The sequence below is a fragment of the Eumetopias jubatus genome, unplaced genomic scaffold (genome assembly GCF_037043125.1).
Source record: "Eumetopias jubatus isolate StellerSeaLion01/CBP00866 unplaced genomic scaffold, mEumJub1_p1.0 scaffold_5, whole genome shotgun sequence".
Classification (NCBI taxonomy): Eukaryota; Metazoa; Chordata; class Mammalia; order Carnivora; family Otariidae; genus Eumetopias; species Eumetopias jubatus.
Genome location: NW_028274811.1, coordinates 755,585 through 899,763, shown reverse-complemented (window position 1 = coordinate 899,763; position 144,179 = coordinate 755,585). Strand labels below are relative to the sequence as shown.

Below are 144,179 nucleotides of genomic sequence, written 5' to 3'. Positions count from 1 at the left end.
GATTGCATTGAATGTGTAGATTGCTCTTGGTAGCATTGACAATTTCACAATATTTGTTCTTCCAATTCATGAGCATGGAACGTTTTTCCATTTCTTTGTGTCTTCCTCAATTACTTTCATGAGTATTTTATACTTTTCTGAGTACAGATTCTTTGCCTCTTTGGTGAGATTTATTCCCAGGTATCTTATGGTTTTGGGTGCAATTGTAAATGGGATCGACTCCTTAATTTCTCTTTCTTCTGTCTTGTTGTTGGTGTATAGGAATGCCACTGATTTCTGTGCATTGATTTTAGATCTTGCCACTTGACTGAATTCCTGTATGAGTTCTAGCAGTTTTGGGGTGGAGTCTTTTGGGTTTTGCACATAAAGTATCAGATCACCTGCAAAGAATGAGAGTTTGACTTCTTTGCCGATTTGGATGTATTTGATTTCTTTTTGTTGTCTGATTGCTGTGGCTAGGACTTCTAATACTATGTCGAATAGCAGTGGTGAGAGTGGCCATCCCTGCTGCATTCCTGACCTTAGGGGGAAAGCTCTCAATTTTCCCCATTGAGAATATTTGCTGTGGGTTTTTCATAGATGGCTTTTATGATATTGAGGTATGTACTCTCTATCCTTATACTCTGAAGAGTTTTGATCAAGAGAGGATGCTGTACTTTGTCAAATGCTTTTTCTGCATCTATTGAGAAGATCATATGGTTCTTCTTTCTTTTATTAATGTATTGTATCACATTGATTGATTTGCGGATGTTGAACCAACCTTGCAGCCCAGGGATAAATCCCATTTGTTTGTGGTGAATAATCCTTTTAATATACTGTTGGATCCTATTGGCTAGTATTTTGGTGAGAATTTTTGCTTCCGTGTTCATCAAGGATATTGGTCTGTAATTCTCCTTTTTGATGGGGTCTTTGTCTGGTTTGGGGATCAAGGTAATGGTGGCCTCATAAAACGAGTTTGGAAGTTTTCCTTCCATTTCAATTTTTTGGAACAGTTTCAGAAGAATAGGTATTAACTCTTCTTGAAATGTTTGGTAAAATTCCCCTGGGAAGCCATATGGTCCTGGGCTTTTGTTGGGAGATTTTTTATGACTGCTTCAATTTCCTTAGTGGTTTTAGGTCTGTTCAGGTTTTCTATTTCTTCCTGGTTCAGTTTTGGTAATTGATACATCTCTAGGAATGCATCCATTTCTTCCAGATTATTTAGTTTGTTGGCATATAGTTGCTGATAGTATGTGTTTTATATTTCTTTGGTGTTGCTTGTGATCTCTCCTCTTTCATTCATGATTTTACTTATTTGGGTCACTTCTCTTTTCTTTTTGATAAGTCTGGCCAGGGGTTTATCAATCTTGTAAATTCTTTCAAAAACCAGCTCCTAGTTTCATTGATCTGTTCTACTGTTTTTTGGTTTCTATTTCATTGATTTCTGCTCTGATCTTTATTATTTTTCTTCTCCTGCTGGGTTTAGGCTTTATTTGCTGTTCTTTTTCCAGCTCCTTTAGATGTAGTGTGATGTTGTGTATTTGAGACCTTTCTCTTTTCTTGACAAAGGCTTTTATTGCTATATACTTTCCTCTTAGGACTGCCTTTGCTGTATCCCAAAGATTTTGAACAGTTGTGTTTTCATTTTCATTGGTTTCCATGAATTTTTTAAATTCTTCTTTAATTTCCTGGTTGACACATTCATTCCTTAGTAGGATGTTTCTTAGCGTCCATGCATTTGAGTTCTTTCTGACTTTCCTATTGTGATTGAGTTCAAGTTTCAACGCATTGTGGTCTAAAATATGCAGGGAATGATCCCAATCTTTTGGTACCGGTTGAGACCTGATTTGTAACCTAGGATGTGATCTATTCTGAAGAATGTCCCATGGGCACTACAGAAGAATTTTTATTCTGTTGCTTTGGGATGGAATGTTCTGAATATGTCTGTAAAGTCCATTAGGTCCAGTGTGTCATTTAAAGTCTGTATTTCTTTGTTGATCTTTTGCTTAAATGATCTGTCCATTTCAGTCAGGGGGTTGTTAAAGTCCCCCACTATTATTGTATTGTTGTCAATGTGTTTCTTTGCTTTTGTTATTAATTGCCTTATATAATTGGCTGCTCCCATGTTAGGGGCATAAATTTACAATTGTTAGATCTTCTTGTTGGATAGGCCCTTTAAGTAGGATATAATGTCCTTCTTCATCTCTTATTACAGTCTTTGGTTTAAAATCTAATTTGTCTGATATAAGGATTGCCACCCCAGCTTTCTTTTGGTGTCCATTAGCATGGTAAATGGTTTTCCACCCCCTCACTTTCAATCTGGGGGTGTCTTTGGTCTAAAATGATTCTCTTGCGGACAGCATATCGATGGGTCTTGTTTTTTATCCAATCTGATACCCTGTGTCTTTTGATTGGGGTATTGAGCCCATTTACATTCAAGGTAACTACGGAAAGATATGAATTTAGTGCCATTGTATTGCCTGTAAGGTGACTGTTACTGTATATTGTCTGTGTTCCTTTCTGTTCTATGTTGCTGTTAGGCTACCTCTTTGCTTAGAGGACCACTTCCAATATTTCTTGTAGGACTGGTTTCATGTTTGCAAATTCCTTTAGTTTTTGTATGTCCTGGAAGCTTTTTATCTCTTCCATTTTCAATGACAGCCTCGCTGCATAGAGTATTCTTGGCTGCATATTTTTCTCATTTAGTGCTCTGAATATACCATGCCATTCTTTTCTGGCCTGCCAGGTCTATGTGGATAGGTCTGTTGCCAATATAATGTTTCTTCCATTGTAGTTTACAGACCTCTTGTTTCGAGCTGCTTTCAGGATTTTTTCTTGTCTCTGAGACTCGTATGTTTTACTATTAGGTGTCCGAGTGTTACCTTATTTTTATTGATTTTGAGAGGCGTTCTCTGTGTCTTCTGGATTTTGATGCCTGTTTCCTTCCCCAAATTAAGGAAGTTCTCTGTTATAATTTGCTCCAATATACCTTCTGCCCCTCTCTTTCTTTTCTGGGATCCCAATTATTCTAATGTTGTTTCATCTTATGGTTTCACTTATCTCTCACATTCTGCCCTCATGATCCAGTAGTTTTTTATCTCTCTTTTTCTCAGCTTCTTTATTTTCCAACATTTGGTCTTCTATATCACTACTTCTCTCTTCTGCCTCATTTATCCTAGCAGTTAGAACCTCCCTTTTTATTGCACCACATTATTAGCCTTTTTTATTTCGACTTGAGTAGATTTCAGTTCTTTTATTTCTCCAGAAATGGTTTCTCTAATATCTTCCATGCTGTTTTCAAGCCCAGCTAGTATCTTTAAAATCATTATTCTGAAGTCTAGGTCCAACATCTTACTAATGTCCATATTGATTAGGTCCCTGGCAGTCAGTACTGCCTCTCATTCTTTTTTTTGAGGTGATTTTTACCGTCTTGTTATTTTGTCCAGAGGAGAATAGATGAATGAGTGAACAAAATGCTAACAGGGAAAAAAAATGACCCTAGAAAAATATACACTAATCAAATCAGAAGAGACCTGAAACAGGGAGAAAAGAAAGGGAAAGAAAGTAAAAAAAGAGAGAGAGAGAGAGAGAAAGATTAAAACAAACAAACAAAAACAAAACAAAACAAACAAATCCAGTATATGATCAAATATGATCAGGCTGGTGAATAGATCAGTGCCACAAACTAGATTTTGGTCTGTTAGAAGAAAGAGCCTCCCAAAATTTTAAAGAAATAAAAACTTATATATGTACAAAAATAAGGGTAAATACAATGACAGGACGGAATATGACTGTAAATATTAAAATTATAAAACATTTTATAAAGGAATTGATAAGAAGGTGGTTGAAAAAAGAAAGAAGATGATTTACCATCTATGAAAAACCCACAGCAAATATCATCCTCAATGGGGAAAAGCTGAGAGTCTTTCCCTTAAGATCGAGAATATGTCAAGGATGGCCACTCTCACCACTGTTGTTCAACATAGTACTAGAAGTCCAGCAACAGCAATCAGATAACAAAAGGAAATAAAGGTATTGAAATTGGCAAAGAAGTCAAACTCTCTCTTTTTGCAGACGACATGATACTTTATGTGGAAAACCCAAAAGACTCCACCCCCAGATTACTAGAACTCATACAGCAATTCAGTAATGTGGCAGGATACAAAATCAATGCACAGAAATCAGTTGCCTTCTTATACACTAACAACGCAACTGTAGAAAGAGAAATTATAGAAACGAATCCATCTACAATAGCACCAAAAACCATAAGATACCTTGGAATAAACCTAACCAAAGAGGTAAAGGATCTATACTTTAGGAACTACAGAACACTCATGAAAGAAATTGAAAAAGACACAAAAAGATGGAAAAATATTCCATGCTCATGGATTGGAAGAATAAACATTGGTAAAATGTCTATGCTACCCAGAGCAATCTATATCTTCAATGTCATCCTGATAAAAATTCCAATGAGTTTTTTCAAAGTGTTGGAACAAAGAATCCTAAAATTTGTATGGAATCAGAAAAGACCCCGAAATGTTGAGAAAGAAAAACAAAGCTTGGGGGCATCATGTTGCCTGATTTCAAGATATATTACATAGCTGTGATCACCAAGACAGCATGGTTCTGGCACAAAAACAGACATACAGACCAATGGAACAGAATAGAAAACCCAGATATGGACCCTCAACTCTATTGTCAAATAATCTTTGACAAAGCAGGAAAAAAACATGCAATGGAAAAAAGACAGTCTCGTCAATAAATGGTGGTAGGAAAATTGGACAGCCACATGCAGAAGAATGGAACTCGACCATTCTCTAACACCATTCACAAAGATAAACTCAAAGTGGATGAAAGACCTCAATTTGAGGCAGGAATCCATCCAAATCCTAGAGGAGAACATAGGCAGTAACCTCTTTGACATCACCCACAGCAAATTCTTTCAAGATACATCTCCAAAAGGTAGTGAAACAAAGAAAAAATGAACTTTTGGGACTTCATCAAGATAAAAAGCTTCTGCACAGCAAAGGAAACAGTCAACAAAACAAAGAGGCAACCCACAGAATGGGAGAAGGTACTTGTAAATGACACTACAGATAAAGGGCTGGTATCCAAGATCTATAAAGAACTTCTCAAACTCAACACCCAAAAAACAAATAATCGATCAAAAAGTGGGCAGAAGATATGAAAAGACACTTCTCTGAAGACATACAAATGGTAGACACATGAAAAAATGTTCATCATCATTAGGCATCAGGGAAATTCAAATCAAAACCACATTGAGATACCACCTTACACCAGTTAGAATGGCAAAAATGGACTGGGAAAGAAACAACAAATGTTGGAGAGGTTGTGGAGAAAGGGGAACCCTCTTACACTGTTGGTGGGAATGCAAGTTGGTACAGCCACTTTGGAAAACAGTGTGGATGTGCCTCAAAAAAATTAAAAATAGAGCTACCCTATGACCCAGCAATTGCACTTCTGGGTATTTACCACAAAGACACAGATGTAGTGAAAAGAAGGGCCATATGGACCCCAATGTTCATAGCAACAATGTCAGAAATACCCAAAATGTGGAAAGAGCCGAGATGCCCTTCAACAGATGAATGGATAAAGAAGATGTGGTCCATATATACAATGGAATATTACTCAGCCATCAGAAAGGATGAATACACAACTTTTACATCAACATGGATGGGAGTGGAGGAGATCATGCTAAGTGAAATAAGTCAAGCAGAGAAAGTCAATTATCATATGGTTTCACTTATTTGTGGAACATAAGGAATAGCATGGAGGACATTAGGAGAAGGAAGGGAAAGGGGGGGGTAACTGGAGGGGGAGATGGACCATGAGAGACTATGGACTCTGAGAGACAAACAGGGTTTTAGAGGGGAGGAAGGAGGGGGGATAGGTTAGCCCGGTGATTGGTATTAAGGAGGGCACGTACTGCATGGTGCACTGGGTGTTATACAAAAACAATGGATCATGGATCACCACATTAAAAACTAATGATGTATTGTATAGTAACTAACATAACATACTAAAAATATAAAAGGAATAAAATAAAAAATAAAAGAAAGAAGGGATTTAAAAAAAAAGGTAGAGAATATAATCAGGCAGGAGACTTGTACAAAGCCATACACTAGAGATTTAGGGTATATTTTGGTCTGTTAGTAGAAAACTGTATCCCAAAATTTTAAAGAGAGAACAACTTATATATATATATACCAAACATAAGGTTAACTACTATGAAGGTATAGAATATGACTCTAAAAATGAAAAATAAAAAAAATTTTTTAAAAAGGATTTGACAAGATATTGGTTGATAAAGGGAAAAATGGTTAAAAAAAAGTAAAAAAAAATTAACTTTGAGAGACTAAAGAATCATGGGAAAAAAGCCATGAATTCTACATGCAGTATTCCCCTAGCACTGGAGTTCTGCCATTTTCATTGATCAGTAGACTTGGTCTTGGCTGGCTGTTCTTGCTGATCTTCTGGGAGAGGGGCCTGTTGCTGTGGTTGTCAAATGTCTTTGCCGGAGGTGGAATTGCCACACCCTTGCTGGGGGCTGGGCTAAGTAATCTGCTCGGGTTTGCTCTCAGGAGCTTTTGTTCCCTGTAAGCTTTCCGTACAGCTTTGGAGGACAAGAGTGAAAATGGCGGCCTCCCAATCTCCCCCCTGGAGGATCTGAGAACTCGGGGCCCCACTCCTCAGTGAGCCCCCAGAGAAAAGCAGTCAATCACTCCCATCTTCCCAGTCTCTGGTTGCACTCTGTGCTCACCCAGCCTGTGACCGAGCATTTCTATCTCTGGCACCCGACCCTGTGTGGAGTCTCCAAACCCAGCAGATTCCTGCTGTGCCCTGCCATGCCACTCCTCCCAGGGGAGGAAGAGGAGTCTCCCCGGATCTGCCTCTTGTTGGGTCCCTGCTGGAAGAGCAGTGGCCCAACTGTGCCGTGGATCACAGTTTATGGCAACCCCGAGCTGAGAGCCCGCGCCTCGGCTCTGTCTCTTCTGCCGGCTTCCCCACTCTTATACCTGTGAGCTCTGCCACACTCAGGTACCCCTGGTCTTTTCTGTGACCCCGAGGGTCCTGCGACCACACTGTCCCAGTGAGCGTTCCACCCCCTGCTTAGCCAGTGCAGCAACGTCCCTCAGAGGAGCAGACTTCTAAATGTTCTGATTTTGTGCTCTGCTGCTCTATCACTTGCCAGTAGTGGCTGACAGAGGCCCCCTCCCCCACCATCTATCTTCCCGAATATCGCCTCTAATTCACTTCTCCACCTTCCAGAAAGTGGTCGCTTTTCTGTTCAGAGAGTTGCTGCTATTCTTTTCTTTGATATCCTGTTGATTTTGTAGGTGTTCAGAAAGGCTTGATCCCTATGTAGCTTAATTCCTGGAACCAGATGAAATTTACTCTGCCATCTTGCTCCCCCCCCCTACTCCTCTGCCATCTTGCTCCCCCCCCCAGTGAGTTTTATATGGGTCTCTTTGGGAAGACACTTGTGATAAGATGAGAGTTATCAAATACTTATATTTGTGTGTTTTGATTTGGAAGAGTGTATTTTGCCTCTCCAAGGACAAAAGGCCAGCCAGGGAGCCATTAAGCAGTGCTCAACAGCAGAGTCAGAGGTGTGCACAGAAGGCAGAAAACCTCTTAACAGCTTTCCACCGTGAGCCACAATGGTCTTAAACGTCTGTCTGCACACCGAGCAGCTGCTTTTCCGCAGCAAAACTGAGCAGAAAGCAGACAAAAGATTGCAGATAACCTGGCCGTGATTTTTTCACTGTCTGCTACAATAGATTCAAGCCTCTGCCATGGCTTTTCTGGGACAGAATGGAGTAGGGGACTGAGTGCAGACAGCCAATAACATGGTTCCAGCTTTTCACTGAGCATTACAATAAATTCCAGCCTCTGTGTGCACACTGTGCAATAGCTTTTTGGGGACAGGACAGAGCTAAGCATGCCCTGAGCTTCTCTGCTGGGGGACAGGAGTGGGCCTGCCCTTTAAAACTTGGAGTTTTGAATCCCAGCCACTAGGCAGAGATAAAATACAGGAGATCTGTGGTTCTGGGCATGTGGATGGGTTGCGCACAGACAGGTTAAGGGCAGAGAACTGATGAAAGCCCGGGACATAGGAGATTGTTTGCTTTTCTAAGAGGGTCTCCTGAACAGTGGCTGCCGGGAATTCCCCTCCCCAGGGAAAAGAGGGCAGGGTGATGCCATATTATTCCTCCATCACCCTCCCTACCTTTGCCCACCAGCACAGTTGGACTTCAGAGAGAAACACAGAGCCTTGTAGAGGCTGGAATCCTCTACATTAAACTCTACCTCTTGTGGATGGCATCTTTACAAGGGCAAGTCAGCTTGTGAGCCAGCCCAGCAGGCTTCTCCCTCAGAAGACCAACACAAGCCCCAGCATATACCAAGTCTACTGATTAAAGAAAACTCCAAAACATCAGCTTCTGGTGGAAAGAGGACCAGAATTGCAGCTTTTTTTTCCCCTTTTCTTAATTAAAAATTTTTTTTCACTTTTCTATTTCTTATTTTTTATTCTTTATCTTTTATTATATATATATTCTTTTCTCTTTCTCTCTATCTCTTTTTTGTATCAGGCTTATAATCTTTTGTTCATTTGTTGGTTCATTTGTTTCCTTCTCTATTTTCCAGATCAGACTTCTTCTTCTTTTTTTTTCTCTTTTCTTCCTTCCCTACTCTTTTTTCCTTCTTTGTTTCTTACTTTTTAGAATCATGCTTATAGTTTATTGTTTGTCTGTTTGTATTTTTGTTCCATTTCCTTTTCTCTTGTCTTGGATCAGGCCTTTTGTTTTTGTTTTTCTTTATTCTTCTTTTCTTTCTTCTTTTGCAGGCTTAACTTGACAAACAAATCAAAGCACACCTACTTAAAGATCCAAACACTCCCCACTACAAGCAAGGAGAAACTCTGTAGAGGAAGGACCAGTGGGAAAGAGCAGCCAAAACACAACAGCAGAGTGTACACAGCATACACCAAAAATACTTCCTGAAGTTTTTTCTGTTGTTGTTGTTATCACTGTTTATGATGTTTTTTTTTTCTTTTTTTCCCCCTTCCTCTTTCTTTTCTGGACATAATGACTATACAGAGAAATTCACCACAAAAGAAAGAACAGGATGTGGTACTCTCTGCCACGGATTTAATCAATATGGATATAAGTAGGATCACTGAACTAGAATTTAAAATAATGATTGTAAAAATGCTAGTTGGGTTTGAAAAAAGGATAGAAGACACTAGAGAATCCCTTAATGTAGAAATAAAAGAACTAAAATCTAAACAGGCAGAAATTAAAAATGCTCTTACTGAGATGCAGTAAAAAATGGAAACTCTAACGGTGAGGAAAAATGAGGCAGAAAGGTAAGTCAGTGATATAGAAGACAAAATGGTGGAAATAAAGAAGCTGAGAAAAAGAGAGAAAGACACTACTGGATCACAAAGCAGATTTTGAGAAATCAGTGATTCCATAAAGGGAAATTATATCCAGATAATATGGATCTCAGAGGATGAAGGGGAGGATAGAAAGTTTATTTGAACAAATTATAGCTGAGAACTTCCTTAATCTGGGGAAGGAAACGGGCATTGAAGTCCAGGAGGAACAAAGAACCCATCTTAAAATCAATAAAAATAGGTCAACACCCTGACATATAATAGTGAAATTTGCAAATTTCAGAGATAAAGAAAAAATCCTGAAAGCAGCTCAAGACAAGAGGTTTTTAACCTACAAGGGTAGAAACATAAGACTGGAGATGGAAAAAAGACGGCAGAGGAGTAAGGAACCCTATTTCAAATGGTTCCCTGAATTGAGCTAGATATCTACAAGACCACTCTGAATATCCACGAAATCAGCCCAAGATGTAAGAAGATAGATCTGGATCTCTACAAACAGAATATACCTGGTGGTTGGTATTGAGGTATGAAGTGGACAGCTGTGATTCTTTGGACAGACATCAGAAGATAAGTGGAAGGGGGAATGGAGCCTCTGGGAGCACAAAAGCATCCCGTGCTGGGGATCCGGGCACAGCCTCCCAGAATGGTAGTGGCGGGGAAAAGGCTTTAGGGCAGCCCCCCAGACTGAAACCTGGAGCTGCGGGGCTGTGCATGTGAATTGGGGGTAGCTGGCAGTTTTAGAAGCACAAAGGGCAGATGTGCCTGGACCTGGAAGGGAGGGGTGGGAGTGCTGCTGTGGGGCACACAACCCAGGATGGAGAGGTTTTTAGCAGCACAGACAGAAAGGAGACAGCGTGGCCTGGAGAACTCACTGAAGAATAGACTGTGATCTCTCTGTTCTGAGGCAGAGGTTTGTATAGGATCATTTCTGCTCTGAATCTTAGAAGAGCCATGGAAAGCCACCAGGGAAAGCCACCAGAGAACAAAAACACCCCCAAAACCAGTTTTCACTGAACCCATTCCCCCCAGGGGGCAGGGCAACTATGCCCAAACAGGGTTGCATGAGTAACAGCATGGCAGGACCCTGCCCCAGAAGACAGGCTGGAAGAACAAGAGGCCAACAAGCCTAAAGTCCCTATAAAATAAAAAAAATAAATCTTGCTTGGGTTGTGGTCAATAATTTGGACTCTGTACATTGCCTCAACCACCCCTCAACAGAATGACTGGGGGAAGGAAACCCCAAAATAAGAAAGACTCAGAGATGGTGACCTCTGCCACAGAACTAATGGATATGGATATAAGCAAGATGTCAGAAATAGACTTGAGGGTAACAGTTATGAAGACAATAGCTAGGATGGAGAAAACTAATAATGACAACATACAGTCTCTAAGGGCAGAAATGAGAGCTGATCTGGCAGAAATTAAAAATGCTATCAATGAGATCCAATCTAATATAGATACTCTAACAGCTATGGTTAAACAAGGCACAAGAACAAATTAGTGAACTAGAAGACAAACTGATAGAAAAGAAGGAGGGGATGGAGCAAGATGGCGGAGGACTAGGAGACCTAGATTTCAGCTGGTCTCAGGAATTCAGCTGAATAGGGATCAAACCATTCTGAACACCTACAAACTCAACAGGAGATCAAAGAGGAGAGTAGCAACAACTCTCTGAACAGAGAAGTGACCACGTACTGGAAGGTAGGATGTGCGGAGACGTGAATCCGAGGCGATATTCGGGAGGATAGACGGCGGGAGAGGGGGTCTCCGTCGGCCACTTCTGGCAAGTGATAGAGCCACGGAGCACAAAATTGGAACTTTTAGAAGTTGGCTCCGCTGAGGGACGTCGCTCCAGTGGCTAAGAGGGGGGGTGGAACCCTCGCGGGACAGTGTCGTCTCAGGAGCCTGGGGTCACAGTAAAACCGGGGGTGCCTGAGCGCAGCAGAGTTCCCAGGTATTAGAGCGGGGAAGCCAGCTGCAGAGACGGAGCCGAGGCGCGGGCTCTCAGCTCGGGGTTCCCATAAACTGTGATCCACGGCTCAGTTGGGCCACTGCTCCTCCAACAGGGACCCAACAAGCAGCAGACCGGAAGACTCCCCTTCCTCCCCAGGGAGGAGTGGCGTGGGAGCGCACCCCAGGGATCTGCTGGGTTTGGAAACTCCACACGGGGTCAGGAGCCAGAGAGAAATGCTCGGTCACAGGCCGGGTGAGCACGGAGTGTGGCTGGAGACCAGGGAGACGGGAGTGACTGCTTTTCTCCGGGGGCGCACTGAGGAGTGGGGCCCCGAGTTCTCAGCTCCTCCAGGTGGAGATTGGGAGGCCACCATTTTCACCCTGGTCCTCCAAAGCTGTACAGAGAGCTTGCAGGGAACAAAAGCTCCTGAGAGCAAACCCGAGCAGCTTGCTTACCCCGGACGGACAAGGGCGGGGCAATTCCGCCTCTGGCAAAGACATTTGGGAACCACAGCAACAGGCCCCTCCCCCAGAAGATCAGCAGGAACAGCCAGCAAGCCAAGACCAAGTTTACAGATCAACGAGAACGGGAGAACTCCAGGGCTATGGAAATACTGCACATAGAATTCATGGCTTTTTTTTTTTACCATGATTCATTAGTTTTTCAAAGTTAATTTTATTAACTGTTTTTTTTTAATTTTTCTTTTTCCCTTTTTCAACCAACATCTTATCAATCCCTTTTTTAAAAAAAATTTTTTATTTTTCATTTTTAGAGTTATATTTTATCCCTTCATAGTAGTTACCCTTATTTTTGGCATATATATATATAAGTTGTTCTCTCTTTAAAATTTTGAGATACAGTTTCTTCTAACAGATCAAAATATACGCTAAATCACTAGTGTATGGCTTTGTTCTAGTCTCCTGCCTGATCACGTTCTGTCCCTTTTTTTTCCCTCATTTTTTAAAAATCTTCATTCTTTTTTCAAACAACTACTTCTCTTACCAATTCCTTTTATAAAATCTTTTATAATTTTCATCTTTACAGTCATCTTCCATCCCTTCATTGTATCAACCCTTATTTGTACATATATAAGTCTTTCTTCCTTTAAAATTTTAGGAGGCACTTTTTTATAACAGACCAAAATACACCCAAAATCTAGCGTGAGGCACTGATCTATCCACTAGCCTGATCATATTTGATCATATTCTGGGTTTTTTTTGTATTGTTCTGTTTTTGTTTTTATTTTTTTTTTTTTCTCTTTCTTTTTTCTTTCTTTCCCTTTCTTTTCCCCTGGTTTCAGGTCTTTTCTGATTTGTATAGAGTATATTTTCTGGGGACGTTGTTAACCTGTTAGCATTTTGTTCTTTCATTCATCTATTCTCCTCTGGACAAAATGACAAGACGAAAAAAATAACCTCAGCAAAAAGAACAAGAGGTAGTACCGTCAGCCAGGGGCCTACTCAATACGGACATTAGTAAGATGTCGGACCTAGAGTTCAGAATCATGACTTTAAAGATACTAGCTGCGCTTGAAAAAAGCATGGAAGTTATTAGAAAAACTCTTTCTGGAGAAATAAAAGAACTAAAATCTAACCAAGTCGAAATCAAAAGGCTATTGATGAGGTGCAATCAAAAATGGGGCACTAACTGCTAGGATAAATGAGGCAGAAGAGAGAATCAGCGATATAGAAGACAAAATGATGGAAAATAAAGAGGCTGAGAAAAAGAGAGAGAAACAAATACAGGATCACGAGGGCAAAATTCGAGAGATAAGTGATACGATAAGATGAAACAACATTAGAATAATTGGGATCCCAGAAGAAGAAGAAAGAGAGAGAGGGGCAGAAGGTATGTTGGAGCAAATTAGGGCAGAGAACTTCCCTAATGTGAGGAAGGAAACAGGCATCAAAATCCAGGAGGCACAGAGAACCCCTCTCAAAATCAATAAAAATAGGCCAACACCCCGACATCTAATAGTAAAACTTATGAGTCTCAAGGACAAAGAGAAAATCCTGAAAGCAGCTCGGGAGAAGAGATATGTAACATAAATGGTAGAAATATTAGATTGGCAAAAGACCTAGCTACAGAGACCTGGCAGGTCAGAAAGGACTGGCATGATATCTTCAGAGCATTAAACGAGAAAAATCTGCAGCCAAGAATCTATCCAACTAGGCTGTCATTGAAAATAGAATGAGAGATAAAAAGCTTCCAGAACAAACAAAAACTAAAGGAATTTGCAAACACGAAACCAGCCCTCCAGGAAATATTGAAAGGGGTCCTCTAAGCAAAGAGAGAGCCTTAAAGCAGCATAGATGAGAAAGGAACAGAGATAATATACAGTAACAGTCACCTTCCAGGCACTACAATGGCACTAAATTCAGATGTTTCAATAGTTACCCTGAATGTAAATGGGCTAAATGCCCCAATCAAAAGACACAGGCTATCAGATTGGATTAAAAAACAAGACCCATCTATATGCTGTCTGCAAGAGACTCATTTTAGACCCAAATACACCCCCAGATTGAAAGTGAGGGGGTGGAAAACCATTGACCATGCTAATGGACACCAAAAGAAAGCTGGGGTGGCAATCCTTATATCAGACAAACTAGATTTTAAAACAAAGACTGTAATAAGAGATGAGGAAGGACACTATATCCTACTTAAAGGGTCTATCCAACAAGAAGATCTAACAATTGTAAATATCTATGCCCCTAACTGGGAGCAGCCAATTATATAAGGCAATTAATAACAAAAGCAAAGAAACACATTGACAACAATACAATAATAGTGGGGGACTTTAACACCCCCCTGACTGAAATGGACAGATCATCTAAACCAAAGATCAACAAGGAAATAAAGACTTTAAATGACACACTGGACCAAATGGACTTTACAGACATATTCAGAACATTCCATCCCAAAGCAACGGAATACACATTCTTCTCTAGTGCCCATGGAACATTTTGCAGAATTGATCACATCCTAGGTCACAAATCAGGTCTCAACCAGTACCAAAAGATTGGGATCATTCCCTGCATATTGTCAGACCACAATATGTTGAAACTAGAACTCAATCACAAGAGGAAAGTCGGAAAGAACTCAGATACATGGAGGCTAAAGAGCATCATACTAAAGAATGAATGGGTCAAGCAGGAAATTAAAGAAGAATTAAAAACATTCATGGAAACCAATGAAAATGAAAACACAACCGTTCAAAATCTTTGGGATACAGCAAAGGCAGTCCTGAGAGGAAAGTATACAACAATACAAGCCTTTCTCAAGAAACAGGAAAGTCTCAAATACACAACCTAATCCTACACCTAAAGGAGCTGGAGAGAGAACAGCAAATAAAGCCTAAACCCAGCAGGAGAAGAGAAATAATAAAGATCAGAGCAGAAATCAATGAAATAGAAACAAAAAGAACAATAGAAGAGATCAACGAAACTAGGAGCTGGTTCTTTGAAAGAATTAACAAGATTGATAAACCCCTGGCCAGACTTACCAAAAAAAAAAAAAAAAGAGAGAGAGAGAGAGAGAAATGACCCAAATCAACAAAACCATGAATGAAAGAGGAGAGATCACAACCAACACCAAAGAAATACAAACAATTCTAAGAACATATTACGAGCAACTCTATGCCAGCAAATTAGATAACCTGGAAGGAATGGATGCATTCCTAGAGATGTATCAACTACCAAAATTAAACCAGGAAGAAATAGAAAATCTGAACAGATCTATAACCCCCGAGGAAATTGAAGCAGTCATCAAAACTCTCCCAACAAACAAAAGCCCAGGGCCAGTTGGCTTCCCAGGGGAATTCTATCAGACATTTAAAGAAGATTTAATACCTATTCTCCTGAAACTGTTCCAAAAAATAGAAATGGAAGGAAAACTTCCAAATTCATTTTATGAGGCCACCATTACCTTGATCCCAAAACCAGACAAAGACCCCATCAAAAAGGAGAATTACAGACCAATATCCTTGATGAACATGGATGCAAAATTCTCACCAAAATACTAGCCAACAGGATCCAACAGTACATTAAAAAGATTATTCACCATGACCAAGTGGGATTTATCCCTGGGCTGCAAGGTTGGTTCAACATCCGCAAATCAATCAACGTGATACAACACATTAACAAAAGAAAGAACAAGAATCATATGGTCCTCTCAATAGATGCAGAAAAAGCATTTGACAAAGTACAGCATCCTTTCTTGATCAAAACTCTTCAGAGTATAGGGATAGAGGGGACATTCCTCAATATCATAAAAGCCATCTATGAAAAACCTACAGCGAATATCATTCTCAATGGGGAAAAGCTGAGAGCTTTTCCCCTAAGGTCAGGAACGCGGCAGGGATGTCCACTCTCACCACTGCTATTCAACATAGTATTAGAAGTCCTAGCCACAGCAATCAGAGAACAAAAAGAAATCAAAGGCATCCAAATTGGCAAAGAGGAAGTCAAACTCTCACTCTTTGCAGATGATATGATACTGTATGTGGAAAACCCAAAAGACTCCACCCCAAAACTGCTAGAACTCATACAGTTATTCAGTAAAGTAGCAGGCTATATAATCAATGCACAGAAACCAGTGGCATTCCTATACACCAACAAGACAGAAGAGAGGCAAATCAAGGAGTTGATCCCATTTACAATTGCACCCAAAAGCATAAGATACCTAGGAATAAATTTCACCAAAGAGGCAAAGGATCTGTACTCAGAAAAGTATAAAATACTCATGAAAGAAATTGAAGAAGACACAAAGAAATGGAGAAATGTTCCATGCTCACGGATTGGAAGAAAAAACAGTGTGAAGATGTCAATGCTACCTAGAGCAATCTACACATTCAATGCAATCCCCATCAAAATACCATCTGCCTTTTTCAAAGAAATGGAACAAATAATCCTAAAATTTGTATGGAACCAGAAGAGATCCCGAATAGCCAGAGTAGTATTGAAAAAGAAAAGCAAAGCTGGCGGCATCACAATTCCGGACTTCAAGCTCTATTACAAAGCTGTCATCATCAAGACAGCATGGTACTGGCACAAAAACAGACACATAGATCAATGGAACAGAATCGAGAGCCCAGAAATGGACCCTCAACTCTATGGTCAACTAATTTTGACAAAGCAGCAAAGAATGATCTATGGAAAAAAGAGAGTCTCTTCAACAAATTGTGTTGGGATAATTGGACAGCCACATGCAGAAGAATGAAACTGGACCATTTCCTTACACCACACACAAAAATATACTCCAAACGGTTGAAAGACCTAAACGTGAGACCAGAGTCCATCAAAATTCTGAAGGAGAACACAGGCAGCAACCTCTTCGGCCTCAGCGGCAGCAACTTCTCCCTAGAAACATCGTCAAAGGCAAGGTAAGCAAGGGCAAAAATGAACTATTGGGATTTCATCAAGATAAAAAGCTTTTGCACAGCAAAAGAAACAGTCCACAAAACCAAAAGACAACTGATAGAATGGGAGAAAATATTTGCAAATGACATATCAGATAAAGGGCTAGTATCCAAAATCTATAAAGAACTTATCAAACTCAACACCCAAAGAACAAATAATCCAATCAAGAAATGGGCAGAAGACATGAACAGACATTTTTCCAAAGAAGACAACCAAATGGCCAACAGACACATGAAAAAGTGCTCAACATGGCTCGGCATCAGGGAAATCCAAATCAAAACCTCAATGAGATACCACCTCACACCCGTCAGAATGGCTAAAATGAACAAGTTAGGAAACGACAGATGTTGGCGGGGATGTGGAGAAATGGGAACCCTCCTATACTGTTGGTGGGAATGCAAGCTGGTGCAACCCCTCTGGAAAACAGTATGGAGGTTCCTCAAACAGTTGCAAATAGAGCTACCATACAATCCAGCAATTGCACTACTGGGTATTTACCACAAAGATACAAATGTAGGAATCCGAAGGGGTACGTGCACCCCAATGTTTATAGCAGGAATGTCCACAATAGCCTAACTATGGAAAGAGCCAAGATGTCCATGGACAGATGAATGGATAAAGAAGAAGTCGTATATATACACAATGGAATATTATGCAGCCATCAAAAGGAATGAGATCTTGCCATTTGCAACAACGTGGATGGAACTGGAGGGTGTTATGCTGAGTGAAATACGTCAATCAGAGAAAGACATGTATCATATGACCTCACTGATATGAGGAATTCATAATCTCAGGAAACAAACTGAGGGTTGCTGGAGTGGTGGGGGTTGGGAGGGATGGGGTGGCTGGGTGATAGACATTGGGGAGGGTATGTGCTATGGTGAGCGCTGTGAATTGTGCAAGACTGTTGAATCACATCTGTACTTTTGAAACAAATAATGCAACATATGTTAAGAAAAAAGAAAAAGAGGAAGATAGCAGGAGGGGAAGAATGAAGGGGAATAAGTCGGAGGGGGAGACGAACCATGAGGGACGATGGACTCTGAAAACAAACTGAGGGTTCTAGAGGCGAGAAGCGTAGGGGGATGGGTTAGCCTGGTGATGGGTATTAAAGAGGGCACATTCTGCATGGAGCACTGGGTGTTATGCACAAACAATGAATCATGGAACACTACCTCAAAAACTAATGATGTAATATATGGTGATTAACAAAGCAATAAAAAATTTAAAAAAATAGGTGGGTATTCATCCGTTCTGATGGCTGAGTAATATTCCATTGTATATATGGACCACATCTTCTTTATCCACTCATCTGTTGAAGATCATGTAGGCTTTTTCTGCAGTTTGGCTATTGAGGACATTGCTGCTATCAGCATTGAGGTTCATGTGGCCCTTCTTTTCACTACATCTGTGTCATTTTGGTAAATACACAGTGGTCTAATTGCTGGGTCATATGGTAGCTCTAGTTTTAATTTTTTGAGGAAACTCCACTCTGTTTTCTAAAGTGGCTGTACCAACTTGCATTCCCACCAACAGTGTAAGCGGGTTCCCCTTTCTCCATAACCTCTCCAACTTTTGTTGTTTCTTGCCTTGTCAATTTTTGCCATTCTAACTGGTGTAAGGTGGTATCTCAATGTGGTTTTGATTTGAATTTCCCAGATGGCTAATGACGATGAACATTTTTCATGTGCCTGTTAGCCATTTGTATGTCTTCCTTTGAGAAATGTCTATTCATGTCTTCTACCCATTTTTTGACTTGAGTATTTGTTTTTCGGGTGTTGAGTTTGAGAAGTTCTTTATAGATCTTGGATACCAGCCCTTTATCTGTAGTGTCATTTGCATATGTCTTCTCCCATTCCGTGGGTTGCTTCTTTGTTTTGTTGACTTTTTCCTTTGCTGTGCAGAAGCTTTTTGTCTTGATGAAGTCTCAAAAGTTCATTTTCTCTTTTGTTTCACTAGGCTTTGGAGATGTATCTTGAAAGAAGTTGCTGTGGCTGATGTCAAAGAGGTTACTGCCTATGTTCTCCTCTAGGATTTTGATGGATTCCTATCTCACATTGAGGTCTTTCATCCATTTTGAGTTTATCTTTGTGTATGGTGTTAAAGAATGGTCGAGTTTCATTCTTCTACACGTGGCTGTCCAATGTTCCCAGCACTCGAGTTTCATTCTTCTACACGTGGCTGTCCAATATTCCCAGCACCATTTATTGAAGAGACTGTCTTTTTTCATTGCATATGTTTTTCCTGTTTTGCTGAAGATTATTTGACCATAGAGTTGAGGGTCCATATCTGGGTTCTCTATTCTGTTGCTTTGGTCTATATGTCTGTTTTTGTGCCAGTATCATGCTGTCTTGGTGATCACAGCTTTGTAATATAGCTTTAAATCAGGCAACATGATGCCCCCAGCTTTGTTTTTCTTTTTCAACATTTCCTTGGCGATTTGGGGTCTTTTCTTATTCCATACAAATTTTAGGATTGTGTGTTCCAACACTGGAAAATGTGATTAGAATTTTATTGAAGGTATAGATTGCTCTGGGCAGCATAGACATTTTAACTGTGTTTATTCTTTTGATCCATGAGCATGGAATGTTTTTCCATCTTTTTGTGTCTTCAATTTCTTTCATGAGTGTTCTGTAGTTCCTAGGGTATAGATCTTTTACCTCTTTGGTTAGGTTTATTCTGAGGTATCCTATGGTTTTTGGTGCTATCGTAAATGGAATCATTTCTCTAATTTATCTTTCTACAGTAGCATTTTTATTGTATAAGAAAGGAACTGATTTCTGTGCATTGATTTTGTATCCTGCCACATTACTGAATTGCTGTATGAGTTCTAGTAATTTGGGGGTGGGGTCTTTTGAGTTTTCTACATAAGGTATCATGTCATCTGTGAATAGAGAGAGTTTGACTTCTTCTTTGCCAATTTGAATACATTTTATTTCTTTTTGTTGTCTGATTGCTGTTGTTAGGACTTCTAGTATTATGTTGAGCAATAGTGGCGAGAGTCGGCATCCTTGACCTGTTCCTGATCTTGAAGGAAATGCTCTCAGCTTTTCCCCATTGAGGATGATATTTGCTGTGGGTTTTTCGTAGATGAATTTTATGAACTTGAGGAATGATCCCTCTATCCCTATACTCTGAAGAGTTGGAATCAGGAAAGGATGCTGTATTTTGCCAAATGTTTTTTCTGCGTCAATTAAGAGGACCATATGGTTCTTCTCTCTCCTGTTATTAATGTGTTCTATCACATTGATTGATTTGCAAATGTTGAACCACCCTCGCATCCCAGGGATAAATCCCACTTGGTCGTGGTGGATGATGCTTTTATTGTATTGTTGGATCCTATTAGCTGGGGTTTTGTTCAGGATTTTGGAATCCATATTCATCAGAGATATGTGTCTGAAATTTTCCTTTTTGATGGGGTCTTTGCCTGGTTTGGGGATTAAGGGAATGCTGGCCTCATAGAATGAGTCTGGAAGCTTTCCTTCTGTTTCTATTTCTTCAAACAGCTTCAGGAGAATAGGTATTATTTCTTCTTTGAATGTTTGGTAGAAATCCCCAGGGAATCCATCAGGCCCTTGACTCCTGTTTTTTGGCAGATTTTTGATCATTGCTTCAATCTCCTTACTGGTTATTGGCTTGTTCAGGTTGTCAATTTCTTCCTGTTTCAGTCTTGGTAGTTTATAGGTCTCCAGGAATGCATCCATTTCTTCCTGGTTGCTTTATTTATTAGCATATAGTTGTTGATAATAATTTCTGATAACTGTTTCTATTTCCTTGGTGTTCGTTGTGATCTCTCGCTTTTCCTTCATAATTTTATTAACTTGGGTCCTTTCTCTTTTCTTTTGGATAAGTCTGGTCAGTGGTTTATCGATCTTATTAATTCTTTCAAAAACCAGCTTCAAGTTTTGTTGATCTGATCTGTGTTTCTGGTTTCTAATTCATTGATCTCTCCTCTAGTCTTAATTATTTGTTTTCTAATGTGTGGTTTATGCATCATTTGTTGCTTTTTCTCTAGTTCTTTAAGGTGTAGTTAGTTGGTGAATTCTGGATTTTCCTAATTTTTAAGTGAGTCTTGGATGGCTATGTATTTCCCCTTTAGGACTGCCTTTGCAGTATCCCATAGGTTTTGGACTGATGTGTGTTGTTCTTATTGGTTTCCATGAATTGTTTAAGTTTTTCTTTGATTTCCAGTTTGAGCCAAACATTCTTGAGCAGAGTGGTCTTTAGCTTCCAAGTGTTTGAATTTATGCCAGATTTTTTCTTCTGATTGAGTTCCAGTTTTAAAGTATTGTGGTCTGGGAATATGCAGGAAATAATCTCAATCTTTTGGTATCCTCTGAGACCTGATCTGTGACCCAGTATGTGGTCTGTTCTGGAGAATGTTCCATGTGCGCTCAAGAAGAATGAGTATTCAGTTGTTTTAGGGTGGAATGTTCTGTATATATCTATGAGGTCCATGTGATCCAGTGTGTCATTCAAAGCTCTTGTTTCCTTGTTGATTTTCTGCTTAGATGATCTGTCTATTGCTGAGATTGGAGTATTGTGGTCTCCTATAATTAATGTATTTTTATCAATATGGCTCTTTATTTTGGTTAGCAGTTGGCTTATATAGATGTCTGCTCCCATGTTGGGGGAGTAGATATTTACAATTGTTAAATGTTCTTGTTGGATAGACACTTTAAGAAAGATAGTGTCCTCCTGTGCCTTAACTATGGTCTTTAGTTTAAAATCTAATTTGTCTAATATAATAATTGCTACCCCAGCTTTCTTTTGAGGTCCGCTGGCATGGAAGATGGTTTTACATCCCTTCACTTTCAGTCTCGATGTATCTTTAGGTTCGTAATGAGTCTCTTGTAGACAGCATATGAATGGGTCTTGTCTTTTTATCTAATCTTCACCCCCGTGCCATTTTATGAGATCATTTAGGCCATTCATGTTGATTATTGAACGATATAAATTTATTCTCATCATGTTGCCTTGGAAGACCTTGTTTTATAGATTGTTCCTGTAAATTTCTGTTGTATATCACTTTTGGGTATTTCCCCTTTTATAGAACCCCCTTAATAATTTTTGCAGGGCCGCCTTGGTGGTCACATATTCTTTCAGTTTCTGCCGGTCTTGTTAGTTCTGAATCTCTCCATCCATTCTAAATGATATCCTTGCCGGGTAAAGTATTCTTGGCTGCATGTTCTTCTCATTTACTACCCTGAATATGTCTTGCCAGGCCTATCTGGCTTGTCATGTCTCTGTGGATAGGTCTGATGTTATTTTGATGTTCCTCCCTCTGTACGTAAGGAATCTCTTCCCCCTAACTGCCCTTAAGATGGTTTTCTTGGTTCTAAGATTTGTGAGTTTTACTATTATATGCTGGGGTGTTGGGCTGTTTTCCTTGATCTTGGGAGGGGTCCTCTCAGTTTCTAGGACACGAATGTTTGTTGCAGTCCCCAGATTAGGTAAGGTCTCAGCTGCGATTTGCTCAAATATATCTTCTAGTCCTATCTCTCTCCACCCCCTCCGGGATTCCAATAATTCTGACACTGGAACATTTCATGGTGCCATTATTTCTCTGGTCTATTTTCATGGATTTTTAGTTGTTTTTCCCTGGCCTCCTCTTTTCCCTTTTTGTCTATTATTTGGTATTCTAGGTCACTAATTCATTCTTCTTCCTCATTTACCCTAGCTGTTAGATTATGTAGTTTAGATTGGATCTCATTGATAGCATTTTTAAGTTCTCCAATTCAGCTTTCATTTCTGCCCTTAGAGACTCTATGTTGCCATTAATCAGTATCTCCATTCTATCTATTGTCTTCACAATGCTAGCCTGAATTCCATCTCTGACGTCTTGGTTATATCTGAATCCATTTGTAAATCTGTGGCAGAAATCATAGTCTCTGAGTCTTTCCTATTTTGTGGGTTCTTCCTCCTAGTCATTCTGTTGAGGGGTGGTTGAGGGAATTTATAGAGTCCAAATTATTGACCACAACCCAAGCAAGATGCACCTGTTTTCTAGGGACCTTAGGGTTGCTGGCCTCTTATTTTCCCAGCCTGTCTTCTGGGAGAGGGGTCTGCCATGCTGTTACTCAGGCAACCCTGTTTGGGCAGAGTTGCCCTGCCCCCCTGTAGTGGGGAATGGGCTCAGTGAAAACAGGTTTTTTGGGGCTTTTGTTCTCTGGCTGCTTTCTGTGTGTCTTCCCAGAGTCAGGGCAGAAGAGACCATTTCCAACTCTCTGTTCTTCAGTGAGCATTCCAGGCCACACTATCTCCATTTCTGTCTGTGCTGCTATAAACTGCAGTCTTGGCTTGTCCACCCCTCAGCAGGGCTCCTAGTCCTCGCCTTCAGATCAACGCACACCTCTGCCCTTTTTGCTTCTAAAACTGCCAGCTGCCCCCAGTTCACACGAGTGGTCCTGCTGCTCCAGGTTTTCATCTAGGGGGCTGCCCTAAAGTCCTTTCCCCATTGCTACTGGTTTGCGAGTCTGTGCCCCGTCCCCAGCGGGGGAGGCTATCACTCACAGGTGGTATAGGATCCTGAGGGCTAGGCTCCCTACCCCTTCTGTTTATCCTCCGATATCTGCCCATATAGTCACGGCTCTCCGTTTCATACCTTAAAACCAACTGCCAGCGATATTCTGTTTGTAGAGATCCAGATCTATTTTCTTACATCTCAAGCTGATTTTGTGCGTGTTCAGAGTGGTCTGGCAGATATCCAGCTCATTTCTGGGGACTGGTTGGAATAGGGTCCCCTACTCCTCTGCCATCTTTTCCTTGGTGTGTCACCCCAATGTTTATATCAGCAATATCCACAATAGCCAAACTATGGAAAAAACCAGATGTCCATCAACAGACAAATGGATAAAGATGAAATGGTATATATATATATATATACCGTGAAATATTAGTCAGCCATCAAAAAAATGAAATCTTGCCATTTGTAATGACCTGGCTAGAACTAGAGAGTATTGTTCTGCATGGAGGGGAAATAAGTCAGTTAGAGAAAGAAAAATAGCATATAATTTCAGTCATATGTAGAATTTAACAAACAAAAGAGATGAATATAGGGGAAGTGAAGGAAAAATAAAATAAATGAAAATTGAGAGGGAGGCAAAGCAGAAGAACCACTGAAATCTAAGAAAAAAAACTGAGGGTTGCTGGAGGGGAGGCAGGTGGGGGAAGGGATAATTGTATAGTGGGTTTTAAGGAGGACAATTAATGTAATGAGCAGTGGGTGTTAGGTGCAACTGATTAATTACTAAATTCTATCTCTGAAACTAATAAAAACAAATTAAAAAAAGATAAAAAATGAGAAGTGTTCATAAGGATGTGGAATGAAAGGAAAAATCATGCAATCTTGCAGGAATATGAATTGGTGCAACCACTTTGGAAAGTTGTATGGAGTTTCCTTTTAAAAGATTAAAAACAGAAATACCATATAATCTAGTCATTCCACTACTGTGCCTTTACCCAAAGAAAAGAACACTAATTCAAAAAGATGTTGGCACCTCTATGTTTATTGCAGCATTATTTACAATAGTTGAGATAATGGAAGCAATCCAAGTGTGCATCGATAGATGAATAGACACAGAAAATGTAGTATATAAACATATATAGGGATATTATTCAGTTGTAAGAAAATGAGTGCTTGCCATTTGTGACAACATGGGTGGCTCAGAAGGCATTATATTAAGTGAAATAAGTCAGAAAGAGAAAGAAATACCATATAATTTTACTTATACGTGGAGTCTAAACAAGCAAACAACAACAAAACAGACTGTTAAATACAGAGAACAAATTGGTTGTTGCCAGAGGAAAGGTAGGTGGGGGGAAAGATAAAATAAATAAAGGAAATTAAGAGTTACAAACTTCCAGTTATAAAGTAAATAAGTCACAGAAATTAATAGTACAATATAGAGAATGTAGTCAGTATTATTGTAAAAATTTTGTATTGTGACAGATGGTGACCGCACTTACTATGGTGAGTTTTGAGTAATATATAGAGTCGTTGAATCAGTGTTGTGAACCTAAAACTGATATAATATTTTATGTTAATTATTCTTCAATCAAAAAATGTATTGTGTGGGGATAAACTCCAGATTAGAGGAAGGAGTTGCTATTTGCAGATGCTCACCAGTGTTTACTAGGATGATGGCAGGTCCCACTTCTTTTTCTTCTTTTTTAAATGACAGCTTCACTCAGCTATAGTTCTAATACTAAAGGTATTATGTCTTTCTTTCCTTCTTCTTTTTTTTTTTTTTAGAGGGAGAGAGAGCACATGTTTCTGCAAACAGGGGAGGGCAGGAGGGGAAAAGAGAGAGGGAGAGGATCTTAAGCAGACTCAAAGAAGAACACAGGGCTCCATGCTAGGTTTGAGATCATGACCCTGAAATCATGACCTGAGCAGAAATCAAGAGTCAGAAGCTTAACCAACTCAACCACCCAGGTGCCCCACACAAAGGTATTATTTCTTGACCTATTTGTCTCTGAAACAGATATTTGCTTGAAAAGACATTAATAAAAATATTTTTAACAGGAGGAGCTTTGAGTGTGCACATCTAGAACAATAACCAAATAACAAATGAAGAACCCAGGGTGCAGGACATTGTATAAGGAATGTTGCCATTTTTGTAAAAAGAAAAAAAATAGATGTGCATAATTGTTCATAAGTTCATTAAACGGACTTGTAAGAATGACATGGTCCCTCTGGTATAGACACTTCATGAATGGCTATTGTATGTGGAGGGACATATTATTATATACATCTTACACCTCTTGAATTATAAACTATGTAGTGGATTTCCATTCAACAAATAAATGAAAAAAAAAAGTTAAAACCAGAACAGGGTTGCCAAGGACACAGGTTTACTCCCTATTCAGTATTGCACCCCAATTGGGAATACTGCCTTTTAATTCCTGCACTAACCACCAGAGTTAACAAAGACTTCCCAGGTTTCAGGGCTCAGTCCTTGACAGTCCCTCACTTCAGACACTAGCTGCACATGGGGGAATTCCCTAGGTCACCTGGACCTCCAGCTGTCTCCCAATTTGATGGTTCCTAGAACTCCTCCCTTGATAATTGAATGATTAACAAAAGTCAGCAAAGTTTAATGCTTACAAATACAGCTTTATTTAAAAGGATACACATAGGGTGACATCTGGGAGGGAGTACACAGCTTCCATGACTCTCCACGTGAAATCAGGATGTATCACCTTCCCAGAACATCAATGCAAACATCAACCAAGAAGCCCACTCCACTGAGCTTTAAAGTCCAGAGTTTTGATGGGGGTTAAATTATGTAGACATGATTAATCAAATCATTGGCCCTTGATTGTACTCAGTCTCCAACCCCCCTTCTCTTCCCCAGAGATCCTGCTGATCCAAGGTCCTCACCCTCTATTCACATGGTTGGTCTTCGTGGTGACCAGCCACTGACCTAAAGCTATCTAGGATCCTGCCAAGAATCACTTCATCAGCATAACAAAGTAAGCTCCCATCACTCAGGAAATTCCCAGGGTTTCTGAAGCTCTGTGCCAGGAACCAGGGACAAGGACTAGATACTCTATTAGACTTCACTTCCCAGACAGTATGGGCTGTCCATGGTTAACAGTGAGGCATGAGTGTCATTTTCCCAGGACTCAGGTCTGTGTTCTCTGAATCTGGATTCAAATTTTGCTTGGCCTGGAGACTGGGGCCTGATTAGGTTGTCCTTTGGGGGTCACTGAGAAGCCTGCTGCCTGGGATCCCATGCCCTGCTCTCATTCATGATGCCAAAAACACAAAAAATCAATGGCCATGGTGCCTTTCAGTTTCACTTCCTGGTAATGGGTGTGTTTCTCAGAAAAGGAGCCCTCAGAACTTTGATTTCACTTTCTGTTCTTGGAAATGCTGAGCTCTGCAATGTGATGACTACTTTTTTACTCTTGGCCAGATTCCTGTGGGGGGGGAGCCGAGGTCAGAGATGATTTAAGTCCTGCCCACTCCTCACACACAGTGTAGACATTTCATACATAGTTTGACAGTCAACTCTTTAATCTCTGTGGTAATCTCATTTAGTTAAAGTATGAAGACTTGATCTCTTGTCTCTGCTGAAAGCAGTTTACCTCAATGTCAGCTACTTATTTTCCACATCAATTTGATTTAGAGGTCTCTAGCATCTGTGCAGGACTAGATGTCAGGTAAAACATTCTTTAGGTATGAAACGTGTACGTACCCAAGACTCAACACCTTATAATTTTGTAGCATTGTCAGTGGTTGAGAGCACTTGGTAAGATCCCTTTCAAAAGCTGTATTCCTCTAATGACATTTCCAGAATACTCAGTCACCAGGTTCTAGACTGTGTCCAACAGGATTCTTTGAATTGAGATGTGGGAAGACTTCTCTAACCTGTTGATGATAAGCTTTATGGTAAAACATTAGAGATTTTGCTGTGGTTGGTCATACTGGCATGAAACATCAAGGGAGCAGCAGAAAGTTGTATTCCAATAGACATTGATGTTCCAGTGACTACATTGTGTGGGGTGTGTTTACATGCCCAAAGGAGGTACTGCAAACAGTCAGCAAGTCCAAAGTCAATACCTTAGTGCAGGGAAGTCCAGTAGTTTTGGCTAGCTTAAAAATTTTAAGTTTGATCTGTCAACCTTGCCTGATAATTGAGGGTGATAGGACTAGTGAGAATTCCAAGAAGTTTGAATGGTTTTTGTTAAGGCTGGTATGATTTGTCCAATGAAATGGCTGTCTCGATCACTGGAGATATGGAAGCTATATTGCAAGTGGGAAATACAGTTTCCTTTGAAGGCTTTAGCTTTGTAGCAGTGGGAAATCTTCAACCTTACAGGAATATATAAGTACAATAACAAGAACATATTGATAACCCACACTAAGTGGCATTTGAATAAAGACCAGCTGCATGTGTTCACAAGTCCAGAGGGAATAGGTGTAAGGCCTCTGGGGGCAGAAATAATTTCTCAAGGAACTAAGAAGTCAGACATTGCTCATAGACTGTTTCCACAATTTTATAGAAATTTCTCCACTAATATCTAGTCATTGTTGGAGTCATCTTAAATGTACCATGATGGGTAAAGGAATGAAAAAAAAACAAAACAAAACAGAACAAACAAACAAACAAACAAACAAACAAAAAACCCGGTGGAGTTTACCAGAGAAAGAATCAAGCAGCTGCCCTGGGTTTCCCAAGCCCTGTCTGTTCAACTTACAGCCACTGGTTACCCATCATGTTTTCTCTGATTCAGAAGCAGAGTGTTGCCATGTTACCCTGACATCAGAATGGCAAAAATCTCACAATGAGGGGATATTTTTGTAGCAGCAGAATGGATGTTATCCACATGTGCCACAATCTTTATAGATTCTTTTGCTGGCTGTCTTTGCATGAGAGTCAGCTGGGGCATTTTCCTGATTTCTCTGTTCTAGTTCTTTTAGTGTGAGCTTCAATTTTGATGACAGCAGTTTCAGAAGGTAAGAGAGTAATTACAAGAGATAACATTACACTAGTACATTTCAAATTTCCAGGGATTTAACATAATTTCTAGAACACTTATATACCAATACAAATAAAACATAAAACACAGGGTCTTTTTTTTTTAGGAAGATCACTTAAATGGTAAGGGAACTTTTACAATGTATTACCAAAGGTAGATCAAATGTTTAAAACAAACAACTCTTGTCCTTTTTTTCCCCTTAAATTTTTTTTGTTATGTTAATCACCATACATTACATCATTAGTTCTTGATGTAGTGTTCCATGATTCATTGTTTGTGCATAACACCCAGTGCTCCACGCAGAATGTGCCCTCTTTAATACCCATCACCAGGCTAACCCATCCCCCCACACCCCCTCCCCTCTAGAACCCTCAGTTTGTTTCTCAGAGTCTATCGTCTCTCATGGTTCGTCTCCCCCTCCGATTTCCCCCCTTCATTCTTCCCCTCCTGCTATCTTCTTCTTGATTTTTTCTTAACATATATTGCATTACTTCTTTCAGAGGTAAAGATCTGTGATTCAACAGTCTTGCACAATTCACAGCACTCACCATAGCACATACCCTCCCCAATGTCTATCACCCAGCCACCCCATCCCTCCCACCCCACCCCCACTCCAGCAACCCTCAGTTTGTTTCCTGAGATTAAGAATTCCTCATATCAGTGAGGTTATATGATACATGTCTTTCTCTGATTGACTTATTTCACTCAGCATAACACCCTCCAGTTCCAGCCACGTTGTTGCAAATGGCAAGATCTCATTCCTTTTGATGGCTGCATAATATTCCATTGTGTATATATACCACTTCTTCTTTATCCATTCATCTGTTGTTGGACATCTTGGCTCTTTCCACAGTTTGGCTATTGTGGACATTGATCCTATAAACATCGGGATGCACGTACCCCCTCGGATCCCTACATTTGTATCTTTGGGGTAAATACCCAGTAGTGCAATTGCTGGATCGTATGGTAGCTCTATTTTCAACTTTTGAGGAACCTCCATACTGTTTTCCAGAGGGGTTGCACCAGCTTGCATTCCCACCAACAGTGTAGGAGGGTTCCCCTTTTCCGCATCCCCGCCAACATCTGTCGTTTCCTGACTTGTTCATTTTAGCCATTCTGACTGGTGTGAGGTGGTATCTCATTGAGGTTTTGATTTGGATTTCCCTGATGCCGAGTGATGTTGAGCACTTTTACATGTGTCTGTTGGCCATTTGGTTGTCTTCTTTGGAAAAATGTCTGTTCATGTCTTCTGCCCATTTCTTGATTGGATCATTTGTTCATTGAGTGTTGAGTTTGATAAGTTCTTTATAGATTTTGGATACTAGCTCTTTATCTGATATGTCATTTGCAAATATCTTCTCCCATTCTGTCAGTTGTCTTCGGGTTTTGTGGACTTTTTTTTTTTTTTTGCTGTGCAAAAGCTTCTTATCTTGATGAAATCCCAATAGTCCATTTTTGCTTTTCCTTCCCTTGCCTTTGGTGATGTTTCTAGGAAGAAGTTCCTGCGGCTGAGGTCGAAGAGGTTGCTGCCTGTGTTCTCCTTTAGGATTTTAATGGACTCCTGTCTCACGTTTAGGTCTTTCAACCATTTGGAGTCTATTTTTGTGTGTGGTTTAAGGAAATGATTCAGTTTCATTCTTCTGCATGTGGCTGTCCAATTTTGCCAACACCATTTCTTGAAGAGACTGTGTTTTTTCCATTGGACATTCTTTCCTGCTTTGTTGAAGATAAGTTGACCATAGAGTTGAGGGTCCATTTCTGGACTCTATTCTGTTCCATTGATCTATGTGTCTGTTTTTGTGCCAGTACCATACTCTCTTAATGATGACAGCTTTGTAAGAGAGCTGGAAGTCCGGAATTGTGATGCTGCCAGCTTTGCTTTTCTTTTTCAACATTCCTCTGGCTATTCGAGGTCTTTTCTGGTTTCACACAAATTTTAGGATTATTTGTTCCATTTCTCTGAAAAAAGTGGTTGATATTTTGATGGGGATTGCATTGAATGTGTAGATCGCTCTAGGTAGCATTGACATCTTCACAATATTTGTTCTTCCAATCCATGAGCATGGAATGTTTTTCCATTTCTTCGTGTCTTCCTCAATTTCTTTCATGAATATTTTATACTTTTCTGAGTACAGATCCTTTGCCTCTTTGGTGAGATTGATTCTTAGGTATCTTATGGTTTTGGGTGCAATTGTAAATGGGATCGACTCCTTGATTTCTCTTTCTTCTGTCTTGTTGTTGGTGTATAGGAATGCCGCTGATTTCTGTGCATTGATTTTATATCCTGCCACTTGACTGAATTCCTGTATGAGTTCTAGCAGTTTTGGTGTGGAGTCTTTTGGGTTTTCCACATAAAGTATCATGCATCTGCAAACAGTGAGAGTTTGACTTCTTTGCCAATTTGGATGCCTTTGATTTCTTTTTGTTGTCTGATTGCTGTGGCTAGGACTTCTAATACTATGCTGAATAGCAGTGGTGATAGTGGACATCCCTGCTGTGTTCTTGACCTTAGGGGGAAAGCTCTCAGTTTTTCCCCAAGGAGAATGATATTCACTGTATGTTTCTCATGATGGCTTTTATGATATTGAGGTATGTACCCTCTATCCCTATACGCTGAAGAGTTTTGATCAAGAAAGGATGCTGTATTTTGCCAAATGCTTTTTATGCATCTATGGAGAGGATCATATGATTCTTGTTCTTTCTTTTGTTAATGTATTTTATCACGTTGATTGATTTGATGATGTTGAACCAGCCTTGCAGTCCAGGGATAAATCCCAATTGGTCGTGGTGAATAATCCTTTTAATGTACTGTTGGATCCTATTGGCTAGTATTTTGGTGAGAATTTTTGCATCCATGTTCATCAAGGATGTTGGTCTGTAATTCTTTTTGATGAGGTCTTTGTCTGGTTTTGGGATCAAGGTAATGGTGGCCTCATAAAACGAGTTTGGAAGTTTTCCTTCCATTTCTACTTTTTGGAATAGTTCAGAAGTATAGGTATTAATTATTCTTAAATGTTTGGTAGAATTCCCCTGGGAAGCCATCTGGCCCTGGGCTTTTGTTTGTTGGGAGTTTTTTGATAACTGCTTCAATTTCCTTAGTGGCTATAGGTCTGTTCAGGTATTCTATTTCTTCCTGGTTCAGTTTTGGTAGTTGGTACATCTCTAGGAATGTGTCCATTTCTTCCAGGTTATCTAACTTGCTGGCATATAGTCGCTCATAATATGTTCTTATAATTGTTTGTATTACTTTGGTGTTGGTTGTGATCTCTCCCCTTTCATTCATGATTTTATTTGGGTCACTTCTCTTTTCTTTTTGATAAGTCTGGCCAGGGGTTTCTCAATCTTGTTAATTCTTTCAAAGAACCAGCTCCTAGTTTCGTTGATCTGTTCTACTGTTCTTTTGGTTTCTAGTTCATGGATTTCTGCTCTGATCTTTATGATTTCTCTTCTCCTGCTGGGTTTAGGCTTTATTTGCTGTTCTTTCTCCAGCTCCTTTAGGTGTAGGGTTAGATTGTGTATTTGAGACCTTTCTTGTTTCTTGAGAAAGGCTTGTATTGCTATATACTTTCCTCTCAGGACTGCCTTTGCTGTATCCCAAAGATTTTGGACAGTTGTGTTTTCATTTTCATTGGTTTCCATGAATGTTTTTAATTCTTCTTTAATTTCCTGGTTGACCCATTCATTCTTTAGTAGGATGCTCTTTAGCCTCCATGTATTTGAGTTCTTTCCAACTTTCCTCTTGTGATTGAGTTCTAGTTTCAAAGCATTGTGGTCTGAAAATATGCAGGGAATGATCCCAATCTTTTGGTACCGGTTGAGACCTGATTTGTGACCTAGGATGTGATCAATTCTGGAGAATGTTCCATGGGCACTAGAGAAGAATGTGTATTCCGTTGCTTTGGGATGGAATGTTCTGAATATGTCTGTGAAGTCCATTTGGACCAGTGTGTCATTTAAAGTCTTTATTTCCTTGTTGATCTATTGCTTAGATGATCTGTCCACTTCAGTCAGGGGGGTGTTGAAGTCCCCCACTATTATTGTATTTTTGTCAATGTGTTTCTTTGCTTTTGTTATTAATTGCCTTATATAATTGGCTGCTCCCATGTTCGGGGCATAGATATTTACAATTGTTAGATCTTCTTGTTAGGTAGTCCCTTTAAGTAGGATATAGTGTCCTTCCTCATCTCTTATTACAGTCTTTGTTTTAAAATCTAGTTTGTCTGATATAAGGATTGCCACCCCAGCTTTCTTTTGGTGTCCATTAGCATGGTAAATTGTTTTCCACCTCCTCACTTTCAATCTGGGGGTGTCTTTGGGTCTCAAATGAGTCTCTTGCAGACAGCATATGGATGGGTCTTGTTTTTTAATCCAATCTGATAGCCTGTGTCTTTTGATTGGGGCATTGAGCCCATTTATATTCAGGGTAACTATTGAAAGGTATGAATTTAGTGCCATTGTATTGCCTGTAAGGTGACTGTTACTGTATGTTGTCTGTGTTCCTTTCTGATCTTTGCTGCTTTTAGGCTCTCTCTTTGCTTAGAGGACCCCTTTCAATATTTCTTGGAGGGCTGGTTTCATGTTTGCAAATTCCTTTAGTTTTTGTTTGTTCTGGAAGCTTTTTATCTCTCCTTCTATTTTCAATGACAGCCTAGCTGGATATAGTATTCTTGGCTGCATATTTTTCTCGTTTAGTGCTCTGAAGATATCTTGCCAGTCCTTTCTGGCCTGCCAGGTCTCTGTGGATAGGTCTGTTGCCAATCTAATATTTTTACCATTGTAGGTTACATATCTCTTCTCCCGAGCTGCTTTCAGGATTTTCTCTTTGTCTCTGAGACTCGTAAGTTTTACTATTAGATGTCGGGGTGTTGACCTATTTTTATTGATTTTGAGAGGGGTTCTCTGTGCCTCCTGGATTTTGATGCCTGTTTCCTTCCTCACATTAGGGAAGTTCTCTGCTATTATTTGCTCCAATATACCTTCTGCCCCTCTCTCTCTTTCTTCTTCTTCTGGGATCCCAATTATTCTAATGTTGTTTCGTCTTATCGAATCACTTATCTCTCAAATTCTGCCCTTGTGATCCTGTAGTTGTTCCTCCCTCTTTTTCTCAGCCTCTTTACTTTCCATCATTTGGTCTTCTATATCACTGATTCTCTCTTCTGCCTCATTTATCGTAGCAGTTAGTGCCCCCATTTTTGATTGCACCTCATCAATAGCCTTTTTGATTTCGACTTGGTTAGATTTTAGTTCTTTTATTTCTCCAGAAAGGGTTTCTCTATTAACTTCCACGCTTTTTTCAAGCCCAGCTAGTATCTTTAAAGTCATGATTCTGAACTCTAGGTCCAACATCGTACTAATGTCCGTATTAAGTAGGTCCCTGGCTGAGGGTACTACCTCTTGTTCTCTTTGCTGAGGTGATTTTTTCGTCTTGTCATTTTGTCCAGAGGAGAATAGATGAATGAGAGAACAAAATGCTAACAGGTTTACAACGTCTCCAGCAAATATACTGTATAGAAATCAGAAAAGACCTGAAACCAGGGGAAAAGAAGGGGAAAGAAAGAAAAAAGAAAGAGAAAAGAAAAAAGAAAAAAATAAAAACAAAAACAGAACAATACAAAAAAAAAGCAGAATGTGATCAAATATGATCAGGCTAGTGCATAGATCAGTGCTACACACTAGATTTTGGGCGTATTTTGGTCTGTTAGGAAAAAGTGCCTCCTAAAATTTTAAAGGAAGAAAGACATATATGTACAAAATAAGGGTTGATACAATGAAGGGATAGAAGATGACTGTAGAGATGAAAATTATAAAAGATTTTATAAAAGGACTTGATAAGATAAGAAGTTGTTTGAAAAAAGAAAGAAGATTTAAAAAATAAAGAAAAGAAAAAAGGAGAGAATGTGATCAGGCAGGAGACTAGAACAGAACCATACACTAGTGATTTAGGGTATATTTTTATCTGTTAGAAGAAACTGTATCTCAAAATTTTAAAGAGAGAACAACTTATATATATATGCCAAAAATAAGGGTAACTACTATGAAGGGATAAAATATAACTCTAAAAATGAAAAATAAAAAATGTTTTTTTTTAAAAAAAGGGATTGATAAGATATTGGTTGAAAAAGGGAAAAAGAAAAAGAAAAAAAAACAGTTAACAAAAATTAACTTTGATGAACTAATGAATCATGGTAAAAAACAGCCATGAATTCTATGTGCAGTATTCCCCTAGTGCTGGAGTTCTCCCGTTCTCCTTGATCCGTAAACTTGGTCTTGGCTTGCTGGCTGTTCGTGCTGATCTTCTGGGGGAGGGGCCTGTTGCTGTGGTTTCCAAATGTCTTTGCTGGAGGCTGAATTTCCCCACCCTTGTCGGTCCGGGCTAAGCAAGCTGCTCGGGTTTGATCTCAGGAGCTTTTATTCCCTGCAAGCTCTCCGGTACAGCCTTGGAGGACCAGGGCAAAAATGGTGGCCTCCCAATCTCCACCCGGAGGAGCTGAGAACTCAGGGCCCCGCTCCTCAGTGTGCCCCCAGAGAAAAGCAGTCACTCCCTTGTCCCCAGTTTCCGGCCGCACTCCGTGCTCACCCGGCCTGTGACCGAGCGTTTGTATCTCTGGCACCCGACCCCGTGTGGAGTCTCCAAACCCAGCAGATCCCTGCGGTGCGTTCCCGCGCTGCTCCTCCCCGGGAAGGAAGGGGAGTCTCCTCGGATCTGCCGCCTATTGGGTCCCTGCTGCAGGAGCAGTGGCCCGACTGGGCCGCGGATCACAGTTTATGGCAACCCCGAGCTGAGAGCCCGCGCCTCAGCTCCGTCTCTGCAGCTGGCTTCCCCGCTCCGATACCTTGGAGCTCTGACGCACTCAGGCTCCCCCGGTCTTTCTGTGACCCCAAGGGTCCTGAGACCCCACTGTCCCGCGAGGGTTCCACCCCCGCTTAGCCACTGGAGTGACGTCCCTCAGCGGAGCCAACTTCTAAAAGGTCCGACTTTGTGCTCCACGGCTCTAGCACTTGCCAGAAGTGGCCGGCGGAGGCCCCTCCCCCGCCGTCTATCCTCCCGAATATCGCCTTGGATTCACTTCTCCGCACGTCCTGCCTTCCAGTAAGTGGTCGCTTCTCTGTTCAGAGAGTTGTTGCTACTCTCCTCTTTGATCTCCTGTTGAGTTCGTAGGTGTTCAGAATGGTTTGATCCCTATTCAGCTGAATTCCTGAGACCAGACGAAATCTGGGTCTCCTACTCCTCCGCCATCTTGCTCCGCCCCTGCCTCCTGGATTTTTGATGCCTGCTTCCTTCCCCAAATTAAGGAAGTTCTCTGTTATAATTTGCTCCAATATACCTTCTGCCCCTCTCTTTCTTCTTCTTCTGGGATTCCAATTATTCTAATATTGTTTTGTCTTATGGTATTGCTTATCTCTCGAATTCTGCCCTCGTGATCCTGTAGTTGTTTATCTCTCTTTTTCTCAGCTTCTTTTTTTTCATCATTTGGTCTTCTATATCTCTGATTCTCTCTTCTGCCTCATTTATCCTAGCAGTTAGTGCCCCCATTTTTGATTGCACCTCATTAATAGCCTTTTTGATTTCGACTTGGTTAGATTTTAGTTCTTTTATTTCTCCAGAAAGGGTTTCCCTAATAACTTCCATGCTTTTTTCAAGCCCAGGTAGTATCTAAAATCATGATTCTGAACTCTAGGTCTGACATCGTACTCATGTCCTTAGTGAGTAGGTCCCTAGCAGACGGTACTACCTCTTGTTCTTTTTGTTGAGGTGATTTTTTCCTTCTTGTCATTTTGTCCAGAGGAGAATAGATGAATTAAAGAACAAAATGCTAACAGAGTAATGACATCCCCAGAAAATAAACTCTAAACAAATCAGAAAAGACCTGAAACCAGGGGAAAAGAAAGGGAAAGAAAAAAAAGAGGGGAAAAAAAAGAAAAAGGTAAAAACAACAAAAAGAGAACAAAACAAAACAAAAAAGAATATGATCAAATATGATCAGGCTGGTGCATAGATCAGTGCCACACACTAGATTTTGGGTTTATTTCGGTCTGAAGAAAGCACCTCCCAAAATTTTAAAGAAAGAAAGACTTATATATATACAAAATAAGGGCTGATACGATGGAGGGATGGAATATGATTGTAAAGATGAAAATTATAAAAAGTTTTATAAAAGGAATTTATAAGATAAGAAGTTGTTTGAAAAAAGAAAGAAGAGGAAAAGAAAAAAAGGGGGGAGAGTATATGATCAGGCAGGAGGAGACTAGAAGAAAGCCATACACTAGAAATTTAGGGTATATTTTGATCTGTTAGAAGAAACTGTATCTCAAAATTTTAATGAGAGAACAACTTATATATTTATGGCAAAAATAAGGGTAATTGCTATGAAGCGATAGAATATGACTCTAAAAATGAAAAATAAAAATTTTTTTTAAGAAAAGGAATTGATAAGATTTTGGTTGAAAAAGGGAAAAAATTTCAAATAAAAAAGACAGTTAAAAAAATTAACTTCGAAAGACTAAAGAATCATGGTAAAAAAAGCCATGAATTCTATGTGCAGTATTCCCCTAGCACTGGAGTTCTGCCTTTCTCATTGATCGATAAACTTCGTCTTGGCTGGCTGTTCTTGCTGATCTTCTGGGGGAGGGGTCTGTTGCTGTGGTTCTCAAATGTCTTTGCTGGAGGTGGAATTGCCCTGCCCTTGCTGGGTCCGGGCTAAGTAATCTGCTCAGATTTGCTCTCGGGACCTTTTGTTCCCTGCAAGCTTTCCGTGCAGCTTTGGAGGATGAGAGTGAAAATGTCAGCCTCCCAATCTGTGCCCCGGAGGAGCTGAGACTTTGGGGCCCCACTCCTCAGTGCACCCCCAGAGAAAAGCAGTCAATCACTCCTGTCTCCCCAGTCTCCGGCCACACTCTGTGCTCACCCGGCTTGTGACCAAGCATTTCTATCTCTGGCACCCAACTCAGTGTGGAGTCTCCCAACCCAGCAGATCCCTGCAGTACGCTCCTGCACCACTCCTCCCAGGGGAGGAAGGGGAGTCTCCCTGGATATGCCCCTTGTTGGGTCCCTGCTGGAGGAGCAGTGGCCTGACTGTGTCACCGATCACAGTTTATGGCAATCCCAAGCTGAGAGCCTGCACCTTGGCTCCGTCTCTGCATCTGGCTTCCCCGCTCCCACACCTGGGAGCTCTGTAGCACTCAGACACCCCCAGTCTTTCTGTGACCCCGAGGGTCCTGAGACCACACTGTCCCGTGAGGGTTCCACCCCCCACTTAGCCACTGGAGCGACATCCCTCAGTGGAGCCAACTTCTAAAAGTTCTGATTTTGTGTTCCATGGCTCTATCACTTGCCAGAAGCAGCCAACGGAGGCCCCCTCCCCCGCTGTCTATCCTACCAAGTATCGCCTCGGATTCACTTCTCTGCACATCCTACCTTCCAGTAAGTGGTCGCTTTTCTGTTCAGAGAGTTGTTGCTACTCTTTTCTTCGATCTCCTGTTGAGTTCAGAATGGTTTGACCCCTATCCAGCTGAATTCCTGAGACCAGATGAAATCCAGGTCTCCTACTCCTCCGCCATCTTGCTCCGTCCCCAACTCTTTGTCCTTTTAACAGATAAGAAACCAATTTCTAATTTTATACCAGCTTACTTTTGTATGAGAACATATTCATTGCAATATTAGTCAGTTCTGACCATGAATAAATTCCTTTCCAAAGATTCCTTTTTCACAGTCTTTCTACAACTTTCTTCTGCATCAAAAAATTCATCTCTAGTCCACATACTTCTTTGTAACCAAAAGCACATGTCCTACTTTTCTTTCATTTTGAGAAGTTTCCTTTTTTTAAATTTTTAGTAGCTGTAGCCACACACATTAATTAGAGTTCTTAATCCTTAGAAACTTTAATTTCTAAGAAAAATAAAGGGTAAGCACTTGTTAACTGTATGTTATACCAGTATTCTTTAGATTGTAAATTTATAAATACATGTCATAATTTCTGGAAACATGCTTTTTTATAGTACAATCTTTCAATAAATCATGCCAAAATAGTTTACCAATAGATCTACATTTATCTTTATTTTCCCTGTAATATAGAATCCAAAATTAGAGAAACCAATGTTTAGTACTTAATGTTTCATTATTTTATTTTACTTGGAAATGATCTAGATATTTAATGGATTTAAGTTAAATCGTTATTTAATATAACTCAGTGAAGCTTAAAAGTTTTAGTTTATCAAAAAGATTTTGAAAACTATTTAAAAGTTTACCTAAAAATTTTTTTAATTTAAATTCAGTTAGCTAATATATAGTACATCATTAGTTTTTGGAATAATGTTCAATGATTCATTAGTTGCATATAACACCCAGTGCTCATCACATCACATGCCCTCCTTAATACCCATTACCCGGTTACCCCATCCCCCTACCCACCTCCCTTTCCACAACCCTCAGTTTGTTTCCCATAGTCAAGGATCTCTCACAGTTTATCTCACCCTCTGATTTCTTCCCATTCAGTTTTCCCTCCCTTTCCCTGTGGTCCTCTTCACTATTCCTTATGTTCCACATATGAGTGAAACCATATGATTATTATCTTTCTCTGCTTGGCTTATTTAACTTAGCATAATATCCTCCAGTTCCATCCATGTCGATGCAAATGGTAGGTATTCATCTTTTCTGTTGGCTGAATAATATTCCATTATATATATGAACCACATCTTCTTTATCCATTCATCTGTTGAAGGACATCTTGGCTCCTTCCACAGTTTAGCTATTATGGACATTGCTACTATGAAATGTGGGTGCAATTGCTGGATCATAAACTCTATTTTTAACTTCTTGAGGAACTTCCATATTGTTTTCCAGAGTGGCTGTACCAGCTTGTATTCAAAAGTTTACCTAAAATTTTTAAAAATTTTGTTTAAATATATATTCAATATATTTGTTCTTAACAATTAACTTTTGATTACCCATAAAATTAGTAATCATACACCATGAGACATCAAAGTCAATTATTCTGCTGGGCTATTTTTATTTTATTTTTTGTATATATTTTTAGTTTAGTTACAGTATACTTAACATACAGTGTTGTATTAGTTTCAGGTGTACAATATAATGATTCAACAATTCTATATATTATTCAGTGCTAATCATGATAAGTATACTCTTTAATTCCCATCACCTATTTCATCCATCCCTCACCCTCCTCCCCTCTGGTAACTAACCATTAGTTTGTTCTCTATAGTTAAGAGTCTGTTTTTTAAGTTTCTGCCTCTCTCCTCTTTTTTCCTCCTTTGAGCATTTGTTTTGTTTTTTTAAATTCCACATATGAGTGAAATCATATGGTATTTGTTTTTCTCTGACTGGCTCATTTGGCTTAGCGTTATATTCTCTAGTCCTATTCATGTCTTTGTGAAAGGCAAGATTTCATTTTTTTTTATGCTTGAATAATATTCCATTGTATATCCATATATCTATAGATGGACACTTGGGCAGCTTCCATAATTTGGCTTTCATAGATAACTCTGCAATAATCATTGGGGTGCATGTATCTCTTTTGAGTTAGTGTTTTTTATTTCTTGGGTAATTATCCAGTAGTGTGATTACTGGATCATAGGGTAGTTCTAGTTTTAATTTTTTGAGAAACTTCCATACTGTTTTCCACTGTGCCTGCACCAGTTTGCATTCCCACCAACAGTGCCCAGGTTTTTTACACATCCGCCCTAACACTTTTGTTCCTCGTGTTTTTAATTTTACCCTTTTGAATATGTGATGTGATATCTCATTGTGGTTTTGGTCTGCATTTCCCTATTGATAAGTGATATTGAGCATCTTTTCGTGTGTCTGTTGGCCATGTAGATGTCTTCTTTGGTGAAATGTCTGTTCATATCTTCTACCCATTTTTTTTTCCTTTTTTTAAATTTAAATTCAATTAGCCAAGGTATAGTACCTCATTAGTTTTTGATATAGTGTTCATTGATTCATTAGTTCAGTATAACACTCAGTGCTCATCATATCATGTGCCCTCTTTAATGCCCATTTTTAAATTGGATTATTTGTTTTTGTGTTTTGACTTGTATCAATTCCTTATATATTTTGGATACTAACTCTTTATCACCTATATCATTTGCAAATATCTGATCCAGTTCAGTAGGTTGTCTTTTAGTTTTGTTGATAGTTTTCTTTGATATGCACAAGATTTTTATTTTAATGAAGTCCTAATAGTTTATTTTTGCTTTTATTTCCCTGCCTCAGGAGAGTGGTCTAGAAAAGTGTTGCTTTGGCCTATGTCAGAGACTTTAATTCCTGTGTTCTCTTCTAGGATTTTTATGATTTCAGGTCTCATATTTAGATCTTTAATCCATTTTGGATTGATTTTTGAATTAATTTTTTATGGTGTAAGACAGTGATCCAGTTTCATTCTTTGGCATGTAGCTCTCCAGTTTTCCCAACACCACTTGTTGAAGACTCTCTCTTGACCATTGCATATTCTTTCCTACTTTGTCAAAGATTAATTGACCATATAATTGTGGGTTTATTTGGGGGTTTTCTATTCTTTTGCATTGATGTATGTGTCAGTACCATACTGTTTTTATTATTACAGTTTTGTAATATAACTTGAAACCTGGAATTGTGATACCTCCAGTTTTGTTTTTCTCTCTCAAGGTTCCTTTGGTTATTCAAGGTCTTTTTTGTTTCCATACAAACTTTAGGATTGTTCATTCCATTCCTGTGAAAAGTGCTGTTGGTATGTCTGTAGAGATGGCATTGGATCTGTAGGTAATAGAGACGTTTTAACAATATTTGTTCTTCCTACCAAAACATGGAATGTCTTTCAATTTCTTTGCATTGCCCTGATTTTCTTTGATCAATGTTTTATAGTTTTCAGAGTATAGATCTTTCACCTCTTTGGTTAAGTTTATTCCAAGATATTATAGTGTTTTTTTAGTGGAATTATAAATGGGATTGTTTTTCTAGTTTCTTTTTCTGCTGCTTTATCTTTAGTGCATAGTAATGCAACAGATTTCTATACATTGATTTCATATCTTGTGACTTTACTGAATTCATTTATTAGTTCTAGGAGTTTTTTGGTGGAGTCTATAGTGTTTTCTGTATATCATATTATGTTGTCTGCAAATAGTAACTTTTCCTTCTTGCTTGCCAATTCGAATGCTTTTTATGTCTTTATGTAGTGTAATTACTATGGCTAGGACTTCTAGCACTATGTTGAATACAAGTGGTGAGAGTGGACATCCTTGTTTTGTTCCTGACCTTAGGTGCAATGCTCCCAGTTTTTCTCAATGGAGTATGATGTTCACTGAGGGTTTTTCATATATGGCCTTTATTATGTTGAAGTAAGTTCCCTCTAGACCTGCTTTGTGTAGAGTTTTTATCATAAATGGATGTTATACTTTGTCAAATGCTTTTTCTGCATCTATTTAAATGATCACATGGTTTTCATTCTTTTCCTTATTTATGTGTCACATTGATTGTTTTGCAAATATTGAACCACATTTGCATCCTGAGAATAAATCCCACTTGATTTTTCTCCCAAGCTATTCTTAAAATACATCCCCCCCAAGTTTTTATTTAAATTCCAGTTAGCTAATATATAATGTAATATTTTTCAAGTGTAGACTTCAGTGATTCAACACTTACATACAGCACCAGTGCTCATCACAACTGCCCTCTATAATACCCGTCACCTGTTTAAGCCATCCCCCTGCCCACCTCCCCTCCAGTAGTCATTGGTTTGTTCTCTAACCTAAGAACCTGTTTCTTGGTTTACTTTGGTTTACCTGCCATCCCATGTTCATTTTTTTTGTTGTTTCTTAAATTCCACATAAGAATGAAATAATACGGTATTTATCTTTCTCTCATTGAATTATTTTCTTAGAATAATATTCTGTAGCTCCATCCACATTTCAAATGGCAAGATTTTATTCTTTCTTATGGCTGAGTAATATTCTATTGTGTGTGTGTGTGTGTGTGTGCACACAAGAAATGTATATATCTGTATCTATATATGTATATATCTCACATTTTCTATAGATAGATACCTCACATCTTTATCCATTCACCAGTCAGTGGATATTTGGGCTCTTTCCATAATTTGGCTATTGTTGGTAATGCTGCTATGAACATCAGGATGCATGAATCCCTTTGAATTAGTATTTTTGTATCCTTGGGGTAAATACCTAGTAGTACTATGGCTGGATCCTAAAGTAGTTCTATTTTAACTTTTTGAGGAATCTCCATACTGTTCCAGAGTGGCTGCATCAGTTTGCATCCACCAACAGTATAAGAGCGTTTCCATTTCTCTGCATCCTCACCAACACCTGTTGTTTCTTGTGTTGTTAATTTTAGCCATTTGACAGGTGTGAGGTGATAGCACATTGCAGTTCTGATTTGTATTTCCCTGATGATGAGTGATGTGGAACATCTTTTCATGTTCTGTTAGCCATCTGTATGTCTTCCTTGGGAACATGTCTATTCATGTCTTCTATTTTTTAACTGGATTAGTTGGTTTTGGTGTTGAGCATATGTTCTTTTCATATTTGGACACTAATCTTGTTTTCAGATATGTCATTTGCAAATATCTTCTCCCATTTCATAGGTTGCCTTTTAGTTTTATTGACTGTTTCTTTTGCTGTGCAAAAGCCTTTAATTTTGATGAACTCCCAGTAGTTTATTTTTGCCTTTCCCCCTATGTTGCCTCAAGAGACATGTCTAGTTAGGAGTTGCCTCAGCTAATATCAAAGAAGTTACTGTCTGTGTTCCCCTCTAGGACTTTAATGGTTTTCTGTCTCACATTTAGGTCTTTAATCCATTTTGTATTTACTTTTGTGTATGGTGTAAGAAAGTGGTCCAGTTTCATTCTTCTGCATGTTGCTGTCCAGTTTTCCCAACACCATTTGTTGAAGAGACTGTCTTTTTTCCATTGGATATTCTTTCTTTGCCAGAGATTAGTTGGCCAAATAGTTGTGGGTCCACTTCTGGGCTTTATATTCTGTTCCATTGGTCTATTTGTCTGTTTGTGTGCCAGGACTGTACTGTTTTGGTCACTACAGTTTTGATATAACTTGAAGTCCAGAATCGTGACACCTCTCGATTTGCTTTGCTTTTTCAAGATTGTTTTGGCTATTTGAGGTCTTTTGTGGTTCCATATGAATTTATGATTGTTTTTTCTAGCTCTGTGAAAAATGCTCATGGTATTTGATAGGGATTTCATTAAATGTGTAGATTTCTTTGGATAATATAAACATTTTAACAATATTTGTCTTTCCTACCCATGAGCATGGAGTGCTTTTCCGTTTCTTTGTGTCATCTTCAGTTTCTTTCATCAGTGTTTTGTAGTTTTCTGAGTACAGGTCTTTTAAGTCTTCAGCTGGGTATCTTATGGTTTTTGGCATAATCATAAATGGGATTGATTTCTTAATTTCTCTTTCTTCTGCTTCATTATTAGTGTATAGAAATGCAACAGATTTCTATAGATTGATTTTGTATCTTATGATTTTATTGCATTACTGTATAAGTTCTAGAAAATTTTTTGGTTGAGTCTTTCAGGTTTTGTACACACTGTATCATGTCATCTGCAAATAGTAAAAGTTTGACTTCTTTCTTGCCAATTTGGATGCCTTTTCTTTCTTCATTTCTTTTTTCTTTCTTTCTTTCTTTTTATTTTGATTGCCAAAGCTAGGACTTACAGTATAATGTTAGATAACCATGGTGAATGTGCAAATCCCTGTCCTGTTCCTGACCATAGAGGAAAAGCTCTCTGTTTTTCTCCTTTGAGGATGATATTAGCTGTGGGTATTTTGTATTTGGCCTTTCTTATTTTGAGGTATGTTCCTTCTAACCCACTTTGTTGAGAGTTTTTTTAGTCATAAATGGATGTTGTACTTTGTGAAATGTTTTTTTCTACATCTAGTGAAAGGATCATAGTTTTCTTATTCTTTCTTTTATTAATGTGGTGTATCACATCAACTGATTTGCAAAATTTGAACCACTATTGACGTCCAGGGATAAATCCCACTTGATCATGGTGAATGATTCTTTTACTGTGTTGTTGGAATCATTTTGCTAACATTTTACTGATAGTTTTTGCATCCATGATCATCAGGGATATTGGTCTGTAGTTCTCCTTTTTAGTGAAGTCTTCGTGTGGTTTCGGAATTAGGATAATGCTGGTCTCATAGAATGAATTTGGAATTTTTCCTCTATTTCTATTTTTTGGAGTAATATTAGAAGAATAGGTATTAATTCTTCTTCAAATGTTTGTAGAATTCAACTGTGGGGCCAGCTCATCCTTGACTTTTGTTTCTTGGGAGATTTTTGATTACTGATTCAATTTCTTTGCTGGTTATAGGTCTGTTAAGGTTTTCTATTTCTTCCTGTTTCAGTTTTGGTAGCTTATGTTTCTAGGAACTTATCCTTTTCTTGCAGGTTGTCCAATTTGTTGGCATATAGTTTTTCATAATCTCTTATTGTTTGTATTTCTGTGGTATTGGTTGCTATTTCTCCTCTCTCATTTGTGATTTATTTATTTGGGTCTTTTCTTTTTTCTTACTGTTAAGACTGGCTAGTGGATTATCAATTTTCTTAATGTTTTCAAAGAACCAGCTTCTGGTTTCATTAATCTCTTCTTTTTTTTTTTTTTTTTAGTTTCTATATCATTTATGTCTGCTCTAATCTTTTATTTCCCTTCTACTGCAGGATTTAGGCTTCATTTGTTCTTTTTCTGACTTTTTAAGATGTAAGTTTAGGTTGTTTTTTGAGATTGTTTTTTCTTTCTTCTTTAGGTAGGCCTGTATTGCTATACACTTCCTTCTTATGACCACTTTTGTTACATCCCAAATTTTTAGAGTGTTGTGTTTTCATTCTCATTTGTTTCCATGTAATTTTTATTTCCTCTTTGACTTCTAAGTTGACCCATTCACTCTGTAGTAGATGTTGTTTAACATCCATTTATTTTTGGTTTTTCCAAATTTTTTCTTGTGATTGACTTCTAATTTCATAATGTTATTGCCAGAAAATATGCATCTATGATCTCTTTCTTTTTGTACTTGATGAGGGCTGATTTGTGACCCAGTCTGTGACCTCTTCTGGGGAATATCCAACGTGCACTTCAAAAGAATGTCCAGTGTGTATTTTGGTGACATAGGGTGGAATGTTATGAATATATCTGTTAAGATCATCTGGTCCAGTGTGTCATTCAAAGCCATTATTTCCTTGTTGGTTTTCTGCTTAGATGATCTGTCCACTGATGTAAGTGGATGTTGTTAAAGACCCAGCTATTATTGTATTATTATCAATGAGTTCCTTTTTGTTTGTTATTGTTTTATATATTTGGGTGCTCCCATGTTTGGTGCATAAATATTCACAATTGTTAGATTTCCTTGTTGAATACTCCCCTTGATTATGATATAGTGCCCTTCTTCATCACTTGTCACCTTCTTTGGTTTAAAATCTGGTTTGTCTGATATAAGTGTCATTACTCTGGCTTTCTTTTGATGCCCGTTTGCATGATTATTTCTCCATCCCTTCACCTGCAATGTACAGGTGTCTCTAGGTCTGAAATGAATCTCTTTTAGGCAGCATATAGATGGTTTTTTTTTTTTTTAAATCCATTCTGACACCCTATGTCTTTTGTTTGGAGCATTTAGTCCATTTACATTCAGAGTAATTACTGATAGATATGTATTTAGTGCCATTTTATTACCTGTTTTGTCATTGTTTCTGGAGATTTTCTCTGTTCCTTTCTTGCTTTTGTCACTTTTGGTGTTTCCTTCCCACTCAAGGAGTCCTTTTCATAGTTCTTGCAGGGCTGGTTTACTGGTCATGAAATCCTTTAGCTTTGTTTGTCTGGGAAACTCTGTTATCTCTCCTTCTATTCTGAATGATAGCCTTCCTGGTTAAAGTATTCTTGACTGTAGATTTTTTCCCATTCAGCATGTTGATATCGTGCCACTTCTTTAGGGCCTGTCAAGTTTCTCTTGAATGATTGGCAACTAGCCTTGTCAGTCTTTCCTTGTAATTTAGGAACTTCTTTTGTCTGCTTCTTTGTTTAAAAGTATACGTGGCTTTTATTTTTATTTTTTAAATTTTTATTTAAATTCAATTTAACATATACTGTATTATTAGTTTCATAATTAGAATTTAGCATACAACACCCCGTGTTCATTACTTCAAGTGCCCTCCCTAATGTCCATCACTCAATTACTCCATCCCACCACCCACCTCCCTTCCAGCAACCCTCAGTTTGTTTCCTGGAGTTAAGAGTCTCTTATGGTTTGTTTCCCCTCTCTGTTTTCATCTTATTTTATTTTTCCTTCCCTTCCCCTATGTTCATCTCTTTTATTTCTTAAATTCCACATACGAGTGAAATCATGTGGTATTTTCTTTCTCTGACTGACTTATTTTGCTTAGCATAATACCCTCTAGTTCCAACCACATTATTGGAAATGGCAAGATTTCATTCTTTTTGATGACTGAGTAACATTCCATATTATATACATACCACCTCTTCTTTATCCATTCATCTGTTGATGGACACCTGGGCTCTTTCCATATTTTGACTATTGTGGACATTGCTGCTATAAACATTGGGGTGCATGTGTCCTTTCAAATCACTATGTTTGTATCTTTCAGATAAATACTTAGTAGTGCAATTGCTTGGTCATAGCGTACCTCTATTTTTAACTTTTTGAGGAAAGTCCATACTGTTCTCCAGAGTGGCTATACCAGTTTGCATTCCCACCAACAGTGTAAGAGGGTTCTGCTTTCTTTGCATTCTTGCCAACATCTGTTGCTTCCTGAGTTGTTCATGTTAGCCATTCTGACCAGTGTGAGGTGGTATCTCATTGTGGTTTCGATTTGTATTTCCCTGATAATGAGTAATGTTGAGCACCTTCATGTGTCTGTTGGTCATGTGTATGTCTTCTTTGGAGAAGTGTCTGTTCATGTCTTCTGCCCATTTCTTGACTGGATTTTTGTTTGGGTGTTGAGTTTGAGAAGTTCTTTATAGATCTTGGATACTAGCCCTTTATCTGATAAGAGATTTGCAAATATCTTCTCCCATTCCGTGGGTTGCCTTTAGTTTTATCGATTGTTACCGTTGTTGTGCAATAGCTTTTTATCTTAATGAAGTCCCAAAAGTTCATTTTTACTTTTGTTTCCCTTGCCTTTGGAGATGTATCTAGCAAGAAATTGCTGTGGCCTAGGTCAAAGAGGTTTTTGCCTGTGTTCTCGAGGATTTTGATGGATTCCTATCTCACATTTCGGTCTTTCACTCATTTTGAATTTATTTTTGTGTATAGTGTGAGAGCATGGTCCAGTTTCATTCTTCCTCATGTGGTTGTATATTTTTCCCAACACCATTTGTTGGATATTCTTTCCTGTTTTGTTGAAGATTAGTTGACCATTGCGGGTTGAAGGTCCATTTCTGGGTTCTCTATTCTGTTCCATTGATATATGTGTCTGTTTTTGTGTCAGTCCCATATTATCTTGCCAATTATAGCTTTGTAATACAGCTTTAAGTGTGGGATTTTGATGCCTCCAGCCTTGGTTTTCTTTTTCAACATTCCTTTGGCTACTTGGGTCTTCTGTTTCCATACAAATTTTGTATTGTTTGTTTCAGTTTTGTGGAAAATGTTGATGGTATTTAGATAGGGATTACATTAAATGTGTAGATCGATTGGATAGCACAGACATTTTAACAATATTTGTCTTGCTTCTTTTAAGATTTTTTCCTTATTGCTATATTTTGCAAATTTAATTACAATATGTCTTGGTGTTGACTTGTTTTTGTTGAATTTGGTGGGAATTCTCTGCGCCTCCTGGTTTTGGATGTCTGTTACCTTCCCCAGATTTGGGAAATTTTAAGCTATGATTTCCCCAAATAAATTTTATGTCCCCTTTTCTCTCTCTTCTTCTTCTGGGACTCCTATAATACAAATGTTATTACGTTTGATGGAGTTACTGAGTTCCCTAAGTCTATTCTTGTGTTGCATATTTATTTTTTCTCATTTTTGTTCAACTTCATTATTTTCCATTGTTTCATTCTCTTTATCACTTATTCATTCCTTTTTTTCTAACTTTGTGTTCATTGCATCCAATCTGTTTTGAATGTCAATTACTGCATTTCTCATTTCTGTTTTTTAACTCTTTGGTAAGGGCCTCCTTGCATTCTTCCATTCTTTTCTCAAACCCAGTGTATTTGTGATTATTGCTTTAAATTATCCATCAGGCATATTACTTATATCTGTTTTGATTAGATCTCTGGGTGTGACCTCCTCTTGTTATTTCAACTGGGATGAATTCTTCTGTCTTGGTATTTTGTCTAAGTCTCTGTTCTTTTCTGTGTTAGAAAAGCCCATTATGTTCCTGATCCTGAGATAATGGCTTTTTGAAGTGTCTGTGGCCTGGTGCTTCTTGATGTTCTCTGGTGTGTGCTGTGTACACCCAGCTACTATGTTTTTGCTACTTTATCCTTCAGGCCCATCATCCGCAGAAGCTGTCCTTTCCTACAGGGAAAGTGTTTGGACCTTTTTCAGAGTGTGCTGAGTTTTAAGTAGGTGTGTTCTGGTCTGTTTGTTAAATGAGACCCGATGTTACTTCAACTAGAATTTGTAAACCTCTCTGGTCTGGAGATGCGGTGTGTGTGGTGGTTTCTGCTTGTCTTCTGGGGAAGTAGTGTGCTGCATTGGGACCAAGGCAAATTTAACCAAGATGGGTAGTTCTGGTAGAACATGGGTTTGTTGGATTTGATGTAAGCAGGTTAGGCAGCCAGTGTTGGTGCTCAGGTGTTTACTGCAAGTGGTTCTGTTTTTATACTGAGGGGCAGGGGTAGGGAAATGGCTCCAGCCAGCTCCTTTGTCCCCAAAGAGGGTTCTCCATGCTTGCTGTTCTCAAAGAAGTACTCTCAGTAAAGTGAAGAATCTCCCATTTGTGTGTCCCAGGCATTTTTCAGATTGCTGTTTTCACTCTATCTCTGGGTTGTTTGCCTGCCCTCTCTCCAGGAGCAATGAAGTTTCCTCCAAGCTCTATCCCAGACAAACCCACCAACCTTAAGCTCCAGTCTTTGAGCCCCACTGGTTAAAAAACTTACAAAAATCAGCTAATGGCTTTGGGGCAGTGTTGTCCTTGTGCATCCCCCTATGCGCTTCTCTCTTTTTTGCCTTTCTCTGTGACAAGAAAGACCATAATGGTAAATATAATTCTAAGTTGTAAATTCCCCAAGGGCTGGTTTAGTAGGACCCTGACTACAAATGGAGTTTAACACACATTTCTCTCTAACCAAATCTAGTTGAAATTAGAGGGCAACTCTCATTTTTGTGTGGCCTTATTTTGTGACTCCCAACCTCATACTTACCAAGCCAACTTATTCAGGACACACACAAAAAAAGCTTGTAGATTCTTATAGCCTCCAGAACCATAGTTCTTTTTTTTAAGTATTTATTTATTTATTTTACTTTTGTTATGAGTCTTTTTTTTCATTAAGTTCAATTAGCCAACATATAGTACATCATTAGTTTTTGATATAGTGTTCAATGATTCATTAGTTGTGTATAACACCCAGTGCTTAAATTCCAGTTAGTTAACATACAGTATAATATTAGTTTCAGGTGTACAATTTAGTAGTCCAACACTTACATTAAATAACCATGCTCATCACAAGTATATTCCTTAAACCCCACTGCTTATTTATTCCATCCCCCTCCTCGCTTCCTCTCTGGTAACTATCAGTTTTTTTCTCTATAGTTAAGTCTTTTCTTGGTTTTTCTCTCTATTTTTTCCTCCTATGATGATTTGTTTTGTTTCCTAAATTCCACAGATGTTTGAAATAATACAGTATTTTTCTTTGTTTGACTGACTTATTTCACATAGCATAATACTGTCTAGCTCCATCCACTTCTTTGCAAATGGCAAGATTTCATTCTTTTTATGGCTGAATAATATTCCATTATATATATTTAGCAGGTTCCATTAATGAAGACTGCAGACAGGAAACAGGGAACAGACTAAGCCAGCAAAGAGCAGTAAATACAGACTGTGGATTGCAACTGGGGAAGGGATTCCAATGTGGACTTCTGGATTTAACCAAGGGCTAAGAACTGGTGCTTTGTCAGAGTCTCCTGTGTCAGTGATAGAGTTATACATTAACCCTGTGCTGGAAAGCCAATTCAATCAGGAGCTCTAATGCAGAAAAGAACAGAGCTCAAAGCAAGATGGACTTATTAATGATCCTTGGAAATGTTGAGAAAGACAGTGAACTCAAAATGATTCATGGGACACCACACCTGTGTTTCTTGTAGTCCCCAAATATAGTCAGAAATTTGCTTTGGATCCAGACACTGACACCAAATCTGTTAAAAAAATTCAAGCAAGTATATTCTAAAGACCTCATTGGCTTTATTAAGTAATTTTTTAATTGGGTAGTATCCCACCTAGCAAACAGAAAGGAGCTCCATTGACCTGCAAAAATGAAAAGGTTTTTAGGTGAAAAGAGAAAGTAGGAGACAAATTATTAGTAGAGAATCCATTGTTTTAGGCAATGTTGCCCTTCGAGGAGGAGAGAAGAGGATCTGTCAGTATAGTTTTTAGTGCTGACCAGGACATTGCCATGTTGGCTGCTGAAAGACTACATCTCTGGGGGTTGAAACTGCTGTTAGGTACTAAATCTTGGTTTACTGACTTGGGGCTTTAATTTAAGTGGATCCATTATGACTTTCTTTTTAACACATCTCTTCTTGGAATATAAATCCTGTGTGTTTCACACTGACTTCATTTTGAGTCCTAGTTTCACCTCTGCCCACCCAAATGTGTGCTCTGCCTTTGCTTCCTGAGACAGAGCTCTGCCCTTGCAAGAGGGCCCTAAACTTGAATCCTAGCTCTGAGCTTTGCTAATGGGGGAACCCTCATTGTCTGTCCCTCAACCTCTTCATTTATTTGATTCTTAATTCATGGTGGAAAAGATTATAATGTCCATGTAGGGTTGTAAAGAGAATGACATGAGAAATGTATGTAGAGATGCACATCTAAGGTTTATTGCCATGGAGTTTTCACATTTCCTCTCATTTCTATCCCAGTTTCAGAGGACACACTGCCAGAGGATGGAATACAAGCTCCCAGGTATACCATAAACTACTCTGCTCCTGCTCCCCCTGCATTGCTGTTGCAGCAGAAAATAATAAATAACAGAACATCACATACAACATCAGGTGAGGTATGGAACCTTAAACAATAGGTCATGGCTTGAAATTTGCTCAGCACACAAAATTTTGCTGTCCATATCTGCTTGTCCTCTAACCCTGTCATTTGGTTCCCTTTCTTTTATTTGTTCCATTCCTTAGGACCTGTCTCAGTCAGATTTTCTCAACCTCTTGTGCATTTTCCCTCATCCTTTAAGAATGCACAGGCATGAGACTATACCTAATGGAGTTGGAGTCTCACCTTGTTGGGTCCTTCTTGAGGTCCAGGTCGTATATCCACTAGCACACTCAATCTTGCTCATTCTACTTTGTGTGTTGCCTGCTCCCCAAAGGGGTGGTGGGGTGGTTTGATCTCCAAACAGTGAGAGGTTGTCCCTGTACATGCCAGATGTTCAGGATTTCCATTCTTCTCTATGTGAAGACTATTCCTGCGGGGTAGCCAGAAGTGCTGGCGCCATGATTCTTAGTTGCTTAAGAGCTGCCCCTTTCACCCTTGACAAGATAGACTCTCTTAGTTCTCTCTTCTAAGGAGAATGTCTGCATGCCCCATTCATATATGTGCCAGTCCAGACAATGTACACTTGGTCTGAATAATTTCTTCCAAAAATATTTTTTTTGCCATCCTATTGTGGGCTGCAGCCTGTGGCTACCAGGGAACCCCCAGGTGAAGTGCCTGATCCCTCACAAGCACACCTCTCCAGCCTGCATGCTGCCCAGACATCAGTGTTGACTTGAGGTGACTTGCTTCCTGGTCTAAAAACTCTTCTCTCTATCTCTTTGGGGGACAGTATACAAGTCTTTCACATTACCTTTAGTCCTGGGTATATGATTTCTTCTGTTGAAGAACAGAAGTATAAGACTCCAGTGATCAGATAGATTCAGGATTCCATATCCAGTTCAATTTGATTGATATCAGAGAAAGTAACAGAAGGACCTCTTTATCATGACTGCCTTACATCCCAGTCAGCTTCTGCTTCAGTCTTTGTTAACACCATCTTTTGTACCAATGACACTTCATACATCAGTCAGTCCCCTAGGTGGATTATTTCCCTGACTTGATTTCTGTCTCCTTTTATACATATGTATGAAGCAGGTGATGAGTGGGGTCTCAGGACTGTCATGGTGGTTCATAGCAAGTCCCAGGTGGATAGCCCAACATGGTTTTTTAGAACATGGGGATCCATGACACCTGCTGTTTCTGCTCTAGGAAAAACAAAGAGTCCTTTCAACACCTTGTTTCATGAGCCAACATACTTTCTAGATAAAATAAAAGACATTTACAATCATTAAAAGTTTCTATCTCCTAATAAAGATGTACAGTATCTTCTCTAAGAAAGAAAGGACCTACTCATCCTTATTTAGCTGCCCCATATGAGAACCAAAGTCTATGACATGAGGTTGGAGGTTATCAGAAGTGGATCTTCTGGAGACTCTCACACCACAGGCAGGAAAGGGTGTGGGGGTAAATGCTGGTGCTGTCTTCTTAGATTTCCACCAAGAAGAAGTATTATTTTCATAACATTACAGATAAAGAAAACTGAAGCAAGATAAGGAAAAAATAATGTGGGCAGAAAAGTTTGGAAAGAAGAATTAGGCTTTGAAGTTAGTCTGGAAGAATGAAAAGTGTCTAAGGAAGAAGGGCTTCCCAAGATAAGGGAAGAGTCTGAGCAAGGGCAAACTATTTCTAGTCAGAAGTTCAAAAAATGCCTGGAAAGAAAGAGAAGGGCACATGGCTACAATATTATGGCCAGGAATGTGGTTCTTCCTGTCCATAATAGCATATCCCAAGCCACCCCTCATTGTGCTAATTCTTATTCTTTCCTTCTTCTCTCCTCCCCATAGTGTCTTCTACTGCTTCAGTCATGGGTCAGTCTTCCTGTTCCATATCCTCTCATAGAAAGGGTGGTGATTTGGCCTACAGCTTTGAGAAATTTTTTAAGGAATTCAAGCTGGAAAGAAAAATTCTCTCTCAGGAAACCATCACCTTGATTCAATCACAAGTGGTGAAGTGGGACCTTCAGAGAGCAGTTTCTGTAATCAGTGATGCATTGAGAGACATGGAGAATGCCCCAGTAAACATTGCTGTGACTGGGGAGTCTGGGACAGGGAAGTCCAGCTTTACCAATGCCCTGTGGAGAGTGGGTCACGAGGATGATGGGGCTGCCCCTGTTGGGGTAGTGGAGACAACCTTTAAGAGAACTCCATACAAACACCCAAAGTTTCCCAATGTAACATTATGGGACCTGCCTGGTGTGAGGACTACTACCTTACAGCCACAGAAATATCTAAATAAAATGAAATTTGGTGAATATGATTTCTTTATTATCATCTCTGCTACATGCTTTAAGGACAATGATCTGTATCTGGCTACAGCAATTAGAAAAATGAAGAAAAATTTTGTCCAAAGTAAAGTAGACAGTTATTTACATAACCTAGAAATGAGTAAACCCAACACATTTGATAAGCATGAAATCCTGCAAAGGATCTGCAATGACCATGTGACACATTTGCAGGAGGCCAATGTGAGTGATCCTCAGATCTTCTTAGTCTCCAGCCTTGAGTTGTCTGGCTATGATTTCTAAAGCCTGGAGACCACCCTTCTGAGGGAGCTCCCAGTCCCCAAGCACCACATCTTCATGCAATACTTGCCGAAAGTTATGGAGACTGCCACTGATTGGAGGAGGGATTCTCTGAGATGGAAGATATGGTTGGAGGCCCTGAAGGCTGGAACATCAACCCCGAACCCTTTCCTGGGCTTGATCAGTGATAACGATGTGGAGAAGCTGGAGGAGACTTTAACCCTTTACAGGTCTTACTCTGGGCTGGATGATGCATCCCTGGAAATCATGGCCAAGGACTTGCACGTGTCAGTGGAGAAACTCAAGGCAAAACTTAGGTCTCCCCATTTGCTCTCACTTGAGAAGGATGATGAGTTGCTAGGGGAAAAACTGCTGAGATATGTGGAAAAATTCTGCTCTGTTAGTGGACAACCCATTGCCACTGGTCTTTAGAAAGATTTTCTATTTGCAAAATTATTTCCTTGAGACTGTGGTGAGTGATGTGAAAGTTCTTCTTAAAAAAGAAGAGATTTTTAAGGACTCCATGGGCTCTGGACAAGCCTATCTACTTAAGGATGTTGGGAATTATAATGGGAAAAGTGAGACAGCCAGTTCCTGAATTATTCTTGGTGCTGGCATGGCACTGGTGCCTGGAAAGTTGACTTAGGGCTCCCCTGAAGCAATCCTGACCCACAGCCCTCAGGGATTGTCACAGATATTTCCATAATGCACTCTTAAACAAACCATGAACTTAGTGACTATTATTTGACAGTGAGAGAATAAGCTCTAAAAAATCCTTCCTTCATATGATCCTTCTTGGGAAAATGAAGGACAGAAATCTGGAATTTTCTGCTTAGTAGGGAGTATAACACTTTGTGTGATGGTTACTTCTTCCACAGCACTGGTCTTTCTACTGACACATTATGAATAAAATGGCTGTGCACACAGTAGGTCCTCAAAAATGATTTTTTAAAATAAATGTATACATAGTCCACTTTTTGTGTTCCTGACATTCTGTTGTGAATCCATAAATTGTGATAATTAATAGATCAATTCATGTTGACTGATATCCTCCTTGTCCTTTCTAGGGTTATCATTTCCTTTAAAAACATAAAAGTTGGTGAGCTGAACATGTGTCACAGGAAATGAAAGAGAAACATTAGCTAAGGAAAAACTTTATCTGGGGTACTTTGTGAGAGGGACAAGTGTATAAGATGGAAACATAGTCCAAGGTTTGCATATTATAGGTCAGACACCCCTTGGTTGCTATTAGAGTATTTTCTGTCTGAACTTGAGAGGTTAGGGAATAAGAGACAACTGGATTGTGCATCTAGGTGGAAATTAAAAAAAAAATGCAGAAGGTACTTGAACATATCCAATCCTGCATCTAATAAGGGGAATGCAAATTCATGTCAAGAAATGTCATGTACACTAAGATATAATTTATCTCCTATTAGATTGGGTGAAATTGCATAGTTTGACATTCTGTGGGTGAAACTGTAGAAAAACAGTTGCTGTCATACAATGTTGGTATTCCCACAAAATGATCTAGCCTAATGTGACATATGAGGCCATCTCTAGGAAAATTACACACACATTACACTTTGCCCCAGTGATCTCACTTTGAAGAATCTGGGCCATGAAATTGAGAGTAGATTGGTGGCTGGCAGGGGTTGGAAAGTGGGGGTAATGTGTAATGCTGTTGAAAGAGCACATCTTTCAGTTATAAGGTGAATGTATAGCATGGTGACTATAGTTAATAATACTGTGTAATAACACTATACAAAAACAATAGTTGAAATTTGCTAGGACAGTAGATCCTAAGCCTGCTCACCACACACACACAAAAGGCAAATATGTGAGGTGATGGATGTATTAATCAACTCGATTGCAGTTATCATTTCACCATATGTACATATATATCAAATCACCACATTGTATACTTTAAGTTTCACTTAAATAAAGCTGGGGGGGGGAGAGAAGAACAAAAAAGCTGGGAAAAATTCCAAAATATATATGGTTAAAGTTATTAATTGCAGCACTATTTGAAATGGTAGAACACAAAATTGAAATGTTCTTCAATAAGAAATGTTACAGCCACAAAATAAATGACTTGATAATTATATGAAGGAATGACTAATACCCTATATATTGCTATACTCTCATCTCCAGGATATATTGTTCATTGTTTAATGCCAAAAGTGAGGTGGAGAATTATGTGTATTGTATGTTAGTGATGATCTGAGTATAAAATATGAGAATATATTTGCCCATATTCGTCACTTAAATGTGAGATAAGTTCAGTAGTACAATTCAATTATGTATTGGGGAAGTGATGTACTGTGGGGAGAGGCAGTGTAAGGGGTAGATTTTTACTTAATGCAATTTATTTTATTTTATTAATTTAACTTAATTATTTAATATAATTTTTAAAAGATTTTATTTATTTATTTGACAGAGAAAGAGAGACAGTGAGAGAGGCAACACAAGCAGGGGGAGTGCAGGAGGGAGAAGCAGGCTTCCCGCCAAGCAGGGAGCCCAATGCGGGGCTCGATCCCAGGACCCTGGGATCATGACCCGAGCCGAAGGCAGACGCTTAACGACTGAGCCACCCACGAGCCCCTATTTTATTATTTTTTAAAGATTTTATTTATTTTTTTTATAGGGAGAGAGAGTGCACATGCACAGGGTGGAGAGGGGCAGAGAGAGAGGGAGAAACAGACTCCCCGCTGAGCAGGGAGCCTGACACAGGGCTTGATCCAAGGACCCTGAGATCATGACCTGAGCCAAAGGCATATCCTTAAATGACTGAGCTACCCAGGCACCCCAATGCAACTTATTTTACATTGCAACAGGCAAATATTTTAAAAGATATGTAAAAATACCCAACATTTATAGAAATACAAAGCAAATTGAAACAAATTAAGCTTATTTTTGCTTTGAGAAAACAGAGGTTATTTCAAGATTTTATCTATCATCTATCATCTATCTATCATCTTTATCTATCATCTATCTATCATCTATCATCTCTCTATATCATCATCTATTTTTAGTTTTTAATTTTTAAAATTCCAGTAGAGTTAACATACAGTGTTAGATAAGTTTCAGGTGTACAATATAGTGACTCCATACTTCTAACCATTACTCTGTGCTCTTCATGATAAGTATATTCTTCATCTCCTTCTATATTTCACCCATCTCCCCCCACCACCTTCCCTCTGGCAAACACAAGTTGTTCTTTATATTTATGTGTCTGTGGTTTGTTTGTTTGTTTTTTGGTTTCTTTTTTCTTTGTTTATTTCCTTGTTTTGTTTCTTAAATTTCACATATGAGTGAAATCATATGGCATTTTTTTTTCTCTGACTGGCTTAATTCACTTAGTACAATACCCTCTAGGTCCATCCATGTTCTTGAAAATGGCAAAATTTCTTTCATCTTTATGGCTAAATAATATTCCGTATAATATACCACATCTTCTCTGGATGGAGGCCTGGATTGCTTCCACATCTTGGCTAACATAAATAATGATGCAATAAATCTAGGGGTGTGTATATACTTTTCGAATTAGTGTTTTCAATTTCTTAGGGTAAATACACAGTAGTGGAGTTATTAGTTATATAGTAATTCTGTTTAATTATTTGAGGAACAACCATACCATTTTTCACAATGACTACACACGTTTGCATTCCTGCCAACAGTGTGCGAGGGTTCCTTTTCTCCACATCTTCACCAGTATAACTTGTTGTTTCTTCTGTTTTGTATTTTAGCTCTTCTGAAAGGTGTGAGGAGATATCTCATTGTAATTTTGTTTTGCGTTTCCCTGATGATTTATGATGTTGAACATCTTTTCATGTCTGTTGGCCATCTATATATCTTCTTTGGGGAAATATCTGTGCATGTCTTCAACTTATTTTTTAATTGGGCTATTTGGGGATTTTTGGTGTTAAGTTATATCAGTTCCTCATATGTTTGGATATTAACGCTTCATATTAAATTCATTAGTGTTTTGATTTTTCAGAGTATAGGTCTTTTGCTTCCTATTTCTAGTTATTTTATACTGTTGGGTGCACCTGTAAATGGGATTGTTTTAAATTCTCTGCTACTTTATTATTAGTGTATAGGCATGGGGCAGATTTCTGTATAATTTTGTATCTTGAGACTTTACTGAATACATGATAAGTTTTAGTAGGTTTTTGGTGGATTCTTGGGAGGTTTTATATATAGTTTCATGTCATTTGTCATGTCATCTGCACATTGTGAAAGTTTTATTTCTTCTTTACCAATTTGGATACCTTTTATTTATATTTCTAGTGTGATTGTGATAGCTAGGACTTTCAATACTATGTTGAATAAAAGTGGTGAGAGTAAGCATCTTTGTTTTGTTTCTGATTTTAGAGGGAAAGCTCTCCATTTTTTGGCATTGAGTATGGTGTTTGGTGAGGTTTTTCATTATTATGTCGAGATATGGTCCTTCTAGGCCTCCTTTGTTGAGGGTTTTTATCATGAACGGATGTTGTACTTGGTCAAATCCTTTTTCTGCATCTTTGGAGAGGACCATAGGGTTTTTATCCTTTCTCTTGTACATGTGATGTAACATGTTGATTGACTTATGAATATTGAACTGTCTCTGCATCTCCAGAATAAATCCAACTTCATTGTAGTAATTTATTTACTTTTATTTTTATTCTTTTAAGAGAGAGGGAGCAGAAGCTGGGGGAAGGGGCAGAGGAAGAAGGAAAGAGACAATTTTTTTCTTTTATTATGTTATGTTAGTCACCATACAATACATCATTACTTTTTGATGTGGTGATCCATGATCCATTGTTTTTGTATAACACCCAGTGCTCCATGCACTATGCGCCCTCCTTAATACCCATCACCAGGCTAACACATCTCCTCACCCCCCCTCCCCTCTAAAACCCTCAGTTTGTTTCTCAGAGTCCATAGTCTTTCATGGTTCATCTCTCCCTCCGATTCCCCCCCTTAATTTTTCCCTTCCTTCTCCTGATGTCCTCCATGCTATTCCTTATGTTCCACAAATAAGTGAAACAATTTGATAATTGACTTTCTCTGCTTGACTTATTTCACTTAGCATAATCTCCTCCAGCCCCATCCATGTTCATGTAAAAGTTGGGTATTCATCCCTTCTGATGGCTGAGTAATATTCCATTGTATATATGGACCACATCTTCTTTATCCATTCATCTGTTGAAGGGCATCTTGGCTCTTATCACAGTTTGGTTATTGTGGACATTGCTGCCATGAACATTAGGGTACATATGGCCCTTCTTTTCACTACATCTGTGTTTTTGGGGTAAATACCCAGGAGTGCAATTGCTGGCTCTATTTTTAATTTTTTGAGGAGCCTCCACACTGCTTTCCAAAATGGCTGTAACAACTTGAATTCCCACCAACAGTGTCAGAAGGTTCCCCTTTCTCAACAACTTCTCCAACATTTGTTGTTTCTTTCCCTGTTCATTATTGCCATTCTAACTGATGTAAGGTGGTATTTCAATGTGGTTTTGATTTGAATTTCCCTGATGGCTAATGATGATGAACATTTTTTCATGTGTCTGTTAACCGTTTGTATATCTTCTTCAGAGAAGTGTCTTTTCATGTCTTCTGCCCATTTTTTGACTTGATTATTTGTTTTTTTGGGTGTTGAGTTTGAGAGGTTCTTTATAGATCTTGGATACCAGCCCTTTATCTGTAGTGTTATTTGTAAATATCTTCTCCCATTCTGTGGGTGGTTTCTTTGTTTTATTGACTGTTTCCTTTGCTGTGCAGAAACTTTTTATCATGAGGAAGTCCCAAAAGTTCATTTTTGCTTTTGTTTCACTAGCTTTTGGAGATGTATCTTGAAAGAAGTTGCTGTGGCTGATGTCAAAAAGTTTACTGCCTATGTTGTCCTCTAGAATTTTGATGGATTCCTGTGTCGCATTGAGGTCTTTCATCCATTTTGAGTTTATCTTTGTGTATGGTATTAGAGAATGGTCGAGTTTCATTCTTCTGCATGTGGCTGTCCAATTTTCCCAGCACCATTTATTGAAGGGACTTTTTTCCATTGCATATTTTTTCCTGCTTTGTCGAAGATTATTTGATTATAGAGTTGAGGATTCATATCTGGGCTCTCTATTCTGTTCCATTGGTCTATATGTCTGTTTTTGTGCCACTACCATGCTGTCTTGGTGATCAGTGTAATAAAGCTTGAAATCGGGCAACTTGATGCTCCCAGCTTTGTTTTTCTTTTTCAGCATTTCCTTGGTGATTCGGGGGCTTTTCTGATTCCATACAAATTTTAGGATTGTTTGTTCCAGCACTTTGAAAAATGTCATTGGAACTCTGATCTGGATAGCATTGAAGGTATAGATTGCTCTGGGTAGCATAGACATTTTAACAATGTTTATTCTTTCAATCCATGAGCATGGAATATTTTTCCATCTTTTTGTGTCCTCTTCAATTTCTTTTCATGAGTGTTCTGTAGTTCCTAGAGTATAGATCCTTTACTTCTTTGGTTAGGTTTATTCCAAGGTATCTTATGGTTTTTGGTGTTATTGTAAATGGAATAGATTATCTAATTTCTCCTTCCACAGTTGCATTGTTAGTGTATAAGAAGGCAACTGATTTCTGTGCATTGAATTTTTATCCTGCCACATTACTGAATTGCTGTATGAGTTCTAGTAATTTGGGGGTGGGGTCTTTTGGGTTTTCCACATAAAGTATCATGTCATCTGTGAAAAGAGAGAGTTTGACTTCTTCTTTACCAATTTGAATACCCTTTATTTCTTTTTGTTGTCTGATTGCTGTTGCTAGGACTTCTAGTACTATGTTGAACAATAGTGGCGAGAGCAGGCATCCTTGACGTGTTCCTATCTTAAGGGAAAGGCTCTCATCTTTTCTGCATTGAGGATAATATTTGCTGTGGGTTTTTCATAGATGGATTTTATGAACTTGAGTTATGTTCCCTCTATCCCTCTACTCTGAAGAGTTTTAATCAGGAAAGGATGCTGTATTTTGTCAAATGTTTTTTCTGCATCAATTGAGAGGATGATATGGTTCTTCTCTCTCCTCTTATTAATGTGTTCTATCACATTGATTGATTTGCAAATGTTGAACCATCCTTGTATCCCAGGGATAAATCCCACTTGGTCATGGTGGATGATCCTTTTAATGTATTGTTGGATCCTATTAGCTAGGATTTTGTTGAGGATTTTGGAATCCATATTTATCAGGGATATGGGCCTGAAATTCTCCTTTTTGATGGGGTCTTTGCCTGGTTTGGGGATTAAGGTAATGCTGACCTCATAGAATGAGTCTGGAAGCTTTCCATCTGTTTCTATTTTTTGAAACAGCTTCAGTAGAAAAGGTATTATTTCTTCTTTGAATGTTTGGTAGAGTTCCCCAGGGAATCCATCAGGCCCTGGACTCTTGTTTTTTGGTCACTGCTTCAATCTTGCTACTGGTTATTGGCCTACTCAGGTTGTCAATTTCTTCCTGTTTCAGTCTTGGCAGCTTATAGGTTTCCAGGAAGCCATCCATTTCTTGCAGAATGCTGTTTGTTGGCCTATAGTGTTGATAATAATTTCTAATAATTGTTTCTATTTCCTTGGTGTTAGTCATGATCTCTCCCCTTTCATTCATAATTTTATTAATTTGGGTCCTTTCTCTTTTCTTTTGGATAAGTCTGGCCAGTGATTTATCAATCTTATTAATTCTTTCAAAGAACCAGCTTCTAGTTTTGCTGATCTGATCTACTGTGTTTCTGGTTTCTAATTCATTGATCTCTGTTCTAATCTTAATAATTTCTCTTCTAATGCATGGCTTAGGCATCGTTTGTTGCATTTTCTCTAGTTCCTTAAGGTGTAGAGTTAGTTGGTGAATTTGGTATTTTTCTATTTTTGGGGGTGAGGCTTGGATGGCTGTGTATTTCCCCCTTAGGACTGCCTTTGTCTGGTATAAGTATTGCTGCAATCACTTTTAGCTCACTTCCGTTTGCATGATAAATATTTCTCCATCTCTTTCTTGTTCAATCTGCATGAATCTTTAGATCTGAACTGAGTAGGCAGCATATATATATAGGTCTTGCTTTTATATCCAACAAGTCACCTATGTCTTTTGTTTGAAGCATTTAGTCACTTTATATTCCAAGTAGTTATTGATAGTATGTACTTATTGTTATTTTCTTACTAGTTTTATTCTTGTTGTTGCAGTTCTTCTCTGTTTCTGTCTTCTGATCTCTTGTAGCTTGATGGCTGTTTTTAGTAATACACTTGGATTCCTTTCTCCTTATTTTTTGCATATCTATTACAGGTTTTTGATATATGGTTGCCATTAGGCTTACATATGACATCTTCTGCATAGAGCAGTCTACATTAAGTTGATGGTCACTTAAATTTGAACTTATTCTTTACTCCAATCCCCACCATATTTTACATATATGGAGTCATACTTTAAATCCTTTTATTTTGTGGTTCCCTTAACTAGTTTTTACAGATATAATTGATTTTACTGTTTTTTTTTGTTTTAACCTCCAGATTGGTTTTATAAACAATTAGTCCACTACATTTATTATGTTTGTATTTACCTGTGAAATTTTTTCCTTTCCTAAGTTTCTTAACCCTGATTATTGCCCTTCCTTTCCACTCAAGGATTTTCCTCTAACATTTCTTGTAAGCTGATTTAGAAGTGGTGATCTCCTTTAATTTTATTTTGTCTAGGAAACTGCTTATCTCTTCTTTTCTGAATGCCAGCCTTGTTCAATAGAAGATTCTTGGCTGCAGGTTTTTTTCTTTCAGCATTTTGAATATCTTATACCACTTTTTTCTGGTCTACAAAGTTTCTGCTGAAAAATCTGCTTGTGTCCTTATGGGGTTTCCCTTCTATGCAACTATTTTCTTTTCTCCTGCTGATTTTAAAATTCCCTTTTTATCACTACATTTTGCCATTTTAATTATTAGGTGAATTCATGTAATGAGCAGAGAGCATTTTCTCCTTCCCATTGAAAGCATAATCATAAGGGATTCAACCAACCCAACCTCCTTAGGTTGATTTTGTTGGGTGTCCTCTGTGCCTCCTGGATCTGGATGCCTGTTTTCTCCCTCAGGGTTAGGAAATTTTCAGCTATTATTTCTTAAAATAATTTTTCTGCCCACTTTTGTCTCTGTCTCCCTCTGGGATGCCAAGATGTGAATGTTACACTTGATGATGTCACCATGCTTCCTTAACTTATTCTCATTTCTTATTTATTTGTTTGTTTGTTTATTTACTTATTTATTTATTTTTGTTGTTCAGCTTTATTGTATTTCATTATTCTGTCTTCTGAATCACTGATCTCTTCTTCCAATCCTTCTAGTCTACAGTTTTCCCTCTAGTGAATTTTTAATTTAAGTTATTTAGTTCTTTGTGTCTTATTCTTTTTTTCTATCTTTTTGTTGAAGGTGTCACAGATCCTCTACTCTTCTCAAGTTCAGCAAGTATTTTTATGATCATTATTTTGAATTCTCTATGAAGCATATTGCTTATCTCCATTTCATTTAGCTCCTTAGTCTGATTGTGTCCTATCTTTAAGTTGGTACATATTTCTCCTTTTCCTTATTTTGTCCACCCCTCTGTGTATGTTTCTATGTATTAGGAAATTCATCTAGGTTTCCTGACATTGAAAGCAGTGGCCTTCTGAAGAAGAGGTCTTATAATGCCCTATAGTGCAATGTCCCCTGCTCACCAAAACCAGATGCATCAGTGGTGTCTCTTATGGGCCCTACTTGTTGTGATTGAGATGAGTTTGCCTTCTTTCCCATTGGCTACAATGACCCATTTGCCTTTTGTATGGTCCTGTGCTATTAAGGGGCCAATCTGAGGGTGCCTTGGGCTTGTAGTTGCGTCAGAGTGGCTACCTGCTCTCAGGCCATTTGCCAGGCCTGCTGTCCACCAAAATGCAGGGTACTCTCCCTATGTTGTCCCCTGAGGCTTTAGTTATTGTGTATGGCATGCAGTAAGACCAGATATCTACCCCCAGCCTGTCTTCAGGTTGCGGTGGTCTCCCACAAAACAGGGTTTTCTCCTTGTTGTGATCTCAGTGAGGTTTTGTTAGTGGACTAGACTAGTGGTCATCTCAGATGTCTGTCCCCAACCCACTCTTGGGGCTGTATTTGTACTGGTATATGTGGTTATTTTCCCATCCACAGAGTAAGTCACTCTGGAGTGGAGTTGGGCACTGTTGGGGCTGCTTGTAGAATAAGGTTCATCAAGAACTGCTCTGGGTGGTTCTTGTTAGATGGGGTGGATTGGTTGAGGCAAGTTCACTGGAATACATGTGGGTGGGGCACATGGTATTAGCAAGGTAGGTGCTGGTCCCTGATCCCTACTGGGGCTACATGAAGGATGAGACCTGTCTGGAGATGCTTTGCAAGGACTCCTGCAGGGTTGGGGCATGTTGGATGGGTGGATCCACAGGAGAACATGCGGCTGGAGCATGCAGGTTTAGCAAGTTGTATGGCAAGTGTTCATGCAGGTTCCCTCTGATGTCCCAGTATCTAGTCTAGAGGTGGGGAGAGAAATGACACCCATCAGCTCTTGTGTTCTTGGAAAGTCTCCTAAAGATGCCTGCCTCTACCAGCACACATTCTGAGTTTGGCAGATAAATCTCCTTTTATACCCCAGGCACATTTGAAAGTTTTGCTTTTATGCTGTATCTCAACAGAGTTGTCTGTTATGCTGTCTCATTAAGGTCTGGGACTCAGTTTCCTATTGCATTTTGCTCTTCCAGAGCTGAGCCAGTTGATTTCTAAAGTACCTGGTGTTAAGCACCACTGACTGTAAATACTCATGATTTTAATTCCCACTGGTTTTCAAAGTGGAATGTTATGGGGACTCATCTTCCTAGTGCAGTTACCCCATGTCTGAGGTGCCTGGTGTGGGGTCGATTCCTCTTCCTTCTCTGTGTTTATGGTGTCCCTCCAGTATGTGATTAGTTTCACTGGGAGTTTTGTTCTTTACTGCCTCTCTGCCCTTCCTACCATTTTGATGTGACCTCCCCTTATACAATTAACTGTGGAGAGTCTGTTTTGCCAGTCTTTGGGTCATTTTCTGAGTTAATTGCAATGATGTGGATCTAGCAATATCCATGGGATGAAGTGCACTTAGCATCCTCCCACTATGTCATATTCCGAGGCTCCTTAAGATGTTTTAAAATAATAACAACAGCAACGAAAAGCAAATAGTATAGAAATATGAACTATATAGGGAATGAAAGAAGAAAAATACAGAAGAGAGGGAAAAATTGATGGATAGTAAAGGAGAAAACTATTCATATAAGGAGTTTGGCCTGTGGAATCCCACTGATTGGGTGAGACCTGGAGCTCATAATTTAATAATCTGGGATGTTTACTAGTTGTCTTATCTCAGGCAGTTCCTTATCTCTTACATCTCAGTTCTGTAAGCATGGTCATATTAATGAGCATAGACTAGAATTAGAGTGTAGGGAAAACTCAGTAAAAGTAATATATTATTTTGTTTCCTTTTAGAGATAGATGCAATAAGGGGGATGAAAGGAGAAATATGAAAAAAGCAGATGGGTTACATTAAGCCATCCTCACATGTCAGGAATTTGTGAACTCTGATGGCTAGGGTTACTAATGGTGGTGATGAAGATATGAGGAAGGGGAAGAGGAAGTAAATAGTAGTAGAAGCAGTGGGGAATGTGTGGTCATCAGTCAGGACTCCCTCCAATGTCCCTTTCAGTAGATGCCTTCTTATGGGTTTCTGGAAAGTGAGGGAAAATATGCCATTGTGGCTCATAAAACTGCAAATGTTTATTGTTGTGATGCTGAGATGATTTCCACAGGACAGAGGCAATAAATTACAGTCCTCAGAAATAATCCCTCATGATTATGCCTTCAATGGGAAGGAGAAAATGCTCTCTGCTCATTACATGAATTCACCAAGCCATTTTGGTTAAATTTACATTTCATGAAGTTAAATAAAAAGATGTCAAAGTGTGAGTTGTCCCATTGCATGTGGGACCTTGACCCCTACTTCAGTTTAACTTTATTCAATCTCTTAATAAATATTTAGTGAGTGTCTATGTGGCAGATGCTAAATGTGTGGGTGACAGGTTAACAAGAGAATGTTTTTGACCTCAGGGGGCTTCCATTCTGGTGAGAGAGGGTGACAGTAAATATGTTACAAAAAATGCATACTTACAGACAGTGATAATGTAATGCTATCAGCAGATTTGTCAGTAAAAACCTTGTAGACCAGAAGAAACAGGGATGATGCTGCAACACGGCAAAAAAAAAAAATGTTTTACATAGCACAGCTGTCCTTTAGAAATGAAGGAGAGGGGCGCCTGGGTGGCTCAGTTGGTTAAACAACTGCCTTCGGCTCAGGTCATGATCCTGGAGTCCCGGGATCGAGTCCCGCATCAGGCTCCCTGCTCCGCGAGGGGCCTGCTTCTCCCTCTAACCCTCCCCGTTCTCATGTACTCTCTCTCTCTCTCATTCTCACTCTCTCAGGATAAATAAATAAATCTTTAAAAAAAAAAGAAATGAAGGAGAAATAAAGACTTTCCCAGTCCAACTAAATCTGAGGGAATTCATGACAAATAGACCTACCTTACAGGAAATGCTAAAAATTCTCATGATGTAATGAAAAGATGTTAATTAGAAACAAGAAAACATATATTAAAATATAAATGTTACTGGCAAAAATAATATATAATAAAATTCAGAATACTCTAATACTTTAATGATGGCGTGTAATCACTTAACGCTATGACAAAATTTAACAGACAAAAATATTAAAATAACTAGAGCTGAAACAATTTCTTGATGTGTAAAGAACATAAAAAGACACAAATTGTGACATAGGAACATAAAATGGAGGAGGAGCAAAACGTCATTTATCTTTGAGACTGAAGTTAGTTTTTTCAGGCTTAAAATAGTTTGTTCTAACTACAACATGTTTTATGTAAGCCTCCTTATAACACAAAGAGCTCTAGTAGATGAATCTGGGAAGATAGCAGGAAAGGAGGACACTAAGCTCATCCTGTTCCACATTTATAAGTAGATATCACTCACATCCAAGTAAGTAAACTAGAAAGTGATCTGAATAGTGGTGGAACAAATTGCACAACTAAATGGTGGAAGCTGTAAAGGAGAGTTTAGGGAGAAGGGTAGAAATGGCAGTCAGCAGCTGCCTGCAGGAAGTAGGGAGCTTGGGGTATGGAGAGGCAAAAACACCAGGGAGCCCAAATAGGGAAAATAAATCCCATAGCATCTGGTCTTGAAAATAGAGGGGTTGAATTCTGTGAGTTTGTATAACCAGGAGGTCTTGGAACCTAGAGTTTTAAAAACCAGTTGACTCAGTACTAGTTGAGCCTGAAGGGCAAGTGATACCTGGGTCCCTGCCCTGAAAGAGTCAACAGTGCCAGAGGCAACACAGAATGAAGAGTTTGCACAATGTCTTGGGCAAATGAGAGGGAGACGTGTTTATATGGATTTTGGAGACTGTTGGGGGCACTTCTCCAGGAACAAATGAGCTGCCAAGTGCCATTTTTCTTCCCTGCTCCCCAGCATAGGCACAGAATTTACCTTCCTGAGAAGCTACTGCACGAACACTTGCTACCTAACCTGCTGTCAGTGTGCACTGCCATACCTAAGAATAGCAGCTCACTGTAAATATTGCTAATGCCATATGTGCCTCACCAAGCCACTGCACACAGTTGTGGCAAGCAGATGGCTGCAGGTGGTGCCATATACTAGGTCCCTGGCAGCTGCCATTAATGCAACTGTGCTCCTAACCACCATTGCACTTCAGAGATCTGTCCTAGAACTAGCAGCTCTGTGCAAATTTAGATATGCCACATACATGTTTAGCTGCCATTTGCCTCCAGACACTGCCTTGCTCCATGCCCATCCTATGTGTGCCCAGCCATGGCACACCCCTTATTGCCACCACTGCCACCCATCATGCCCCCACGACTACCCTGTTAATGCATGCCATGTCCCTAGCTGCTGCCCACATAGGTAGAATCTAACATGGAATTAGTGGCTCACTACAAATTTTGCTAAAACAGTGGCCCCGTCCCTGAGCCCTCCAATAGTCCCACCCCTTCCAAGTAGTCTTACCTGGGTCTCACTAACACGACAGAGAGCAAGAATAGATCACAGCAGGCACAGAGTCAATTCAGAAGTCTGGACTGAAAGGAAAAGCGAGTCAGACACAATCAAGATGCAAGCAACACACATAGGAGACTCCTCTGAGGTGCCAGGTTCTGGGGAACAGGGAATACTGCACTGCTGGGTACTATAGGACTTCTTCATAAAGCCACTACTTTCAAGAGCAGAGGGTATAGTTGAATTTCCTAACACATAAAAACAGAGAGGTAGATAAAATAAGGAGACAGAGAAATATGTCCCAAATGAAGAACAGGACAAAAATCATAGCAGGAGATCTAAGGGAAACTGAAATAAGTACTATGCCTGACAGAGAATTGAAAGTAATAATCATAAAGATACTCACTGGACTGCAGGAAGGTGTGGAGGACATGAGTGAGACCCTTGATAAAGGGATAAAAAATAACATTAGAGATTAATAACTCAATCAATGAAGTTAAAAATACAATAGATGGTGGGTGCCTTGGTAGCTCAGTTGGTTGTGTCTGACTCTTGAATTTGATCTTGGGGTCATGGGATTGAGCCCTGCATTGGACTATGCACTCAGCATGGCATCTTCTTATCCCTCCCACTCTACTCCTCCCCCTGCTTGTGCTCTCTCTCTGTGTGTGTTCTCAATTACATACATAAAACCTTAATAAAATACAAAAGATGGAATAAATAGTAGGCTACAGGAAGCAGAGGAACTTATTAATGAGCTAGAGGATAGAGTTGTGGAAAGCAATCAAGCTGAACAGACAAGACACAAATAAATACTGCATAATGAGAACAGACTTAGAGAACCCAGTGACTCCACCAAGCATAATAACATTTGCATTATAGGGATCTCAGAGGAAGAAGAAGAGAGGAGAAATTGTGGCAGAAAATGTGTTTGGAGAAATAATAGCTGAAAACTTCCCAAATTCAGGGAGGGAAACAGAACCACATTCAGGGAGCACAAAATTCCCCCAACAAAATCAACCCAAGGTGGCCCACGCAAAGACACATAGTAATTAAAATGGCAAGAAATAGTGATAAAGAAAGATTTTAATGGGTGCAAGAGAAAAGAATTACATACAAAAGAAACCCCATAAGGTTACCAGCTGATTTTCAGCAGAAATTTTCCATGCTAGAAGAGAGTGGCATGATGCATTCAAAGGGCTGAAGGGAAATAAAATATGCAGCCAAGAATACTCTATTTAGCAAGGTTACCATTCTGAATAGAGAGATGAAGCATTTCTCAGACAAAAATGAAATAGTTCACAACCACTAAACCAGTCCCATAAGTCATATTAAAGGGGAGACTTTGAGTGGAAAGGAGAGACCATAAGTGAGAGTATGAAAAGTAAAAAAAAAACCAAAAAACCAAAAAAAAACCCCATAAAGGCAGTAAAACTAAGTATTTCTGTAGAACTCAGTCAAGGGACTCACAAATAAAAGATGTAAAGTATGATACCAAGTATCCGAAGCTTGGGGGCAAGAAGAGTAAAGAATGAGTTCAAAATTAAGTGACCGTCAGCTTAGTATTGACTGTTATATGCAGAAGGTGTTATATATAAACTAAATGGTAAGGAGAAATTAAAAAAACAGTAATAGATATGCAAAAATAAAGAGTAAGGAATCCAAGTGTATCACGAATGAAAACCAGAAAACCAAGAACAGGAGAGCGAGAGGAAAGAATAAGAGGACTACAAAAACAACAAAACAAGTAGCAAAATGGAACTAAATACATTTTTACCAATAATTACTTTGGATTTAAATGAACAATCAAAAGACATAAAGTGATAGAGTGGATAAATAAACTAGACCCATCTATATGCTGTCTACAAGAGACTCATTTTAGACTTAAGGCACCTGCAGATCAAAAGTGAGGGGATAGAGATTTATCATGCAAATGGATGTCAGAGGAAAGCCAGAGTAGCAACATTTATATCAGAAAAACTAGACTTTAAAACAAAGACTGTAACAAGAGATGAAGAAGGGCATTATATAATCCTAGAGGGGACAATCAAACAAGATATAATTGTAAATATTTATGTGCCCAATATGGGAGCACCCAAATATATAAAACAACTAATAATAAACATAAAGGAACCAGCTGACAATAATACAATAATAGTAGGGGACTTTAACACCACATTTAGATCAATGGATGGATCACCAAAACAGAAAATCATAAGGAAACACTGGCTTTGAATGACACACTGGACCAGATGGACTTAGCAGATGTATTCAGAACATTCTGTCCTAAAGCAGCAGAATACACATTCTTTTTAAGTGCACAGGGAATAGTCTCTAGAATAGATCACATACCAGGTCACAAATCAGGCCTCAACAAATACAAAAATATTGAAGTCATACCATGCATAATTTTTGACCACAATGCTATAAACTAGAAGTCAACCACAAGAAAAAAGTTGAAAAGACCACAAATACATGGAGATTAAACAACATGATACTAAACAAAGAATGGGTCAACAAGGAAATCGAAGAGGAAATAAAAAATTCATGGAAACAGATGAAAATAGAAACACAATAGTTCAACCTTTAGGGTACAGCGTACCTGAACCTCAGAAGGAAGCATAGAGCAATAAAGGCCTACCTCAAGATGTAAGGAATATCTCAAATAAAAAACCTAACCTTTCACCTAAAGGAGCTAGAAAAAGAACAAACAAAGCCTAAGGCCAGAAGAAGGAAGAAACAATAAAGATAGAGCAGAGATAAATGAAATAGAAACTAAAAAAACAATAGAACAGAGAAATGAGAAGAATTCTTGTTTTGGGGTTAGAGGCAAGATGGCAGAGAGAAGGGGACTCATTTCAACTGGTCCCCTGAACTTAGCTGGATAGCTAGCGAACCATTTTGAACACCCACAAAATCAGCCTGAGATGTAAGAATATATATATATCTGGATCTCTACCAGCAGAAAAGCGACTGCCTTTGGCAAGGTAAACCCTGCAGAGTGTTAAATCTGTTGGGAGATATCGGAAGATAAACAGAAGATGAAGGGAGCCACCATAAGCTGGTAAGCACAAAATCAGCACAAAATCAGAACCCTTAGAAATCTGCTCTAGGGAGAGACATCCCTCTCAGAAAGGGGGCTCTGGAAATAAAATGGCAGAATTCTAGGTAAGGCATTGTGGTCTCAGGTTAGGAGAGACCACAAAAGGAGCAAAAGGAGATTCCTGAAATGGTAGAGGGCTGGAGCATCAGAGCCAGGAAGCAGGTTATGGTCAGCAAGCCCAGGAAGAGAAACTTAGCTAGGATCACCAGAAACAGAGAACTGGGCAGGTCAATATTCACTCTTTCCTTGAACAGCCTGAAAAAATTCTGAAACCTGTGCTCAGGATTGGGCAAAAACTCACAGAGCAGTAGAGGCTGGGAAAGGGCTTTAGGGCAAAACAAGACATGATCCTGGAGCTTCAGGTGTGTGTGTAAGCCCACAGCCGCTCATGGTTCTAGAAGCACAGAGGGCAGAGGCTCTCCCAGGCCCCTGAAAACACTTCTCAGAGAGTTGCTGTGGGCAAGCACCATGGGAGACTGTGATTTTTCTGTGGCTGATACAAAAGTGGAGACTGTCCTGGAGAGTTTATTAAAGAGGGCAGACTGCAAATTTTCTGCTCTGGGCCAGAGTTTTGGCTGCAGCCATTTTTGCTCTGATCCCCTGAAAAGGCACAGAAAAGAACCCAGGGAACAAAGCCACACAAAAGACCTATTTCCACTGAGCCCATCTCCCTTGGGGGGGGGGGATGGGGGGGAAGGCAACTCCACACAGGCAGGGTTACCTAAGAAACAGTGAGGAAGGTCCCTCCCCGAGAAGACTGGCTGGAAGAACAAGTGGATGACAATCCTTTGGATATAAGACTGTAAAATCCCAATGCCAGGGGAAAATTGTATATTGAGTTCCAGGTGTTGCCCCATGACTTGTTTATTTTTCAGATATAATTTTCCTTTTCTCATGTTTCTCAATTCATGGTTTCCCCTGCTATATTTTTCTTTATACCTTCTCTTCATTTCAACTAGATGCCTATTTACCAACTCATTTTTCATAGTCACATTTTGAACTTGTATTTTTACACACCTATATTTTTTATAGATATATGCATTATTGTAGCCTGTATTTGACTCTACTAAGTTTTACCTTTTTATATATACAAGTTTTACTTGCCTAGTAATTTTGGGACATAGTGTCCTCTAACACAGAGACCAAAATACACCCAGGAACAACTGAAACACTCTGCTTTGTCCACACTGAGAGATTAGAATCCCCTTTGTCTTCCCTCCACCTTTTTTTTTTTTTTAATTTTTAAAAATTTTTCAATTTTTAAGTTTTGGCTTTGTTTTTTTTTGGTGGTGGCATCTGACCACTCCTGATTTTGCTAGGTTGCATCTAGCTTGCATTGTGGTTGATATTTTGGACTCTGTCCATTTGCTCAACCATCCCTCAACAGAATGACTAGCAGGAGGAACTCCCAACAAAGAAAAGAACCAGAGACAATGTCCTCTGCCACAGAACTAATGGATATGGATATAAGCAAGATGACAGAGATAGACTTCAAGATAGCAATCATGAAGTCAATAGCAAGGCTTAAAAAAAGCATTAGTGACAATATAAAACTTCTAAGGGCAGAAATGAGATCTAATCAGGCCGAACTTAAAAATGCTATGAACGAGATGCAATCTAAACTGAATACTCTAATAGCCAGGGTAAATGAGGCCAAAGAATGAATTAGTAATTTAGAAGATAAGCTGATAGAAAGGAAGGAAGCTGAAGAAGATAGGGATAGGCAGCTAGTAGCACATGCAAATAGACATAGAGAGATCAACAACCATGAAACGTTCCAATGTCAGAATTATCAGGATCCCCAAGGGGATGGAGAGAGAGAGTAGAAGGTATATTTGAGCAAATCATAGTTGAGAACTTCCTTAATCTGAGAAAGGAAACAAGCATTAGAGTCCAAGAGGCAGAGAGTACCCCTCCTAAAATCAATAAAAATAGATCAACACCCCAACAAGTAATAGTGAAGCTTACAAATCTTAGAGCCAAGGAAGCTATCCTGAGAGCAGCTATGGGAAGAAATTTCTTACCTAAAGAGGGAGGAATATTAGAATAACATCAGACCTGTCCACAGAGACCTGGTAAGCCAGGAAGGGCTAGCAAGACATATTTAGGGTACTAAATGAAAAGAACATGCAGCCAAGAATACTTTACCCAGTAAGACTGTCATTCAAGAACAGATGGAGAGATAAAGAGCTTTCAGGATAGGCAGAAACTGAAAGAATATATAAAACACCAAACCAGCCCTACAAGAAATATTAAGGGGGATTCCATAAACAAAGAGAAACCCCAAGAGTCACACAGAACAGAAAGAAACAGAAAACCTATGGAAACAGGGACCTTATAGGCAATATAACGGCACTAAATTCATATCTTTCAACAGTTACTCTCAACATGAATGGGCTGAATGTTCCCATGAAGAGACACAGGTTTCAGGTTGAATAAAAAAGTAGGACCCATCCATATGCTGTCTATAAGAGACTCATTTTGAACCTAAAGCCACCTCTAGATTGAAAGTGAGGGGATGGAGAACAATTTACCACACCAACGGACCACAAAAGAAAGCTGGGATAGCAATTCTCACATCACACAAATTATATTTTAAACCAAAGACTGTAGTAAAAGATGTAGAGGGACACTATATCATACTTAAAGATTCTATCAAACAAGAAGATCTAACAATTGTAAATATCTATGCCCCCAACATGGGAGTAGCCAATTATATAAACCAATTAATAACCAAAATAAAGAAACATATTGATAATAATACATTAATAGTAGGAGATTTCAACACTCCACTCACAGCAATGGACAGATCATCTAAGCAGAAGATTAACAAAGAAACAAAAGCTTTGAATGACACATTGGACGAGATGGACTTTGTAGATATACAGAACATTCCATCCTAACACAATAGACTGCTCATTCTTCTCGAGTGGACATGGAACTTTCTCCAGAATAGACCACATACTGGGCCACAAATCAGGTCTCAACCAATACCAAAAGAGAGGTAGAGTTCAGTTATTCATCAGTTAAATATAACACCCAGTGCTCATTACATCATGTGCCCTCCTTAATGCCCATCACCCAGTTACTCCATCCTCCCACCTACCTCTCCTGCAACAACCCTCAGTTTATGTCCTAGTTGAGTCTCTTATAGTTGGGGCACCTGGGTGGCTCAGTCAGTTAAACATCTGCCTTTGATTGGGTCATGATCTCAGCATCCTGGATCAAGCCCCGTGTCTGGCTCCCTGCTCAGTGGGGAGTCTGCTTCTCCCTTTCCTTCTGTCCCCACCCCTGCTTGTGCTCTCTCTAAAGCACAATAAAGATTTATTTATTTATTTGAGAGAGAGAGAGACACAGCAAGAGAGGGAACACAAGCAGGGGAATGGGAGAGGGACAAGTAGGCTCCCCGTGGAGCAGGGAGCCCGATGTGGGGCTTGATCCCAAAACCCTGAGATCATGACCTGAGCCGAAAGCAGCCACTTAACCGGCTGAGCCACCCAGGTGCCCCATAAATAAAATCTTTTAAAAATTTTAAAAAAGGGGTTTCTGGGTGGCTCAGTCCATTAAGGTCATGATCCTGAGGTCCAAGGATTGAACCTGGTGTGGGGCTCACTGCTCCATGGGGAGCCTGCTTCTCTCTCTTCCTCAGCCTGCCACTCCCCCAGCTTGTGTACACTCTCTCTCTATCAAATAAATAAATAAAATCTTTTTAAAATTTTTTAAAAAATTAAACAATTAGAAAAATAAAAAATAATAAAATTTATTTTAAAAAAGAGTCTCTATTTAAAAAATAAAAAATAATAAAATTTATTTTAAGAGTCTCTTTAAAAAAAAAAGTTTGCCTCCCTCTCTGATTTCATCTTATTTTATTTTTCCCTCCCTTCCCCTGTGATCCTGTTTTGTGAAACCATAAAACTCTTAAAAAATGTATGCAGTAATCTCTTGCATGTCTCCCTCAGCAACATAAATTATTGTGACTACAAGAAAATATAAAGCTTTTGCACAGAGAAGGAAACTATACACAAAACAGAAGGCAACTCATAAATGGGAAGATATTTGCAAAATATTATATCTGATAAGAGATTATTATAGAAAAGTTATAAAGAACTTATACAACTCAGTACCAAAAAAAAAAATCTGATTTTAAAAATGAGCAGATGACCTGAGTGGACATTACTCCTCCCCCCCAAGAAATTCCCAAACCAAAGCATGCAGATGACCAATACAGATGAAAAGATGATCAACATTACTAATTATCAGGGAAATGCAAATCAAAAACACAGTGAGTTATCTCACACAAGTCAGAATGGCTAGTATTGAAAAGATAAAAAATACCAAGTGTTGGTGTTGATGAGGATGTGGGACAAAGGGAACAATTTCTGCCCTGTCGAGAGAATGTAAATTGGTGCAACCACTGTGGAAAACTGTATGGCATTTCATCAAAAGATTAAACATATATTACAAGATGGAATCTGGTAAAAGATAAAATCTAGTAATTCCACAATTGTGCATTTAACCAAAGAAAACAAAAACACTAATTCAAAAAGATATCTGCACCTTGATGTTTACTGCAGCATTATTTACTATAGTTAAGATATGGAAGCAATGCAAGTGTGCATTGATAGATGAATAGATACAGAAGATGAAGTGTGTGTTGTATATATATATATGAGAGCTTGCCATTTGCAACAACATGGATCACTTAGGAGGTATTATACTAAGTGAAATAAGTCAGAAACAGAAAGACAAATACTATATAATTTTACTTATATATGAAATCTGAACAAGCAAACAAATGAGAACATGAGAACAAAACAGACTATTAAATACAGAGAACAAACTGGTAATTGCCAGAGGGGAGGTGGGTGGGGGGGAAAAGGTAAAATAAATAAAGGAGACTAAGAGGTACACACTTCCAGTAATAAAGTAAATAATTGACAGAGATGAATAGTGCAACATAGGGAATATAGTTAATTATATTGTAACAATGCTGTGTGGTGACAGACGGTGATTGCACTTACTGTGGAGAGCTTTGAGTAATGTATAGAGTTGTTGAATCAATGTTATGCACCTAAAACTAATATAAATTTTATGTTAATTATTCTTCAATCAAAAACTGGTGTGTGTGGGGGATATAAACTCCAGGTTGGAGGAGAGAGTTGCTATTTGCAGGGATCACAAGAGTTTACTGGGCTGATGGTGCATCCCATTTCTTCTTTTTTAGAATGACAGCTTTATTGAGCTATAGTTCACATAGGTCTTATTTCTTATGCTATTTGTCTTACCAGATGTTTGAAAAGACATTAATAAAAATATTTTTAATAGGAAGAGCTTTGAGTGTTTTCATCCAGAACAATTATGAAAGCAAATGAAGAACCCAGGGTACAGGACATTGTATAGGGTATGCTGCCATTTTTGCAAAGAGGAGAAAACAGATGTGTATATTTCTTCCTATGTTCATTAAATAGACCTGTAAAGATGACAGAGTCCCTCTGGTACAGAAACTTGATGAATGCCCATTGTGTGCACGGTATACACCTTATAGCTCTTGGTTTATAAACTACATAGCTGATTTCTTTTCAACAAATAAATGAAAAAAAAATTAAAGCCAGAATATGACTGCCAAGGGTACAGAGTTACTCTCTATTCAGTTTCCACCCCAACTTGATATACTGCCTTTTAATTTCTGCACTAACCACCCAGAGTTAACCGACTCCCAGGTATCAGGGCTCAGTCCTTGAGAAGACTACCTTCACATCACATGCCAACTACACTTGGGGGGATTCTGTAGGTCACCTGGACCTCCAATTGTCTGCAAATTAGAGGGTTCCTATAATACCCTCAGCTTGCTAATTGATTAGAATGATTCACATGAGTCAGGAAAGTGTCATACAAGTACAGTTTTATTAAAAAGGATTCACATAGGGTGGGTTCTTGGAGGGAGTACACAGCTTCCCTGTCTCTCTCCATGGATTCAGAGTATGCGGCCTCCCAGAACATCAGTGCAAACAACCAAGAAGCCCACTGAGCCTTGGTATTCAGAATTTTGATTGGGGTTACATTACAAAGACATGATTGCTCAAATCATTGGCTACTTAACTGAACTCAGGCTCTACCCCCTTCTCCTCTGAGAGGTCCAGGTGGCCCATAGTCCCCACCCTGTACAGTTGGTGGGTCTTCCTGGTGACCAGCCACTGACCTGAAGCTATCTAGGATCCTGCCTGGGATCACTTCATTAGCATAACAAAGTCAGCTCCCATCACTCAGGAAATTCCCGGGGTTTCTGAAGCTCTGTGCCAGGAACCAGGGACAAGACTAGATACCCTCTTTATTAGACTTCACTCCCCACACAGTATGGGCTGTCCATGGTTAACAGGGAGGTCATGAGTGTCATTTTCCCAGGACTCAGGCCTGTGTTCTCTGAATCTGGATTCAGATTGTGCTTGGCCTTGAGCCTGGGGCCTGATTAGGGTGTCCTTTGGGCGTCACTGAGAATCTGGGTGCCTGGGATCCCATGCTGCCTGGGATCCCGTGCCCTGCTCTCATTCATGATGTCAAAAACACACAAAATCAATGACCGTGGTGACTTTCACTTTCACTTCCTGGCAATGGCTGTGTTTCTTGGAAAAGGAGCCCTCAGAACTTTGTTTTCACTTTCTGTTCTTGCAAATGCAGGGCTCTGCAATGTGATGGCTGCTTCACTATTGGCCAGATCCTGTGAGGGTGGAACAGATGCCAGAGAGGTTTTAAATCCTGTCAGCTCCTCACACACAGTTTAGATATTTCAGATGACTGTCCACTCTTTATCTCCGCAGTGACTGTATCAGCACACAGGGTGTGTTCCAGTGCAAGGCCAGTCTGTGCAGAGGAGTGTTCCTGTTGTGGGTTGCAGGGAGCACTTCATCCAGGCTCAGCATTTCCTGTGCTGCCTGGGGGCATATTCAGAGCTCAGCTCTGACACCAGAAGCCTCTTTTCCTTCAGGAGCAGGTAAGCAAGAAATCATTTTGGATTGAGTACGGGTCTAAAAATAGAATTATAGATCTGTAGGCCTGAGGTTGGGAGAGTCTGCATGCTTGATTTTAGGTGCTGTGGACTTGGAAGGCTGAGGGGCAGGATGTCTGGTGGATGGCTGTAAGCCAGTTAGAGCATTTAACTATTTGGGACATTTTCAGAGGGCATTTTGAGAACAAACTTTATTCCTGTGAACTGCACAAGGAACATGTGAATGTCAGGGGTGTCAGTGCATAGGGGCTTTTCCCCAAGAGCTTCTGGATCAGACACCCTCCATCTTATGCCTAAATACCTTTTTCTGGGGAGACAATGCTTATTAGCTGTTAAAAAATTAAAATCAACAAATTTTAAAGAGTGATTAGCTTCATTAAATGATTCATGAGTTAGGCAGCATCTTATCTAGCAAATAGGAAGGAGCTCCATTGAGCTATAGGAAAGGAAATGTTTTTAAAGGAAGAAAGGAAAGAGAAAGAAGTCATTAACAGTTCCTTTACCACTGTGAGGGCATCAGCTTTGCTGCAGGGCAAAGCTTCATCCTAACTGGAAAACACACACACAGTAAGAAGAACATATTGATAACCCAGGCTAGGTGACTACTGAATAAAGACCAGCTGTGAGTGTTCAAATGTCTCTCAAAGGAGGAGGCGTGAGGTCTCTGGGGGCAAAAATAATTTTTCCAGGATAATGGGCCAGACAAGTCAGACATTGCTGGGAGATTTCTACAATTTTATAGAAGTCTCCCCTCCAATATGTAGCCATAGTTTGAGTCATCTGAAATGCACTATGATGGGTGAAGGAATGAAAAAACAACACAAAAAAGTGTTTGCTAGTGAGTCAGGAAGAATCAAGCAGATGTCTTGTGTTTCGTAAATCCCTATTTGTTCAACTTAGAGCCATCGTTTATCCATCTTATTTTCTCTGGTTCAGAAGTGTACCATGTTAACTCGGCATCAGAATGGTAAAAATCTCACAATGAGGGGACATTTTTCTAGCAGCAGAATGGATGTTATCCACATGTGCCACAATCTTTACAGATTCTTTTCCTGGCTGTTTTTTTATGTGAGTCAGCTGGGTCATTTTCCTGATACTCTGGTTCAGTCCTTTTAATGTGAACCTCAGCTTTGATGACAGCAATTTCAGAAGGTAAGAGAGTAATTACAAGCGATAACATTATACTAGGACATATCAAATTTCCAGGAATTTCACATAATTTCTAGAACACTTATATACCCATGGAAATGCAACATAAAACACAGAATCTTTGTTTTCTAGGAAGATCACTTAAATGGTAAGGGAACTTTCACAACTTATTACCAAAAGTAATCAAATGTTTAAAATAACCATCAAATCTTTGTTATAGGAAACCAAATTCTAATTTTGCATCATACTTTTCTATGAGAACATATTCATTACAATGTTTGTCAGTCCTGACCATGAATAAATTCCTTTCCAAAGGTTCATTTTTCATAATCTTTCTACTACTTTCTTTCACCTCAAAAAAAGTGTTTCTCCAGTCCATATACATTTTTTTTTTTACCAAAAGCACATAACCTAGATTTCTTTCTTTCAGAGATGTTTCCTTTTTTAATTTTTAGTAGCTTTAACCACACACATTAGAGTTCTTAACACTTAGAAACTTTAATTTCTAGTGAAAATTAAGCAGTAAGCACTTGTTAACTGTGTGTTAGACCAGTGTTCTGTTCTTGAGATGGGAAGTTTATAAATACACTTTATAACTTCTAGAAACACATGCTTTTTTTACAGTACAATCTTTCCATACAAAAGTTTACCAACAGACTTACATTTATCTTTAGTTTCTCAGTAATAAAGAAGCCAATATTAGAGACATGTATGTTTAGTAATTAATGTTTCATGATTTTAATTTATTTGGATATGATCTAGAAATGTAATGAATTTACCTAAATTTTAAAAAAAATTAGTTTAGATCTAAAAAAATTAATTTACATCTATTTAATTTACTTGTTCTTAGCAATTATGCTTTGATTACCCATGAGCAATAAAAGACCATGAGACCTCAAACTAAATTATTCTCCCAAGCTATTTTTATTTTTATTTTATTATTTTTATTACGTTTTTTATTTTAATTCCAATATGGTTAACATACAGTGTTATATTAGTTTCAGGTTTACAATATAGTAATTCAACAGTTCTATGCATTATTCAGTGCTCATCATGTTAACTGTACTCTCTAATCCCCATCATTTCTTTCACTCACCACCTACCCACCTCCCCTCTGATAACCATCAGTTTATTCTCTAAAGAGTCTGTTTCTTGGTTTGTCTCTGTCTTTCTTTTTTATTCCCTTTGCTCATTTGTTTTGTTTCTCAAATTCCACATATGCATAAAATCATATGGTGTTTGTCTTTCACTAACTGACTTATTTCTCTTAGCATTGCACTATCCCTATCCATGTCATTGCAAATGACAAGATTTAATTTTTTTTATGGCTGAATAATATTCCATTGTATATGTATATCACATCTTCTTCACCCATTCATCTACTGATGGTCACTTGGGCTGCTTCCGTTATTTGGCTCTTGTAAATAATGCTGCTAGAAACAGAGCGTGCATGTATCCCCTTTGAATTAGTGTTTATTTTTTTTCAGTCAATACCCAGTATTTCAAGTACTGGATTGTAGGGTATTTCTGTTTTTAAGGTTTTGAGGAATTTCTATACTGTTTTGCAGAGTGGCTGCACCAGTCTGCATTCCCACCAACAGTGCGAAAATGTTCCTTTTTCTTTACATACTTGCCAACACTTCTTGTTTTTTTGTGTTTTTGTTTTAGCCATTCTGACAGCTGTGAGGTGATATCTCATTGTCGTTTTGGTTTCCATTTCCCTGATAATGAGTGATGTTGAGCATCTTTTCATGTGTCTGTTGGCCATCTGGATATTGTCTTTGGAGAAATGTCTGTTCTTGTCTTCTGCCCATTTTTTAAGCGGAGTATTTGTTTTTTGGTGTTGAGTTATGTCAGTTTTTATGTATTTTGGATACTAATCCTTTACTGGAAATGTCATTTGCTAGTATCTTCTCCCATTCAGTAGGTTTTCTTTTAGTTTTGATGAGAGTTTCCTACACTGTGCACAAGCTTTTTATTTTGATGTAGTCCCAATAGTTTATTTTTGCTTTTATTTTTTTTTGCCTCGGAAGACATATATGGAAAAATGTTGCTATGTCTGATGTCAGAGATATTACTGCCTGTACTTTCTTCCAGGGTACTTATGGTTTAGGATTTTATGGATATAGTCTTTAATCCATTTTGAGTTTATTTTTGTGTATGGTGTAAGAAATTGGTTCAGTTTCAGGTCAGTCCCTGGGACTCTATGTTCCAGCTGTAGAGTCTCAGGCTCCTGGGGCAGGCTCAAGGGCAGCTGAAGCCCTTGACTGAGTCCAACTGGCTGTCAGCAGGTGTGCAAGTCTATACCTAGGTGGACAGGGAAACTGTCCTCTTGTGCTTTCAGGAGTCACAGAACCAAAAAACACTGAGGCAGGAAGAGACCTCAAGTAGCTTAATTCTCCAATTCCTTATTTTGTGCGTCTTTCATGTGTTTGTTGGCCATCATAAGGAATGAGGTTCGGGGTGATGTTGTGACTGGCCTGGTTAGTGGAGGACCTAAGCCAGAGTCTGGTGCTAGAGGAAAGAGAATATGAGGCAGCTACTCTTGGGGTAGCCAGGAGGTCTCCCGGTCCTGCTTCCGTTGGTGGATTGATCACTCTGGAGAGCAGGGAAGGAGACAAGTTTTATCTGGACTTCACATATCCGCAATGCCAGGTCTTCCCTCATTTTACTCTTTAATTAGAACTCCTGGGATACTTTTTTTTTTAATAATGGAAGTATATTGGACACACAATGTTACATTAACTTCATATATACAACATAGTGAGTCAGCAATCTATATGTTCTGCTGTGTTCACCACAAGTGTAGCTACCAGCTGTCACCATGCACCACTACTACAATCTCATTGACCATATTCCCTACACTGAAACTCCTATTAGTCTTGGGACAGTCTTTACCTGAGAGACACAGTCCTCTCCTACACAGCAGAGTTTGCTTTGGGTAACCTCATTCTAGATGTTTTGCCTACATTTCCATTGTCTGCTTCTTCCCACTGGCCTCTGAGAATATTGAAGACAGGAAACATTTCCACAGCCACCACCTTCCCTACTATGGAGGTGCTGAGGGTCACAGTCACAAGCTGGTTTATGAAATGAAGGCAAATGCGGTGGTCTTAAAGGAAGTTCCACCCAGACCTTAGTGAGGATAGGAAACATTTCTACTTCACCAGCCAGGGGACACCCATCTTGCAACCAGACAGCCTGAGTTTCTTGGTATCTAAATTTTTTTTAAGATTTTATTTATTTGAGAGAGAGAGCATGCAAGAATGGGGGGAGAAGCAAAGGGAGTGAAAGAAGCAGACTCACCACTGAGCAGGGAGCCCAATGCCGGGCTTGATTCCAGGAGATCATGACCTGAGCCAAAGGCAGACACTTAACTGACTGAGCCACTCAGGTGCCCCTCTTGGTGTCTAATTTTTGATACTAGAAGTACAGTACCAATATTTGCTTTTCTGGGATTCTTGAGTCATTTACATTCCTTCTCAGATAGCACACTCATCTTCCTATCATCACTGACTTCATGGGACTTTTCACTGTATGTTTAAATTTGAAAATGGCACTCAATATGTCGTGATGTCATGTCTTTTGGGTAGTCAACTTTTTGATCTTCTCAAGTTGGCAGGGAGCAGAAGGCAGAAAGTTTCTTTTACAGTCCATGAAACACAAAATATCTCTAGTCAGACCCAGTGATAGCAGCCATTGTCAGGGAAGTCTGCATTCACCACACTCCCAAGAGAAGTTCTGGGACCTGAACCCAGCCCTGTGACCTCAGCACTCAGAACACACTCAGGGTCTCAGTGGGCTACTCTGGCTCTTTTACACCCTGGAATTCAACCTGTGTTGTGAGGTGATGGTGAAAGAATGATGGTAGAGCATCTGTGGGAGGTTGGGTAGAGGCCATCCAGGCGCATCTTGGGCTCATACATCCAGGTGAGCAGCTCCCCAGGGCTGGCCATGGTGTTAGCAGGAAGAGAAGGAGAGTTTTCAAGGCTTCAGTGACAAAGGAAAAAGGAATTAATTCTTTAGAATCCTCTCAACCTTGACTAAAAGCACACTTCCAATCCAATGGAGAGAAGCTGAAGCATTGAACTGGAATAAAAACCTATTGGGAATCAGACTGGATTCTGGAAATAACTCTTCAGGAGGTTGGTTTGCTAAGGTTGCCATAACAAAATACCATGGGCTGGGGGGCTTAAACAGCAAAAATTTATTTTCTCACTCTTCTGGAGGCTGGAAGTCTAAGATCAATGTGCCAGTAGGTTTTGTTTCTACTGAAGCCTCTCTCTTTGGCTTGTAGATGGCTTTCTTCCTGCTGTGTCCTCACATGGCCTTTCGCTATGTGTGTGCATCCCTGGTGCTCTTCCCCTTCTTCTAGGACACCAGTCCTATTGGATCAGAGTCCCACCCATCTGAGGTCAGTTAACCTTCATTACTTCCCTAAAGAACAGTAACAATACAGTCACAATAGGGGTTAGGGCTTCACCATAGGAACTTGGGGATACATACTTTGGTCCAGAAAAAACTCTAAGTCTAAAATAATTTTTAGTAGGAGTACTCCTTGTGTAATGTTAGAGTTGGACTAGAGAATGGTGTGGGTGTGTCTGACAACCCCAGCAGCCCTGGGGAAGTCTATTCAGGGGAAGTCCATTCAGAGAAAGACCCAGGAGGATGAGCCAGCAGCTCCTTCAGAGCTTAAAGGACATGATTCAGGAAGCTGCTTCAGATGCAGATGTGATCTGATACCATGTAACCTACTCAAGAGAGAAATGGATGGTCACAGACACCAAGTTACAAGTGTACTTCACACTTGAGTATAAGGGCAGGCAGATCCTTTTCAACTACCCAGTAGTGATAGACATACAGAAAATATCTGAATGACTGGAAATTTGATGCTGTTTGGTAAGCAATGCATTCTCTTTCTTTTGTGCAATGTGTAAGAATCAGGATATTATGACCTACCAATTCCACCCCTATTTCTGGTGAAGGTTCCTGCACAAGTGTACAAGAAACATGTGTAACCTGTTTATAGCGGAACTGTGTTGAAGAGAAAGAAACAACTTTAAAGAACCCCAAACTTAAATTTCCATTGACAGGGAATAGATTATATGTGCTATCTTGGCAAAACGGAAAAAACATGTGATAGAAACAATTGTAAGTGAAAAGCAGTTTACAGAAGATGATACACAAAATAATCATATTTTTCTAAGACACCCATCAAGGAAAACTATATGATATATTTTCTGAGTAAACACACATAGTGGTAAAAACTGAAGGAAGCAAAAAATGATAAATGCAAAATTTAAAGGTGTTTTATGTCTGAGAAGAGATACAGAGAAGCAGGTAATGGGGTTAAGTGTGTAGGAATATTCATTTATACAAGAAACATTCTAGTTCATTTTGGGAGTTGAGTTCACATGTATTTATATTTGTATCTTTTTTTAATGCTGCATGATTATATCTCTTTTATGAAAGAGCTATTTATTTATTTAAGACAGAGAGAGTGCCTGCAAGCAGGGGAGGGGCAAGGAAGAGGGAAAGGATTTTCAGGCAGACTCCCCACTGAGCAGGGAGCCCAATGTTGGGCTCCATCTCAGGATCTCAGAAGCCAAGAGTCAGATGCCTAACTGACTGAACCACCCTGGAACCCCTTTATATCTTCCTTTATTCTGTGTGTATGTATGCATGTAATATTATATATATCCTACTGTAGGTAGCTGTGGAACACATATTACACTAAGAAAAAGTAACAAAGGACAGTGGCAAAGCTGAAGAACAATGTCAACAGCCATCTTTTTCACTAGACTGTATTTTAGAGCAGTTTTAGTGTCACAGCAAAATTGAGCAGAAGGTTCAGAGGGTTCCCATGTATCCCCTGCCCTCACACAAGTACAGCCTTCCCATTGTCAACAGCTCACCCCATCATACAATTCATGAACCCAAACTGATCCATCTTTCTCCCTCCACATCCATTGTTTACATTGGGTTCCCTCTTGATGTTGTATATTCTATGGGTTTTGACAAAAGTATAATTTATCCACCACTGATCCACCATTATCATATCACACAGAGTGGTTTCACTGCTCTAAATGGCCTCTATGCTGCACTGACTTATCTCTCCCTCCCCTGAACCCTTGGGAACCACAGATCTTTTCCTCATCTCTATAGTTTTGCCTTTTTCAGAATGTTACACAGTTGGAATCATGCAGTATATAGCCTTTCCAGATTGGTTTCTCTCACTTGGTAATATGCATTTCAGTTTCCTCCATGTCTTTTCTTTTCTTTTTTTTTTTTTAAGATTTTATTTATTTATTTGACAGACAGAGACACAGCGAGAGAGGGAACACAAGCAGGGGGAGAGGGAGAGGGAGAAGCAGGCTTCCCGCCGAGCAGGGAGCCTGATGTGGGGCTCGATCCCAGGACCCTGGGACCATGACCCGAGCCGAAGGCGGGCGCTTAACAACTGAGCCACCCAGGCGCCCCCTCCATGTCTTTTCATGTCAGCAGTCAAGTTAAGGAGCCTTCTGAATGCTGAGTGGTAAGTGGAAGTGCTCCAGGTCACTAGTCCCTGGTGACACTTCTGAACCCCAGGGATGAAGAGTTCCTACAATTTTCCATGGAGACAACCAGGGGACCATCTAGGAATGAGAATGGAATTGGCATTGGGCTTTTTTACTGGCAAAATGGCATGCTGGAAGGAAGTAGATCTTCAGAGTTCTAAGACAACATGATGTATCCAGAATCCTCTACTCAGTTAAACTATTTATTGAAAGTGATCACAAAATAAAGGCATTAATTGGAAATCCAAAGACTCAGAAAGTTTACCTCCCAGAGAACTTTTTCTGTTCTCTTTGTCTAGGATCTCATTGTTTTAGGGTTTTTTGTTTTGTTTTTTAGATTCCACAAATAAGGAGATCATACGGTATTTGTCATTCTCTGACTTACTTCATTTTAGCTAAAGCCTTCAAGGTCCCACCTATGTTGTTGCAAGTAGCAAGATTTTATTCTTTTTCATAACTGAATAATATTATATCTTATATATATAAATATATATGTCACTATTATATATATACACACAAAATTATACCAAAATTAAATATATACCACAAATATACATATATATACATACATATACATTATATATGTATATATATATCTCACATTTTCTTTATCCCTTTATCCATTAATGAACACTTAGGTTGTTTTCATATCTTGGCTATTGTAAGTAATGATGCAATGAACATGGGGGTGCATATATCTCTTCAAATTAGTGTTTTTCATTATCTTTGGTTGAATACCCAGAAGGGGAGCTCCTGGGTCATATGGTTGTTTTATTTTCAATTTTTAGAGGAAACTCTTTACTGTTTTCCATAGCGGCTGCATCAGTTCACATTCCCACCAACCATGCATTAAGATTCCCTTTTTGTGGGATATCTTTTTGAAGGTAGTCATTCTAACAAGTGTGAGGTAATATGTCATTGTGCTTTTGATTAGCATTTCCATGAAGAGTAGGATGTTGAGGATCTTTTCATGTACCTTTAGGCCATTTGTCTAAGTCTTCTTTGGAAAAACATGTAATCAGATCCTCTGTGCATCTTTTAATCATATTTTTTTCTTTTTTGCTACTGAGTTGTATGAGTTTTTTTAAATATATTTTGGCTATTAATCCCTTATCAGATGTGATTTACAAATATTTTCTCCCATTCAGTAAGTTGTTTTTTCAAAATTTTTATGATTTCCTTCTGCTGTGTTGAAGCTTTTTAATTTAGCTTATTTCATCTCATTTTTTTATTTTTGCTTTTGTTCCATTGTTTTTGGAGTCAGATCCAGAAAATCATAGCCAAGATTGATGTCAAGCAATTTACCCGAAAAATGTTCTTCTAGGACTTTTATTGCTTCAGGTCTTAAACTCAAGTCTTTGATCCATTTTGCGTTAGTATTCGTGATGGTATAATAGTCCAGTTTCATTCTCTTGTATTTGGCTGTCCTGTTTACTGAACACCATTTATTAAAGAGATTGTCCATACCCCTTTTTATATTCTTGCATTCTTTGTCATAAATAAATTGATGATATATATTTGGGTTTATTTATGGGTACTCATCATGTTCAACAGGTTTATCTGTCTTGTGTTATGCCAATACCATACTGTTTTGATTACCATAGCTCTGTAATATAGGTTGAAATCCGGAAGTGTTATACCTGCAGTTTGTCCTTTGTCAAGATTGCTTTGACTACTCAGGTTCTTTTGTGGTTCCATATAAATCTTAGGATTGTTAGTTCTATTTCTTTGAAAAATGCAGGGATTGAATTGAACATGTAGACTGTTTTGTGTTGTATGGATGTTTTAATCTTTAAATTTTTTATTGTTATGTTAATCACCATACATTACATCATTAGTTTTTGATGTAGTGTTCCGTGATTCATTGTTTGTGCATAACACCCAGTGCTCCACGCAGAACGTGCCCTCTTTAATACCCATCACCAGGCTAACCCATCCCGCCACCCTCCTCCCCTCTAGAACCCTCAGTTTGTTTTTCAGAGTCCATCGTCTCTCACGGTTTGTCTCTCCTCTGATTTACTCCCCTTCATTCTTCCCCTCCTGCTATCTTTTTTTTTTCTTAACATATATTGCATTATTTGTTTCAAAAGTACAGATCTGTGATTCAAAAGTCTTGCACAATTCACAGCGCTCACCATAGCACATACCCTCCCCAATGTCTATCACCCAGCCACTCCATCCCTCCCAACCCCCACCACTCCAGCAACCCTCAGTTTGTTTCCTGAGATTATGAATTCCTCATATCAGTGAGGTTATATGATACATGTCTTTATCTGATTGACGTATTTCACTCAGCATAACACCCTCCAGTTCCATCCACGTCATTGCAAATGGCAAGATTTCATTCCTTATGATGGCTGCATAATATTCCATTGTGTGTATATACCACTTCTTCTTTATCCATTCATCTGTCGATGGACATCTTGGCTCTTTCCACAGTTTGGCTATTGTGGACATTGCTGCTATAAACATCGGGGTGCACGTACCCCTTCGGATCCCTACATTTGTATCTTTGTGGTAAATACCCAGTAGTGCAATTGATGGATCATACGGTAGCTCTATTTTCAACTTTTTGAGGAATCTCCATACTGTTTTACAGAGTGGTTGCACAAGCTTGCATTCCCACCAACAGTGTAGGAGGGTCCCCTTTCTCCACATCCCCGCCACATCTGTCGTTTCCTGACTTGTTAATTTTAACCATTCTGACTGGTGTAAGGTGGTATCTTATTGAGGTTTTGATTTGGATTTCCCTGATGCCGAGAGATGTTGAGCACTTTTTCATGTGTCTGTTGGCCATTTGGATGTCTTCTTTGGAAAAATGTCTGTTCATGTCTTCTGCCCATTTCTTGATGGATTATTTGTTCGTTGGGGGTTGAGTTTGACAAGTTCTTTATAGATTTCAAATACTAGCCCTTTATCTGATATGTCATTTGCAAATATTTTCTCCCATTCTGTCGGTTGTCTTTTGGTTTTGTGGACTGTTTCTTTTGCTGTGCAAAAGCTTTTTATCTTGATGAAATCCCAATAGTTCATTTTTGCCCTTGCTTCCCTTGCCTTTGGCGATGTTTCTAGGAAGGGGTTCCTGCAGGTGAGGTCGAAGTGGTTGCTGCCTGTGTTCTCCTTTAGGATGTTGATGGACTCCTATCTCATGTTTAGGTCTTTCAACCATTTGGAGTCTATTTTTGTGTGTGGTGTAAGGAAATGGTCCAGTTTCATTCTTCTGCATGTGGCTGTCCAATTTTCCCAACACCATTTGTTGAAGAGACTGTCTTTTTTCCATTGGACATTCTTTCCTGCTTTGTCAAACAGTAGTTGACCATAGAGTTGAGGGTCCATTTCTAGGCTCTCGATTCTGTTCCATTGATCTATGTGTCTGTTTTTGTGCCAGTACCATACTGTCTTGATGATGACAGCTTTGTAATAGAGCTGGAAGTCCGGAATTGTGATGCCACCAGCTTTCCTTTTCTTTTTCAACATTCCTCTGGCTATTCGGGGTCTCCAGGTTCCATACAAATTTTAGGATTATTTGTTCCATTTCTTTGAAAAAAGTGGATGGTATTTTGATGGGGATTGCATTGAATGTGTAGATTGCTCTAGGTAGCATTGACATCTTCACAATGTTTGTTCTTCCAATCCATGAGCATGGAAAGTTTTTCCATTTCTTTGTGCCTTCCTCGATTTCTTTCATGTGTATTTTATACTTTTCTGAGTACAGATCCTTTGCCTCTTTGATTAGATTTATTCCTAGGTATCTTACGGTTTTGGATGCAATTGTAAATGGTTTCAACTCCTTAATTTGTCTCTCTTCTGGTTTGTCGTTGGTGTATAGGAATGCCACTGATTTCTGTGCATTGATTTTATATCCTGCCACTTTACTGAATTCCTGTAAGAGTTCTAGCAGTTTTGGGGTGGAGTCTCTTGGGTTCTCCACATAAAGTATCCTATCGTCTGCAAAGAGTGAGAGTTTGGCTTCCTCTTTGCCGATTTGGATGCCTTTGATTTCTTTTTGTTGTCTGATTGCTGTGGCTAGGACTTCTAATATTATGTTGAATAGCAGTGGTGAGAGTGGACATCCCTGCCGGTTCCTGACCTTAGGGGGAAAGCTCTCAGCCTTTCCCCATTGAAAATAATATTTGCTGTGGGTTTTTCATAGATGGCTTTTATGATTTTGAGGTATGTCCCCTCTATCCCTATACTCTGAAGAGTTTTGATCAAGAAAGGATGCTGTACTTTGTCAAATGCTTTTTCTGCATCTATTGAGAGGATCATATGATTCTTGTTCTTTCCTTTGTTAATATATTGTATCACGTTGATTGATTTGCAGATGTTGAACCAACCTTGCAGCCCAGGATAAATCCCACTTGGTCATGGTGAATAATCCTTTTAATGTACTGTTGGATCCTATTGGCTAGGATTTTGGTGAGAAGTTTTGCATCCATGTTCATCAAGGATATTGGTCTGTAGTTCTCATTTTTGATGGGGTCTTTGTCTGGTTTTGGGATCAAGGTAATGGTGGCCTCATAAAATGAGTTTGGAAGTTTTCCTTCCATTCCTATTTTTTGGAACAGTTTCAGGAAAACAGGTATTAATTCTTCTTTAAATGTTTGGTAGAATTCCCCTGGGAAGCCATCTGGCCCTGGGCTTTTGTTTGTTGGGAGATTTTTGATGCTTGCTTCAATTTCCTTAGTGGTTATAGGTCTGTTCAGGTTTTCTATTTCTTCCTGGTTCAATTTTGGTAGTGGATACATCTCTAGGAATGCACCCATTTCTTCCAGGTTATCTAATTTGCTGGCATAGAGTTGCTCATAATATGTTCTTAATTGTTTGTATTTCTTTGGTGTTGCTTGGGATCTCTCCTCTTTCATTCATGATTTTGTTGATTTGGGTCATTTCTCTTTTTTTTTTTTTGGTAAGTCTGACCAGGGGTTTATCAATCCTGTGAATTCTTTCAAAGAACCAGCTCCTAGTTTCGTTGATCTGTTCTACTGTTCTTTTGGTTTCTAGTTCATTGATTTCTGCTCTGATCTTTATTATTTCTCTTCTCCTGCTGGGTTTAGGCTTTATTTGCTGTTTTTTCTCCAGCTCCTTTAGGTGTAGGGTTAGGTTGTGTATTTGAGACCTTTCTTCTTTCTTGAGAAAGGCTTGTATTGCTATATACTTTTCTCTTAGGACTGACTTTGCTGCATCCCAAAGATTTTGAACAGTTTTGTTTTCATTTTCATTTGTTTCCATGAATTTTTTTAATTCTTCTTTATTTCCTGGTTGACCCATTCATTCTTTAGTAGGATGCTCTTTAGCCTCCATGTATTTGAGTTCTTTCCGACTTTCCTCTTGTGATTGAGTTCTAGTTTCAAAGCACTCTGGTCTGAAAATATGCAGGGAATGATCCCAATCTTTTGGTATCGGTTGAGACCTGATTTGTGACCTAGGATGTGATCTATTCTGGAGAATGTTCTATGGGTACTAGAGAAGAATGTGTATTCCATTGCTTTGGGATGGAATGCTCTGAATATGTCTGTGAAGTCCATTTGGTCCAGTGTGTCATTTAAAGTCCTTATTTCTTTGTTGATTTTTTGCTTAGATGATCTGTTCATTTCAGTCAGGGGGTGTTAAAGTCCCTCACTATTATTGTATTGTTGTCAATGTGTCTCTTTGCTTTTGTTATTAATTTCCTTATATAATTGGCTGCTCCCATGTTTGGGGCATAGAGATTTACAATTGTTAGATCTTCTTGTTGGATAGGTCCTTTAAGTAGGATATAGTGTCCTTCCTCATCTCTTATTACAGTCTTTGGTTTAAATTCTATTTTGTCTGATATAAAGATTGCCACCCCAGCTTTCTTTTCTTGTCCATTAGCATGGTAAATGGTTTTCCACCCCCTCACTTTCAATATGGGGGTGTCTTTGGGTCTAAAATGAGTCTCTTGCCGACAGCATATTGATGGGTCTTGTTTTTTAATCCAATCTGGTAGGCTGTGTCTTTTGATTGGGGCATTAAGCCCATTTACATTCAGGGTAACTATTGAAAGATCTGAATTTAATGCCATTTTATTGCCTGTAAGGTGACTGTTACTGTATATTGTCTTTGTTCCTTTCTGGTCTATGTTGCTTTTAGGCTCTCTCTTTGCTTAGAGGACACCTTTCAGTATTTCTTGGAGGGCTGGTTTCGTGTTTGCAAATTCCTTTAGTTTTTGTTTGTCCTGGAAGCTTTTTATCTCTCCTTCTATTTTCAATGACAGCCTAGCTGGATATAGTATTCTTGGCTGCATATATTTCTCGTTTAGTGCTCTGAAGATATCTTGCCAGTCCTTTCTGGCCTGCCAGGTCTCTGTGGATAGCTCTGTTGCCAATCTAGTGTTTCTACCATTATAGGTTACATATCTCTTCTCCCAAGCTGCTTTCAAGATTTTCTCTTTGTCTCTGAGACTCGTAAGTTTTACTATTAGATGTTGGGGTGTTGACCTATTTTTATTGATTTTGAGAGGGGTTCTCTGTGCCTCTTGGATTTTGATGCCTGTTTCCTTCCCCACATTATAAAAGTTCTCTGCTATAATTTGCTCCAATTTACCTTCTGCCCCTCTCTCTTTCTTCTTCTTCTGGGTTCCCAATTTTTCCAATGTTGTTTCATCTTATCATATTGCTTATCTCTCGAATTCTGCCCTCCTTATCCAGTAGTTGTTTATCTCTCTTTTTCTCACCCTCTTTATTTTCCATCATTTGGTCTTCTATATTGCTAATTCTCTCTTCTGTCTCATTTATCCTAGCAGTTAGTGCCCCCTTTTTTGATTGCACCTCCTTAATAGCCTTTTTGATTTTGACTTGGTTAGATTTTAGTTCTTTTATTTCTCTAGGAAGGGTGTCTCTACTAACTTCCATGCTTTTTTCCAGCCCAGCTAGTATCTTTAAGATCATGATTCTGAACTCTAGGTCTGACATCGTACTAATGTCCATATTGAGTAGGTCCCTGGCAGATGGTACTACCTCTTGTTCTTTTTGCTGAGGTGATTTTTTTCATCTTGTCATTTTGTCCAGAGGAGAATAGATGAATGAGAGAACAAAATACTAACAGGTTTAACACCTCCCCAGAAAATATACTCTAAACAAATCAGAAAAGACCTGAAACCAGGGGAAAAGAAAGGGAAGAAAGAAAAAAGAAAGAGAAAAAAAGAGAAAAAGAAAAAGATAAAAAGAAACAAAAAGAGAACACAACAAAAAAAAACAGAATATGATCAAATATGATCAGGCTAGTGCATAGATCAGTGCCACTCACTAGAATTTGGGTGTATTTTGGTCTGTTAGAAGACAGTGCCTCCTAAAATTTTAAAGAAAGAAAGACTTATATATGTACAAAATAAGGGTTGATATAATGAAGGGATGGAATATGACTGTAAAGATGAAAATTATAAAAGATTTTATAAAAGGAATTTATAAGATAAGAAGTTGTTTGTAAAAAGAAAGAAGATTAAAAAAAAGAAAAAAAGGGGAGAGAATGTGATCAGGCAGGAGACTAGAACAAAGCCATACACTAGTGATTTAGGGTATATTTTGATCTGTTAGAAGAAACTGTATCTCAAAATTTTAAGGAGAGAACAACTTATATATATATGCCAAAAATAAGGGTAACTACTATGAAGGGATAGAATATGCCTCTAAAAATGAAAAATAAATTTTTTTAAAAAAGGGATTGATAAGATGTTGGTTGAAAAAGAGAAAAAGAAAAATTAATAAAAAACAGGTAAAAAAATTAACTTTGAAAGACTAATGAATCATGGTAAAAAAGCCATGAATTCTGTGTGCAGTATTCCCCTAACGCTGGAGTTCTCCCGTTCTCATTGATCAGTAAACTTGGTCTTGGCTGGCTGCCCGTGCTGATATTCTGGGGGAGGGGCCTGTTGCCGTGGTTCCCAAGTTTCTTTGCCAGAGGCGGAATTGCCTCGCCCTTGTCTTTCCGGGCTAAGCAGTCTGCTGGGTTTGCTCTTGGGAGCTTTTGTTCCTGCAAGCTCTCACTACAGCTATGGAGGATGAGAGTGAAAATGGTGGCCTCCCAATCTCTGCCCAGAGGAGCTGAGAATTCGGGGCCTTGCTCCTCAGTGCGCCCCCAGAGAAAAGCAGCCAGTCACTCCTGTCTCCCTTGTGTCCAGCTGCACTCCATGCTCACTTGGCCTGTGACCGAGTGTTTCTATCTCTGGCACCCAACCCCGTGGATTCTCCAAACCCAGCAGATCCTTGCGGTGCACTCCCACACCGCTCCTCCCCGGGGGAGGAAGGGGAGTCTCCCTGGCTCTGCCGCTTGTTGGGTCCCTGCCGAAGGAGCAGTGCCCCTACTGGGCCGCGGATCACAGTTTATGGCAACCCCGAGCTGAGAGCCCGCGCCTCGGCTCAGTCTCTGCAGCCGGCTTCCCCGCTCCAATACCTGGGAGCTCTGCCACACTCAGGCACCCCCGGTCTTTCTGTGACCCTGAGGGTGAGGGTTCCACCTCCCGCTTAGCCACTGGAGCGACCTCCCTCAGTGGAGCCGACTTCTAAAAGTTCCAATTTTGTGCTCCGCTGCTCTATCACTTGCCAGAAGCAGCCAACGGAGGCCCCCTCCCCCACCGTCTATCCTCCAGAATATCACCTCGGATTCACTTCTCCACACATCCTACCTTCCAGAAAGTGGTCGCTTTTCTGTTCAGAGAGTTGTTGCTATTCTTTTCTTCGATCTCCTGTTGAGTTCGTAGGTGTTCAGAATGGTTTGATCCCTATTCAGTTGAATTCCTGAGACCAGACGAAATCCAAGGCTCCTACTCCTCTGCCATCTTACTCCGCCCCCTGTGTATGGGTGTTTTAACAATATCATTTCTTCCAATCCATGAGTGCAGAATATTCTATATTTATTTGTGTTTTCTTCACTTTCTTACATCAATGTCTTAGAATTTTCAGTACACATGTCTTTCACCTTCTTGGTTAAATTTATTCTTAAGTATTTTATTCTTTCTTTTTTTGAAATGCAACGAAATAACTTTGCTACTATAACAGATGTATGATATTTTTATTGAAGTATACTTAACATATAGTGTTATTTTTTTCAGGTGTAGAATATAATGAGTGAGGAAGTTTATAAATTACTCAGTGCTCATCACCAAAAATATACTTCTAATCCTCTTTATATATTTTACCAATTAGCCCACCCATCCACCTCCTCTCTGGCAACCACCAGTTTGTGTTCTGTGTTTAGGGTCTCTCTTTCTCTCTTTTTTTTCTACTTTTCTTTCATATTTGATGTATTTATTTATCCCCCATCATTTCAGTAATAACTTATTCCTTTCATTCATTTCGATATATTGTCCTTCTTTCTCTCTTAATAACAGATTGTAAAATCCAATGATAACACTATAGTAACCTAAAGTTCTTAATAGGAAGCCCAGCTGACAGGTCAGTTATAAGAGAATAATTGGCATAAAGCCCATGTTTGGGGTGTATTTCTTACCTGCCAGGCTAACTTCTATCATGCTAGAAAGGATAAAAGCTTCCTTACAAAATATGGAAGACTTGTTACTTCCTTAATATGCCAGATAATGCATTTAGCACTAAAAAGTGAAATCGTGTGTGTGTGTGCGTGTGTGTGTTTTAAAATAACAGAAACACATTTACCCATGAAATAAATTTATTTCACTTGGTGTTGAGGTGACCACTGGCTGCTACACCAAATGCGTTTTGATTCTTTCTGATTTTGTGTCTCTTGATATAGGGATAGAAATAAAGCCCACATACTCTCTTGACCTCTGGGAACATGATGTTGTCTCAGTGCATGTATAATGTGACTTTTTTCCAGAGATTGTCTTGACATAAGCCTATGTTTTATTTTTATTTTATTTTTTCCTACTTTTTTCTTTGTTTCTTTTGTTTCTTAAATTGAACATATGAGTGAAACCATATGGTATATGTCTTACTCTGTCTGACTTATTTCACCTAGCATTTTATTCTCTAGATCTATTCATGTTGTTGTTGCAAATGGCAAGATCTTATTCTTTTTTTTAAAAGATTTTATTTATTTACTTGTCAGAGAGAGAGAGACCACAAGCAGGGGGAGTGGGAGAGGGGGGAAGCAGGCTCCCTACTGAGCAAGGAGCCCAATGCAAGACTTGATCCCAGGACCCTGGGATCATGACCTGAGCCGAAGGCAGACACTTAGCTGACCGAGCCACCCAGGCATCCCTGGCAAGATCTTATTCTTTTTTATGGTTGAGTAATATTTACTTTATATATACATATTTTATATATACATATAAACTGTATGTTTTATATATACATGTATATAATCACATCCCCTGTATCCATTCACCTATGGATGGAATTTTTTTTTTATTTTTTGATGATGTTATAATTCGAATTGTTTTCTTAATTTGTCTTTCAGCTAGTTGATTTTTAGTGTATAGAAATGCTTTGCTTTGTTCTATTTCTGTGAAAAATGCAGGTGTTGTATACTCATTTTGTATCTTGAAACATTACTAAATTTGCTCATTACTTTGAACAGTTTTTGGTGGAATCCTTGGGTTGACTTCTTCCTTTGTAGTGTGGATGACTTTTATATCTTTTTCTTGCCTGATTGCTATGGCCAGAACTTCCAATACTCTTTTGCATAGAACCAGTGTGACGAGGCATCCTTGTCTTTTTCCTGATCTTAGAGGAAAAGATTTCTGCTTTTCATTGTTGAGTATGATGTTAGCTGGGGTCCTGCCTATACGGCTTTTATTATGTTGACTTACCTTCCTTCTACACACAATTTGCTGAGCATTTTATTTATGAAAAGGCATTTAATTTTATCAAATGTTTTTTTTTTGCCTCAACTGAGTTGACCATATAAAATTTATTTTTTATTCCGTTTATATGGTATATTATATACATTGATTTGCTTGTGTGAAATTATGGTTGTGTCCCCTGGGACACAAATAAAATAAATCCCACTTGATCCTGACGTATGATTCTTTTTTTTTCTTTTATTATGTTACATTAGTCACCATACAGTACATCATTAGTTTTTGATGTAGGTTCCATGATTCATTGTGTATAACACCCAGTGCTCCATGCAATATGTGCCCTCCTCAATACCAGTCACTGGGCTAACCCATCCCTACCCCCCTCCCCTCTAAAACCCTCAGTTTGTTTCTCAGAGTGCATAGTCTCTCATGGTTCATCTCCCCCTCTGATTCCCCCACTTCATTTTCCCCTTCCTTCTCCTAATGTCCTCCATGCTATTCCTTATATTCCACAAATAAGTGAAACCATATAATAATTGACTTTCTCAGCTTGTCTTATTTAACTTAGCATAATCTCTTCCAGTTCCATCCATGTTGATGCAAAAGTTGGATATTCATCCTTTCTGATGGCTGAGTAATATTCCATTGCATATATTCTTTTGATATGATGTTGAATTTTGCTTACTAGTATTTTGTTGAAAAAAATTACATCTATTCTCATTAAGGATACTGGCTTGGGGAGAAGAAGAATGCGTGGCTCCCCTTGTCCCATGAACCCAACTAAATAACTATTAAATTATCCTGAATACCCCAGAAATTGACCTGAAAGCTCACAGAATAAGCACCACAACTAAAGGGAGAGAAGAGGCATCATTGAAGAAGGTAGGAAGTGTGGAGTCATGGTGTAGGGGAGAAAGAGATGTTGGGTGCTGCACAGGGGAGGGGGCTATGGATTTGGAGAAGGTGAGAGAGAGAGAGGAGCACATGGGGGAACACACTAGCAGAATATTATTGCACAGCCATTGACTTGGAAAACAAGAAAGGCTAAATATTATGAGTTCTTGCAACAGCTGGGCTTAAAGCCTGGAGTTTTAAAGGTCAGACAGCTTGGAAACAGGGATCTAAAGAATGCTTGGGGCACACAAGGGAGAGATTGTTTGCTTTTCTTGGAGCATGGCCTAGAAAAGAAGTGTTCACACAGATGCCTCTCCTGGAACAATTCATCTCCCTTGCACCATTTCCCTCCCACCCACCTCAGCTCCAACTGCTGGAAGCAGCACAAGGCCAATATTGGCAGCCTAACTTGTCTATACCAGGCCCCACCCCCCTGCCCTCTGGTGAGAATGCCCTTCTCAATCAACTAGCCTCAGTCCCAGTACAGAGGCCCCTCCCCATGAAGACAAGCACAAAACCCTGCCCACACTATGTGGCCAGACCAAAGTGTTTTTTTAATTTTTTTAAAATTTTTTATTTTTATTTTATTTTATTTTGAAGGAGAGAGAGAGAGTGTGCACATGCAAGTGGTGGGGAGGAGCAGAGGGGGAGGGAGAGAGAGAATCTCAAGCAGGCTCCATGCTCAGTGCAGAGCCCAGCCAGGGTTCAGTCTCACAACCCTAAGATTATAATCTGAGCTGAAATCAAGAGCTGGACACTAAACCGACTAAGCCACTCAGGTGCCACAGACCAAAGAGTTTTGAGTGCAAAGGAGAGGCAAAAACTGACAAATACAAGAAAGGACAGAAAATCTCCAGAAATAATGATAAAACCAGTTATAAAACGGTACTAAATACATATCTATCAATAATTACTTTGACTGTAAATGGACTAAACACTCCAATCAAAAGACATTGGGTGTCAGAATGGATTTGACATATGTGTATGCACATATATATGATGCCTACAAGAGACCCGTTTTATTTTATTAGTTTTTATAAAGATTTTATTTATTTATTTGAGAGAGAGAGAGTGCAAGTGAGAGAGCACAAGCAGGGGGTGCAGCAGAGAAAGAGGGAGAAGCAGACTCCCTACTGAGCAGGGAGCCCAATGTGGGGCTCAATCTCAGGACCCTGAGATCATGACCCAACCCAAAGGCAGCTGCTTAACTGACTGAGCTAATGGGGCCCCAAAAGACTCATTTTAGACTTAAAGGCACTTGCTGATTAAAAGTGAAGGGATGGTTGGGGAAATACAAATCAAAACTACAATGAGGTATCACCATCTGTCAGAAGGGCTAAGATCAAGAACACAAAAAAACAAGAGTTGGTGATGGTGTGGAGAAAGGGGAAACCTCTTGCACAGTTGGTGGGATGCAAGCTGGTGTAGCCACTCTGGAAGACAGTATGAAGTTTCCTCAAAAGTTAAAAATAGAACTACCCTATGATCCAGCAATGGCATTACTAGTTATTTATCCCAAATATACAAAAACATTGTTTTGAAGGAATACATACACCCAGTGTTTCTAGCAGCATTATCCATAATTTCCTATTGTACATAATGCTGCTAGAAACACTGGGAGAACAAACTAATGGTAACCAAAGGGAAAGGGGTGGGGGGTGGGGGTGGGGGAAACCTGTGATAGGGATTAAGAAGTGCACTTGGCTGTATGAGCACTGGGTGTTATATGTAAGTGTTGAGTCACTATATTGTACACCTGAAACTAATATTACACTGTATTTTAGCTAATTTAAATAAAAACTTAAAAAAGAACTTAAAAAATGTATACAGGAGACATGTGGACATGTGTTTCTATCAACAATCTTCATAACTGTGAAAAAGGAGAGGATAAGCATTGACAGAAATGGATAAATAAGTTGAGATAAAATAAAACAGCTTTGCATGAACCATAGCTATTTAGAGAGGAATTTGTCTTTTAGCACAGTGCTGAGATTAAATACTAAGTAAGAACCAGGAGAATACCCCTTAACAAACGCTTCAAGACTGACAACTGATTTGTCTGTCTTCCTCTTTTTCTATGACTGTATCTATTGCCTCGTCTTGATTTATAGACAAAACCTGGAAAATCTACAAAAATAAGTGTTTTGTTGTTTATCTAGGAATAATGCAGAAAATATTGCTGTTATTTTTGGTGAAGAAAATCAATTTTGTATAGCTTATTTCAACCTAAATAAAATGTGAATTTTGTTTAAAAAAAACCTAAACAATATATTGTTTAGGCATGCATATATAAGCGATAAGGCCACAAATAAAAGAAAGGAATCATAAACACATATTTCATGAAATTGTAACCCAGGGGCTATGGACAGAAAAGGAGTTAATAGGAACACAGGGAGATATAGGTTATCAGAGATGCTTTATTTCTGTCATGATTGTTCAGTGTGTAGGTGATCATTGTATTACACAAGTAAGTAAAAGATTTAAAATAGGGAAAACATCTCAGTTCTTTTCACATTGTTATTCTCTCCATCCTACCATGTTTTAGGGACATCAGAGAAATATTCTCTGTCTGACATACAGAGACAATCACTGCTATGATAGGAGAAAGACTGAGAAATCATTCAGTGAGGAGACAGGGAACAAGAGAGACTGAAATTCTAGGTAGAGCCAATGGCAAGGCAAAGATGCAAGCTCACACATGAATTTGACAACTGGCTGTAGATGCAGATGAGCACATACAGACAGCCAATTACAGCTCTCAGTAGTAAAGTAAGAAATACCTCTGAGTCTCAGGTACCCTGGCAGTGATGGGACACTTTTTAGTGGGTGACAGAAGGCTTTTGGGGCTCCCCAGGGCTGGGCTGCTCCCCAGCAGTGTGTGAGAATCACGCTGGGGCTGCTCCTCTTTTTGGCTGGCTCTGGTCTGCAGTGACCTCAGCACCCAGTGGGCTGGGCCTGATGCCCCAATATGCCCACCTCAGGGTTCAGAGTCAGACTTGCTGCTCCTAAGTCACCATTAGGAAATCAGAAAGTATGATTTATGAGGATATTGTTATATTTCCTTGGTTCAGAAAAGGGAAATCAATTCTTTGTAATGAATGCCTTAAGAAACTCCCTCTCTCCTGATCCCATTCAAGTGAGTAGAGGTCCACTCTGTGTAGTATACAACCTCCAGATTCTTGAAGAATGGAAATCTCCACTGCTCTGGTTCAGCACCTTCTCCAACTGAGTGAGAGACCTGCAGCAGGAATAGGAAAAGAGTCAGCTTCTTTTCTCTTTCTTCCTCCCACTGCCTCCATTACATGGAGGAGTGTGGAGTAAGAGAAATACAAGAGTAGGAATGGACTCACTCAGGCAGGACATTTGCAATCCAGCTGATGGCTTGGTGTGGTGAATGTCTCTCAGGGAGGAGGGTCCAGTGAAGATCCATGCTGATGTCCCCATTGGGATCTTGGGGCAGGCATAGTCCAGACCTGTTAGGCTTCTACCTCCTCTGTAGTGTCAGGAATAGAAGGGCAACTCCACCTCTTTCTCCTCAAATCCTTCTACCCAGGAAGACCACGTGCAGCACTCATTGTTGGCCATGTCCCTTATAACAGTCTCAATAAGAAGCTGATCCTTGCCTTTCCTCTCCACAACCTGTCAGCTGTCCTTTCCTGACCCAAGAGGGGAATCAAGGATGGCAATGACAAATTTACAATCTTTTAGCCACAGAAGGATTTCATAAATTGTTATGGACATTTGCAATCTCGGCAGAAACTTTGTAAAACAGACCTTCTCTATTACTCTGTTGCAGTCACCCAGTGCCCTCCCTGGGGCCTCTCGTGACCACAGTCACCCTGAGTTGCTTTTCCTTCTACTCTTTCATAACAATGAGGACATGACAATCACTGAGAGGTTAAGCAGCTACCCAAAGTCACCCAGACAGTAGTGAGTAGTGCTGGGCTCAGATCCTTACCTAGTTTGGGCAGGTGCATTGACTTCAGGTGAGGTCATAGCAGGGGTCAAAAAGAGAACACCACAGTGGATGTAGCTTCTGCACTCTGATTTCCATGGGTGAAAGTGAGCTAGACATGTTGGGAAGCCCCAAGAAGTAACTTTGTGGGCAGTGTCTGTGCCCATCCGAGGGCCAGACTTACAGGGGTTGAATGTGGGTCTGGGTGCTGATTTAGAGGAAGAATTTCAGGGAGGATCCATCAGGGCTGGTCTCAAAGCACCCCTACCCTTCCCTGGGCTTCTGTACTGAAAGTGCTCAACTAATCCTGCACAAGCCTCAGGCAAATGCTGTAGGAGCCCTACCCTTCCAAATGGAGAAAATGAAGCTGGTTCTCCACCTTTTTGAGAACTGGTGTGAAGTGAAAGCAGCCCTCCCTGATTTCCCTCCTCTTGGGCTGAGGCCCTGCCACCATCTTTAATCCAGAAATTACACAGCTCTGAGCAGGAAAGACACTGGAGCAGAAGACCCTGCAATTTCACCTTCCTAACTCCTTTTCTGTCTTCTTTAGGCTCTTCCTAGGACACCCCAACCCAATACAATTCCCTTCTTTCCTTATAGAGCATCCTGGGCATGGAACCAGGTTTGGATGGTCCCAAAAGGACCTGCTTAAGGGCTGGACACTTCCCCAGGGAGGGGTAACTTCCAGGAAGACCACTGATATCTGCCTGATCATAGTCACCCTCTGCTTCCTGGAGCAAGTAAGTGAGAGAGCCCCTAAAACCCAACTTGGCTAATAACCCTGCTATGGTGAAGACATGAAAGGTGGAGCCTGACACCAGAGCAACAGACTGGCTTATCCATTTCAGTGAGTAGTCACAATTAAGACCCTCTCTGACATTCTTCAGGGACAAAGCAGCACCCAAACTCTTTGGCTGCTCCAGACCCATCCAGCCCTCCAGCATGGAGGCAATGGGCCTATCACCTCCATGTTCATAGCATTAGGGTTGGAAAAGGACAGCAAGATTTGCCATTCATATTCTCTCAGAATCTAAATAGGATGTAAGGCAATGACAGTTTCTGGGGTAGCCTGAAGTTGGGAGAATCTATCTGGAACACCTGCTTGACCTTCTGTGGATTAGGGACTAGGGGTGGGGTTTCAGGGACAAGGTGTCTAACAGGCCTTAGACAATGTATAACAATGCACAGGTGTATCTGCTTTGGAAAAACTGTCACTGTTGCTGGACACCAACTCCATCCTTTACCTCAGTGAGGTGGACTCTTGAAATATTCTTTCCCAGACCAGGTCTTTTTGTGCTTCATGACCATTGATGATGCAGATGTTTATTATAATTTCCTAGAATAAATCAATATGTTGATTTTTTTCCTCATCCTTTCTCTATGATGATAAAATGGGGGAAATGTGGGACTTGGTCCACATTGGGTTCAAACTACAAAAGCCCTTGATGCCTTAGATTCTAGCCTGGTCCAAAGCCGGTCTCCACTTCATGGTTCAAGATAATTGGGCATGGTATGAACGATATAGGATCCTGTATGGGAAGTCCACTAATGAGTGTTTTCCTTTCTGCTTCTTAGGTCATGAAATCTATCTGGTAACGCATAACAAGAGTTCAAAAAAATTACCCAGTGCAATAAAATAGAGTAAGTTAAAATAAAGGGTAGGCAAACTGTTGGTAAAATCTTTCTTCAGGTATATGCATATGTGTGCATGCATGTGTGTACTTAGTTCCTATGTGAAATGCATCTCTCACTGCTGGTCTTATTCAGAAGACTGAAAGATCTGCTCGCAGAGTCTGGTTCTCCTTATAAGCACAACTGCCCTTTCTAGTTGAATCTCCTTCCTGGGTTCCCTCCATAAAGGCCTATGTCTCTTTACTCAGGGACCCTCAAACTCTGTTCAGAGAGGAAAGATCAGAGGTTTAACATGAGTAGGATCTACAAGAAGGAAGCTTTGGGGAGCCACTTGTATCTAGGCTTGTCTCTGATTGCTTCTCCTCAATTTCTGGGTTAGTAATCTGAGCCTCAATGTCCTGCAGACACATGGGTATTGACAACTCCTGGAATAACCTGCAACTTCTCATGAATTTACCCTTGTCCCATCCTGTGATGGCAGTGACACATGGGCATAATACTGCCTAAAAGGATCCTGAGAGGGTCCCATGTTCAGGGTTGTCTAGCACCAGGTGCAGGGCAGGGACCACATGGGTAGGTAGTGGGGGATAGGGACCTGTGGCTGGTGCTGCATGGCCTCAGTCACCCCCTTCAAAAGGGTCCAGTACAGGGGCTCAGGTGAGCAGATATGTGAAAAGTCCATGGTTGGGTCAGACACAGTCACAGAAATGGTCTGGAAAAGTGTAGGTTTGTGCTCACCTCCCACACCCACCTTGGGATGGGGGTGGGGTCATACTCTGCCCCAGCCCCTACTTGCTTTCCAATGGACTATGGAGGAGCTGGCTTCAGCATTTCAGATGACAGATTTAAGAAGCAAAGTTAATTATCTGTCAACCAGTAAGTAGAGGATATGCAATGGTATATTGTGTTTCATTCATCTAACAGAAATGTGTCCCATACCTGCTGGGCACTAAGGGCACCAGGCAGAGCCTAGGGAATTATTTACTGAGAGTGACAAGACCTGTATGTGTGTTTTTATGATACCAAGCATCTAACATGGGATGACACAATACTTTCTGGGACTTTCAGTTTTTGAAGAGACAGGGTTGTTTTCAATTGACCTAGCACATAGGAAGTCAAGGTGAGATGGATACATGTGAGGGTTGTGATGGGATTTAGACAAACCAGGAAAAGGATTCAAGGGCTATAGCCCAGTTCCTGTGTTCTGGCTAGCGTGGGTCCCACAGGACCACTGATAAGGACATCCAGCCTTCCCCATCCCATACTAGGGGCAACTTATAAGCAAGCAAAATACATAGCATGCTCAGGGACAGAAGAAACCCCTTCACACAACTGAGTCAGTGAGCCTGGAACTCATCCAGAAGATTGTTTCCCTGGAGCCATGATGGCGGTTCAGGTCTCCAGGAACCTTTATGTCCCCCATAAACAAACATCTAGGCTATTCTGGGTAGTAGTCAAGAGAGGTCTTAAAGAAGGCTTTGAGTACAAGGACAAGGGAGGCTACTCTTAGGTATTCTTATTCCAGAATGTTCTTTCAGCCTGAGACAGCCCAGAGCTCTATCTTTCTGACTTCTAGCCAGCTTTAGCCCTGTGTGCTCTGCCCAGCACCATGTCATTCACCCCCTCACTGAGCTCAGGGCCCCTCTACTCCCTGCAGGAAGAGGCACCATCTTTGCTGACCTGTTGCATCTCTCCTGATGGAGGACACTGAAAACTTTGTGGACACAGGCCCCAGGAGATTCTGGTCCCCAAGCAGAGGAGATGGTGATCACATCATAATCCATCAGCTTCCCTCCCTCTGAACTCCAAGCATCTCCTGATCATTTCATTAGGCATCTCTACCTCCCAATAGGGGTTAGGTTCCCTGCAACATTTTCTGAGAAGTGGGGACACATTGTGAGATTTCCCTTCACACTTGGAAATCAGTGAGTTTTCTTTAATGTGGAGTGAGGATGGGAGCTGAGACAGAACTGTGATTTCCATTCTCTCCCCAAACAGTAAGGGTGCATCCAGGGAGAGGTAAATGGTAGTTGACAGCAGTAAGTGGACCCATATCTCAGAATCTCAGCATCAAGCCATCCCTAGCCCCTGGGGCTGGAGATTCAGCATTTACTAGGATCGTCCACCCCTCCTGTCCAGACAGAAACAGAGAATCACACTGTGGGTTTAAATCTTGGATCCCAGATCATTGCTGTGCAATTTGAGGCTTGTTTCTCATCTGTGAGACACTGTTTCTTCATCTGTGACCAGGAATAATATTCTTGTCTAATAGAGCTTGGAGAAGATTAATCAAGAAAGGGCATGCAGAAGATCCTGCCCAGACAGACTCACAGATCAGAATCTTCATACACTGCAGTAAGAGTTGGAGGGAATAAGAAGAACCAGAGAAAAGTCTTCCTCAGAGATCCTAAGACCAGACAGAATTCACCAAGAGGTTGCTGGGAGACCTCCCCAGATCTTCACTTGGATCTTAGCATGAAACCTTCACTGGAGTCCTGTGAGGTGGGTAGCATGGCTTTCCTGCTGCACAAGACAGAACACTGGGGCTCAGTTTTCTTTCTTTCTTTCTTTCTTTTTATTATGTTATGTTAATTACCATACATTACATCATTAGTTTTTCATGTAGTGTTCCATGATTCATTGTTTGTGTATAACACCCAGTGCTCCATGCAGAATGTGCCCTCTTTAGTACCCATCAGCAGGCTAACCCATCCTCCCACCCCTCTCCCCTCTAGAGCCCTCAGTTTGTTTCTCAGAGTCCATAGTCTCTCATGGTTTGTCTCCCCGTCTGATTTACCCCCCTTCATTCTTCCCCTCCTGCTATCTTCTTTTTCTTTTTCTTTTTGTTACCATATAATTTATTATTTGTTTCAGAGGTACAGGTCTGTCAGTTTTCAACATGAAAACATTTACATTACCAGGCTTGTCTGAAACCTCAGTCAGGGCTCTTGGCAATTTCCTTATCGGAAGGGTCTGTCCTGGCCTAATGCTGGATGAAAGCACTCAGAGAAGTCTGGAGGGCAGTCATGCAAACAGGACACACAAGTGGAGAGGAAAGCTGGTGTGGTAGGTTACAAGCTGCACCATAGGATCTACAGCTCAACATGAAATTTGTCCTACAGACAGGACTGCAGTCCTTTTGAGCAGAAATCTGAGCATTTGGATGTGAGGTCTCATCTCCAGCAGCATCAGGAGATGCCCATAGATGGGTGTGGGAAGGAAGCCCTCATGCAGAAGAAGACCTCGTGGCCTCACAGGAAAACTCCTCAATAAAGAGTCAGTCTTGAATTAGAAAATGTTTTAAAATTTGTATTTGTGCACACAGAGATAGTAAATGTCTTAAGGGAAATTACCACAGTAAGCAGTCATAACTTGTGGGACTGTGAAAGTCCACCAGGCAGCACTATGTGTGTAGCCCCCAGGAAGAGAGTCCACTAGGTAATCCTAACCAGTTCTCTTCTCCAATTCTGCCTTATAAAATGCTTGCAATCTCACTGCAGAGCTCAGCTTACAAGAGAAAGTTCATGGGAGAACTTAAATATTTATAATAATAATCATAACAGATAAACAATCAAGTACAAATGTAAGTACTGACTTAAAAATCAGTAGAATATTATTTGGAAAGTTTGTGTAATTTAAATGTTGAAGTGGATGAGGGACAGGGATTTCTTAGGTATGCTGTTAGTGGATGGAGACTGATAGATGGAGGGGACTTGAGCAGAAGAGCATCATGAGGGTCACTCAGTCAGGAGCCAGGCAGGTATGGGTACTCCTCTGCCCAGACTGGGTGAGCAGGTTGTCGTACTGGGGATGTCCACAGGGAAGAAGCAAACTTGTGCCAACTTTTCATACCTTTCAATCCTGAGGACCGACACATCCTCAATACATATGTCTTCAGAGTCAAAAACAATTTAATCATTTTTAACAGCAGTGAAAAGTGCATTTCCCCCATTTTCCATATCTTTCACCACTAACGGCATACCTAAGAAATCCCTGTCCCTCATCCACTTCAACATTTAAATTACACAAACTTTCCAAATAATATTCTACTGATTTTTAAGTCAGTACTTACATTTGTACTTGATTGTTTATCTGTTATGATTATTATTATAAATATTTAAGTTCTCCCATGAACTTTCTCTTGTAAGCTGAGCTCTGCAGTGAGATTGCAAGCATTTTATAAGGCAGAATTGGAGAAGAGAACTGGTTAGGATTACCTAGTGGACTCTCTTCCTGGGGGCTACACACATAGTGCTGCCTGGTGGACTTTCACAGTCCCACAAGTTATGACTGCTTACTGTGGTAATTTCCCTTAAGACATTTACTATCTCTGTGTGCACAAATACAAATTTTAAAACATTTTCTAATTCAAGACTGACTCTTTATTGAGGAGTTTTCCTGTGAGGCCACGAGGTCTTCTTCTGCATGAGGGCTTCCTTCCCACACCCATCTATGGGCATCTCCTGATGCTGCTGGAGATGAGACCTCACATCCAAATGCTCAGATTTCTGCTCAAAAGGACTGCAGTCCTGTCTGTAGGACAAATTTCATGTTGAGCTGTAGATCCTATGGTGCAGCTTGTAACCTACCACACCAGCTTTCCTCTCCACTTGTGTGTCCTGTTTGCATGACTGCCCTCCAGACTTCTCTGAGTGCTTTCATCCAGCATTAGGCCAGGACAGACCCTTCCGATAAGGAAATTGCCAAGAGCCCTGACTGAGGTTTCAGACAAGCCTGGTAATGTAAATGTTTTCATGTTGAAAACTGACAGACCTGTACCTCTGAAACAAATAATAAATTATATGGTAACAAAAAGAAAAAGAAAAAGAAGATAGCAGGAGGGGAAGAATGAAGGGGGGTAAATCAGACGGGGAGACAAACCATGAGAGACTATGGACTCTGAGAAACAAACTGAGGGCTCTAGAGGGGAGAGGGGTGGGAGGATGGGTTAGCCTGCTGATGGGTACTAAAGAGGGCACATTCTGCATGGAGCACTGGGTGTTATACACAAACAATGAATCATGGAACACTACATGAAAAACTAATGATGTAATGTATGGTAATTAACATAACATAATAAAAAGAAAGAAAGAAAGAAAGAAAACTGAGCCCCAGTGTTCTGTCTTGTGCAGCCTGCTTAGGAGCTGAATACTAGCACCACAGCTGCAGAGCATTTCTCAGTGGTCTCCTCTGAGCCTCTAATATGTGCACATCTCCTAAATGAGCACCTCTGCTGCTTTTCTTGAATCAACAACTTTATTGGGATATAATTTATAAATTCTATGATTCCTCCCTTTAAAGTTTTCAGTAGCTTTGAATATATTCACAAAGTTGTATACTTGTCATAATCAAATTTAGAACATTTTCATTATCCAAAAAATATCTTTCATTATCTAAAAGATGCCTTTTCTGGACATTTCATATGAATAGAATCATAGAATACATGGTCCGATGGGCTGTCTGCTTTCACTGAGCATAATGTTTTGGGGTTCATCCATGTTGTGGCAGGTATCAGTACTTCATTTTTTTTCTTCCCCAATACTGATGTCTTGTATGGATAGACTACTTTTATTTACCCATTGAACAGTGTTGAACAGAACAACTGTTAATTCCACCTCAGGGGCTACTGTAATAATGCTGCTGTGAACATTTACATGCATGTTATGTAGATGTATGTTTTCATCCCTCTTAGGTATACACCTAGGAATGTAACTGCTGGGTCATTTGGTGACTCTTTAAATTATTTTATTAGTTTTATTGAAAAATAATTGGCATACATCACTGTATGAGTTTAAGGCCCAGAGCATGATGATTTGACTTATATATATTGTGAAGTAATTACCACAGTAGGTTCAGCTAAAATCCATCATCTCAATAAAAGGAGAAGAAAGAAGAAAAAAAGAGAAAAATTTCTCTTGTGATGAGAACTTGACAACTTTCCTAAAAATCGTACAGCAGGTTTATCTATAGTCATCAGGTTTTACATTACATCCCTAGTACTTACTTATAACTGAAATCTTGTACCTTTGAACACTTCCTCCAATTCCCCCTCCTCTCACCCTCCACCTCTTCACAAGTCTGTTCTCTTTTTCTATGAATTTATTTTATTTTAATTTTAGATTCCACATATCAGTTAGATCATGCAGTATTTGTCTGTCTGATTTATTTTACTTAGCATAATGCTTTCAAGGTCCATACATGTTGTTACAAATGGTAGGATCCTATTTTCTATGGTTGTGTATGTTTAAATTTTTGACAAATTTTCAAATATTTTTGCAAAGACTTGCTGTTTGTCATCTAAGGGCCTTTGCAGGGAATTGGGTGTGGATCTGACACCCTCAGTTTCGGTTACCAAATCTGATGATTCCTCTGCCACTCTGTGTGCCTGACCCTCCTAACTCCCCTGCTTTTCCTGTTTCTGCAGGTGACTCCACTGCTCAGTGATGTGACACAGCCCACCCACTCTCTTCACCCCCCATTCCTTACATTCTCCACCTCTGATAGTCTGTACAAGACGGGCTGGAATATATTACCTAAGGAGACTGCAGTAAATATGGAAAAGGCCTTGGGAGGAAGGAAGTTGCTGGAGATGGTCTCTGTGATCAGGGGGACCTTGAAGACAGCATCCAGTGCCCCAGTGAGCATTGCAGTGACTGGAGATTCTGGCAATGGCATGTCCTCCTTCATCAATGCACTGCGGGGAATTGGGCATGAGGAAAACGACTCAGCTCCCACTGGAGTGGTGAGGACCACTCAGGTTCCCACTCACTACTTTTACCCCCATTTTCCCAATGTGGTGTTGTGGGACCTACCCGGAACAGGGGCAGCTACCCAAAGCCTGGAGAACTATCTGGAGGAGATGCAGTTTAGCCAGTATGACCTCTTCATCATCATTGCATCTGAACAGTTCAGCATGACTCTCGTGAAGCTTGCTAAAACCATCCAGGGCCTGGGAAAGAGATTCTATATTGTCTGGACTAAGCTGGACAGGGACCTCAGCACAAGTGCCCTCTTGGAGGAACGACTCCTGAAGAATATTCGGGATAATATTCGGGAAACTCTCCAAAAGGAGGGAGTGTGTGAACCCAACATATTCCTGGTCTCCAGCTTTGACCCCTTATTGCATGGCTTCCCAGAGCTTAGGGTTACCTTGCATAGGGACATTTCTGACATCAGGTACCATGGTCCCCTAGAGAATCTGTCCCACACTTATGAGAAGGCCATTAATGATGAAGTGACCACTTGCAGGGAGAAAATATCCTCAAAGTCTTTCGACACCCTTGGCATCCAGAATGCAGATGATCTGGAGGAGAGTCTGACAGCCTACCACTTGCTCTTTGGTGTAGATGATGAATCTCTCCAGCAGATGGCTCAGAGTATGGGGAAACCCACAGAGGAGTACAGGGCCATTATGAAGTCTTGGGATCTATACACTGTCCTCAGAGGGGACTGGCCATTATCTTTCATGAATTGTAATACAGTCTCTTGCTTATATTCAATTCTGAGCTACATCCCACTCTTAGGTGACTTTATTTTCAACTCCCTGAGAAAGTGGAAACACAGACGCCTCCTTGAAATAGTTTCCAAGGACACCAAAGCCATCCTGAAGAAAATCCTGACAGACTCCATCATCTGAAGAGGTGGTGTTTCAGCAGGTTCCTTCTGGAGGGAAGTTAGGACATCTGGGGTTCTCTCCTCACACTGTCCCCTTTCTGAATTTTCAATCAAGCTCAATTACTTCCACTTTCATTGATTCTAAGTTCCTTGAGGTATATGAGATGACTTGCCCATTTTGAACCCATGTCAGGAAGTTCCCAAATATGTTCTACTTTTGTCATTTATTAAATGAGCCTGTATCCAAAGGTGGAAGAAAAGATCTGCTCACTGTGACATACAATCTCATTCTGACATCCCCTTATCACTTAACTTGAACATCATTTTTCTGATGCCCGTGTTCTTTCACTTCTCATTTCACACTCTGTGGACTCACACAATCTTGACCTGCCCATAGGTCAGTGGTAGACCCTTTAAGATGGCCTCCAAAATTTTCTCCTATTTTCATGGCTATGTTTAATCCCTTTCCCTGGAGTGACTAATAGAATATGGCAGCAATAATGGAATGTCCAAAAATTCCAGAACTTTGTTATGAAAAGTGCAGCTCTGTCTTATAAATGCTCTGTTCACTGGCTCTGTCTTGCTCCTGCTCCAGCTCTGTCTCCCTCCCTCTCTCCATCTCCCTCTCCCTTTTCCTCTCTCTGCCTACTAATCACAGAAATTTTAAACTAACCTGCTGGAGAGGTCCTGAAGAATCAGAGGTTATGTGGAGGAGAACAGAGGCAGCCTGCATTAACTGCCAGGAATATAAATACCTCATCTTGGGAACAAATCCTCTAGCCCCAGCAAGACTTCAGAAGATGCAGCCCAGATGGTAGCTTGACTGCCACCTCAGGTCTCTCCCTTATCCAGAACCACACAACTGAGACTGTTCCTGGATTTCTGACCCTCAGAAACTATAAACAAATAAACACTTGTTTTAAGCCACTAAGTTTCAGGGTAATTTGATCCACAGCAACAGATAACAGATAATACCATCAAGAAGCTCCTTACAGAACTGGCAGTTGTGAGTGACCTCCTCCTTCTGTGATAGTCACTCCTGTATGGACCCAGCATGAAGGAGCTGCACCCTATTCAATCACACCCCTTCCCTCATTGGCCCCTGGACATGTCCTTCCCTGCTATCTACAGAAGGACCAGTCTCTGCAAACATTCACAGGTCATTTCATCCAGCCTCAGGCCACACAGAGTTAAGCAGTTTGAGGCTCTATATTTAAGAAGAAAAAGCTAGATAGAGCCATGCTAAGTAGTGAGAGGGAGAGTAAATGACAGTAGAATGTGAGCACTCCCCTGAGGAAGAGCAGGCTAGGGTTCTCCATGAAGGTGTCTTGTGCAACATCTCTAATTCCCATTCTCACTTGGACTAGTTGCTCTCTTAGCCTGGAGCACAGGTCTCACTCACATCCATCCATTACCTTAGTGGTGTTGGTGCTTCTTGGATTCCCTGTTCCCTGTTCATTTATATTGCATCCATTCTCAAACAACGTGAGAAAAACGTTCTCTGTGTGGTAAACTTTCTGAGTATTTGCATTTCAAATTAATGCCTTTATTTTGTGATCACTTTCAATAAATAGTTTAACTGAGTATTGGATTCTGGATACAACATCATGTTCTCTTAGAACTCTGAAGATCTATCTTCTTCAAGCATGCCATGTTGCCAGTAAAAAGCCCAATGCCAAGTCTATTCATGTTCCTTGGATGGCCACCCAGTTGTCTCCATGGAAAATTGTAGGAACTCTTCATCCCTGGGGTTCAGAAGTGTCATGAGTGACTAGTGTCCTGGAGCACTTCCATCAACACTCAGCATTCAGAAGGCTCCATAAATTAATATTTAATGTCAACATTATACCAAAAGATTAATTACTCTCCATATACCTGTGGTTCAATCCTTTCAACACTGTGTAACTGAACTTATTTATCTGTTCTCTGTCAATGCCTATCCTCTCTTTTTTCACAGTTATGAAGACTGCTGTTAGGAGCACATGTCACAGGTCTCCTGCACATATTTGCATAGTGACTCTTAAGTATAGTGTTATGAGTGGAAATGCTGAGTCCTGAGGCACATGAATGTGCAATTTTATGATTCAGCCATACTATTTTTTCAAAGGAATTGTATTCATTTTCATTCCCAGCAACCATGTTTCAGAGATTCTATCAATGTACATTCTCACCAATATCTGAATTTGTCTGACTTTTTAAATTTTACAATTGAACTAATTAACAATGTCATCTCATAGTGCACAGAGATAAATTTGTTTCATTACTAATTAATTTGTGGTAATTTCTCTATTTTCTCCCCATACATGTTTCTTTTTCTATGAACATTTTGTTCATGTCTTTTGCCCACCTTCATACTGGATTGTTTCAGTTTTTCTTAGTGACTTCTGGAATTTTTAAAATACTTTCTTTCCATTGATCATTAGTTGACTACATTTATGCAAAAATCTTCTCCAGATTTGTGATTTTTAAACTTTCTTTTTGCATTTGTTTTCATGAAGAGAAGCTTTTCACTTTAATGTAGTCAAAGGTATTACATTGATCAGTCTGTGTTATACAGCTGCCATCTTGGTATCTTTATATAGGTATCATCTCATTTAAGAAATCTTTCTCTGGGAGAAAAAGGAGGAGTTAATATGGCAGAGGAATAGGGGACTCTAATTTTATCTGGTCCTTGGAATTCAGCTTGATAGTTATCAAATCATTCTGAATACTTTCAAAGTTAACTGGAGATCTTAGAAAAGAATTGCTGAAATTCTACAAATAGAAAAGCCAAACTTTTGCAAGGTAGGAGGTGCAAAGATATGAATCTGGGGAGATATATCAGAAGATAAACTGTCGGGGGGGAGGGTCTAGCTTAAGGAGTCTACCAGAAAGTATTTAAGCAGTGGAAGCACAAAATTGGAACTTTTGAAGTCTGCGTGGGTGGGAGACATCCTACCTGAAAGGCTCAGGTAGTGAAGCAGGGCAGAATCCCAGGTAGGACAGCATGCTCTCAGGATCCCCAGGGCCACAAAAAGAATAGGGGGGTGCCTGAGTGTGACAGAGTTCCCAAATATTAGAGCAGGGAAGCCTGCTGCAAACAGTAAGTTTTGGAGCTGGCTTTCTACTCAGTGTTGCCATAAACCACAAACTGCTGCTTGGTTGGGTGACCACTCTCCAAGCAGGGGCTGAGCAAAGGGCAGAAACCTAGTGAGAACCTCCCCCTTTCCTACCCTGAGGAAGGGTGAGGGTCTACACCACAGGATCCATAAAATTTGGAGACTTGAAACAGGGTTGCATGCCTGAGATAAAAAATGCTTGGTCACAGGCTGGGTGAACATAGAGTTCAGATGGAAACCAGGGAGACAAGAGTGATTGCTTTTCTGTGAGGGCTCACTGAAGAGTGGGGGTGGGGGGTGCAAACATTCAGCTCTGGGGCTAAGGATTTGGGTTTTTTTTTATTCCCCCCCCCCCCCACTGGTACTGAAAGCCTTCAGGTAGCAATACAGCACCATATAGTGCAATCCAGAGCCATTTGCCCTGAGCCTAGCTCCCTGGCAAGGGCGGTGCATTTCACCCAGGCAGACATCTGAGAATCAGTGCAACAGGGCCCTCCCCCAAAAGACCAGCAAGAACAAGAGGCTAATACCAAGTTTACTAATCATACAGAACTGCAAAACTTAAGCTCTAAGGTAACAGTATATAACATTCATCATTTTTTCTTATTCTATAGTCTTTCAGTTTGATATTTTTTCCTTTTTAGCTATTTTCTTATTTAACAATTCCCATCTTGTTTTTTTTAATTTTAATTTTTATATTTACATTATATATATATTTTTCATTTTTGTTTCCTCTCATTGTATTCAGTTTTATTTTTGTATATATTAAAGTTTTTCTTTCTTTCCTATTTTGGGACATAGTTTCCTCAAACAAACTGCCCAAAATACACCCAGGATCTAGTTTACTTTGTGTTCTGTTCTCCTCCTTGTTTGATTCTTTCTTTCTTTCTCTCCCCCCCTTTTTTTTTTTTTTTGGTTTCTGTTCTATTCTGATATCCTTAGTGCATATATTGCAGTGCTAGTTTTGCATTTTCTCTCTCTTTCATCTATTGTTTTCTGGACATAATGATGAGATGGGAAAAACTCACCCCAAAAAAGAACAAGAGGCAGTACTCACTGACAGGGATTTAATTAACATGGATATTAGTAAGATGTCAGAACTAGAATTCAAAAAAATTATAAAGATGGTAGCTGGGCTTGAAAAAAAGTATAGAAGACACTAGAGAATCCCTTACTGTAGAAATAAAAGAACTAAAATCTAATCAGACCAAAATCAAAATGGCTATTACTGAGATGCAATAAAAAATGGAGCCTCTAACTTCTAAGATAAATGAGGCAGAAGAGAGAGTTAATGATATAGAAGACAAAATGATGGAGAATAAGGAAGCTGAGAAAAAGAGAGATAAACAATTACTAGATCACAAAGGGAGGATTTGAGAGATCAGTGAAACATAAAGCAAAACAATATTAGAATAATTGGAGTCTCAGAGGAAGAGGAAAGAGAGAGAGGGGGGCAGAAGGTTTATTTGAACAAATTATAGATGAGAACTTCCTAATCTGGGGGAAGGAAACTGGTCTTCAAGTCCTGGAGGCACAGAGAACTCCCTTCAAATCAATAAAAATAGGTTATCAACTCCACATATAATAATGAAGCTGGCAAATTTCAGAGATAAAGAGAAAATCCTGAAAGCAGCTCAGGACAAGAGGTCCTTAACCTACAAGGGTAGAAACATAAGGGTAGCAGCAGACATGTCCACAGAGACCTGGCAGGCCAAAGGACTGGCATGATATATTCAAGGTGATGAATGAGAAAAATATGCAGCCAAGAATACTTTATCCAGCAAGGCTGTCATTGAGAATAGGAGAGATAATGAGCTTACAGGACAAACAAACTAAAGAATTTGTGATCACTAAAACATCCCTGCAAGAAATATTAAAGGGGATCCTGTAAGTGAAGAGAGAGCTCAAAAGTAACATAGACCAGAAAGACAGAGACAGTATACAGAAACACCGACTTTACAGTAATACAATGGCACTAAATCCATATCTTTCAATAATTACTCTAAGTATAAATGTATTAAATACTCCAGTCAGGAGATCAGGGTGTCAAATTGAATAAAAAGGCAAGACCCATCTACAAAAGACTCATTTTAGACCCAAGATACCTCCAGATTGAAAATGGGGGGGTGGAGAATCATTTATCATAGTAATGGACATCAAAAGAAAGCTGGGGTAGCAATCCTTATATCAGACAAACTAGATTTTATACTGAAGGCTGTAATAAGAGATGTAGAAGGACACCATATAATAATAAGGGGGTTTATCCAAAAAGATGTCAAATTGTAAATATTTATGCCCCTAACATAGGAACAGTCATTTATATAAGCCAATTAATCACAAAATTAAGGAAACACTGATAATAATACAATAATAGTAGAGGAATTTAACACCCCACACACAGGAATGGACAGATCATATAAGCAGAAGATCAACAAGAAAACAAGGGCTTTGAATGACACACTGGACTAGATGGACTTCACAAATATATACAGAGCATGCCATCCTAAAACAACAGAATACATGTTCTTCTCGAGTACACATGGAACAGTCTCCAGAATAGATCGCATCTTAGGTCACAAATCAGGTCTCAACTGGTACCGGAAGATTGGGATCCTTCCCTGCGTATCTTCAGACCACACTACTTTCAAACTTGAACTAAATCACAGGAGAAAATGTGGAAGGAACACAAATACATGGAGATTAAAGAGCATCCTACTAAAGAATGAATGGGTCAACCGGGAAATTAAGGAAGAATTAAAAATTCTTGGAAACAAATGAAACTGGAAATAAACTCTTCAAAACCTTTGGAATGCAGTAAAGATGGTCCTAAGAAGGAAGTACATAGCAATACAAACTGTTCTCAAGGAACAAAGAAGTCTCAAATATACAACCTAAGATTACACCTACAGGAGCTGGAAAAAGAACAGCAAATAAAGCTTAAATCCAGGAGGAGAAGAGAAATAATAAAGATTAGATTGAATCAATGAAATAGAACTCAAAAGAACAGTAGAACAGATTAACAAAACTAAGAGCTGATTCTTTGAAAAATTAAAAAGACTGATAAACCCCTAGCCAGACTTATCAAAATGAAAAGAGGAAGGACCCAAATTAAAAAAAAAAAAGATAAATGAGAGAATGAGATCACAGCCAACACCCAAGAAATACAAAAGATTATAAAAGCATATTATGAGCAACTATATGCCAACAAATTAGACTATCTGGGAGAAATGGTTGCATTCCTAGAAACATATAACTAACAAAACTGAAAGAGGAAGAAATAGAAAGTCTGAACAGTCCCATAACCAGCAAAGAAATTGAAGCAGTAATCAAAAATCTCCCCAAAAACAAGAGTCCAGGACTAGATGGCCTCCCAGTGGAAATCTACCAAACATTTAAAGAAAACTAACACTTATTCTTCAGAAGCTGTTTCAAAAAAATAGAAATGGAAAGAAAACTTCCAAACTTGTTCTATGAGGCCAGCAATTCTTTGATCCCAAAACCAAAGACCCCACCCAAAAAGAGAATTACAGACAAATATCTCTGATGAACATGGATGCAAATATTCTCATCAAGATACTAGCCAATAGGATTCAACATTACTTTAAAAGTATTATTCACCACGACCAAGTGGAACTTATTCCTGGGCTGCATGGTAGTTCAATATCTACAAATTAATGAATGTGATATACCACATTAATAAAAGAAAAGACAAAACCGTATGATCCTCTCAAGATGCAGGGGAAAAAAACTGACAAAATAGAACATCTTTTCTGATTAAAACTCTCCACAGTAAAGCAATAGAGGGGACATACCTCAAAATCATAAAAGACATCTATGAAAAACCCACAGAGAACATCATTCCCAATGGGGAAAAACAGAGATTTTCCCCTAAGGTCAGGAACACGACGGGGATGCCCACTCTCACCACTGTTGTTTAACATAGTACTGGAAGTCCTAACCTCAGGAATCAGACAACAAAAAGAAACAAAAGGTATCTAAATTGGCAAATAAGAAGCCGAATTCTCACCCTTTGCAGAAGACATGATACTCTATGTAGAAAACCCAAAGACTCCAGCCCAAAATTGCCAAAACTGATACAGGAATTCAGCAAAGTTGCAGGATAAAAAATCAATGCACAGAAGTCAGCTGCATTTCTATACACTAACAAAGAGACAGAAGAAAGAGAAATCAAGGAATTGATCCCATTTACAATTGCACTAAAAACCATAAGATACCTAACAATAAACCTAACCAAAGAGGTAAATGATCTGTACTCTGAAAACTATAGAACACTTAGAAAAGAAATTAAGGAAGACATGAAGAAATGGAAAAACGTTCTATGTTCCTGGAATGGAAGAACAAATATTGTTAAAATGTCTATGCTACCCGAAGCAATCTACACTTTCAATGCAGTTCCTATCAAAATACCACCAGCATTTTTCACAGAGCTGGAAAAAACAATCTGAAAATTTATATGAAAGCAGAAAAGACCCCAATAGCTAGAGGAATGTTGAAAAAGAAAACCAAAGCTGGTGGAATCATAATTCTGGACTTCAGATTATATTATGAAGGTATAATCATCAAGACAGTATGGTACTGGCACAATAACAGACACACAGATCAATGTAACAGAATAGAGAACCCAGAAATGGACTCTCAACTCTATGGTCAACTAATCTTTGACAAAGCAGGAATGAATATCTAATAGAAAAATGACAGTCTCTTCAATAAATGGTGTTGGGAAAATTGGACAGCCACATGCAGATAAATGAAACTGGACTATTTTCTTACACAATACACAAAAATAGACTCCATATGGATGAAAGACCTAAATGTGAGACAGGAATCCATCAAAATCCTAGAGGAGAACTGGGCAGCAACCTCTTTGACCTTGGCTGAAACAACTTCTAGCTAGACATGTCCCCAAACGCCAGGGAATCAAAAGCAAAATTGAACTATTGCAACCTCATCAAAATAAAAAGCTTCTGTACAGCAAAGGAAACAGTCAACAAAAAAGGCAACCTATAGAATGGGAGAAGGTATTTGCAAATGAAATATCAGTTAAAGGTCGAGTATCCAAGATCTATAAAGAACTTATCAAACTCAACACCCAAAAAATAAATAATCCAGTCAAGAAATGGGCAGAAGATATGAGCAGACATTTCTCCAAAGAAGACACACATAGCCAACAGACACATGAAAAAATGCTCCACCTCACTAGCCATTAGGGAAATACAAATCAAAACCACAATGAGATACCACCTCACACCAGTCAGAATGGCTAAAATTAACAAGATAGGAAACAACATATGTTGGTGAGGATGTTGAGCAAGGGGAACCCTCTTACACATAACTCATTGAGGGAGTGCAAGCTGGTACAGCCTTTCTGGAAAACAGTGTGGAGTTTCCTCAAGAAGTTCAAAATAGAGGTACCCTATGACCCAGCAATTGCACTACCAGGTATTTACCCTGAAGATACAAATGTAGTGATTTGAAGGGATACATGCACCCCAATGTTCATAGCAGCAATGTCCACAATACTCAAAGTGTGGAAAGAGATGAGATGTCCATGGACAGATGTATGGATAAAGAAGATGTGGTTCATATATACAATGGAATATTACTCAGACATCAGAAGGGATGAATACTTACGATTTACATCAATGTAAAAGGAACTGGAGGGTAATATGCTGAACAAAATAAGTCAAACAGAGAAAGACAATTATCATATGGTTTCGCTCATATGTGAAATATAAGAAACAGCACAGAAGGATCATAGAGGAAGGGAGGAAAACTGAATGGGAAGTCATGAGAGAGGGAGAAAAATCATGAAAAATTCTTAACTATTGGAAACAAACTGAGGGTTGCTGGAGGGGAGGTGGGTAGGAGGATGGGGTGATTGAGTGTTGGCCATTAAGAGTGCATGTGTTGTGGTGAGCACTGGGTGTTATACACAACTGATAAATTATTGAACATTACATCTGAAACTAATGATGTACTATATGTTGGCTAGTTGAATTTAAATTAAAAAATTTTAAAAATAAATTAAGAAGAACTTATCAAACTCAACACTCAAAAAAACAAATGATCCAGTCAAGAAATGATCAGAAGACATGAACAGCCATTTCTCCAAAGAAGACATATAAATGGCCAACAGACACATGAAAAAATGCTCCACATCACTAGCCATCAGGGAAATACAAATCAAAACCACATTGAGATACCACCTCTCACCAGTCAGAATGGCTAAAATTAACAAATCAGGAAATGACAAATATTGGTAAGGATGTGGAGTAAAGGGGAACCCTCTTACACTGCTGGTGGGAATGCAAGCTGATACAGCCACTCTGGGAAACAGCATGGAGGTTCCTCAAAAAGTTAAAAATAGAGCCAACCACAACCCAGCAATTACACTACTAGGTGTTTACCCAGAGGATACAACCATAGTGATTTGAAGGGGTACTTGAAACCCGATGTTTATAGCAGCAATGTCCACAATACACAACAATGTAATGAGCCCAGATGTCCATCGATAGATGAATGGATAAAGAAGAGGTGGTATAGGAGGGTGGAGAAAGATGGCGGAGGAGTAGGAGACCTAGATTTCCTCTGGTCTCAGGAATTCAGCTGAATAAGGATCAAACCATTCTGAACACCTACGAACTCAACAGGAGATCGAAGAGGAGAGTAGCAACAACTCTCTGAACAGAGAAGCGACCACTTACTGGAAGGTAGGACGTGCGGAGAAGTGAATCCGAGGCGATATTTGGGAGGAGAGATGGCGGGTGAGGGGCCTCCGCCGGCCGCTTCTGGCAAGTGGTTGAGCAGCAGAGCACAAAATCGGAACTTTTAGAAGTCGGCTCTGCTGAGGGACGTCACTACAGTGGCTAAGCAGGGGGTGGAATCCTCCCGTGACAGTGTGGTCTCAGGACCCTTGGGGTCACAGAAAGACCGGGGGTGCCTGAGTGCGGCAGAGCTCCCAGGTATTGGAGCGGGGAAGCCGGCTGCAGAGACGGAGCCGAGTCACGGGCTCTCAGCTCGGGGTTGCCATAAACTGTGATCCGCGGCCCAGTCGGGCCACTGCTCCTCCAGCAGGGACCCAACAAGCAGCAGATCCGGGGAGACTCCCCTTCCTTCCCGGGGAGGAGCGGCGCAGAAACACACCGCAGGGATCTGCTGAGTTTGGAGACTCCACACGGGGTCGGGTGCCAGAGATAGCAACGCTCGGTCACAGGCCGGGTGAGCACGCAATGCGGCCGGACCAGGGAGACGGGAGTGACTGCTTTTCTCTGGGGGCACACTGAGGAGCGGGGCCCCGAGTTCTCAACTCCTCTGGGTGGAGTTTGGGAGGCCACCATTTTTGCCCTGGTCCTCCAAAGCTGTACCGAGAGCTTGCAGGGAACAAAAACTCCTGAGAGCAAACCCGAGCAGCTTCTTTAGCTGGGACGGACAAGGGCGGGGCAATTCCGCCTCCGGCAAAGACATTTGCGATCCACAGCAACAGGTCCCTCCCCCAGAAGATCAGCACGAACAGCCAGCAAGCCAAGACCAAGTTTACCGATCAAGGAGAATGGGAGAACTCCAGGGCCAGGGGAATACTGCACATAGAATTCATGGCTTTTTTTTTAACCAAGATTCATTAGTTCATCAAAGTTAATTTTTGTTAACTGTTTTTTTTTTATTTTTCTTTTTCCCTTTTTCAACCAACATCTTATCAATCCCTTTTTTTAAAAAAAATTTTTTTTATTTTTCATTTTTAGAGTCATATTTTATCCCTTCATAGTAGTTACCCTTATTTTTGGCATATATATATAAGTTGTTCTCTCTTTAAAATTTTGAGATACAGTTTCTTCTAACAGATCAAAATATACCCCAAATCACTAGTGTATGGCTTTGTTCTAGTCTCCTGCCTGATCACATTCTCTCCCTTTTTCCTTTTTTTTTTCTTAAATCTTCTTCTTTCTTTTTTCAATTTCTTATCTTATCAAGTCCTTTTATAAAATCTTTTATAATTTTCATCTTTACAGTCATCTTCCATCCCTTCATTGTATCAACCCTTATTTTGAATATATGTCATTCTTCCTTTAAAATTTTAGGAGGCACTTTTTTCTAACAGACCAAAATACGCCCAAAATCTAGTGTGTGGCACTGATCTATGCACTAGCCTGATCATATTTGATCACATTCTGCTTTTTTTGTATTGTTCTGTTTTTGTTTTTATCTTTTTTTTCTTTTTTTTCTCTTTCTTTTTTCTTTCTTTCCCTTTCTTTTCCCCTGGTTTCAGGTCTTTTCTGATTTGTATACAGTATATTTGCTGGGGACGTTGTAAACCTGTTAGCATTTTGTTCTCTCATTCATTTATTCTCCTCTGGACAAAATGAAAAGACGAAAAAAATCACCTCAGCAAAAAGAACAAGAGGTAGTACCGTCAGCCAGGGACCTACTCAATACTGACATTAGTACAATGTCAGACCTAGAGTTCAGAATCATGACTTTAAAGATACTAGCTGGGCTTGAAAAAAGCGTGGAAGTTATTAGAGAAAACCTTTCTGGAGAAATAAAAGAACTAAAATCTAAACAAGTCGAAATCAAAAAGGCTATCGATGAGGTGCAATCAAAAATGGGGCATTAACTGCTAGGATAAATGAGGCAGAAGAGAGAATCAGCGATATAGAAGACCAAATGATGGAAAATAAAGAGGCTGAAAAAAAGAGAGAGAAACAACTACAGGATAACGAGGGCAGAATTCGAGAGATAAGTGATACGATAAGACGAAACAACATTAGAATAATTGGGATCCCAGAAGAAGAAGAGAGAGAGAGGGGGGCAGAAGGTATATTGGAGCAAATAATAGCAGAGAACTTCCGTAATGTGAAGAAGGAAACAGGCATCAAAATCCAGGAGGCACAGAGAACCCCTCTCAAAATCAATAATAATAGTTCAACACCCCGACATCTAATAGTAAAACTTACGAGTCTCAGAGACAAAGAGAAAATCCTGAAAGCAGCTTGGGAGGAGATATGTAACCTACAATGGTAGAAACATTAGATTGGCAACAGACCTATCCACATAGACCTGGCAGGCCAGAAAGGACTGGCAAGATATCTTCAGAGCACTAAACGAGAAAAATATGCAGCCAAGAATACTATATCCAGCTAGGCTGACTTGAAAATAGAAGGAGAGATAAAAAGCTTCCAGAACAAACAAAAACTAAAAGAATTTGCAAACACAAAACCTGCCCTCCAAGGAATATTGAAAAGGGTCCTCTAAGCAAAGAGAGAGCCTAAAAGCAGCAAAGATCAGAAAGGAACACAGATAACATACAGTAAGAGTCACCTTACAAGCAATACAATGGCATTAAATTCATACCTTTCAATAGTTACCCTGCTCAATGCCCCAATCAAAAGATACAGGCTATCAGATTGGATTAAAAAACAAGACCCATCCACCTGCTGTCTGCAAGAGACTCATTTTAGACCCAAAGACACCCCCAGATTGAAAGTGAGGGGGTGGAAAACCATTGACCATGCTAATGGACACCAAAAGAAAGCTGGGGTGGCAATCCTTATATCAGACAAACTAGATTTTAAAACAAAGACTGTAATAAGAGATGAGGAAGGACACTATATCCTACTTAAAGGGTCTATCCAAGAAGAAGATCTAACAATTGTAAATATCTATGCCCCGAACATGGGAGCAGCCAATTATATAAGGCAATTAATAACAAAAGCAAAGAAACACATTGACAAAAATACAATAATAGTGGGGGACTTCAACACCCCCCTGACTGAAGTGGACAGATCATCTAAGCAATAGATCAACAAGGAAATAAAGACTTTAAATGACACACTGGTCCAAATGGACTTCACAGAACATTCCATCCCAAAGCAACGGAATACACATTCTTCTCTAGTGCCCATGGAACATTCTCCAGAATTGATCACATCCTAGGTCACAAATCAGGTCTCAACCGGTACCAAAAGATTGGGATCATTCCCTGCATATTTTCAGACCAGAGTGCTTTGAAACTAGAACTCAATCACGAGAGGAAAGTCGGAAAGAACTCAAATACATGGAGGCTAAAGAGCATCCTACTAAAGAATGAATGGGTCAACCAGGAAATTAAAGAAGAATTAAAAACATTCATGGAAACCAATGAAAATGAAAACACAACTGTTCAAAATCTTTGGGATACAGCAAAGGCAGTCCTGAGAGGAAAGTATATAGCAATACAAGCCTTTCTCAAGAAACAAGAAAGGTCTCAAGTACACAACCTAACCCTACACCTAAAGGAGCTGGAGAAAGAACAGCAAATAAAGCCTAAACCCAGCAGGAGAAGAGAAATAATAAAGATCAGAGCAGAATAGAAACCAAAAGAACAGTAGAACAGATCAACGAAACTAGGAGCTGGTTCTTTGAAAGAATTAACAAGATTGAGAAACCCCTGGCCAGACTGATCAAAAGGAAAAGAGAAATGACCCAAATCAACAAAATCATGAATGAAAGAGGAGAGATCACAACCAACACTAAAGAAATACAAACAATTATAAGAACATATTATGAGCAACTCTATGCCAGCAAATTAGATAACCTGGAAGAAATGGGAGCATTCCTAGAGATGTATCCACTACCAAAATTGAAGCAGGAAGAAATAGAAAACCTGAACAGACCTATAACCACTAAGGAAATTGAAGCAGTCATCAAAAATCTCCCAAGAAACAAAACCCCAGGGCCAGATGGCTTCCCAGGGGAATTCTATCAGACATTTAAAGAAGAATTAATACCTATTCTCCTGAAACTGTTCCAAAAAATAGAAATGGAAGGAAAACTTCCAAACTCATTTTATGAGGCCATCATTACCTTGATCCCAAAACCGGACAAAGACCCCATCAAAAATGAGAATTAGAGACCAATATCCTTGATGAACATGGATGCAAAAATTCTCACCAAAATCCTAGCCAATAGGATCCAACAGTACATTAAAAGGATTATTCACCACGACCAAGTGGGATTTATCCCTGGGCTGCAAGGCAATTTTTTTGAATTCTAGTTCTGACATCTTACTAATCAATCAATGTGATACAATACATTAACAAAAGAAAGAACAAGAATCATATGATCCTCTCAATAGATGCAGAAAAAGCAATTGACAAAGTACAGCATCCTTTCTTGATCAAAACTCTTCAGAGTATAGGGATAGAGGGGACATACCTCAATATCATAAAAGCCTTCTATGAAAAACCTACAGCGAATATCATTCTCAATGGGGAAAGGCTGAGAGCTTTTCCCCTAAGGTCAGGAATGCGGCAGGGATGTCCACTCTCACCACTGCTATTCAACATAGTATTAGAAGTCCTAGCCATAGCAATCAGACAACTAAAAGAAATCAAAGGCATCCAAATCGGCAAAGAGGAAGCCAAACTCTCACTCTTTGCAGATGATATGATACTGTATGTGGAAAACCCAAGAGACTCCACCTCAAAACTGCTAGAACTCATACAGGAATTCAGTCAAGTAGCAGGATATAAAATCAATGCCCAGAAATTAGTGGCATTCCTATACACCAACAAGCCAGAAGAGAGACAAATCAAGGAGTCGATCCCATTTACAATTGCACCCAAAACCATAAGATACCTAGGAATAAATTTCACCAAAGAGGCAAAGGATCTGTACTCAGAAAACTATAAAATACTCATGAAAGAAATTGAAGAAGACACAAAGAAATGGAAAAATGTTCCATGCTCATGGATTGGGAGAACCAACATTGTGAAGATGTCAATGCTACCTAGAGCAATCTACACATTCAATGCAATCCCCATCAAAATACCATCCACCTTTTTCAAAGAAATGCAACAAATAATCCTATAATTTGTATGGAACCAGAAGAGACCCCGAATAGCCAGAGGAATATTGAAAAAGAAAAGCAAAGCTGGCGGCATCACAATTCCGGACTTCCAGCTCTATTACAAAGCTGTCATCATGAAGACAGTATGGTACTGGCACAAAAACAGACACATAGATCAATGGAACAGAATCGAGAGTCCAGAAATGGACCCTCAACTCTATGGTCAACTCATCTTTGACAAAGCAGGAAAGAATGTCCAATGGAAAAAAGACAGTCTCTTCAACAAATGGTGTTGGGAAAATTGGACAGCCACATGCAGAAGAATGAAAGTGGACCATTTCCTTACACCACACACAAAAATAGACTCCAAATGGTTGAAAGACCTAAACGTGAGACAGGAGTCCATCAAAATCCTAAAGGAGAACACAGGCAGCAACCTCTTCGACCTCAGTCGCAGCAACTTCTTCCTAGAAACATCGCCAAAGGCACGGGAAGCTAGGGCAAAAATGAACTATTGGGATTTCATCAAGATAAAAAGCTTTTGCACAGCCAAAGAAACAGTCCACAAAACCAAAAGACAACCGACAGAATGGGAGAAAATATTTGCAAATGACATATCAGATAAAGGGCTAGTATCCGAAATCTATAAAGAACTTATCAAAGTCAACACCCAAAGAACAAATAATCCAATCAAGAAATGGGCAGAAGACATGAACAGACATTTTTCCAAAGACATCCAAATGGCCAACAGGCACATGAAAAAGTGCTCAACATCGCTCAGCATCAGGGAAATCCAAATCAAAACCTCCATGAGATACCACCTCACACCTGTCAGAATGGCTAAAATTAACAAGTCAGGGAACGACAGATGTTAGCGGGGATGTGGAGAAAGGGGAACCCTCCTACACTGTTGGTGGGAATGCAAGCTGGTGCAACCCCTCTGGAAAACAGTATGGAGGTTCCTCAAACAGTTGAAATTAGAGCTACCATTCGATCCAGCAATTGCACTACTGGGTATTTACCCCAAAGATACAAATGTAGGGACCCGAAGTGGTACATGCACCCCAATGTTTATAGCAGCAATGTCCACAATAGCCAAACTGTGGAAAGAGCCAAGATGTCCATCGACAGATGAATGGATAAAGAAACATTGGTATATATACACAATGGAATATTATGCAGCCATCAAAAGGAATGAGATCTTGCCATTTGCAAGGACGTGGATGGAACTGGAGGGTGTTATGCTGAGTGAAATAAGTCAATCAGAGAAAGACATGTATCATATGACCTCACAGATATGAGGAATTCTTAATCTCAGGAAACAGAGTGTTACTGGTGTGTTTGGGGTTGGGAGGGATGGAGTGGCTAGGTGATAGACATTTGGGAGGGTATGTGCTACGGTGAGCACTGTGAATTATGCAAGACTGTTGAATCAGAGATCTGTGCTCCTGAAACAACGCAACATATTTTAAGATAAAAGAAAAAGAAGAAGATAGCAGGAGAGGAAGAATGAAGGGGGGAGACGAACCATGAGAGATGATGGACTCTTAAAAACAAACTGAGGGTTCTGGAGGGGAGGAGGGTAGGGGGATGGGTTAGCCTGGTGATGGGTATTAAAGAGGGCACATTCTGCATGGAGCACTGGGTGTTATGAACAAACAATGAATCGTGGAACACTACATCAAAAACTAATGATGTAATATATGGTGATTAACATAACAATAAAAAAATAAAAAAAAAAGAGGTTCTAAATTCTAAATATAAAGAGGCCAAGCTAAAAGATGTGGCTAACCTAATTCAGGAATAAGTTGTAGAAGCAGAGAACACTCCCCTGGATATGGCTGTGATTGGGGAATCTGGCACTGAGAAGTCCAGTTTTATAATGGACTGTGGGTTCTTAGTCATGATGATGGGGGTTCTGCTAGTTTTGGAGTTGTGAAGACCACTGGAAGAAAATGGTCTATCAACATCCAAAATATCCCAGTGTGATCTTCTGAGACCTTCCTGGAAATAGAACCCCCAATTTCATTCCACATATGTATCTTAAAATGGTAGGATTTGCTAACTATGACCTCTTCATCATCATTTCCACCTCATAGTTTAAATTCAATGATTATATGTTGGCCCCCCAATTCAAGAAGCTAGACAAAAAGTTCTACTTTGTTAAAACCAAGGTGGACATTAATTTATATAATGAAGAGAAAAGCAAGCCCAGGTCATTCAAAAGGGAGAGAGTGCTTCAGCAGATCTGAGACAACTGCTTGTCTAATATCAGCAACATCAGAGTGCGTGAGCCATGCACCTTCTTAGTCTCCAACTTTGACCTGGATGACTTTAATTTCCCAAGACTGGAGAAGACATTGCTGAAGGAGCTCCCTGTTCATAAGCGCTACACCTTTGTGTTCCTGTTGCCCAATTTGTCTGGTGCTTCCATTGAGATGAAGAGAGCTTTCCTCAAGGAGAAGATCTGTCTGGATGCTTTGAACTCTGCCCTGAAATCAGCGTTGGCCATCCCCTCATGGTCTGCTTCAGTGACTGATTTGTCCTAGGAGGAGAAGTGCTTGAACCTTTACCAAGGCCATTTTGCTTTCGATGAGAAGTCAGTCGGAGAGATTGCAGAGAAGCTGGGCATGTCTGTGGATGAGATTGAGTTTCACCAAGTAGTTGAACTTCTGCTTACTTGTGAAGGATGACAGCATAGCAGCCAAGGCCATGAAGTGTGCTGAATCCTACAGCTTGATGAATGGAGGTCTCCCATCCACTCTCTTCCAGTTCTTGAAAATCTACTTTTCCGCATTTGAAATTTATGAGTGCACAGGTTATTGATATTAAAATTTTCTTGCATAAGATTTTAGAGAGCTTAGGTTTAAGAAGATGTCACAGAGATGGGTCAAATTGCCTAACATAACAACAAATGGTGTTATGTTCTGTCAATGGTGGGGTCCTGTTCTACACTGATACTTCACTGCTATGCAAAGGGGATTTGACCATGGTCTCTCCATGCACTCCCTGGTTTATATTGCTTAAATCGTGATAGAAATGCACCCCATAGTTTTCATTATTCTCACATGTTATGAGGTAGTTTACATTTGCTTGATTTACTCAGATAATAAATATTTGGTAACAATCAATAACTGTTGTCCATTGGCTTTTTATTAAGGATTTCCCCCAGTCATCGTATCAATACCCTCATCACCAAACTAAGTGAAATCTACTAGTATGGGAACATGTCTAAGTAATAATTTATCATGTAGGAGGGCACTATAGCAGGGAGGAGGAAGTTGAAAGAAGAAAAGGGAAATGTTCTATGATGTCGTATTTCTAGATCCTATGGGGCAACAGGAAGGAGGAAGGGAAAGAAGTCAGGGTTTATATTTCTAAGATTCTATCAACACTGGTTGCACCAAGAGACCTGTGAACAGGACACAATGAGGGACAGGAGATATGAGAGAGTGAAGGTGAGTTAGGAAGGAGATTGGAAAGCAAAGAAGAATTCATTAGGCAAATTGAAAGAATAGTGTTTTTGCTTCCACACAAATTTCTACATCAAATTTATGAAACAGGACCTGAGTGTTTGCCATGAACAGTATCTGCCTCAAGGCTCAAGAAGTTATACCTGCTGTTACTCTAACTGAGATTTTTCCACTATTTCCTCCATCAATGGTATAGGGTGGATATTTTATGATGTAACAGGTGTACATGGGGGAGGCTGTCCCTCACATGCTCCATCACTCTGAAAGCTCTCCCCAGAGACTGGAGGGCACAGAGGTATAGAGGAGGACACTACTGGCCCACAATCCCCTGAGCATTCCTTGCTCATCCACTGCTCAGGAGAGGTCTCCTGTAGGGCAGGAGGTTGTTGGTAAGGGAGACAGTGAATGACTGTTTGTGCTGCCTCATGTATAACAGATGTTTAAAATATTCAAAGGGGAGGAGTTATTGACCCTTTTGTAAGGGACATTTAACTTAAATATTTTGTTCCTTAGATTTTGATATGCATCCCTAGTGCTGAGTTTACAGTCTCAAAGTCCATGCTGCCTACCATCTTGCCACCACATCCCATCTATTCTTATAAAGAGCATGATCACTGAGGAAGTCCTTTTTCATCTCATCAACCAGATGTGGCCAGCACTGGGACTTTCACAACCTTCCTTTCCCCTAAAATCAGGACCTTTCCAAGATCCCTGGGCCTTGGGGTGCCTGGGTGGTTCAGTTGGCTAAGTGTATACCTTCAGCTCAGGTCATGATCTTAGGGTCCTGGGATTGAGCCCCCCCTTTGGGCTCCCTGCTCAGTGGGGAGCCTGCTTTCCCCTCTCCCTTTGCCCTCCCCCCACTCATGCTCTTTCTTACTCTCTCTCAAATAAATAAATAAGATCTTTAAAACAATTGGTAAGGAGAAAGCAAAACTTTCACTATTACAGATGACATGATGCTATACAAAAAATCCCTGAGTACTCCACCAAAAACCTACTACAACTCATCAGTGAATTAGGTAAGGTCACAAGATACAAAAACAGTGTACAGAAATCCACTGCATTTATATAAAGTAATAATGAAACAGCAGAGAGAAATTATGAAAACAATCCCATTTACAATTGCACCAAAGGTAATAAAATACCTGGGGATAAATAACCAAAGAGGTGAAAGACCTGCACCCTGAAAACTATAAAACACTGATGAAAGAAACTGAAGATGACACAAACAAATGGAAAGATATTTGATGCTCATGGATTTGAAGAAAAAATACTGTTAAAATGTCCATATAATGCATAACAATGTAGAGATTTAATGCAATTCCTATCAAAATACCAACAGCATTTTTTCACAGAACTAGAGCAAGCGATCCTAAAATTTGTGTGGAACCACACAAAACCCCGAATAGCCAAAGTAATCTTGAAAAAGAAAACCAAAGCTGGAAACATCCCAATTCCAGACTTCAAGTTATATTACAAAGCTGTAGTGATCAAAACAGTATGATACTGGCACAAAAATAGCCACAAGATCAATGGAACAGAATTGAAAGTCCACAAATAAACCCATATATATATGGTCAATAAATGTACAACAAAAGGGGCAAGAATACACAAAGGGAAGAGACAATTTTTTCGACAAATGATTTTGGGAAAACTGGACAGATACATGCAAAAGAATGAAACTCGACCACTTTTTATGCCACACCCCAAAATAAACCCAAAATGGATTAAATGTGACCTGAAACCATAAAACTCCTAAAAAATATATTCAGTAATCTCTTGGACATCTCCCTCAGGAACATTATGAATATGACTCTCCAGGCAGGACAAACAAAAGCAAAAATAAACCATTATGATTATGACAAAAGAAAAACTTTTGCAAAGTGAAGGAAACAATAAACAAAACAAAAAGGCAGCCTACTAAATGAGAGAAGATATTTGCAAATAATATACCTGATAAGGTGTTAATATAGATAATATGTAAACAACTTCTACAACTCAACACAGAAAAAAATATCTAATTTTAAAAAGTAGGCAGAGGACCTGAATAGATATAACTAAAATAAAAACATACAGATGACCAATAGATATGAAAAGATGTTCAACATCAATAATCATCAAGGAGATGTAAATCATAACAACAATAAAACATCATCTCAATTAGTCAGAATGGCTAGAACTAGAAAGACAAAAAGTAACAAGTGTTGGTGAGGATGTGAGAAAAAAGGAAATATCAGGTGTTGTTGCAGGAATATAAATTTGTGCAACCACTGTGGAAAGCCAAATACAATTTCCTCAAAAATTTAAAAATAGAAGTATCATATGACCCAGTAATTCCATTCCTGGGAATTTACCTAAAGAAAACAAAAACACTAATTCAAAAAGATATCTGTACCTCTGTGTTTATTGCAGCATTAGTTACAATAATCAAGATATGGAAGCAATGAAACTCGACCATTCTCTAACACCATACACAAAGATGAACTCAAAATGGATGAAAGACCTCAATGTGACACAGGAATCCATCAAAATCCTAGAGGAGAACATAAGCAGTAACCTCTTTGACATCACCCACAGCAACTTCTTTCAAGATACATCTCCAAAGGCTAGTGAAACAAAAGCAAAAATGATCTTTTGGGACTTCATCAAGATAAAGAGCTTCTGCACAGCAAAGGAAACAGCCAACAAAACAAAGAGGCAACCCACAGAATGGGAGAAGATCTTTGCAAATGACACTACAGATAAAGGGCTGGTATCCAAGATCTATAAAGAACTTCTCAAAGTCAACACCCAAAAAACAAATAATCAATTCAAAAAATGGACAGAAGGCATGAAAAAACACTTTTCTGAAGAAGACATACAAATGGCTAACAGACACATGACACAGACACAGTTCATCATCATTAGCCATCAGGGAAATTCAAATGAAAACCATATTGATATTCCATATTATACCAGTTAGAATGGCAAAAATGGACAGGGTAAGAAACAACAGATGTTGGAGAGGTTGTGGAGAAAGGGGAACCCTCTTACACTGTTGGTGGGCATGCAAGTTGGTACAACCACTTTGGAAAACAGCGTGGAGGTGTCTCAAAAAATTAAAAATAGAGCTACCCTATGACCCAGAAATTGCACTCCTGGGTATTTACCCCAAAGACACAGATGTAGTGAAAAGAAGGGCCATCTGCACCCCAATGTTCATAGCAGCAATGTCCGCAATAGCCAAACTGTGGAAAGAGCCGAGATGCCCTTCAGCAGATGAATGGATACAGACGTGGTCCATATATACAATGGAATATTACTGAGTCTACTTTTACACCAACATGGATGGGACTGGAGGAGATTATGTTAAGTGAAATAAGTCAGGCAGAGCAAGTCAATTATCATATGGTTTCACTTATTTGTGGAACATAAGGAATAGCATGGAGGACATCAGGAGAAGGAAGGGAAAAATGAAAGGAGGGAAATCGGAGGGAGAGTTGAACCATGAGAGACTATGGACTCTGAGAAACAAACAGGGTTTTAGAGGGGAGGGGGGAAGGGGGAGGGGAGATTTGTTTGCCGGGTCATGGAGGAGGGCACGTACTGCATGGAGCACTGGGTGTTATACGAAAACAATGGATCGTGGATCACCACATCAAAAGTAATGATGTATGGTGACTAACATAACATAATAAAATGAAAAAAAAAAAAGATATGGAAGCAATGCAAGTGTGCATTGATAGATGAATAGAAATAGACGATGTACTATATGGGAACAATGGAATATTACTCAGCCATAAAAAATGAAAGCCATTTGCAACAACACAGATGGACTTAGAAGGTATTATACTAAGTGAAACAAGTCAGAAAAAGAAAAATACCATATAGTTTTACTTATATGTGGAATCTCAACAAACAAACAAACAACAGCAAAACACTATGAAATACAGAGAACAAACTAGTAGTTGCCACAGGGGAGGTAAAGTAAGGGGAAGGGGAAAGGTAAAATAAATAAAGGAGATTAAGGTACAAACTTCCAGGTATAAAGTAAATAAATCACAGAGATGAACAACAGAGGGAATATAGTCAATTATATTGTAACAATGGTGTATGGTGACAGATGGTGACATACTATGGAGAACTTTGAGTAATGTATAGAGCTGTTGTATCAATATTATGTGCACATAAAGCTAATATAACATTTTATATTAATTGTTATTCAATCAAAAAAAAAAAAAGAGGGGAAGAAACTGCACATTCGTGGAGGGAGTTGCTATTTGCAGGACATCACCAGACTTTACTGGGTTGATGGCAGGTCCCATTTCTTTTTCTTTTTTAAAATTACAGCTTTATTGAGCTATAGTTCACCTAGGTCTTATTTCATGACCTACTTGTCAGTAAAAGAGATGTTTTTTTGAAAACACATTAATAAAAATATATTTATTATTTTGTTATTTTATTTTACTTTATTTTTTTACTTTCAATTTTTATTTTAATTCCAGTTAGTTAACATACACTGTTATATTAATTTCAGGTGTACACTATTTTAACAGGAGGAGGGTTGAGTGTGCATATCTACAAATATTACCAAATATCAAATGAAAAATTCGAGGTGCAGGACATTGTGTAAGGAATGCTGCTATTTCTATAAGCAGGAGAAAATGGATTGTGCATATTTGCTCTTACGTTCATAAAATGGACTTATAAGGATGACACGGTCTCTCTTGCACAGACACTTGATGAAGGCCCATTGTGTATGGGACATATTATTGTATACATTTTATACCTCTTGTACTGTAAACTAGATGATTTATATTCAAAAATATGAAAAAAAATTAAAGCCAGAATATGGCTGTCAACGATACAGGGTTACTCTCTACTCAGCTTCCACCCCAACTGGATATACTGCCTTTTAGTTCCTGCACTAACCATGCAGAGTTAGCAGAGACACCCCCAGGTTTCAGAACTCAGTCCTTGAGAAGACAACTCTCACTTCAGACACCAGCTGCACTTGGGGGGATTCCCTAGGTCACCTGAACCTCCAACTGTCTGCAAATTAGAGGTGTCTTATAACCCCCTCAGGCTTGTTAATTGATTAGAATGACTCACATGAGTCAGGAAAGTGTTATACTTACAAGTACAGTGTTATTTAAAAGGATTCACATAGGGTGAGGTCTGGGAGGGATTACACAGCTTCCCTGCCTCTCCCCATGAAGTCAGAGTATGCAGCCTCCCAGAACATCAATGCAAACATCAACCAAGAAGCCCATTGAGCCTTGGTGTCTAGGGTTTTGATAGGTGTTTCATTACAGAGATGATTTATCAAATCATTGGCCAAGAAACTGAGCTCAATCTTCACCTCTCTTCTCCTCCCCAGAGGTCCAGCTGGCCCAAAGTCCCCACCCTCTAGTCACATGGTTGGTCTTCCTGGTGACCAGCCACTGACCTGAAGCTATCTAGGATCCTGCCTGGAATCACTTCATAAGCATAACAAAGTCAGCTCCCACAAGTCAGGAAATTTCCAGACTTTTTGACTCTGTGCCAGGAACCAGGGACAAGGACTAGATACCCTCTTTATTAGACATCACTCCCCATAGCGTTTGGGCTATCCATGCCTAACGGGGTGGGGGGGCCATGAGTGTCATTTTCCCAGGACTCGGGCCTGTGTTCTGTGATTCTGGATTCTGATTCTGCCTAGCCTGGAGCCTGGGGCCTGATTAGGGTGTCCTTTGGGGTCCCTGAGAAGCCTGCTGCCTGGGATCCTGTGCCCTGCTCTCACTCATGATGCCAAAAACACACAAAATCAATGGCTGTGGTGCCTTTCAGTTTGACTTCCTGGCAATGCCTGTGTTTCTCGGAAAAGGAGCCCTCAGAACTTTGTTTTCACTTTCTGTTCTTGCAAATGCAGGGCTCTGCAACGTGATGGCTGCTTTACTATTGGCCAGGTCCTGTGAGGGTGGAACAGAGGCCAGAGATGATTTAAGTCCTGCCCGTTCCTCACAGGCAGTGTAGATATTTGGGGTGACAGTCAGCTCTTTATCTCTGCAGTGAGCACACCAGCACACAGGACGTGTTCCAGTGCAAGGCCAGTCTGTGCAGAGGAGTGCTCCTACTGTGGGCTGCAGGGAGCACTTCATCCAGGCTCAGCATTTCCTGTGCTGCCCTGGGGACATGTTCAGAGCTCAGCTCTGACACCAGAAGTCTCTTTTCCTTCAGGAGTTGGTAAGCAAGGAATCACTTTGGACTGAGCATGGGTCTAAAAATAGAATTACAGGTTCTATTTTTGTGTCTGCATGCTTGATTTTGGGTGCTGTGGATGTGGAAGTCTGAGGGGCAGGATGTGTGCTAGTGGCTGTAAGCCAGTTAGAGCATTTAACTATTTGGGACATTTTCAGAGGGCTGTTGGAGAATAGACTTTATTCCTGTGAACTTCAGAAGGATCATGTGAATGTCAAGGGTGTCAGTGGATAGGGGCTTTTCCCCAAGAGCTTCCTGATCAGACATTCACCCCCCATCTCATGCCTAAGTACCTTTCTGTGGAGAGACAATGCATGTATTATCTACTAATGACAAAATTCAAATAAATAAATTTTAAAGAGTGATTAGCTTTATTAAATGATTCATGAGTTAGGCAGCATCTTATCTAGCAAATAGGAAAGAGCTCCATTGAGCTGTAGGAAAGGAAATGTTTTTAAAGGAAGAGAGGAAGAGTACAAGAAAGAAGTCATTAACAGCTCCTTTACCACTGTGAGGGCATCAGTTTTGCTGCAGGACAAATCTTCATTCTAACTGGAAAACACACAGTAAGAACATATTGATAACCCAGGCTAGGTGACTACTGAATAAAGACCAGCTGTGGGTGTTCAAATGTCTCTCAAAGGAGGAGGCCTCTGGGGGCAAAAATAATTTTTCCAGGATAATGGGCCGGACAAGTCAGACATTGCTGGTAGACTGTTCCCACAATTTTATAGACATCTCCCCTCCGATATGTAGCCATAGTTTGAGTCATCTTAAATGCACTATGATGGGTGAAGGAATGAAAAAGCAAACAAACAAACAAAAAAACACAATGGAGTTTGCCAGTGAGCCAAGAAAAACCAAGCAGCTGTCTTGGGTTTCCCAAAGCCTTAACTTACAGCCATTGTTTATCTATCTTATTTTCTCTGATTCAGAAGCATAGTGTTGTCATTTTACCCTGACAACAGAATGGCAGAAATCTCAAAATGAGGGGACATTTTTGCAGCAGCAGAATGGATATTATCTGTCAACGTCTAGTGCGTTGGGGTCCCTGGGTAAGGGCTGCGAAATCACCGGGACACAGGGGATGCAGAGCAAAGGCAGCACTTGCAACTGCATGCTGTCGTTTATTTTCCACACAGCTATATACTTGCAGCAATCAGGTAAGCATAACAATATGTACTTTCACACATAATGGGATTAAACTAACATCCTTGAAGAAAGATACACAAGATTTATCAAGAACAGTATGTATTCTGTTTATGTTTGCAGAGTTAAAGAATTCTCCCAGCCACCCTATCTTCAGGGGACAGTATGTTCTTGTTCTAAGGAGGAACGCCTCTAATCTAGGCAAGAGCCACTTCTTGCTGATCCAGGCATTCCGGACTTGCAACATGAGATAAGGGGAGGAGAACGTTTTCTCCTCCTTGCTCAGGTTTGCCTGGCTTTCCTAACTCTCACTGCAGTCCTTGAATGACCCTGGCTCGCAAGGGGCCTGCAAGCCTATGCCATCTCATTTCCCCCTTTTTTCTTTTGTTTCAGCAAAAGTGCTTTCCAAAGGGTGGCCATAGAATTCTGTGATGGCTTTAAGTAACAGAAATGTAACAGCATGAAGCATAAGATAATAACCAGTAGAATGAACCCCATTCCTCCAGCAGTGTGCCCTAAACTCTGAATGACACCTTTTGGGTCTAATCCCTCAAGTTGTTTAAGGAACAAGTCTGCCAATGTGGCAGTATCTTCAGTCTCAAATGGTCTACCAAATATTTCCTGAATATTTGTGTGCAGATTATTGATCATGTCAACCGCCGACGAGTTACCTTCTAAGTACCTTTGGATAACGCTCCAATCATGCTGTGACTTATTATATTTTAAGTTGGTAACACAAAAAGTTGTAGAATTCCAATCGCAACGAAGCCAAATTTGTCTCTCTAGTGTCAATACCTTCTTCCCTAACCAGCCCACTGTCTGCCTAAGGACATCTATTTGTGTTTGTAAGCGAGTATCAATCATAGTTTGTGAGAGCCAGAGATCCCGAGAGTCACGGTGCCAATCTTCCACAAAATGTTTGGTTTGTAAAGATGTATGTAGTGCTATACCTGACACCGCGGCTAACGCGGTAACTGTGATTAAACTTAAAATAACTGCCACAATAATGCCGATAAAACGTTTAGTACGTTTCAGCATCTTTTTGAAAAACTCCAAAACTAAGGCGTCCACGGGATTTTGAGTCCATGGTCGTTCTAAATTTACCGGAAGCCAAATATGAGAACGTTGTTGCAAAATCATAAGAGAATATTCTGGCTCAAATTCTATAGAACTATTAATACAAGAGTATAATCGACATTTAGCACAGTTAATTCCATTATCAAAGCTAAAATTCCCTATCAGGAACAAATATGGTAAAGGCACACATGCAGTCACATTCATTTCTTTAAACATGGTGAAGTTATAAGTTGATGCAGAATTTGCTGTGCCAGAAAAAGTTCCATTGTACATTCGAACAGTCTTAAGCGCAGCTGCAATTTTCCATAAGTGCGTTTGAATATGATCAGGAAATTTCTGATGTGATATACGAGGGTCTGCAATGCCGCCATCTCCCCAGGCCATCAGTTGATGATTTACCACTGACTCATTCCATCGGCTCCGCGGCAGTATCATTTGTCTCCTCGGCAGAAGATGATACAGTAAGTAAGGCACACATTCGAATTGGTCCTCGACCGGATCCATCTCGCGGGGAGCCAGGAACAGGTCCGTCCATCCTCTGTGGAGACATAAGCATAACCCTTCCCTCTATAAAGTAATAGCCCTGGTTGCCATTCTGCATCTGCAGCCGGTTTAAACCATATATATTCATTTAACGGAGGAGGAGCAGCCTCTCCTTCTATGAAATGCTTTTCAGCTCGGGAAAGAATATCTTCCTGCGGAAGATTCAAGAAATTTAGTGTAAATAGTGCCTGTAGCAAAATAGAATGCGCATTAGATTGAGTAAATGATAATATATGATCCTTTTTCCTCCTTTTTAATTTTTTAATTTGCAACTTTAAGGTACTATGTGCACGTTCCACAATAGCCTGTCCTTGGGGGTTGTACTCAATGCCTGTTTTATGCATTATACCATATTGTTTACAAAAGGCTTGAAATTTTTTGCTGCTATATGCAGGGCCATTGTCTGTCTTAATAGTAGATGGTAAACCCATCACAGCAAAAGTTTCTAATAGATGGGTGATGACATGTTGTGCGGTTTCACCAACTTGTGCCGTAGCCCACATGAAATGAGAATAAGTATCTATTACTACGTGCACATAAGAGAATCGGCCAAACTGCGCCACATGAGTAACATCCATTTGCCAAAGTTCATTGGCATATGTGCCTCGGGGGTTTACCCCAACTTTTATAGTGCGCAGATGTAAAGGTCTACAGATTGGACATTGCTTCACAATATGCTTTGCCTGACGGTATGGAATTTTATATTGAACATGTAGTCTGCCGGCATTGGTGTGTAGTAAATTATGTTCCTCCTCCGCAGATGCAAATGACACCAAAGCATCCACTTGAGCATTTCCATAAGCTAACGAACCAGGAAGATTAGTATGGGAGCAAATATGAGTCACATAAACACGGGCATTCCGATTTCTAAGCAAAGTTTGCAAAAGTAAAAATAGGTTAAGTAAATTGGACTTATGTGAATGTACAACAGCAGTGTATATATTTTTAAGGACTCCTACAGCGTAAGCAGAATCAGCGATAATATTTACAGCGGAGGGAAAATCCTTTAACACCTGAGTAATGGCGAACAATTCATTTTGCTGGACTGAATTAAAGTCTGTATACTGAACCCAATATTTAGTAGGGGTCCAGTAAGCACTTTTAGTTTTGGAGCCATTGGTAAAGACCGTGGGTGCATCAATTAGGGGCTGATCACTGATGATATCCTGAATAACAAACTCTTGTTTACGAAAACAGTCCCATAACTTTCCTTTGGGAAAATGATAATCAATTTGTCCAACATACCCTGCTAGAGCAATTTGTAGTTCTTCCATATTTCGTAACAAAAATGAAAATTGATCCTTAGAAAGGGGGATGATAATGTCCATAATGTCATAGCCAGTTATGGTTATAGTCCTGTCTCGAGCTTGTTCTATCAAATATGCTATTTGAATACCATATGGCGTAATATTTTTTGAAAAATGATGTTTAGTATAGATCCATTCAATGGGTAACTCATTTTGACCTAATATAGCCGTGGGATATTACCATGTATTGAGGATGTATAATTTTAAAGGTAATGAGGGATCAATCCGGGTTAAGAAGGCAGATTTGATTTTTTCCTCTACAATTTCTTTTTAGGTGTCCTATTTGACCACAACCAAAACACTTCATGTTATCTAACTGCTTAGATTGTAGGGAATGCCAAGTAGTGGCCATGGTTTCAGCAAACAACTGCATCTTTTGACTTTCTGATGTTACATCCTTACAGGCCTTCATAAAAGTGTTAATGTCTCCTGTATCCTTAATAGGTAATATAACTCTCTTACAATCCTCATTGGCATTTTCATATGCTAGCAACTTCAACAGTTGTTGTCTAGCTTCTTCTCCAATAACAGTTCTTTCTAAAGTTAATTTTAAGCGCGATAAGAACTCAACATAAGGCTCATTAGACTTTTGAACAACCTTAGTCCATGACCCATAATGCTCCCCTGCAGGCCGAATACGTTCCCAAGCCTCTAAACCTATCTCCCGCAATTGCTCATGAATTTCTTCAGGGGTATTAACTTGAGCAGCAATATCAGAATATTGTTCTATCCCTGCCAACATTTGATAAGTTATAACCTGTATACGAGGGTTAGGACTTAATGCATTCTGGCGAGCCCGATCCATACAAAGCTCAGAAAACCACATCTGCCACTGCAGATACTCAGGCTCTTTCAGAAGGGCTCTACAAAGGACCCTCCAATCTTCAGGAGAGAAATTATTATAATGTCGAGCTAATCCATTAAGTAGCTCCTTCACATAATGTGACTGTGGTCCATATAGAGACACTGCCTTTTTCAAGCGACCGATATCCTCTATTCCGATACCTTCATAATATGGTGCTTGTGCTACTCCCTGGACCGGGGGAGGCCTGATAACAGGAAAAGCAAAGACAGAATTGCCAGCCTCACTTTCATCATCGCTATCTCCTAGCGCATCAAGCTCAGCCAAGGCAGCAGAAAGGAAAGGATTTTTAAGAGAAAGACCTGGTGCGGGTGGCAGAGGCGGAGCGGAGGGCTTTCTAGAGGACTTCTTAGATCCCTCCGCCATAGCCATAACCCGCTGAAAAACCTTAACAGTGATGCCATAGACAGCAAGTGAATGCTTCAGCATTCGAACATAAGGAGTAGAAGTTTCTTGTCCCATAACCCTGTTATTTTAAGTTACTCACCCTTCCTGAACGTCCTTCAGGGTCCCTGTTCGGGCGCCAATTGTCAACGTCTAGTGCGTTGGGGTCCCTGGGTAAGGGCTGCGAAATCACTGGGACACAGGGGATGCAGAGCAAAGGCAGCACTTGCAACTGCATGCTGTCGTTTATTTTCCACACAGCTATATACTTGCAGCAATCAGGTAAGCATAACAATATGTACTTTCACACATAATGGGATTAAACTAACATCCTTGAAGAAAGATACACAAGATTTATCAAGAACAGTATGTATTCTGTTTATGTTTGCAGAGTTAAAGAATTCTCCCAGCCACCCTATCTTCAGGGGACAGTATGTTCTTGTTCTAAGGAGGAACGCCTCTAATCTAGGCAAGAGCCACTTCTTGCTGATCCAGGCATTCCGGACTTGCAACATGAGATAAGGGGAGGAGAACGTTTTCTCCTCCTTGCTCAGGTTTGCCTGGCTTTCCTAACTCTCACTGCAGTCCTTGAATGACCCTGGCTCGCAAGGGGCCTGCAAGCCTATGCCATCTCAATTATCCACATGTGCCACAATTTTTATAGATTCTTTTGCTGGCTGTCTTTTTAAGTGAGTCAGCTGGGTTCAGTACTTTGGTTCAGTACTTTTAGCGTGAGCCTCAGTTTTGATGACAGCAATTTCAGAAGGTAAGAGAGTGGTTATAAGCGATAACATTATACTAAGATGTATGAAATTTCCAGGAATTTCACATAATTTCTAGAACATTTATATACCTATGCAAATAGAACATAAAACACAGAATCTGTTTTCTAGGAAGATCACTTAAATGGTAAGGGAACATTCGCAACCTACTACCAAAAGTAGAACAAATCCTGCAAAAACAAAGAATACTTTGTCCTTTTGACAGGCAAGAAACCAAATTCTAATTTTGCACCAGCTTATTTTTGTATTAAAATTTATTCATTCCAATGTGAGTCAGTCCTGACATGCATAAAATTCCTTTCCAAAGATTCCTTTTTCACAATCTTTTTACAACTTTCTTTTGCCTCAAAACCAGTGCCTCTCCAATCCACATACATTTTTTTTACTTTTCTTTCATTCAGAGATATTTCTTTTTTTATTTTTACTAGCTCTAACCACATACATTAATTAGAGTTCTTAACTCTTAGAAACTTTAATTTCTAGTGAAAACTAGTAAGTATAAGATAACTGTGTGTCATACAAGCATTCTTTAGATTGGCAAATTTAAAATACATTTTATAATTTCTACAAATGTGCTTTTTCTATAGTACACCTTTCAATAAAGGACTCCAAAAAGTTTACCAACAGACCTGTATTTATGTTTAACAAAAAAGCCAAAATTAGAGAAACCTAATTTTAATAATGTTTCATTATTTTATGTTATTTGGAAATGATCTAAATATTTAATGAATTTACCTTAAATCATTACTTAATCTGGCTCAGCAAAACTTTAAGTTTTCAGTTTAGTGGAAAGATTTTGGAAACTACTTAAAAGTTTACCTAATAATTTATTTTTCTTAAGTAAGCTCTACACCTAACATGGAGCTTGAACTTACAACCCCAAGATCAAGAGTTACATGGCATAAGAAGTGAACCATAGAGAGGCCCCTACAAGTTCACTTACAATTTTTGAAAATTTTATTTATACGTTTATTCAATATTCTTGTTCTTAACAATTATGCTTAGATTACCCATAAAAGGAGTAATCACACATCATAAGACATCAAAGTCAATTATTCTCCCAAGATATTTTTAATAAGTTTTTAATTTTAATGCTAGTATAGCTAACATAGAGTGTTATATTAGGTTCAAGTGTACAATGTAGTGATTCAACAGTTCTATATATTTCTCAGTAATCATCACAGTTAAGTGTACTCTTTAATCCCCATCACCTGTTTCATCCATCCTCACTCACCTCCCCTCTTGTAACCATCAGTTTGTTCTCTATAGCTAACAGTATATGTCTTGGTTTGTCTCTCTCACTCTCTTTTTTTCCCTTTGCCCATTAGTTTTGTTTCTTAAATTCCACATATGAGTGAAATCATATGGTATTTGTCTATGTCTGACTGACTTATTTCACTTAGCATGATACTCCCAAACTCCATCCATGTCATTACGAATGGCAAGATTTCATTCTTTTTATGGCTAACTAATATATATCACATCTTCTTTTTTTATTTTTTATTGTTATGTTAATCACCATACATTACATCATTAGCTTTTGATGTAGTGCTCCATGATTCATTGTTTGTGCATAACACCCAGTGGTCCATGCAGAACGTGCCCTCTTTAATACCCATCACCAGGCTAACCCATCCCCCACCCCCTCCCTTGTAAAACCCTCAGTTTGTTTCTCAGAGTCCATTGTCTCTCCGATTTACTCCCCTTCATTCTTCCCCTCCTGCTATCTTCTTTTTTTTTCCATAACATATTGCATTATTTGTTTCAGAGGTACAGATCTGTGATTCAACAGTCTTGCACAAATCACAGCGCTCACCATAGCACATACCCTCCCCAATGTCTATCACCCAGCCACCCCATCCCTCCCAACCCCCACCACTCCAGCAACACTCAGTTTGTTTCCTGAGATTAAGAATTCCTCATATCAGTAAGGTCATATGATACATGGCTTTCTCTGATTGACTTATTTCACTCAGCATAACACCCTCCAGTTCCATCCATGTCATTGCAAATGGTAAGATCTCATTCCTTTTGATGGCTGCATAATATTCCATTGTGTATATATACCACACCTTCTTTATCCATTCATCTGTCGATGGCCGTCTTGGCTCTTTCCACAGTTTGGCTATTGTGGACATTGCTGCTATAAACATTGGGGTGCATGTACCCATTCGGATCCCTACATTTGTATCTTTGGGGTAAATACCCAGTACTGCAATTGCTGGGTCGTAAGGTAGCTCTATTTTCAACTTTTTGAGGAATCTCCATACTGTTTTCCAGAGTGATTGCACCAGCTTGCGTCCACCAACAGTGTGGGAGGGTCCCCTTTCTCCGCATCCCTGCCAGCATCTGTCGTTTCCTGACTTGTTCATTTTAGCAATTCTGACTGGTGTGAGGTGGAATCTCATTGAGGTTTTGATTTGGATTTCCCTGATGCCGAGAGATGTTGAGCACTTTTTCATGTGTCTGTTGGCCCTTTGGATGTCTTCTTTGGAAAAATGTCTGTTCAAGTCTTCTGCCCATTTCTTGATGGATTATTTGTTCTTTGGGTGTTGAGTATGATAAGTTCTTTATAGATTTCGGATACTAGCCCTTTATCTGATATGTCATTTGCAAATATTTTCTCCCATTCTGTCGGTTGTCTTTTGGTTTTGTGGACTGTTTCTTTGGCTGTG

The 144,179-nt window shown here is 39.6% G+C and overlaps 2 protein-coding genes and 2 pseudogenes across 4 annotated transcripts in view; all 4 read left to right on the top strand.

Moving 5' to 3' along the window:
• Nucleotides 1-53,310: 53,310 nt before the first annotated feature.
• LOC114201193 (interferon-gamma-inducible GTPase 10-like) lies at nt 53,311-54,625 on the top strand (annotated as a pseudogene).
• A 23,280-nt stretch (nt 54,626-77,905) lies between these two features.
• Nucleotides 77,906-112,356, top strand: LOC114201203 (immunity-related GTPase family M protein 1-like). Of its 3 annotated transcripts, XM_028093761.2 has the most exons (5): nt 77,906-78,211; nt 102,120-102,259; nt 103,095-103,160; nt 105,424-105,653; nt 109,576-112,356. In XM_028093761.2, exons 4-5 carry the CDS (start codon nt 105,453-105,455, stop codon nt 110,785-110,787), a joined length of 1,413 nt encoding a protein of 470 aa, XP_027949562.1. In that variant the 5' UTR covers nt 77,906-78,211; nt 102,120-102,259; nt 103,095-103,160; nt 105,424-105,452; the 3' UTR covers nt 110,788-112,356. The 3 variants fall into 3 exon arrangements, with proteins under 3 accessions (XP_027949562.1, XP_027949560.1, XP_027949561.1); XM_028093759.2 differs by lacking the exon at nt 102,120-102,259; XM_028093760.2 differs by lacking the exons at nt 102,120-102,259; nt 103,095-103,160.
• Nucleotides 112,357-114,876: 2,520 nt separating this feature from the next.
• On the top strand, nt 114,877-128,616 carry LOC114201221 (interferon-gamma-inducible GTPase 10-like; annotated as a pseudogene).
• Nucleotides 128,617-135,156: 6,540 nt separating this feature from the next.
• The window catches only part of LOC114201215 (interferon-gamma-inducible GTPase 10-like), a 23,911-nt gene continuing 14,888 nt past the window's right edge, over nt 135,157-144,179 (top strand). Inside the window, exon 1 of the mRNA XM_028093776.2 lies at nt 135,157-135,385. The gene's annotated coding sequence lies outside the window, so the exon portion shown is untranslated. The remainder of the gene's footprint in view (nt 135,386-144,179) is intronic.

Excerpts from the sequence above, each read along its gene's own strand:
- LOC114201203 (XM_028093760.2), top strand. The coding sequence starts at position 105,453 with ATGCAGAAGATCCTGCCCAGACAGACTCACAGATCAGAATCTTCATAC. Across the intron at positions 105,654-109,575 it reads CTTCACTGGAGTCCTGTGAG|GTGACTCCACTGCTCAGTGA; the intron begins GTGGGTAGCATG and ends CTGTTTCTGCAG.